This window comes from Labrus mixtus, chromosome 9, assembly GCF_963584025.1.
Source record: "Labrus mixtus chromosome 9, fLabMix1.1, whole genome shotgun sequence".
Taxonomy (NCBI): Eukaryota; Metazoa; Chordata; class Actinopteri; order Labriformes; family Labridae; genus Labrus; species Labrus mixtus.
Window position 1 is genome coordinate 24,227,984 of NC_083620.1, and position 120,021 is coordinate 24,348,004.

General features: G+C 38.6%; 19 protein-coding genes across 22 annotated transcripts; 10 read left to right on the plus strand and 9 right to left on the minus strand.

Annotated features, from left to right (window-relative positions):
- Positions 1-1,349: 1,349 nt before the first annotated feature.
- Positions 1,350-14,292, plus strand: LOC132979958 (protocadherin Fat 4). Its single transcript, XM_061045782.1, has 18 exons — positions 1,350-1,404; positions 1,570-1,911; positions 2,735-3,648; positions 3,746-3,920; positions 4,008-4,188; positions 4,314-4,564; positions 4,667-5,350; positions 5,561-5,760; positions 5,884-5,985; positions 6,172-8,998; positions 9,083-9,184; positions 10,074-10,378; positions 10,494-10,579; positions 10,676-10,852; positions 11,117-11,244; positions 11,327-11,544; positions 11,627-11,885; positions 12,465-14,292. Exons 1-18 carry the CDS (start codon positions 1,350-1,352, stop codon positions 13,811-13,813), a joined length of 8,355 nt encoding a protein of 2,784 aa, XP_060901765.1. The 3' UTR covers positions 13,814-14,292.
- LOC132979959 (olfactory receptor 52B2-like) lies at positions 14,289-15,546 on the minus strand. Its single transcript, XM_061045783.1, has one exon. The coding sequence runs from the start codon at positions 15,246-15,248 to the stop codon at positions 14,289-14,291; it is 960 nt and encodes a 319-aa protein (XP_060901766.1). The 5' UTR covers positions 15,249-15,546.
- Positions 15,547-18,067: 2,521 nt separating this feature from the next.
- LOC132979892 (olfactory receptor 52Z1P-like) lies at positions 18,068-19,358 on the minus strand. The gene has a single exon (XM_061045723.1). It carries the CDS (start codon positions 19,159-19,161, stop codon positions 18,202-18,204), a length of 960 nt encoding a protein of 319 aa, XP_060901706.1. The 5' UTR covers positions 19,162-19,358; the 3' UTR covers positions 18,068-18,201.
- A 1,079-nt stretch (positions 19,359-20,437) lies between these two features.
- Positions 20,438-21,447, minus strand: LOC132979893 (olfactory receptor 2AT4-like). The gene has a single exon (XM_061045724.1). The coding sequence runs from the start codon at positions 21,445-21,447 to the stop codon at positions 20,476-20,478; it is 972 nt and encodes a 323-aa protein (XP_060901707.1). The 3' UTR covers positions 20,438-20,475.
- Positions 21,448-23,789: 2,342 nt separating this feature from the next.
- LOC132979894 (olfactory receptor 2AT4-like) lies at positions 23,790-25,370 on the minus strand. Its single transcript, XM_061045725.1, has one exon. The coding sequence runs from the start codon at positions 25,207-25,209 to the stop codon at positions 24,232-24,234; it is 978 nt and encodes a 325-aa protein (XP_060901708.1). The 5' UTR covers positions 25,210-25,370; the 3' UTR covers positions 23,790-24,231.
- An 8,164-nt stretch (positions 25,371-33,534) lies between these two features.
- Positions 33,535-36,137, minus strand: LOC132979895 (putative gustatory receptor clone PTE03). The gene is made up of 2 exons (XM_061045727.1): positions 35,948-36,137; positions 33,535-35,812 (listed from the first exon to the last, which is right to left on the minus strand). The coding sequence occupies exon 2, from the start codon at positions 35,790-35,792 to the stop codon at positions 34,848-34,850; it is 945 nt and encodes a 314-aa protein (XP_060901710.1). The 5' UTR covers positions 35,793-35,812; positions 35,948-36,137; the 3' UTR covers positions 33,535-34,847.
- Positions 36,138-38,515: 2,378 nt separating this feature from the next.
- Positions 38,516-40,080, minus strand: LOC132979896 (putative gustatory receptor clone PTE03). Its single transcript, XM_061045728.1, has one exon. The coding sequence runs from the start codon at positions 40,033-40,035 to the stop codon at positions 39,094-39,096; it is 942 nt and encodes a 313-aa protein (XP_060901711.1). The 5' UTR covers positions 40,036-40,080; the 3' UTR covers positions 38,516-39,093.
- Positions 40,081-42,511: 2,431 nt separating this feature from the next.
- On the minus strand, positions 42,512-44,572 carry LOC132979897 (olfactory receptor 52B2-like). Its single transcript, XM_061045729.1, has one exon. The coding sequence runs from the start codon at positions 44,496-44,498 to the stop codon at positions 43,560-43,562; it is 939 nt and encodes a 312-aa protein (XP_060901712.1). The 5' UTR covers positions 44,499-44,572; the 3' UTR covers positions 42,512-43,559.
- A 3,741-nt stretch (positions 44,573-48,313) lies between these two features.
- On the plus strand, positions 48,314-49,349 carry LOC132980732 (olfactory receptor 13H1-like). The gene has a single exon (XM_061047030.1). It carries the CDS (start codon positions 48,414-48,416, stop codon positions 49,347-49,349), a length of 936 nt encoding a protein of 311 aa, XP_060903013.1. The 5' UTR covers positions 48,314-48,413.
- Positions 49,350-51,146: 1,797 nt separating this feature from the next.
- Positions 51,147-56,307, minus strand: chrna10a (cholinergic receptor, nicotinic, alpha 10a). 2 transcript variants are annotated; one of them, XM_061047027.1, is made up of 6 exons: positions 56,096-56,307; positions 55,052-55,197; positions 54,434-54,460; positions 54,077-54,231; positions 52,746-53,278; positions 51,147-51,870 (listed from the first exon to the last, which is right to left on the minus strand). In XM_061047027.1, exons 1-6 carry the CDS (start codon positions 56,154-56,156, stop codon positions 51,197-51,199), a joined length of 1,596 nt encoding a protein of 531 aa, XP_060903010.1. In that variant the 5' UTR covers positions 56,157-56,307; the 3' UTR covers positions 51,147-51,196. The 2 variants fall into 2 exon arrangements, with proteins under 2 accessions (XP_060903010.1, XP_060903011.1); XM_061047028.1 differs by lacking the exon at positions 54,434-54,460.
- Positions 56,308-58,203: 1,896 nt separating this feature from the next.
- Positions 58,204-61,352, plus strand: LOC132980733 (post-GPI attachment to proteins factor 2-like). 2 transcript variants are annotated; one of them, XM_061047032.1, is made up of 6 exons: positions 58,204-58,279; positions 59,137-59,318; positions 59,690-59,948; positions 60,200-60,306; positions 60,417-60,525; positions 60,628-61,352. In XM_061047032.1, exons 2-6 carry the CDS (start codon positions 59,151-59,153, stop codon positions 60,756-60,758), a joined length of 774 nt encoding a protein of 257 aa, XP_060903015.1. In that variant the 5' UTR covers positions 58,204-58,279; positions 59,137-59,150; the 3' UTR covers positions 60,759-61,352. The 2 variants fall into 2 exon arrangements, with proteins under 2 accessions (XP_060903015.1, XP_060903014.1); XM_061047031.1 differs by lacking the exon at positions 58,204-58,279 and adding an exon at positions 58,346-58,917.
- Positions 61,353-63,750: 2,398 nt separating this feature from the next.
- On the plus strand, positions 63,751-78,380 carry LOC132980734 (capZ-interacting protein-like). Of its 2 annotated transcripts, none has more exons than XM_061047034.1 (6): positions 63,751-64,096; positions 74,310-74,393; positions 74,509-74,574; positions 75,004-75,072; positions 76,114-76,317; positions 76,884-78,380. In XM_061047034.1, exons 1-6 carry the CDS (start codon positions 64,091-64,093, stop codon positions 77,325-77,327), a joined length of 873 nt encoding a protein of 290 aa, XP_060903017.1. In that variant the 5' UTR covers positions 63,751-64,090; the 3' UTR covers positions 77,328-78,380. The 2 variants fall into 2 exon arrangements, with proteins under 2 accessions (XP_060903017.1, XP_060903016.1); XM_061047033.1 differs by having other exon boundaries at positions 63,753-64,096; positions 74,307-74,393.
- A 1,867-nt stretch (positions 78,381-80,247) lies between these two features.
- On the plus strand, positions 80,248-85,284 carry LOC132980735 (TPA-induced transmembrane protein homolog). Its single transcript, XM_061047035.1, has 8 exons — positions 80,248-80,668; positions 81,442-81,510; positions 81,779-81,859; positions 82,070-82,144; positions 82,520-82,643; positions 82,906-83,066; positions 83,460-83,530; positions 83,640-85,284. The coding sequence occupies exons 1-8, from the start codon at positions 80,594-80,596 to the stop codon at positions 83,833-83,835; spliced, it is 852 nt and encodes a 283-aa protein (XP_060903018.1). The 5' UTR covers positions 80,248-80,593; the 3' UTR covers positions 83,836-85,284.
- A 2,891-nt stretch (positions 85,285-88,175) lies between these two features.
- Positions 88,176-90,594, plus strand: guca1c (guanylate cyclase activator 1C). Its single transcript, XM_061047038.1, has 4 exons — positions 88,176-88,503; positions 89,050-89,199; positions 89,684-89,771; positions 89,863-90,594. Exons 1-4 carry the CDS (start codon positions 88,309-88,311, stop codon positions 89,991-89,993), a joined length of 564 nt encoding a protein of 187 aa, XP_060903021.1. The 5' UTR covers positions 88,176-88,308; the 3' UTR covers positions 89,994-90,594.
- Positions 90,595-92,176: 1,582 nt separating this feature from the next.
- Positions 92,177-92,840, plus strand: thrsp (thyroid hormone responsive). Its single transcript, XM_061045730.1, has one exon. It carries the CDS (start codon positions 92,194-92,196, stop codon positions 92,698-92,700), a length of 507 nt encoding a protein of 168 aa, XP_060901713.1. The 5' UTR covers positions 92,177-92,193; the 3' UTR covers positions 92,701-92,840.
- A 1,041-nt stretch (positions 92,841-93,881) lies between these two features.
- Positions 93,882-95,669, minus strand: ndufc2 (NADH:ubiquinone oxidoreductase subunit C2). Its single transcript, XM_061047036.1, has 3 exons — positions 95,416-95,669; positions 94,533-94,676; positions 93,882-93,966 (listed from the first exon to the last, which is right to left on the minus strand). The coding sequence occupies exons 1-3, from the start codon at positions 95,552-95,554 to the stop codon at positions 93,917-93,919; spliced, it is 333 nt and encodes a 110-aa protein (XP_060903019.1). The 5' UTR covers positions 95,555-95,669; the 3' UTR covers positions 93,882-93,916.
- Positions 95,670-96,264: 595 nt separating this feature from the next.
- rab30 (RAB30, member RAS oncogene family) lies at positions 96,265-99,857 on the plus strand. Its single transcript, XM_061047037.1, has 5 exons — positions 96,265-96,413; positions 97,966-98,064; positions 98,152-98,235; positions 98,343-98,526; positions 98,890-99,857. The coding sequence occupies exons 2-5, from the start codon at positions 97,972-97,974 to the stop codon at positions 99,138-99,140; spliced, it is 612 nt and encodes a 203-aa protein (XP_060903020.1). The 5' UTR covers positions 96,265-96,413; positions 97,966-97,971; the 3' UTR covers positions 99,141-99,857.
- A 2,075-nt stretch (positions 99,858-101,932) lies between these two features.
- prcp (prolylcarboxypeptidase (angiotensinase C)) lies at positions 101,933-112,338 on the plus strand. The gene is made up of 9 exons (XM_061047039.1): positions 101,933-102,411; positions 106,182-106,322; positions 106,407-106,508; positions 106,743-106,924; positions 107,039-107,196; positions 108,386-108,558; positions 110,508-110,675; positions 110,790-110,977; positions 111,356-112,338. Exons 1-9 carry the CDS (start codon positions 102,250-102,252, stop codon positions 111,567-111,569), a joined length of 1,488 nt encoding a protein of 495 aa, XP_060903022.1. The 5' UTR covers positions 101,933-102,249; the 3' UTR covers positions 111,570-112,338.
- Positions 112,339-112,804: 466 nt separating this feature from the next.
- LOC132980741 (protein FAM181B) lies at positions 112,805-117,785 on the plus strand. Its single transcript, XM_061047041.1, is given in 3 exon segments — positions 112,805-115,592; positions 115,594-115,661; positions 115,664-117,785. Coding segments are annotated over 3 exon segments (1,227 nt in total). The 5' UTR covers positions 112,805-115,560; the 3' UTR covers positions 116,791-117,785.
- The last annotated feature ends 2,236 nt before the right edge of the window (positions 117,786-120,021 follow it).

Below are 120,021 nucleotides of genomic sequence, written 5' to 3' on the forward strand. Positions count from 1 at the left end.
ATTCTAATTTATTGTAAAAAAAAAAAGCTGTAAAATTGGCGGTCCTGTTACCCCGTGTACTGTGTTATACAGGTTACAGTAACTGAGGCAGTACAGCAGTAATCTAATTTTGACTGAATTATAATGTTTTGGCAATACTTGTCTTTTTCCAGTTTCAGTTTTGACTGTGTGTCAGTGTCATGTCAGCTCTCTTTTGAAGCCAGTGATTCAGAGCAGCAATTTTGTTTCTTTTCTTTCCTTTCACCCAATGAATGAACGCTGTGCGGACTCTGAATGAGTCAGCCATCTGACACGCAGCAAGAAAGGCTCCCTCTAGGCCACCTTACTGGAGGTTAGAAGAGTCCATTTCATCTCTGCACACAGGAACCTCAAAAGCAAAATCCATGCAGAGAATATAAAACAGATTGATTCAGTAACAAACAGTGATGTATGTTACTGCACATTTCTCTTTTACCAGCTAGAATTTAGATTCAAGAAAGAAAGACGATGACGTGTGGACTTTTTTATTACCAGATTTTGAGGTTGTTTCTTTTTAGATACTTATAACAACAGCTAACTTTTTAATCTGCTGCATTTTGGAGGCCCAAAACAACTTTTTCTCTGTTGCAGGATTTGAATGGAGTGATGTCAAAGGGGTGTGTCAGTCAGGATTACACGCTGAGAAGATTGAGTAATCACTATGGATACAGCTTTTATAGTTTTCCACTTGCTGGTCCAGCATGAAGTTTATGCTGTGCAGTTTCCAGGACTTCACTTTTTACTTTTGTTTTGTCATGTTTAGAATCTTTCCTTTAGATACGTTTCAATCATGACAAAGTAAGAAGAACTTGGAAGTAACCTGTACAATGGAGTCTACTGGACAATGGAGACAATATACCATTTTATTGTTTAATTTCCTGGTAAGTTACCCTTTGAGTTTATTTGTAGCAGGCATGTAAGCTTGTTCCTGATACAACTTATACTAATGTATGTTTAAAGGTTTTTACTGTATACTTTTTCAGTGCATGGTAATGTCAGAAATATTTATAAGCTGTGATAGCATAACTTTGGCGTTGCTTAGACAATCTATTCATAATCGAAATTCTTAAAAAAGCAGATTTTTATGCATTAAACACTTAAATGAGAAACAGTCCATCATTACTTTTAATTCTCTTGTTCCTCAGATGTTTAATCCTACCTCCTGTCATGAGCCTTCATCAGGTTATACAGTGAATGTAAGCAGTGGGAGACAGTTAGCAGATATTGTCTCTGGGCAGCATATGCCCCCCTCATGGTATTTGACATCCATTGGTGCCGTGCCAAAGCAAGGCACCAGCAGCTTACAATCTCAAAACAGATGGCAAACACAGATGGCTTTCTCCAAAACTGTTTATTCATTTGAAGTGAAAGAAGACACAGCACCAGGTCAGTCATCTGTGCAGCAAGGCCTATTTCTGCACTTGAAAATAAATCACAAATGCATAATGTTTTCTGACGGTTCATTTATTAAGTACTGAAGTGAAACATGATAGAGCTTGAAATAAAGTTTAATAATTGTTATATGAAGGGTTTCTTGTTTTGTGTTGACAGGAACAGTGGTGGGAAAGGTGGAAACAGTGTTTCAGGGTCTCACGCATATCACATACTCAGTGCAGGAGGATGACGGAGAGAACCTTTTCCTCCTCAGTCCCCTCTCAGGGGAGTTCCTTTTGTCCCGCAGTCTGGACTATGAGGCAAAGAGTTTTTACATACTCACCGTGGCTGTGCAGCAGGGGGACTCTCAGGTTCCCAGTGTCAGGGTGTACTTCAGTGTGTTGGATGTGAACGACAACCCCCCTCTTTTCAGTCAGGAGACTTTTTCTGCGTCTTTGCTGGAGGACGCCAGAGTCGGCGCTTGCTTTCTGTCCTTAGAGGTGTCAGATAAAGATGATGGTAAGTGCATCAGTAAGTAACAGCTGAAATCTGACATTCCTCCAACATTTTTCATGTACTAAAATCTCTTTGCACTCATGCAAAAATCATGTTCTTTAAACATAAATTATAAAGGAAAGCTTTAAGGTTTACATGATTTGGATTGAAGTTGAATCATTCTTTATTGTTTTGGCTCATATGCTGCAAATACAGGACTTGTTTGCACCACCACATATCTTCTTTTTTCTAAAGCACATGGGGATTTATGGGTCCAAGCAATTAAGGGTGGTCAAATTGACAATTCTCATTGCGGTGCACAGTTCACAGAAAGCTAATGAGTTTCTGTAACCATGTATTGATAGGATTTTTTCCCCCATAGATATACTGTACACGTCTCTGCAATTGGCATACAAATGATCAACAATCTTTGAGTTTATTGTAGAAATATAAATGATTCCAAGGAATAACAGCACCCCATTAATTGTATTGACCTGCACATTTTGCCTGTGCTGTGTAAGGAAAAGGATGATTGACTTTGAGAATGAAGCCTGCCAAGTAATAAGTGTAGAATAGCATAGTTAATATTAACACATTTGTTGGCTACACAGGCTAACATCAGAAAGTCAAATTCAAAATAAATCTTATTTATCTATATTTGAACTGTCATTAGGTAACTATGTCATTCAACTAATACGATTAGCATACACAATTATAGCAGCAAACAGGTCTTGGTATCAGTGTGACTCATGCAAAGTACATCTCTTTTTTTCCCTCTTGATTTATATTGAAAAATTATTGAGATGTATCATTTGTGATCACAGTGTATTCATGTTCCCCCTGTCAGGTGAAAATGGGGAGCTAAAACTGAGAGTGGTTGATGGAGATGAAGAGGATGTGTTCTTCATAAACTCTGCTGGGAGTTTATGCCTGAGAACAGAGTTAGACAGGGAGAGACAGTCCTCCTACAACCTGACTGTTACAGCCAATGACTGTGTCCAGCCAGTGTCTTCACAGCTCACCAGCTCAGCCCGTGTTGTTGTGTTGGTCGATGATATCAACGACAATGCTCCACTGTTTGTGTCAGCCAAAATGTTCAATATACCAGAGGATACTGCTCTTCATTCTCTTGTGATAACTGTACATGCTGAGGATAAAGACATTGAATCCAATGGGGAAGTGTTGTATTATTTAAACAACACTTCAGGAGGCTTGTTTAGAATTGATAATAGAAGTGGTAAAATCTACCTGGAGGGAGAATTAGACAGAGAACAGGTAGATACTCTGACTATCACTGTTATAGCCACAGACAAAGGCTCACCGGGGATGGAAACCACTATGAATCTTACAGTGCACATTGAGGATGTAAATGACAATGACCCTGAGTTCTTACAGAGCACCTACAGTGTTACAGTCAGAGAGGATATCCGCAGAGGAACAAGCCTGTTTCAAGTTGTTGCTCTTGATCGGGATATTGGGAAAAATAGGCAAGTGCGATATAGACTAACCCAGACAAGTCCTTTTGTGGTGGACTCAGTTCGAGGTGTTGTCATGGTCATGGATAAACTAGACAGAGAGATTCAATCGAACTACAACTTAATTATAACAGTTGTAGATCTGGGGAGTAAACCCAGATCTGCTACTGCTGCTATCAGTGTCACAGTGTTGGATGTCAACGACTTTGTGCCCCGCTTTACTCCAGAAACATTGACCATAAATGTTCTGGAAAATGAAGAGGACCCTTCACAACTAATTCACCAGGTACTACTGGCTCTGTTTAGCTAAAGTATGCATTCAAGGTGTTTTTTCTTTATAGTTGATGTTGACCTCTAAACTTTTTCATGTCTTTCTTAACCAGGTCTCAGCTGCAGATGAGGATTTGGGTGTAAACAGCCAGTTAACATACTTCATACCGACAGGGAATAGTGATGGTTTGTTCTCCATCACTCCCAGTGGCGCATTTAAAATTCTACAAAGTCTGGACAGAGAGATGGAGCCATTGTACCAAGTTACCATCATGGCTGTAGATTCAGGTGCTTCCGGTTAAAGCCAAAAAATGTCAAATTGTCAGGGATAATTCAAACAGTTTGATAACTGATTATTAACTTTATCAATTGAAGGATCGCCACCTCTAACAGGAACACTAACCATACATATCATAGTGGATGATATAAATGATAATCGACCAGAGTTTACTGAAGAGATCTACAACACCATAGTCTCTGAGGACAGTCCTACAGGTACTGTGTTTGCTATGATTACAGCATCGGACATTGATGAGGATATCAATGGAGACATAAGGTGAAATGTTTTTTCATTTCTCCCTAATGTGTTTCTAAATTATTTCAACTCTTTTTACTTGTGTTGATTCATCCTTTTATTTTTGGGTCCACTGTCTATTACATCTTTTTTTTACATTTTTTTAGGTATTCCCTGGAGAATCTTGATGTGCCATTTGCCATTGATGAAACATCTGGAGAGCTGTTTACAACCAATGTCCTGGACAGAGAGACAGTTTCCATTTACAGATTGGTGGTTGTTGGCAGTGATAAGCATCCTACTGAACCTCTGTCAAGCTCGGTGCTAGTTACTGTGCTCATTGGAGATGTTAATGACCACTGGCCCCAGTTCATGAACAGCCCCTATGTAGCCTATGTGCCAACTGAGATGGCTCCAGGTAAGCATTTTCACTTCCACTAACAAGTTTCATTAGATACTGGATAATAGGGTAGGATTGAGAGTTTAATTTTGCTAAAACCGTCAACGTTTTGTCCAACAGGTTCAGTTGTTTGTGCCGTAAAAGCAACAGATGGAGATACTGATATGAACGCAGAGCTGCATTATTCATTATATGGACAAAGTTCAGATCTGTTTTCCATCTATCCATATAGTGGGACTGTGTTTACTTCCAATTCACTCCAGAGAACAGAAGATATCATTGTCAATGTGCATGTGGAAGATGCTGGAGAAAATCCAAAATTTGATATCACCACTATCAGCATCAGATTTCAGAACATCTCAGAGTTTCCAGAAATGAAAGTGGATATTCTGAGTTATACTCTCTCAGAGGATGAGCCAGTGGGAACACTAGTGGCAGTAGTGTCTGCAGCAAGCACCAGAGCTAACCCAGTCTCTTTCTATCTTGCTTCGGGAAACTTTGAAGACGTGTTTCATGTGGAACATTTAAGTGGAGCGTTGACAGTAGAGAACCCATTGGATTATGAGAGCCAGAAGGAGTTTACTTTATTGATAGAAGCAAGAGATTCTGGCTCGGCACCTTTTTCATCATTTGAGGAAATTCACATAAACATCAGTGATGTCAATGATAACTTCCCTCAGTTCACCCAGGCTGAGTACAGATGTGAGGTGTTTGAGAACTCCCCGCCAACCGAGGTTTGTGATGTTCTTGCTCTGGATGCTGATTCAGGCATTTATGGCACAGTGCAGTACAACATTACAGAAGGTAACACAGATCATTTTTTCACAATTGACCCTGAAACTGGTTTACTCAGCACTGCTACAAGTTTGGACAGAGAAATAATTGCTGATTTCAATTTAACAGTTGAAGCTGCAGAGATAAATAACCCTCTTCATAAAGACAAAGCAACTGTTATTGTGGTTGTTTTAGATAGAAATGACAATGCACCTCGTTTTTCACACATATTTCTTACAGTGGTATCAGAAGATGCCCCTGTCGGACACACAATTATTCAAGTAACCTCCACTGATGAAGACAATGGTGCCAATGCCTTAATTAGCTACTCCATAATTGGCCAAAGTGATGATGTTCCATTTAATATTGACTTAACCCATGGCTACATCACTGTGAAAAGACCTCTTGACAGGGAAACTCAGGATCACTATATCTTGAGAGTAAATGCAAATGATTCAGCATGGAGCATTAGCACTGACGTCACTGTAGTCATTACAGATGTCAATGATAACAGACCAGAATTAACTGATCAATTTTACACTCATGTTCTTCCTGAAACAAAGGATAAGGAAGTGTTTGTCATGCAGGTCCTTGCTCAAGATGCAGACCTGGGGCAAAACAGTGAGCTTTTGTATGTCATTGAGCCTCCAAGTGAGAAGTTTTGGGTGAACGCTTCTTCTGGTGAAATCTATACAAAGCAGCCACTGATGTTAAACAACTCTGATTTAGAAATATACCAATTTATAGTCTTTGTATTTGATGGTGGGAGTTCTCCTTTGTACAGTAATGCTACTGTCACAGTGAGACTAGAACCATATAACTACCACCCACCAATGTTTCTAACTTTAAAGCATCTGATTGCTGTCCCATATGACTTGGTTGTTGGTACTGAGGTTGTCCAGTTTACAGCAATAGATCAGGATGGCCATAACAACAGCGGTGGCATTGAATATGTCTTGAATGGAGGTAATGCATCTGATTTCTTCTTGATCCATGCTGACAATGGAAAACTGATGTTAAAACAAAGTATAGCTGCAAGTGTGAATTCATTTTTTACTTTAGTAGTTATGGCAAAAGATCAGGGCTTTCCCTCTTTATCATCACAGATTGAAATATCTTTACAAGTTACAGATATAAATAAGTTTTCTCCAAGCTTTAGAGAGCCATATGTCACATTTTCTATCCCTGAGAACTTGTCTGTAGGATCAGTAATTGGAAAAATTCAAGCAGAAGATAGGGATTATGGTTCCAATGGTGCCATAATGTATGGCATTACCCAAGAAAATCTTTATTTACCATTCTCTATAGGAGAAACCTCTGGGCTGCTAACCCTGATCAGAGAGCTTGACTTTGAAAAAGAAGGTGTTTATTATCTCCAGATAAAAGCCATGGATGGTGGCTGGGTCTCTAAAACTGGCATGGTAAATGTTACAGTGGTAGTTATGGATGTGAATGACAATCCCCCAGTATTTTCATCCTCAGAGTACATCATTTCACTGCCTGAAAACTCAGATATTGGCTCCAATATCTTTGATATAAAGGCTGCTGATGCTGATTCAGGTGTAAATGCGCAAATAGTTTACTCTTTAATTGCTGGCCATGTGGATAAGTTCACAATTGATTCAAGAAATGGTACAATAACCACTTTGGTTGTATTTGATTATGAGCAAGAGCAGAACTTTGATTTAACAATCAAGGCTACAAACATTGGTGGCCCTACTTTATTTAGTTTGTCATATTTTGTCATTCAAATCTCAGATGTCAATGAGTTCAAACCTATTTTCAGTAAGAAAGAATTTACCTTTTCTGTTTTTAAAAATGTGCCTGCCGGGACTGTGATTGGGAAAATAACAGCTACTGATGATGACCAAGGCCCAGAAGGGCAAGTGTTCTACCTGATGTTCGGTCAAAATAAATATATGGGCTTTGAAATCAACAAAATCTCTGGAGAAATATTCACTACTCGCAGTTTGAGGAGTCAGGGCAACAGTCATATAGATTTTAAAGTTCTGGCGAAGAACCCTGGTGTTATCACTGGCACAAATGTAGACGAGACTTTGGTCCGAGTCACTGTGATTGACACCAACGAAGCGCCTGTGTTCACTTCTGTTCTTTATGTGGCGAATATGTCAGAAGACAGTCCCATTGGGACTTCTGTGATAACTGTGAGCGCTCTGGATGAGGATTCCATTTTGGACTGGAATCGTTTCTTCTTTAATATTGAAAATGGGAACACAAACTCCTCGTTTGCCGTTAATCCATCAAGTGGTGTCGTTTCAATCATCTCTCTACTTGACAGAGAGCTCTGGTCATATTATAATCTGACTCTAACAGCCACTGATAACGGCTCTCCTCCAGCCACCGGGACTACTAATGTCATTATAAATATTAATGACGTAAATGACAATGCTCCCAAACTCACATTCAATGAGGCTCATGTGAAAGAAAATCAGCCTCAAGGCACTGTTGTTGCCAGATTAAATGCATCTGACTCTGACTTGGTGCCAAACCAAGGACCGTTCACTTACTTGTTGGTTAATCCTTCAACTGATAGTGCTTTTTCACTCACTTCTGATGGAGTTCTAGTCACGACACGGACTTTTGATCGGGAACAAATCTCATTGTATCAAGTCTTAGTGGCAGTTATGGATTCAGGGATCCCTCAGCAGTCATCAACAGAAATGTTCCACATCAAGATCCTTGATGAAAACGATAATCCTTCAATGCCAAGAAATATCTTCATTGAGGTCAAATATTTTGGCAGTTCATTCCAAGGAGGCATGATTGGTAATGTCCATCCTGAGGATCAGGATGAGTCTGATACATTCAACTGTGCCATCAAAAGTGGATCACATAATATGTTTACGATAACTAATGGTACATGTGAGTTGTGGTCATCTTCTTTTCAAGGAGAGGCTACTTTTAACATCACAGTTGAAGCTACCGACCAGCTTCACTTCCCAGTCAACAACAGTATCTACGTAAACTACAAAGGATTTACGAATGCCTCTATAGACAGCTGTATATTATTCTATGTGTCAACATCATCACTGGAAGAGTTTGTGTCCAATAACTATTTGCGATTTGTGAAAGCTCTGGACAGTCTTTTCAACCTGCAGGCCTCTAAGACTCATGTGTTTGGAATAAAACAAATTGGTGGCGAAATCCTTTTATTGGCTGCGGTTAAAAACTACAACGGTCGATATCTTAGTAAAGAAGTAGCCAGTGGTATCTCCACAGGACATAAGAGGTTACTGGAGGTGCAGAGTAATGTGACAATATCTCACATCACCAGTGATCCATGTCTCAACAGACCATGTCAAAATAGAGCAAAATGCAACAAAAACATCTACATCAGCCAGGAAGTTGCTGTTCTGGAAAGCGAGGCTGTCATCTTTGTGTCACCGCAAAAGGAGGTATTTAATTGCACCTGCCCAGTAGGCTTCACTGGGACACTATGTGAGAATGACATCGATGAATGTGAGGTGAATCCCTGTGAGAACAACGGCACATGTGTGAATACTGCAGGAAGTTTCTACTGTCACTGTCAGGGTGGTTTCTCTGGCTCTGTCTGCTCTGCTGATGTAGACGAATGCCTGAGGGTGAAGTGCCAAAACGGAGCCACCTGTAGTCCCACTCAGGATGGATATCAGTGTAAATGTGTGCCAGGGCTTGAAGGTAGATATTGGCTTATTAAGATTTTAAAAATGTCTTCTTTAACATTTTCAGAATCTCTTCAATCTCTGGATTGCTTTTTTCCAGGTGAAATGTGTGAGCACTTCATCGACCATTGCAGATCAACCCCATGTGTTCAGGGCAACTGTACCAATACACAGACTGGATTCTCCTGCCACTGTCCTTTTGGTAAGAACAATTCAAGAGAGTTATGACAAAATTACTCTAACATCTGTCTCTTAAATATAGCTAAAACTAGTAGAGAGTTAGAAAGACTGCACAAGTAGGTACAAACATTTAACATGTTTTTGTCATTTATTTAATTTGTTATTTCTTATCATTTCTGGGAATGGAGTCTTTATTAGGTAACCAGCAGGAGGTAATGACATAAAAAGAAAAAAGGCAGAAACAGTAGATGAAGCAATAGATTCTGTTACATGATGCTATAACACATTTTTACCCTAAAATTAATGTTTTTTGTAGTTCAACACATCACCAATTTCAGCAACATAGCAAATAACATACTGGCAGTTGCATAAAATAAATGTCATCATCCCATCTCACTCGCTCTTGTTGAATTTTTCTTGAATATTTCCAGCTGTGTTCTCCGATCAGCTCATCCTGACTTCACAAGTAAACTTACTTGTGGGCTGGCAGGAACAATTCAGGGATAAGTCGAAATTAACGTAATTTGATTGTTTGCATTGACACGCGCAGCTTGTTTTTTTTGCAAGTGTAAAAGCACTAATGAACACACAGTTCTCTTCTACCGTTCACCCTATGGTTCCGATCTATTAAATAATAATTTTAACACGTTTAATTTTACAGTATCAACAAATTCGATGTAACTTTTTATTGAGCTTTGGAAGTGCTTTAAGATGGTTTATGTTTGGCAAAGTCATCAAGCTGTTTTCCCACAAAGTCTTTGTGCCAGGTTATGCTAATCATCTACTAGCTGTTACCTTATATTTAAACAGCATCCTCACCCCACAACAAGGAAGCAGATGTGCATATTTAGCTTAATTCTGAGCAATTTACTTTCATTCACTAACAGTGCATTTAATTTGATGTTTTTAAGGAGTCAGTGGAGACACCTGTGAGGAGCACAGTTATGGCTTTGAGGAACTGTCCTTCATGGCGTTTCCCCCATTGGATCGTAGGATTAATTTAATCTCTCTAGACTTTGCAACGATGCAGAGGGACTCGCTACTCCTGTACAACCCCGGAGGATCATCATCAAGCAGGGAGTTCTTCGCACTGGAGATCCTGGATGGGTCCATACGCCTCTCGTATGACCTCGGCTCAGGACCTGTGAGGCTGCACACAAATAAGCAAGTGGCAGATGGATATTTTCACAGTGTCACTGTCAGGAGGATTGGCAGTGTGAGTTTAAAATATGTCAGCACACAGAATAAATCAAGTCCAATTAAGTAAACATCATTTTAGAAATTGGAAGTTGAGATAACTGAAAATACATCTTACTATTTTCCTTCAACAGATGGGTTCTGTAAATGTGGACAACTGCACTGACACTGAGAACATGGGATTTTGTTTTTCACAGAGTGATGGCAGCAGCCTGGAGAGGTAGCTATGTAATATTAAATATTGTACTACAATTAACCATATCTGATCGAAACCATTTTTTAAAATCTTTGTTTGTCTGTTTCTACCCACAACTAGGACTCTAGATGTTGGCAGTAATATGACATTTGGAGGATTGAGGACTGCTGAATCTATGTTACTGCATCCTGCCCAGATAAAGACCCATGACTTTGTTGGGTGTATTCGTAACATTCATGTGAACGGCATCCTGCTAAGACCTTCAATGGCCCTTTCAACATATAATATCCTTGATAGGTAATTATTAAAAAAAGAAAATCACAATTCCCTTTCAAATAAAATCATAAACTGTAAGAACTTTGACTTTAAATATAGAATCAGGGCACCTTTGTGGGGTAGGCTGAACTGACTTGATATCCCTATTTTCAATCAAGCCACCTTCCAACTTTTACTGTCATTTTCATACTGTATCCAAATTATGAAGCCATGACATGACCAACAACTCTTCCAAAACTGTATCTGTGTGTCTTTAATTTTTTATATATTTTTCTTTATCTAAAGGTGTCCTCGGGCATCACCATCACCGTGTCATAGCAACCCTTGTAAGAACGGTGGCACCTGCCATGACCTTTGGTCTGACTTTCTTTGTGAGTGCAAAAGCCCTTTTACTGGAAGCAACTGTGCCACAGGTAAAGGTGCTTTACACAGGACAGATTTTTATTTATTTTTGTCATTACCACTCCTTTCTAATTTTATTTCTTTCTTAATAAGAAATGTCAGAGGAGCTTGTTTTGCGATTTAGTGGGATTGACTACATTCAGTATGTGATCAAGGAGAGATTCAAAAGAGACTACCTGCTGAAAAAACTCCAAGATACTGATGATAAAGAAGACACCAGGAACCAAAATGTGTTTAACATCAAGTTCAAGACTCAAGATGATGGAGTGTTAATATTTATTGTTCATCAGACAGGATTCGTTCTGCTAAAGGTAGTAATCAAAAAGCTTGTTTGAAAAACATATTAATTAATGTTTGGAGTAATAAACTGTTTCCTTTTTCTGACAATTTTAGATAAAAGACAGAAAGCCTGTGTACATTTCTAAAGACACATCGTCTGGACACCTGTCAGAGTTCATGGTGGACTCTCCTGTGGCTGACGGGGTTTGGCGTGTCCTCTCTTTGTTCAGAAATGGACAAAAGATCTTCCTGCTCTTGGATGGTATTCAAGTTTTAAACATCACTGATCAAAGAATGGAGCTCACTCCTGTTACTGTGGAGAAGATTGTACTTGGTGCAACCCTGACAGGTGACTCGACTCTCAAACTGTCAGGTAAATACACAGCAACTTTTGATGACTTACAAATCATTATTTGGCATTATAAAAAAAACTGTACTTGTTCTCAGGGGCGCCGTATTTGAGTGAAAGTTAGAACAAATCTACGGGCGATGGACTGATTGGGGCCCTAAAGATATTTCAGCATTATTTTGACAATATTACATTATTTTTATTCATAGGGCCCAAAATCTCTGGCAGCACTCGTCTTGTTTTTTTTGAGTCAAGGTTAATCAAACGTAGAATGCAAAACATTTATTTATGCAGATGTATCATATATTTGAATGAAAAGAGCATCTGAGTAAAATCATTTAAGGGTTGCCTTGTGTGCCTATGTTTTTAGATGAAAATATTGTAAAATTTAAAAATTTAAAAAAAGGTATTAGAGAGGCCAAGGGTTTTCTTGTGTCTAATTTGTAGCAATTTTACTTATATATGAAGCCAACACCTACATTTCCCTCGCCTCTGAAGTAGATATAACAAAATATAAGCTTTACATTTCAATCAAACATAAAGGAGATTTTTTATGAACACTTCAAGACATCAATTTAAGTTATCTTCATTTTTCTATGACAGGGTTGATTGGCTGTGTGCAGTATTTCAACATGAATGGTCACTCCCTGCCTGTCAGTGGACACAGTATGATGGTGGATGTCTGGCCGAGCCCGTCTCTTCTCCAGTCTAACTGCAGCTCATCGGGTGTCTGCCACCCGTCGCCCTGCTCTGACGAGGACACAGCCAGGAGCAGTTGTCTGACGGCGCACTGCAAAAACAGGCGGAGGTGCAGACCAGATGTGCAGAACAGGTCCTGCGTCTGTTTTCATAATGTTTCTAACCCCACCTGTGATGTCTGCATCTCTACAGCAGAGAGTCTTCGTGGATGCTCAGAGGCTCAGGGCAGCGCGCCCCTGTGGCTCATAGCTGTGATTCTTCCTCTTATCTCCATCCTTGTGATTATAGGAATGTTTACTGTTCAGTATAAAGCGAGGCGGCAAAATGCAAAATGTACTCGTGCTAGTACGCAGCAGAAAAGAGAGCAAGGAGCAGACAACGCAGCCTTTTGCTTCAATGACAACAGAAGTGCACACACAGGACAAGAGAATAGCCATGACCCGATGAGTGCAGATCAGCAAAAACTAGGTGCTGCAGAGTTTTACTGTGAAGCCAGTTCGTCAAGTGTTCAGTCGCTGCCACATAGTGAGCCAGAGTATTATGAGATTGGTAGCATCTCTAGTGCAAGTCCTTCAAAAACTGCTTCACTTAAACTCAACTTTCATGAGCATTTAGACCGTAAAGAAGGTTTGACAAATGAACCTAAACATGGGGGAGATTTGAGGATGCTGTTAGCAGGATTTAACAATGAACACTCCCATGAGGTTTGGGCAAAAAAGGCTACAAAGCATCAAAATGTGTCTTCCCTAAACAGGCAGATGTTGGTTAAGATTGATACAGAGAATTCCCAGCATACATCACATTGTAACAAGAGTTTTATACAGCCAGAGTTCCTGGAGCCTGCACAATGCCTCACATTGGAAGAAATCAGTAATCTGAACAATCCACTGGCGCAGAGAATTGTACATCAAGCATCTCCGAGATCCAGCATGATGATGGAGGTTTCATCTGAAAGTGACACGGACAGCACATTCACCGGTGCAGAGTTTGACTGTGGACTGTTTTCTGTCTTCAGCGACAGGAAATTCACACATGATCAGTCATCTCTGACAACGCACAGCTTCAGGAAACAAGGCCCCTCTCAGCCTAACACTGAGAGCATTCCCTACACTAAGTTTGAGCAATGGGGCAATATTTTAAATTTACACTTACCTTTTCACAGCTATGCTCCTGTATTTGAGGATATTGCACGTCTACCCACTGAGCACAGTCATAGCTATGATATACAAAGTGACATAGAGGAAATTATCTGACATTAATCATCTTTTTAAACTTGTAGCTATGGTTGGAAAACATGTTTGCAGTCTGTTACTTGCCCATTGAGATGATTTTGATCTGTCCAAACTTATTAAAATGTTAATCACATTTTCTGGGTTTCATGTTTACTCTTGCTGGTTTTCTTCAAAGACTTAACTGACTATCGTTGTTGTTTTTATCAAAATTTTAGATCTTCCGAGAAAATGCTCAAGTTAAATGGTGAACTTTATCAGTCAGTAAGATCAAGGGGAATGTCAGCTTTCAACATTTGCATTGTTTTTTACAGCTTGCAAATATTTGTGCGGTTCATAACAGTCTCAGAATCCGTAGATCAAAGTTAAACTCAAATAGCCACAAGCAGATATGATTGAATTCAAATTAAAAAATATGAAACTCAGGGAAATTACTTGTTTTGGAATAAAGGCAAACATTGTTTTTAAATTGTCTTACATGGCAACTTTTTTTTCCCTATTATTTTGTTGCAATGCTAACTTTTCTGCTTTTGAATCTGTGAATCAAGGCTTCTTTAATGTCCTTAGTCTTGAAACAGTATACTATGGGATTCACTACAGCAGGTATGAGGCTATACGTCATAGTTATAACAGTACGGGTGTAAACACCGAAGCTGAAGCCCAAATTATGAGCGATATAAACAAAACATCTGGGTACATAATACAAACAGGTGATAAAGATCTGAGGGGCACAGGTGGACAGCACTTTGTGCCGCCTCTCGGTGTGAGACATTTTCAGCACAGCTATGATCACAGAAAAGTACGAAAATATTATGAACGTTAAAGGAACCAGGAGAGTGACCATGGCATTTGCAAGTGCAACATACTTTACATATGTAACTTGATCACCGCATCCCAGCTGAGTCACTGATACATGATCACAGTAGCACTGTAAGATGATGTTTAGGTTGCAGTAAGGCAAAGTTGAAGCATGCAATATAATCCCCAACATGCGAATGAATGTTAGAATCCAGCACAGGCTACAAGCAATAGAAACAGCTTTGTTTGTAAGCAGAGAGGAATATTGCAAAGGAAACCATATGGCAACAAAGCGATCCAAAGCTAACATCAGTAAAATTAAAGAGTGAATAGCTCCTAAAGAATGGACAAAATACATTTGTGTAAAGCAGGTTCTAAATGAAGATATTACATCATTCCACCAATATCTTGCAATAACTTTTGGAAGAGTAACAAAACCAAAAAGGATGTCTGTCATGGCAAGGTTAAAAAAGATTAAGTATGTTGGTTTGTGAAGAGTCCTCTCGTACACAATAACAGCTGAAATAAAACCATTTCCAACCACAATAGATAACAAAATGAAAAGAAGAAGAACAGACACTGGTCCATAATACTCAGGCTGAAGTCCAGGGAATCCAATGATGATAAAATGATCTATAGTTGAAATATTGGTGTTTTTCATACTCACAGGTACACAGAAACCAGCTTTTGAACAAAAATGGAATAAATCACACAATTTGGCAATTTAGAAAACAGTAACAAATAAATTACATTTCAGTGTCAATAATTATAATGTCAAAAACAGGACACAAAGTTTAAGTACCTCAGAGGATCTAACACAAGCTATCCCAGTGTCAGGTCTGCCCTTAAAGTCTGGATGAGTGTGTCCCTTTATATTGTAAAGCAGAGTCTGTCCTAATGATAGGGGTGGCGTCATTTCTGAATGTAAACAGCATGAGAAAAACAAGTATAGTTCCATACTTTGTAAAACTTTTTTTTCTCTTACCTCATCTGAGTTCAACTCACCTGCATATTTCCATAGCAACTTCCACACAAACATGCAGCCCTAAGTGCTTCATCAATACTACTACTACTACTACTACAGTAAGAACAGAAATCCACAACAAAAGACGAAAAGATTACAAACACAACATGTCATTAAATAAATAAAAGGTAAAAAAAAATAGAAATACTTGTGAAAAGTCATGTTTAATGAAATATAACAGTAGCCTGTTCACGCATACATTTCAAGGTTTCTTTAGTGTATGTTTGAAATGTTAGTCTGTCTGACAGAGAAGAGAGAGCTAGATCAGGAATGTTACATTTTATTCACAGTGCCTTAAAACACAGAGGGAGAAAAAATGACTTTTTGCAATATCATGTAAACAAATAAAATATACAATTTATCAGGTCTTTATTTCTTGCCTACATGATTCATTCTGTTAAAATCTCTCTGAGAGGTCTAAATACATTCATTAGCTTACTTTTTAATTATAAAATGTTCCTTTGACGTACAGTATGTTCTTAATATTGTAAATTATTTTAGATGAAAACATAAAGGACTTTGTGTGACCTTTCATGTTTGTATAACTCTGCTCATATTTAGATTTACTAAACAAACTAGAGGAGTCATAACCATCCCTTTAAACACAAGCACTGCCTTAACTTACACTGCAGGACGAGTCCATGACAGAGTGCTGGCGAGAGCAGTGCTGTATCATTTTAAGTGTTAATATACCGCTCTCTGCAAATATTCAGCTTGTGGACAATCCTGCCCATGAACTGATGGGCACAGGTGTTTTCCCAGATAGGATGAGTTCATTAAGACAACTGTAGTTAACTTGTGCTTTCAATGTTCAGTAGTGGATCATTAAAACTTGAGTTGTAGTTATTGTTATTAAAATAAAAATAAATGAAATGTCAAAGGACTAAAATATTTTGTGCTTGGCTTTAAGTTTATTTAAATATAATATGTTAGATAAGATACATTTATTTTATATTATATTTAGACTTGATTAGACTACATGAAATTAGATACATTTATATTAGATTATATATATTTACATTAGATTAGATACATTTAGATAAGATGTACTTTATTATTTATTTACGTCGCCTAGTGGAAATGCGATCAGATTGTCAGAAGGGGTTAAGGTAAAGTGGACAGTGGGACAATCTGAATGCACGCTTCCTGTCAGGGCCAATCAGTCACACACACACCTGACACTGCACTGAGATGATTTCCTCCCCACACTCAGTGAGTGAGCAGTGTGAGCTCCCTCACAGTCACTCTTGCACTTAAAGTCTCTTTAATGTCTGCCTAAAGGCAACACGTTTAAAAAATACATCTTTTCTAATATTAATAAACTGAACTTATCTTATTCTTATCTTACTTAACTTTTTATTAGGCAGTTAAAGGCAATCCAATCATGTCAGTGTGTCTGAGTTAAACGATTGAACTGACTCACTATAATAGCCACAGACACCTGGTTTCTATCCATCTCTTTTTTCTCTCACATAATTCCATCGATTTATTTTGTGATGTTGGAAAAAAAGAAATCAATGCATGCCTTGAAATTAAACGTCAAATTTTATTTGTAGATTTTCTATTCCTCTTTTTTTCTGTCACAATATTTGATTCGTCGATTTCTGTTGCGATGTGGAAAAACATTTAATCAATGCATGTCTTAAAAATAAACTCCAAACTTTATATGTACAAATAACAGAGTCAATTTGTTAGGCTCATAGAGGCTGGTGGTTCAACAGGATTTTAACTTTGAATCCTCAAAAGGAAAGACAACTTTTTGTTATTGCCAATTTAATTATGTGTACGACTTGACCAAGCTACCTGCATAGGGAGTCTGTGTCTTCTGGGGTTTGAAGCCTCTAGTAAACATCAGGGATGACAAACTAGGCACAGGTACCAAGGGTTTAGTGCAGCTCCTATGTTTCAATGAGTTATTGCCACTGCCAAGCATGAGGGGATACAGCCGTTTACATTTATCTAAAGTTAGTGAAAAATGTATCATTCCTTACCCCAACACTCGTACCCACTTAATTCTTAACATTATACTATCATACCTGTGTTTAAAATCTGGATTCAGCAGGTAGAAAGTCCCACTAATCACAATCCCACAGTGGAACCATGCCAGTGTAATAATGCTGCTCCAAAAACAACAAAGTTAAGCCAGTGGTTGTGTTGAATTTAAGTAGTAATGAGAGATGAAAAAAAAAAAGAACTATAATCAGAAACTTCATTTTATTCATACACTTTTAAAGAAAAGCTTCAAGGTTCAGTTATAAATATTTAACACAATGACTTGGAAAGAACCTAGTAAAAGGGAGACCTTCCAGTACCAGGGATTTCTGTTTCTGTTTTCCTTACTTGGAAAGGAGATGCAGAGCTGAAAAGCCAAGTCAATCAGGAGATGCTGCTTGTGGGCCTCTTGTGGTTATTAGAGGATTTGAATTATTTTATATAGGTAGGTAAAAGCAAAACTGACTCTAAAATCACTGGACTGTGAAACCTTTGAAACAGCAAACAAAGCACATTGTAACATATCACTTGGCTTCATCGCACATTGCTCCTCGGAACCGTATTAAATAAATCGTTACTCTTTCAAACATTTTGCTAATCATGTTTTTGTTCTGATGTTAACCTTCCTAACTAAGAATTTCCTTTTCAAGCTGTCTTTGATAGCCTTTGTTTTGAAACAGTATATTATGGGGTTGACAGCGGCAGGTAACAAACTGTAAAGCATTACAACAACAATGCGAACAGGAACACTGAAAGTGAATCCCACATTATTAGCCAGGTATACGAAGCACCTTGGCATATAATACAGGAACGTGATGAGAAGCTGCGGCGTGCAGGTCGACAAAGTCTTGATGCGGCTCTGAGCGCTCGAGATTCTCATCACAGCAACAATGATGATAAAATATGATATGATGATAAAACCAAGAGGCACCAACAGACTGAACATGGCAAGACCAAATGCAACTATGTGAACGTCTCGTACGTTCTCACATCCCAGTGATGTTATTGCTATATGATCACAATAGCACTGTACAATGATGTTTGAGTTACAGTAAGGGAGTGAAAGAGCATCTAATACTACTCCCACCATCCATGATGTTGGCAGTAACCAGGATATAACACAAAGCACAGACGCAGATGTGTTTGTGAAAAGGACAGTGTAACGCAGAGGAGCATAAATTGCGATAGAGCGATCGAGAGCCATCACCATCAGGATAAAAGAATGAGCTGCACCTATAAGATGAATAAAGTACATCTGTGCAAAGCAGCCATAAAATGAAATAATGCTGTCATCAAACCAATATTTAGAGATAATCTTTGGCAAAGTAACAGTTCCAAATGTTAAGTCAGTTAATGCCAAGTGGCAAAAGATAAGATATGTGGGTCTGTGAAGAGAGCTTTCACATTTAACAAACACTAAAAGAAACATATTTCCAAACACTATCGCCAAGAAGAGCACAAGAAGCAGGCACGACACAATCCCATAGTGCTCCAGAGAAAGTCCAGGAAATCCAGTGATAAAGAAATGATTTATACTTGTTATATTAGTGTACAACATAATCCTTTTAAATCACAATAACAGCCTATACCAGCAATTATCAGATGGAACAAGTTAAAATAAACAGCAAATGATATGCAAGCATTAGAATAAAGACCAAACTAATTCAAGTTTTACAAGTCAACAAACAAACAGTATTTCAGTAACAGGCTTTCTTTAGACAATGTCAAGTTAGAATCGACCCTGTTACGCTTACACGAGATCTGCTTTCATGAACTCACTGCAACATCTCCCTTTAGAGACACCTTTTAAGCAGCTCAAAGTGTCAACAGCTAAATCCCAAATGAACACATTTCAAATTGAGTGTAAGCAGTTCTAGGATCAGTGTGACTTGAAACATGGAATGTTTATTCAAATAGTATGTGCATACAATCATGATCAATATGCAGCTCAGACACAGATTGCATGACAATATTTTCAGAAAACTTTGTGTTTTTATGCAACATAGTTTGAAGGATTGCAACTTTTTGCAAAGTATGAGAAAATCAAAATGGACAGCTATATAACAAAAAATGAAACCCTGTGCAGAGGCGCTGCTTATCAACAGGCAGGGTAGGCAACTGCTTAGGGCCCCATAGATTCATTGTCAATGAGGCTATTGCATGTTGAGTGTACCAAGTCTTGAAGAAATGTGAGTCTCTGTGTTTATTTTTTAAGTCTACATAAGAACTCTTTAATTTTCTCTAAACCATAAGACACAAACTCTTTCTGTAAATGTATGTTTTCAGGGGGACAGCACATATTTTTGTCTGATAAAAATTGCTCAAAATTATTTTTTTTAAAGTCAAAGCTTGCCTGTAAGACAGCAAAGCTATCTCTGTTAGGCAAGCCATTCAGCACTCAGGCATGTTTTTTTTTTTGTTGCTTATGAATAATTGCAGTTAATTCTGTAAAGAGCTTGCTTTTCTCTTTTTGACCCAACAGACTGTGTAACGTAACGAGTGTTAGGTCCATTAATGTTACCGTACAAACATGGTGCTGTTGTTGGTGTAGAATATAACTGTAGTGATTATATTGCCCTTTTGATTCAGTCTCCTATAAGCACTGAAAAATAAACCTGTTTGTGAGAAGAAGAAAAAAAACAACGTAGCTTTATTTTGAGTTTTTTATGATACAGATATTGTCGTATTATTTCATCATGTTGCATCTTGTTTTCTATTTTATTACTAAAGCAATGACACTTGATATTTCCACAGAAAAAGATCCCATTTCATTATCACATTCATAAACTTCTGTTGAATGCATGCTTTACGGTAATAAAATGCATGACCAAAAAAACATTTTGAGCAGATTGACTGTATCATCAGCTCATTATTAGACTGAACGCTTTATCTCTACTCCGATCCTCGTTGATTTAAGCTTCTTCATCAAAGTCTGCTTAATGTCTTGAGTCTTGAAACAATATATAATTGGATTGACAGCAGGAGGAAGCAGACTGTAGAACAGTATCAATAAAATACGAACATCTAAACTGAAAGTAAAGCCAATAGTATTAGCTACATAAACGAAACACCTTGGAAGATAAAAGACACATGTTAGGAATATCTGGGGGGTACACGTTGAGAAGGTTTTTTTGCGCCCTGCAACATTGGACATCTTCATAATTACCACGATTATTGAAACATAGGAAAACAAGATGAATGCCAGAGGAAGCAAAAGACAAAACATGGCCATACAGAGAGCAGTGACCACTACAATTTTCACATCATCACCACATGCCTGACTTGTTATAGAAATGTGGTCACAGAAGCATTGAGCAATGACATTTGATTTACAGTAATGCAAAGAAAGGGTCTGGTAAACAATGGTGACCATCAAAGACACAGGTATGAACCAAGCAAAGCCACAGAGCACAGATATGATGTTGTTTGTGATCAGGACTGGATAACGCAGAGGAATACATATAGCAACAAATCGATCAAGAGCCATTACTAACAAGATGAAAGAGGTCACTGCTCCCAAATAATGAACAAGGAACATCTGTACAAAGCATCCATGAAAGGAAATAATGCTGTCACCAAACCAATATTTCGATATGATCTTTGGGAGAGTCACAGTGCCAAATGTTAAGTCATTCAGTGCCAGGTGACAAAAGACCAGATATATCGGTTTCTGCAGGGTCTTCTCATACACAACGAATGCTAAAATGAACACGTTTCCCAGTGCGATAACAAGGTAGATGAAAAACAAGAGCGCCGACACAGGACCATAATACTGTGGTGACAGTCCAGGGAATCCAAGGATTGAGAAGTTTCTCATTCTTGTGACATTGGAGTAGGTCATCATCACCTTTTCAATCAACACCAAGACAGAGAAATTCATGAAAATCCAAAGCCATATCATTAGTAATGCCAACAATAATACAAATGCATACAGCTTAATTATCTGAATAATGAAATAATTCAGCTTATATTGTCTTTACTTTTAAGTCTTGACAAACACTTAAAAACATTTATGAAAGTTTCCCCAATGTTATGTATTTGCTGGCTTTCCTCTTTTGTTTTTTAGAACATTTCAAACAACAAACATTCAATATAAAACAGCGACAAAGACAACTACATCATTTGTGTTTCCCATCCAGAGTCAAGAAAACATGTCTACCTCTCAGATGCAGGCCAACAACTGAAAGTTGAGTGCTGTGGCGGGGTTAATATTTGCTCCATGTGATGCCTGACCGTGTTTATTCTCACAGGGTCATATTCTCAAATGAATCGCTCGCGTGTTAGGATAGCGTAATGGTATCTCCTTCCTTGTGGTCATCAACAACCCATTGAAAAACCGGCTTAAAGACAAAACATTTTATTATCAGATTTTGTTAAAGGCACTCTTTAGTTACTTTTAGTCTTGTTACTGAATTTTCCAAACACAATCTCTGAAACAACATAACAAGTGGTATTGTTATTTTTACCTTCAGATTGACCCCTTACTGACATAACCCCAAATATATTATTGGTTTATTTGAACAATAGGATATTTCTAATGTTAGAAAAAAAAAATTGTCAGCTGAGTGTAAAAAGGCAGACCGCAGGTGGTATAAAACCAAAAGCGGCCTTCATCTTTAAAACTATAAATAAATGTGGTATTTCTGACAAAAAGACTGTCACCCTAGTCTCAAAATAACTCCACCTTTGTAATATTTGAACATCTAAACCCCCTAGAAAATGCAACCTTGACAGAAACATGTAGTTCAAACTCAAGCAAAAGACAAAACATGGCCACACACAATGATGTTACTGCAACAATTTTAATAAGGTCACCACATGCCTGACTTGTTATAGAAATGTAGTCACAGTAGCATTGAGCAATGACGTTTGATTTACAGAAAGGCAAAGTGAGGACATTGAAAACAACAGCAGCCATCAAAGAGAATTCATGTCTCCCCACTCCGTCTTTAAAATGTATCCTTATGGGGCGCTGGTGGCACAGTGGTTAGTGGGCGCGCCCCATGTATGGAGGCTATAGTCCTCAAAAGCGGGCAAGCCTGGGTTTGAATCCGGCCTCCTTTTCCCGCATGTCGTTCCCCACTCTCTCTCTCCCTCATTTCCAGCTCTATCCACTGTCCTATCTCTCTATTAAAGGCACAAAAAGCCCCCAAAAATAAATCTTTAAAATGTATCCTTGTGAAAAAGTGTTTTATTTTAAATATGAAAGCCATTCAAAAGTAATTTAGAGGATGTCCAATGAGGAGTGATACATTATATGAAGAAATCAGATCAGATTTGACAATTGTCAAACAAATACATGACATCATCCAAAGACCTTTTTTCAAGACGTATAAGGCCCATAATGCATAAAACTCACCAAACTTGCACAGTCTTACAACCACTTGTTTAATATGGTATTGGAAGACCGTAATTAATAATGTTAAAGTGTTATAAACAACTGCACTCTGACAAAACACCAGGAAACATGTTTTAATTTTAATAGAGATCTCACAGGACTCAGACTATAAATACACATTAGAGAGACATGTTGTAGCATCACAGTTCTAGAGGTACAAAATGTAAATCCCACTGTGTACTTTGTATATGGTTGACATGACAATCTAGAGAACTTGACTTGACGTACATGCACAAACAGGGCCTATGGACATGCATCAATGGAGAGATGTCTGAGTGAGGCGGCTTTACAGGGAGCGCGACAGAGCTGATGGAGGTTCGGTGCCTTGCTTAAGTTCATCTGGACAGTACTTGGAAAGGGACCTGGTATCTCTCCTCTCCAGGGACTTGAACCAGCAACCCTTCGGTTCCCAACCCGGTCTACTGCTGCCCCAAATGAATGTGTGGTGCAGACTTTTCAGAGGGGGCAGTGAAAGAAGCATTGAACTTTCAGGCAGTCCGACAAACCCCTCAAGGTTAATCATTTGAGAAGGGTTTGTCTGCAGCAGAGACAGCTTTGCATCTTTTGCTTTTCTGTGTAAGTTTTAAAAGTCATATACATTGTTCTTCTATACATTTTGTGTGACATACAAGTTCTAAGATCAAATATCAGTCTTGATTTACCATGCTCATTAGATTCTTCATTAACAGTTTTGGTCTGAGCTGATACAAAAGAACGATGCAGATTTTTGACAAAAAAATATTTTATTTAATTAATTTGGTTACAGAATACAACACAAAGGTCTGAAACAAAGACAAAGACACCCCACTTTAAGTTCCCTTTACTCTGACACCTGACACGCTCCATTCTGTACCATAACTTGACATGTCCATACAGTAACTGCTGGGGTCTAAAAGTGCTCACAATTAGGTCACAAACCAGTTTTCAAACACGTTCAAACTGTTTTATTTTGTTTCCCCCAACGAAACATCACCGGGCATCTTGTGATTTTAATATACAGTACATACGTATTCTCTTTTTATAACCGTGTTGTGTTGCTTTAAGCAATACTTTTATACCAGATAGACAAAGCAGTTAGCCTCCCTCTTAAAATATACATATTTTCAAAATGACACGTTTAAAAGTTTAAAGTCTTTAACTTTCAATTCTTAAATTATCAATACATTTTTAATAAAACAAATCCATAAAAAGACAGAAGGCAGTTACAAAGATAAACACTGAACTATTGGTTTAGGAGTGACTCACTGCTGAGATTTGTGCTTTTTGTGGAACAGTCTTTTTGTAGAGTCGCTTACTAAAGCTTTCTCTCATGTCTTTAGCCCTTAAGCAGTATATTAGTGGATTAATCATGGGAGGGCAAAGGCTATACAGCATGATAATAACTATTCGCACATCAGCACTGAATTTAATGCCGACATTGCTGGCTAAATATACAAAACATCTGGGTAGGTAATAGAGTGATATCACAATCAGTTGAGTGCTACAAGTGGACATAGATTTTAGACGGCCTTGTACGTTTGCTATCTTAAGAACATTTATAATTATAGAGCAATATGAGAAAATGATAAACGCCAGAGGTCCAAGAAGTGCAACCATCGCTAGCCCAAAAGCAGGAAGACCATAGGGGCCTCGGTCAGTGCACGCAAGTGTTGTTATACCGATGTGATCACAGAAGCAGTGATTGATTATGTTTGAGGCACAGTAAGGCAGGGGGTAAGCTCGAATAACTAACATTAAAGCGCCTGCCTTGGCAATAACCCATGCACTCATACTGAGAATGAAGATGGTGGAGTGTTTAAGAAGAGTTGGATATCTGAGAGGATGACAGATAGCCAAGTATCTATCAAAGGCCATCAGGAAGAAAATATATGAATTCACTGTGCCAAGATAGTGAACAAAGTACATTTGAACAAAGCAAGCAGTGAACGAAATAGTCCCTGAATTAAACCAGTATTTACTCGTGATCTTAGGTAAAACAGTTGTGCTCATGAGAATATCACTCACAGTCAGATTAAGAATGATGTAATACACCGGCTTATGGAGGCTGCGATCTGTTGCAAATAAACAAATAATTGTAGCATTGCCCGTCAAAGTTAGCAAATAAACAAAGAACAATACAGCTGAGACAATGCCTTCGTACTCTGGGTGAAGTCCAGGGAATCCAGTGAGGATGAATTCGGTCACAGTGCTCTGATTTCCCTCTGACATGATGGAGTAGAAAAGCCTGAAACAACACAGCAGATGAATCACTTTGGCAACATCTCAAACATTAAAACAATTGTGATCCTTACAGAGCAAGATTTACTGTATGTCATAAGTTATTTGGTGTCTCTGGTCTGTCAACTATTTTTACAACACCTACTACGATCATCGATTAAAAAATAAATGTGGTTAACTCCTGATAAAGTTCTGACTAGATTAATCTCTTTCTAGGAGTTTTACTCTGACCATCCTTAAACAGTATGGCAGCCTCATCTGCTGACACGCCTTTTAAAAAGATGTCCTACAGCCTTCCCAGTGGTTGTTATGGTTACAATTTTTTGTATTCTCTGGTTACTTATTATCAGTCACTAATCTCCCCAAGACACACAAATGACAATTGCACATATGCATGCATGTCTGCACGTTTTGTACCTTTAATTGACATTTTTTTGTTGTTGTTTGTGTAGGTAGGAGTTTATAGCCTTCTTTTTTAACAAGAATTTAGTAATTGTTAATAAGTCAGTGAGGTTGTGCTGTTATGCTACGCATTGCAAATAACTCTCATCTCATGATGATTAATGGAAGAGCCATTAATTGAATAATGCTAATAGTAAATCCCAAAGGAGTTAACGGCACTAACACAAAACCCCAGAGTGTGTCTCAATTAAAACTGGGGAAGGAGTGTCAATATCCCCAGTGTTTAATGGAGGTCTCTGAGCACATATTAACTTTAGCTTAGAGAATAGCTTTGGAGCATAACATCATAGGCTGTTTAAAGCATGGACATCCCTTTGGTGTGAGAAGCCCATAGATGGCCTCGGTCACTATATCAACTAACTTTCAGCCAACCTAGTAACAGGCAAAGAGCTGGAGCTGAGGTAGGCCTTAAGCCTCCAGACAAAAAGTTATCCACACCCTTCTTTATTATGAATAACTTATCCTTCATAAAATCAGAATGAATGAGTTGTAACAGTACAGTGTGTGCTGATAAATAAGCTTTCAGACCACATTTGTTATTTGAACCAGGCTGTAAACGTGTTAATTTCGGTTGTCAAAATGGGCATTTTAGATTGGTGTGTCTGGGCCTTCCAGCCAGCCTCAAGTGGACACTTGAGGAACTGCAGGTTTTTGCACTATAACATTATTAATTTTTCAATACCGGAGGCTGCAGCTTACATCACCCTCAATGTAAAAGGTACATAAAAATATAAAACGTGATTCTTCTTATTTACGAGTTTTGTTCTCTGTTGGAAAATGCCAACATGGTGTCTTTAATTTGACATTGCATTAATTATTTGTATTAGTGTTTTAATATGTGTAGTGTAATGCTAAAAATGACTACATCAATTATTAAGAACTAGAATTTTTATTTTTTTGAGGCGGGATATATGCATTAATTTTTGTTTCACAATTGTATAATATAATGAATTAATTACATTATATTTTCTTTGAAGATCATTCATATTATTTTTTCCCAAAGATTGACCATTTACCACGCTTACTGCAAAATATAAACTCTGTCCCTTGTCTTTTCATGTATTGAAGTGTAAAGTTGCGTTCAATGGTCTTTTCTGTAGTGTTTTAACAAAAATGTACTCTGGACATCAAATATCCAGTCCTTAAAAAAGTTGCATCAAAGGTATTGAACTTCACTTCTTACAAACATCTTATAACAGAGATGATGTTATCACAAAGAGTTAGAGGAAACTTTTTGCCCAGAAAAGAATGAAAAACATTGCATAAGACTGTTTTGAAGAGAGAATTCATTAAGGGACATAGACACGCAGAGAGGTCTCCATACGTGTGCAATTTAATCACACACTAGAGACAGTTACAGACATGAGACATAATGAGCTTCCTCTTGTATCTAATTTGTGTTTATGCTTGTGAGTGTCATGGACTTCAAACAAACACGTCACCAAGAACAAACTTTATGATGGTAAACTCTCTTGCTGTGATAGATTGTACATTACCTGTACATGCAACAGTTAATATGATGTATTGTTGGGGTTCACAATATATGATAATTTTATAGCAATTTAACTGCATGTGTGATCAGGATTCAAGTTCAAATATTGAATGACACGACACAAAAATACATTTTCCATTAATGTTGTCAGCACTAGAGGACGAGTCTGTGGATTTCTACCGTCATCACAATTCATCCTTTGAGAGAGTTAAAACTGTTTCAAATGAGTTGTTAAGACCCTTCACTCAAAACCACAAATATAAACCTAATGGTGTCATGTCAAGTCATATGTCCTCTACAAGTCTACAATTCATTTAGCAGACACTTAAATCTAAAGCGATGTACATCAGAGAGTAAGTAACACAAGCAAGGATCTAGAGAGGAGGAAACAACGTCAGTAAGTGCAAACAAAGAGCTTTAAGTCCGATCTAACACAGGTACTGACAGGCAGCTGTTATTAAGAGTTCTAATCAGCATCAAAATCATCAAAACCATCCTAACCATTATCATTATCATTATCAAACAAAACCATCATCATCAGAGTAATCATCAATATAAATAAGTGCTTAGGTGTTTATTAAAGAGCAGGGTCTTTAGCTTTTTCTTAAAGGGATACTGCAGATCGAATGGACTTTGGAAGTTCTTTCCACCACCAGGGGGCGACAGAGGAGAAGAGTCTAGTGAGAGACTCAGGGCGCGGTCTCACTGGCCATCTGTACCGTGCTGTACTCAAGCACCAATGGCCCCCCCCCGCTGTGCCATTCCCACGCTGGCCGGCACGGCCCGCGGTCATACTGGCAGGACTAACCGCACGCTTTATGTTATTATGAAGTGTGCTCAGTTTACAGACAGGCGGACGAGAGAGAGAGAGAGAGAGAGAGAAAGAGACGCGTAGTCGAGTCCACGTCTGCACATCAGAGAAAAACACAGAGAGCATGACAGCTACTTTACTGACTTTGCAGCTTATTTTAAGCCATTTTCATCAGACACAGCCATAAATAAATAAAAAATAAAATAGACGCGCGGCCGAGTCCACAAGCGAGTCCGCGGCCGCACATTGGAGAACAACACAGAGAGCATGACAGCTACTTTGTGGCTTATATTGTGTCATGTTAGTCAGATACAGCCATGAAACTCTGGATTTCTCCATAATGAAGGCTGTCAGCGTTGTTTACCCGCGTGCTCGTGCTCGTGCTCGTGCATGAAGTGAACCGTGCTGAAGCACACCTCTCCGAAGTGTGCCAAAGCCAAGGAAGTGCACCGTGCCTGAGCACGATGCGGAGCGGTCACACTGGTCAGACGAACTGGACTTTAGTGTTGAAGCGTGCTTGGGCACGGTACGGATGGCCAGTGAGACCGCGCCCTTAGTGCCTTGATGTGAAGGTATGGATCAGATGCCTTTCATTGGCAGAGCATAGTGAGTCTATGGTGTAGACCTGGACTGGACCTGGCCTGCAGACGGTCTTCTGGGTAACATGGATGTTTTTACCTAGGTCTCTGCCAAGTCATCAGGATAAAGTTACATATATGACAAATTAATAATATAAACATTTATTAACAATACATATATCAATGCTTGTTGTTTTTTGCACAGGCCTGCCCACTGCAGTGGTGGACAGTGACAAAGTAAATTTACTTGAGTACTGTCCTTAACTTTACTTGATTATTATTTTTAGTAAAAACACATTACTTTTACTCCACTACATATATTATACTTTTGAATCCATTACATTTCTATGGATGTTCTCGCTAATCCCTACTTTTGCTGTTAGGCCAGCTGATTAATTTAAAATCTGAAATGCAATAAACTGTGTTTGTGAAGTTCTGTGTGTGGTTTGCTTACGTTGTTTTGCTGTACCTGTATGTCCAGCGTCTCCATGGTTGAATGTAGAGCTAACCTACATGCAGAGTGGTATCTTAAATCTCAGTCCTGAGCTTTGTGATGAGCCAGGAAGGAACTATGATGTTTAACTGTTAGTTGCAGTCAATGAACAGCAACATGCAGCCCTGTCTTTCTTGTGCGAGCGAGGTGTAGGAGTTGTTTCCTGAGACATTTTCTATTGATGGGTTAGATGGGATTTCTTAACAGATTAGACCGGCCCAACACACAGCTCATAGAACACTTTGGCTAAGCTGTGAGAGAGATCTCATATTTTAGACATGATGTCATACTGGACATGGTTTCTTGTTTGCCAATGACCTGCTGTCTCTTGGCTGTTGGCAGGTCAAAGACACTCAGGCGTCTTGTGTTGCTAGGCATCTATGTTTCTAGAGTGCAGTGTGGCAGAAACTTTGAGTTGCAGATGTGGAAGTCTGCAGATCAGCATGGAGTCTGGAGCTTAGCCACTAGCTGGCTGGAGTACAGGCTATAGGTGTTAGCAGGCCAGGACTCAGTCTGGTGGATTGCAAGCGAAAAGCTAGCTGGCTTGGATGGTAGCTGGAGGCTAGTGAACCTCACACTAGCAGACCAGAATGCAGTTTGGGAACCAGATGTATTACTGTTACAATGGCAGATATACAGGCTTGAAGGCAGCAGACTAGGAGCTAGCTGGCTTAGTATGAACTCTATTTGTTGATTCTGTACCTCCTTTTGCTCAAGTTAACCTAATGAATAAAGAAAGACCAGTTGAGGAAATATCAGGTCCAAAACAATACTTCAAAGTGAATACAACATGCTGCTCTTACAACTGTCATTGTTTTGTGTGTGTGTGTGTGTGTGTGTGTGTGTGGGGGGGGGGGGGGGGGGGGGGGGTTATAATTTGCTTCTTTGTTTTTGCTTCTCATCATCTTTTGTCTTTTCAGCTTTCGTTGTTGATCTTCAACTCTATGTATTACCCTGTCATATCATATTTATCATTACTGTACATGTTCGTCACTGTCATTTAAAAAAAAATCTAAAATACATTTGGACTGTGTCAACTTTATGAAACTGAAGATACTTGACTGTTTTTTTTTTTAATGTTTTTTAACAAGAAGAAACAATGAACAGTTAAAGTCTGTGTCTCATGGATACTGACCAGGATGAAATCAGATCCCCAGTTTGACTCTTTATCATGATATTTAAGAAATATCTATTTTGAAAGTATGTGATCAGGTGATAATAATAAATATTAAGTAACATCTTTTAGATTCATTTTGATATCACCATGACATATGAAATGTAGAGTGGCCTAAAACAGTCAGAAATGGATTACTACACCAATACAATCAATTAACACTATGCTCAAAACTCTGTTATCCTTTGTACCATTTACTGTTCAAATGTTATGAAAACATATATTTCATTTTATTAAAGGACATCTGTGACGCCAAATGTTAAAAAACAACTTTCTAATTGCTCTGCATTTATTTGTTTTGGCCCAATTTTGATATTGTAAAGTTCTCTCTTATGTTTTTATGTCAAACTTTTCAAGACTTAAAAATAAAAGATAATCACTGTTTAGCATTCCTAAAATCAGGGGAATTGATTGATTGTGTTTGTCTCCCTCGCCTGTCTGTCACGGTTTGAAATGTTACAAAACAAAACAGTGGCTGTTTATCACATTGTGTCACCAAACCCTCTGAGGTTCATTACCGGAGCTAAGAGCGGAGGAGAAGTGACTCGTGAGGGCTGAGTGTGACACGTCTTTCCTATCAACACTGCGTAAACAAAGGAGTCATTAATCTAATGAGCAAAGTTAAAGAGAGAAACAGTAACCAGGTGGAGGTAACCACGACACAGGGATTGTTGTTGCCTTACTAAATGACAAAGTTCAGAGGGAGAATGGATCTTTTGATCGGTGACAGCATGCTTACCAGAAACTTATCAGCTGCTGGTACATTTTTTAAGAAGAGAATTTTCAGTGGTGCCGAGCCTTCCAGCTAAAAATAAACCACTTTTGGAATCAAGTACAGTCTGTTGGGGCTCTAGGCAAACATTTATTCTGGGGTCCTCCAACCAGCAGAAAGACAGATAATTCCTCTTCATTTTCTTTGATGACTTTCAATTAAAAACTTTGGTTTTGACAGCAACGAGAGTAAGTGCTGTCAGATGGGGCCCATCAGGGAGATTGCCTACTGTCATTGCAAAATTTGCACATTTTGAGCCACTGCTGTGGGTTAAAGCCCTCTGGGCCCCCCCCCCCCCCCTTACTGTTCTGGGGCCACAAGCAGTTGCCTGCATTTCCTGTTGACAAGCAGCACCTCGGATTGCATCAAACATCAATTCAAGGACATTTAAACAAATTCATAAATGTCACTTGCCGGATTAGAGTTTAGCCAATCCACTAAGTAGAAAAAACGTATATAAAGTTCTACCCATTGGTGCCTGCCCCTTGTTTTTCACCTCTGTGCATTATGCAGATTAAAGTCTGCTCCCTCTAGCTCCTGTGTCGATGTTTATTTTCACCTTTACAGCCAGTAAAAATCTTCTTTTTAAAATATTTTCTTCAGTAGTAAAAAAAATAATTCACATAAGGTTTTTTTTTATAATGTATTATAAATACTGTTTAATGCACAAGTGTCATTTGTATAAATGTCAGCATATATTTCCTTTATTATAAGAAATATTAATCTGAAATGTGTTTAGTAGGAACAACATTAAATATGAAAATGAAAACTAACACTGTTGCTATAATACCTCTGACATTATGAATTGGTGGTTGCTCTGCAATCCTTTGACTTTAATTACTTTCACATTTAGTCCAAAAATAAATATTTAAAAAAAAAAGCGTTTCATGTTGCGTTATTCAGATAATACATATGATTTTTTTTAGCAGTAAACTTTTAAGGTAATAACAGCTAATGGAGGACCATATGATTTAATAAATAGCTAATTAAAAATCAAAAAGATAAAGGTGAGCTTACATTTGAGGTGTTCCTAATATAATATCAGTGGAGGATTATTATTCATAACTAATGTACTGCAACATAAGTTTAGTCTTATTATGACACGGTTGTGATACAAAATGTAAGAAAATGTTTTGATTCAATGATACATTCATGAATTATTAATAATTAATGATTCTGTCAAAACAATCACTGTGCATACCTGCAACACAAACGCCCCCTGTGGCTGTATCTAATCTATATATACGATTATTTATCGTATATGATTTTGTTTGTACACCTATTGAATCGTGTCCTATCATCCATGTCATCTGATATTATCCTATGAACACTATTTATTATTATTACTGTACATTAAGATCTATGCCTAATGTTAATTCTTCCTTCTGTTTATTTTATTATCATGTTAATTCCAGCATCATTAACACTCCATACAATTGCACTTTTGTCTTCTGTAGTTGAGTTGAATTTATTTATTTAATAGGGACAATGCAATTTAACATAATTTCAATACAAAGCATGAAACTGATGTGCTGCATAAAGAGTATATAGCTATTGCTAATTTCCAACTCGTGTCCCCAGTTGGGCCTTTATGTAAACAAACAGATTAAAATGTACAACATTCAGTTACATAAAACCCCATAACACGATATGAGGATACATTAAAATACATGTACAACAATACAAATGTTATAAACCAGTTTAAAATAAAGTTTGAAGATATTAATTAAAAGTGGGTACAGCTCTGGCTTGCTTTGAGCCAGCATTTCACCTGTTTTGTAAAAGATTTTAAGTCGGACATTAATTTTATTTCAGGTGGTAATGTGTTCCAGAGTTTACAGCCTTTGATGGAGAAGGCTGATTGACCAAACGTAGATCTACGATGTTGTACGCTACAGTCTCCATTCACAGTGCTTCTCGTTACCCTGTTTCCGTCCTGTTTTTGAACATATCTGGAGAGAGGTTCAGGGGCCAGATTGTTGATACATTTAAAAACAAGTTTGAGGAAACATAAGTGCATAAAGCTCTCAAAACTGAGTAGATTGTGTTTTTTCAGTATGTGACAGTGATGCCACCGGACAGTTTTTTTGTCCATTATTTGGAGGCTTATTAGTTCATGCTTGTACAAAGAGAGCAATGTTAACAGGCGTCAAACCTCATATGGGTACACAGACTGTAGTAATTGTAGTTAATTAAATACAGTATTTAAATGAACAAACTCTTAGCCTGTTCCAAATCAGGCCGATTCATTCATAGTGCCAGATTACTTTATCTGCTTCTATTGCACACATTTCTATGTTGTAGCTTATTATAAGCCAAATGGAGACGCATAAATGTTATTGCAATTTGAAAATGAAAAAGCAGTAAGTACATTTTAAAATAGTGAGGTGTAATATCACAATGCAAAGTGACGTTTCAATGATGTGATGTTTGAGTTTGTATTTTTCTTCTATGCTAGAGCTGAAAAACAAAGACAAAAATCAAAGAAAGAAAGAACAAAAGGTTTAACAAAGATAAGATAACCGTCTCAGCCTTGAAGACATGTGTTACGATAAAGCAGCATATTTAAGTGCCTTAAGATTTATTAGGAGGAAACGGGTTCAATCTGTGTATTTTGGACAAGTAGAGGGTTGAATGACAAGAGTATATTCACACAATACAAAAACACATCGACTATCTTCCATGGCTAAAAAGATTCATAACACACTTGAAGAGTTCCTCGACTGCCAAGAAATATAATAAAAGCACGGGTCAATGTACTAAATTATATTTTCATGCTGTTTTTTTCAGTTTGACTGATGGTGATGATACTGGCACCTTGTAAGCGTTACTTATCTTCCACCTCCCCTTAAAACAACCTGAAAGGACACAAGAGGGCAGAATATCTCACAAGAAGCCAAAGATTTCCTTTTTGCATGTTGGTGTTCTGATGGCGCCCTCTGCTGCTTTGAATTTGTGAACACACACAGTATGAAGGTGTGATTCCCTTTTTTTTGTGATATAGACTTTTGTGTGTTATTGAACTATCACCATTTCGTCACCATGACTGCACACCACATCAAACCACCTAGGTTAGGGACTAAAGGTATCTTAAAAGTCTCAATACAATGATTTGAATGTCTTCTGTTTCAAATGAAAATGTAAAACTCCAGTTTTAGGAAGTCTTGTCATTTCTTATTCCATCATAAATACACCAGAGCCTTTTTTTTTCATACATTGAAAAGAAAACATTTTGAGCGTTTCCCATTTAAACAAGAAAAAGTTATAAAACATGATATCAAGACAAGTCTGTTTAATTTATATGGTGCCAAATCACAACAGAGGTTATCTCTGGACACTTTTCATTCAGGCAGGTCGAGACCTCCCTTTAAACTATTTGTTTAATAAAAAATATTAATATGTACAATATTTGATGATCTTTAGATTTAGATATTACCATATGTATTTACAGGGTGGCAAACGTTAATGAGACAATGGATTCACATGTGAATAATTACATTTTGCATAATAAACAAAAATCTGCCAAAGGAAGCTGTGGTTTTGAGAAATTTCAGTTATTTTTGACAACAATTTGTACTGAATGAACCGATCAACTCGTTTTTGAAGGTTCAGATATTAACAGAGCTCTAAATTAAAATGCTGAAAAACAAAACTGTAAAACACTTTGACTTTGCTTTGCTGGGAGGAAAAAGGGGCAAATATAGGAGTGGCTGTAAGGTTAAAAGAAGTACTCTTTAAAGCATACTGCACTGTAGTTTCACACATGCATACTTTGAAAGTGAGAATAAAAGATAAAGAATAGAGATTTACATGCAGATACTTGCATGTTGCAAGTTTGAGCTTGCTGTTATAACGCACCAGATGGGAGGATTTTGTTTTTGATGAAGTGTACGAGTTTTTCTCTAATTTCTTGAGTTCTCAGTCCATAGATGATTGGATTCAATGTTGGTGGGAAAATTAGAGTGCACATCCCTAAAAACCTCCTGAGATGAGGTGAAATGCTTTTTATTCTGTACGATATGATTGTAAAAAGACCCAGACATTCCAGCAGGAGAAACACAGCCAGATGTGTTGCACACGTCTGCAGAGCTTTCGCTTTTGTGTCTGTACCTTTGGATCTGAAACATGCAACAAGAATCTGCAGATATGTGTACAAAATCATCCCGTTAGCGATCACCTGTGAGATAGCCACTAAGAACAGCCCATAGATGTTGTTGATGGTGGTGTCAGCACAGACCAGAGACAGCAGACTGGGATTGTCACAGTAAGAAAGTGTGAGTTCATACCGACAGCGCGGTAAACGCAACAGCAGAATGAAAAGCAAACCTATAGTGACTAAACTACACACCCACACACCTGTGATCAGTCTCATGACGTGAGCATTAGTCATTACTGAGTTGTATTTCAGAGGACAGCATATGGCAATGTATCGATCGTAGGCCATTGCAGTCAGCGTGAACACTGTCCCTCCTGCATAGATGTGGATAAAAAAAGCCTGGGCCACACAGGTGGAGTATTGCATCGTCCTGCTGTCTGTCAGGATTTGCTTAATGAACTGTGGGAAGAAAGCCGAGGCCCCTATGAGGTCATGGATAGGAAGGTTCAGCAGGATCAGATACATGGGGTGATGCAGAGATTTGTTCAGTACGATGGTGAGGATCAGGATGAGGTTACAGAAAAAGATGATCATGTAGCTCAGAGACGCAAAAAGAAATGCAGGAAAGACGACCTCGGTGGAGAGATTTAAGCCACGTAGCACCAAAACAGATGATGTGTTGTACAGCTGGATCATTTTCTTTTTGCTCCTTCCACCTAGAAAGAAAAAAAAATGTATTTTTTTTATAAAGTAGTGTAACTTTCTCATATACAACATCAGGACATATTACAACAATAATGCACGAAGACACAATCAAATCAGACTTTCAGATTTAAATAGTAAATTCTTACTGCTTCAGACAGAACTTCTGATAGATCACATATATTTCAGTTAAATTTCGCAGGCTGTATATTACCGACTGTATAAACATTAATATCACATTGTAGTCTTTTGGATTGACAGTGATTAACTCCTGGACTAAAATAAAAGAGGAAATATAGACATTACTAAATTCATTCACACATTCTCAATAATGCAAAAACCCAGCAGTACTTTCTATGGCTAACTGGGAGAATGTTCAGACGAATCTGCAGCTTTATAGGAGAGATCGTTGTGAAGCAGATCCTCGGAGATTAATCGCTCAACCTCAAAGTTGATCGTCAGTTTGTTTTGACGATGACTTATCGACAGGCTCCTGGGGGTTTGAAAGAAGATGAATGTATTAATGAAGACAACAGCACTCACACTCACAAGCCACCAAGTAACCCGCAAGATGACTTTCAAAAAAATACAATTATTTTAAATGGTTTTTTTTTCAGTTATTTAAAAAAAAAAAAAAAAAAGTATTTTACTTTGAAATGAAACGATATCATTAAGTGAAATAAAAATGTAATCACTGAGTAAAAATACTTAAAATGTAAGTTTGTAAATAGCAGTGAAGTGCTTAAGTCTAAACATGGAAATGACTTGTGCTCTGCTTCTAGCCTTTCTTAAAATAAATTCCTCTATATAAAAAGTTTATGGTTTCAAGGCAGGTGTATGCTTTTGTGTTGTTGTTGTTGTTGTTGTCTTTATTTTGTTTGGAAAGGCCTACTAGTGCACGTGTGTAATATGTTAAATGCCCTAACCACCTCCAGGGACAGTAGGGGTCTGCAGTCTCTGCCACCTTTATTTTGGGAGCCGTGAGCTAAAAAGTTTAGTAAACCCTGTCTTATAGGACACTTTGTTGGCAACAGTGAGATGTGTTGTCAGTGATTTATACAGACATTACTCATTTATGTCTTTCAAGGACCTTAAAGAAGAATACAACCCAACTGAAAAAGGGGGACTTCTGGAAGTATACAGCCAAGGGAAGGATCGGTCTTCTGACAGAAAAGGAGAGAGGAGGAGGAGATTAAGGTCCAAAAGCTTCTGCACTTAACACTCTGCTTCTGTTTTTTTATTTTATTTTTTTTTTAGGAAAATGTCAAAAATACGAACCAGAATTAATGACTGTTTATGACTCATTTAGAAAAACGTCCTTGATACTAAGATTATGGGGGACTTATGGTAGAAAATATTACAAATGTAGGCTGGGAACCAAGAGACAAAATAATTAAATGTATTCATTATAAGAGTGTAGTAATATTTACCCCACGCCCCCTCCCCCCCATTTAAACTATTTTAAACTGGCTTAACAAAGGATAATAAATGTTGGAAATATAGTAAAGAAGTGGGCATGTCTCTTTTTGCTCTGTGGGGCTGCTCCATGGTGCTACTTTATTTGTAGGCTTAAAGACTGGCTTTAACATCCTTTACCTGAGTCCCCAAAACTTTGTTTGTTAGGAGACACATCTTAAATGCCATCAGGTATCACTCAAGCAGAGTCAGTGCTTATAAAAGCAGGTTGAAGTGTAGTGGCCAAGCTTATTCTACGTAAGAGCCCTCATGAATTAGAGCGTACAGAGTGGCTTAAACCTTTGATTTTAAGATTGTCAGACTGAATTATATCCCAAACAAAACAAGTTAGAGATGGGAAGCATGTATGGCTCTTATTAGGATTGTAACAGTCTAAAGAGGGTATGATGTACTTTTGAACAGGATTTATGTTTTTAAAATTACAAAAGGTGAATATGTTTTCAAATGCAAGTTTTTCTGAAATATTGGAGTGCTGGGAGGGGAGGCATGAAGGTATTTTTATCTGAATGTACTTGTATGCACACACAGATTTAATGTTCATATATAGTATATCAGTGATCATCAACTGGCGGCCCGTGGGCCAAGTCCGACCCCCCCATAGCTTCCCATCTGGCCCCCAGAATATAAATAATCTCAGGTGATTAAACAATAAACATAAAAATAAAATCACAAGGCTGAAATACTCACATTAGATTTATGGAAGAAATTAGATTTCCCCTCTGACACCAACGTCTTCACATTGAGCTTGACTGCTGTCAGGTATATGTGCACAAATATTTTAAAGTTCGGCAACTTCAGTGTCTGTCAAGAAAAAAGCTGGCCCTTGAACAAATGTAGTTGATGACCCCAGATATATAAAAATTGTTCATACATACTGCATGTATATATATATATATATATATATATATAGAATGATATACAGTGTGTGTGTATGAGTGCGTGTATAAATGAGTGTTCTCAATTTGCTAAAATAAAATAAAAATTCTCAGAAACATTTTACTTTCTTCTGAATAAGATGTATTAATTTTCAGTTCAGTTCAATTTTTTTCTGTTTTAATTGTACCTATAGTAATCAAAAAATATTTAAAAAATCACATCTCATATCACATTGTACAAATTTGCCGTTGAAATCGTAAGGCGTTTATTTCATTACATACATTTATTAGAATAAAGTTACTTTTCAAAACTTTGACTGAGCAGAAAAAAAGATCTTTGCTGTTCTTTTGTACACAAATTCAAGTTTATATTTAAGAACACATTGAATAGTTGTAGACACAATGATACTACCCAATAAATAATCATGAATATATATATTTTTTTATTGAAGTATGGCATACTTGTGTGTCACTTTCATTTATTTACAGCTATCACTGTTATCATAAACCTGATCAAATGTCCTGTCTGAAAGGATCTGTCGTTATTGTAAGTCGTTCTTTGATATTAGTGCAAACGGATATTTTGCTCAATATTTATTTAAATGACTTATCACAGACATCTTTAGAAAAGAAACCTCAGCTGCTTCCAGTGATGATTTTTTAAAAGGTTAGAACAAATGAGATGAACATGACTGTGAATAGGATGATTTGCAATAGTCACAGCACATGTTTTCATTAAAAAAATTAAATGTGCAACATGCTGTATTCATCATCTTTACTGTAGGACAAACATATTAACATATATATAACACTCTAGTGATTAAATCATACTGGATTTGTCAGATATCATAGGTAGCACATTTACATTCACTAACAAAATAGATCATTTTATTCCCCACAAAAATGAAGAACACTTCATATGAAGGCCAAAACAGAGAAGTCGGTCACAACTTTGACACCCCTACATTTCTCTTTAGTAACATTTTAATGCTCTGCCTGAGCTCTGAGGTTTTCAGTCCATAAATAATCGGGTCCAAAAACGGGGGGAAAATTAAAACGGACACACCGAGGGCCCTCCTAAAAAAGGGCGACATGCTCTCAATGCGGTGAGAAATGAGTGTGACAAAAGTATTGATTTCTAGGATTAAACAAACGACCAAATGTGAGCCACACGTCTGAATGGCTTTTCTCCTGGCGTCAGACTGATTGTTCATTACGCATGTACGCAGAATCTGTGCATAAGTGTACAATATGATTAACAGCGGTCCGCCCTGGAGCACCACTATAGTAAATAATCCATAGTAGTTGTTCGTGCTGGTGTCCTCACAGACCAATTTCAATAAAGATGGATTATTACAATACAGATCTACAATATGAGTCCTACAGATTTTAAACCGTACAGCCATCAAAATCAAAGTGATTATTAGAGAAAAGTTAATGACCCATATTAAGACAATAATTTTTACCAAGTTCTGTGTACTCATGATGGAATTATACCTCAAAGGACAACATATAGCGATATATCTGTCATACGCCATGGCACTCAAGATCAATAGGTTTCCTGTTCCATAAACATGAACAAGAAAAGTCTGAGCTACACATGCAGGGTATGAAATCAGTCTGTTCTGCGTCAACATGCTTATAATGAGGTGAGGGAAAAAAGCCGTAGCCCCCACCATGTCACTGATGGGCAGGTTGAACAGCAGGATAAACATGGGCTTCTGAAGCTTTTTACACCAAACGATAGTCACTAATACCAACGTGTTACAGAACATAATACACAGATATGTTAAAGTGCTGAGCAGGAAAGCTGGGTACATCGACGCATTGGTTAAACCCAGTGTTTCCAGTTTGAGTAAAACTACTGAAGATGCATTTGTGGACATGATTGTACACAACACTTTGCACTGTACTGGGGTTTGTTAACTGGAGGTTCTTCTGCCAACCTATAGAGGAGCAATTTCCCACTGTAAAACAGAAAAAGCATCATAAATACCATCCTTCATAAGAAACAATCTGGAAAAAAATGAACTCTGCTTTGTAGTTTCTTACCTGCGACACTCTCCTGTACTCACCTCCACTCAAGTGGAACGTGTCAGAAGATGTGATGAAGACGACTCTGCCTTTTATTGACAATAAAGCACGAGAGTAGCCGTGATGAAACCCAGGAGGACAGTACAGGACACGACACATAGATGGTGAAAAACAAGTATGATGTATGCAGTTTTTTTTAAATATCATCTTTGAGTTGATTGTATTAATAGACTGAATAAAATAGTCAGTTGATTTACTCATTGAATGAATCCTTTCTCTTTTACCAACCAGCCACACACAAACATACATAAACATCATATTTTAGCGTCAGACAGTTTATGGTCTTAAAAATAATCTGACTTTTGAGTGTAGCAAACATTTATAATCAGCAAGACAACCACAATCAAGCATCAAATATAGATAAGATGCCTTTTTTTAAATTGCACTTTCGCACCCTGCTTACACATATTTAAAGAATAATAATGAATAACATGGCACAAGAATCATATCCTTTTTTCTAAATGTGTTATATAAGAACTGTTTGCAAATTTACATGAAGAAAGCTACATGTTGGGTTGGTAGGATGCATCTTAACTTGATGTTAAACAAAAACAGCAAATCATTTGTGATCAATAATCAATACCTTCTATTACGATAAAAGAGGACACATTATCACACGCTGATACTGGGCAAACTGATTCACATCTATGTGCCTGTCGTGTGCCAGCAGCATGTTTTTGGGGCCCTTTTACTTGTCGACTGAAAAAGGGAGATGTCCCGCACCTCGGATTGAGGGAGCCATCAGCTGTTTGGATATATTTAATGCTCGCTGCAGCAACAAGTTGAACAACTTGCAGTACTGTATGGAAAGCCTCTCTCTGCATGTGTGGGTTCCTTCTGGGTACTCCGGCTTCCCACAGTCCGAAGACAGTAGGTTAATTTGTGTCTCTAAATTGCCCGTAGCTGTGAATGTGAGTGTGACCGGCAGTCTCTATATGTCAGCCTTGTTATTGGCTGGCGACCAGTTCATGGTGTACCAGGTATGGATAAATATCAGGATCAAAAACCAAAGAAAGCTATCAATGTGTCCGTGTCCATTCCATAGACTGTATAAAGAATGAGCAGCGCAACACCTCGCCTGAAGTGAAGCCAAAGATTTAGAAATATATAACTCATGTATATACACCTAGTGGTGCAACCTGGACACATCGTCAGTGATGTGCCCCAGGGTCATCGGGTGTTTCGGGTCTTAACATCAGACACCCTCTCCAACCCAGCCGGGGGTGATCAGTCCCCGGATTGTGTCTAGGTAGCATACAGTGCCACGTGTCCTGCAGTATGCGAGCTTCCAGCCCGACCATACGCAACCGCACCCCCTCCATATTAACAGATAAGACATAAGCTGAATCAAAATGCTTTTTTCTGAGGTGTTTATTTTTAATACATTAATTATGCTCTAAAATGGTGAATGAATGTGGCTCCTGTAGCGCTGTGTGCTCCGGACAAGCAGAGGAGACTTGCATTAGAAAACGTACGCTAATATGAGTGTCAAAGAACTTCCATAACTGTGTGTGTCTTCTTCAAGCTGACACAAGAATGTGTTCTGCTGTGGACTGGATAACACCTTAGGGGTCTTTGCTGTTGTACCGCTAAGTTAAATGTGTGTTTTATCACAGCAGAAGCAGTACGCCATCAATATTGTGTCTCTTCCAGCTAATCCCTACTCTGACTCAAAATTCTTGATGTGTCTGCTCCCATCACAGGGGTACATTAGCTTCATCTTTATACAATGGAAGGAGGGTGAGGTGCACTGTCCATATCTATATACAGTCTTTGGTCCATTCAGATGTTCAAAGTATCTCCCATATCGTCCATTACCGTCATATTACCTGACAATTCATCCTAACAAAAAGAGTTGTACAGGAGCTACATAATGAGTAAAACGAATTACATCCAATAAAATATGACTTACTGTATTTTATCCCTTGAGCTCTTTGTATTTTTTATTTTTCTCATTGTCAACTGCACAGCTCCTACATTGCATCTTTTGTACATTTTGCTTTTTTTATTTTTTATTTTTTATATTTTACATTTTTAAATTCTATTTTATATATTGTAATTGCTTCTTATACTTTATTATTTAAGTTGTTGCTAGTTCTGCTTTATTTCCTTGTGAATTGTTTAGCACCAATACACCAAGATAGATTCCTTATATGTGTGAATATACTTGGCAATAAAACCCGATTCTGAATCTGATTTGTATGTGAAATGAGATGGAATGAGCAGGTAAAAAGCACACTCTGCATAACCTTTTCTTCAGCCTTTTCTTTCTTTCCCTCGCTTAAACTTTGCCTGACTATATGGAAACAGTTTTCATTCCACTGAGTTGGGTATGTGATACAATAAAAAAAGTATATTGTGTTGTTGTCCACCTTTAACACATTTTATTTCATCACTTGAAACATAAAGTACTTGGATATTTAGAATATTCCTCAAAACTCAATGTGTGCTGATCCTCATTTCCAAACATGCTGAGCAGCAGCTTATAATAAGCTTTAGACAAGACATCAAATATCAGACATGAGGATGTAACTCAAAAGCATTTAATCACAGTTCATCTGTCATCTATAATACAAACAACTTTTCAATTAAAACAACGACAGACACAGTGTGATGCTTCAAGACGTAAATATTTCAGCTTGATTTTGATGCTCTAATTCCTGCAGTGTGACTCATGGATGTAAACTTCAACCACATAAATATTAGAAACATGGAGTACTCTTAAATGAAAAAAAAAGTGAATAACTCAAATGATAAGCTAAAAAAAATCAAATGAGAAGAGAATATATCAAGTACACCACAGGTTTCATTTCTCAAACAGTTTCTCAAACGTTTTAAAATGAAAATCAAATAATTCTGCATGTCAGACTGGGCAGTATGAGGCTATGTATCTTTGTAAATTGTACATCAATCTACCTGAACTTTACAAAGAACTCTGCACACCAAAATACACACAAAACAAGAGCTGACATTTAAAATATATTTTTCCAAAGTTGTAAATTATATTAACAGTCAGTTAGCTCATTTTTATGTATGCAGTATTCTTCATTAGTTATAGGACTCTGGTTTTTCATTCCTCTTTATTTGAGGTTTGGGTTGAGCCTGTTTAACACAATTATCAGTCAGTGATCCTAAAAGACAGTTTGTTTCTGTAAAAAACTGAATGTCATAGACACGTTCAAGCTCATGGACAGTGGATTCTTCAATATTCTTTCAACAATATTGCTTACAACTGGTGTTCTCCTGGCATGGCACTCTGAAATCATGACAAAAAAAAAGACTTGAGTCAAACCTGTTATTCACCTTGTGTTGAGATTCACATGGATACTCTACCATTTTTTAAGATAGTCAGGAAAGTGTTTCGTATTTCTCTTGTGTACAACCCGTATACAAGCGGATTCAGAAGAGGAGGAACAAGAAAAATCAGCATGCCCATTATCTTTTGCAGGTCAGCTGAGACATTTTTGAACCTGTGAGATAAAATAGTAAAAGTTCCCACAATCTGAAATATGGTGATTATGACCAGCTGAGCCACACACGTGTTGATAGCTTTGGTCTTTGCTTCAGACCTCTGTGAAACCACGCATGTGATCAGAATCTTCACGTAGGAAAACGCCTGCACAGACACACTAACAGCCTGCATGACAGCGGTGTTAAACAATCCTATGATGTTATTGACCGTCGTATTTCCACATGTGAGCTTCAGCAGAGAGGGGTTATCACAGAACACATTCATAATGACAGATTTGCACCTGGGAAGTCTTGTCTGCAGAGAAAACAATGAAACGATCAGGACAAAATCAAGACCCCAAACTAGAGACACGATACAGATGACAACTCTGGGGGTCATGATGGAGCTGTAGCGTAACGGCATGCAGATGGCTGCATAGCGGTCAAATGACATGGCTGCAAGAATGAACAGAATTCCTCCACCGTACATGTGCAGCAGAAACGCCTGTAAGACACAGAGAGGATAGTACACCTTGTTTGTCTCTGTTACAATGTCTGACAGGACCTTTGGTAGCATTGCTGTTATTCCTATCAGATCATTGAGGGGGAGACTGAACAGGATGAAATACATGGGCTTGTGAAGGTTCCTCTTCACAATGATCAGAGTCAACAAGGTCAGGTTGCAAAAAACCACAAAAAGATAAATTGCAATGCCGAAAAAAAAGATGGGATACTTCCCTCCAAGTGGGATAACAAAAGGATCCAGAGTTAATTCAGCACTGAAATCAAGGGATTCATTTTCCATCTTTACATTTATAAATAAGAACAACAACAGTGTAATATATACATTATATGAAATCAGTGTCTCGAGAAGTAATGGATACAAAAGCTGATTAGCTGCACTGATGAAATGTTGAGAAGTAACCTGTCTCTGCTTTATTTATTGGCACCAAAGCCAGAACCCTTACTTGGTTACGTCACCTTTTGCTTCAGGGACTGTCAGCAGAACTGGAAATTTAAATATTGCAGGAATAATATGTTAGCATGAGTATCTGAGGCCTCCTTGTAGTGAAAACCTCAAATTTAACATTGTTAGAACTCACAAATTCATTGTGGTGTAAAAGACTTATCGTGATTACTGAATTTATTCCAAGCAAATTAAAAAGCTGACATGGGATGATGCATATCAGTGACAGCAATTTTGAATGACATATTCTCAACATACATAAATAAATCAATAAATAAAAGGTGGCTTCGTTTGTGACGCTGCAGAGCTGTTGGTGTTGTTAAATAAAGAGAGAAATACTAAATCAAGAGGCCTAAAAGAAGAAATATGGATGCCATCTGGATGAAGAAGATGCCAAAGTTTTAAGCTGCAATATAAAGTTTAATTATAGATATAATGTAAGTGTGGCTTTCTGATGACCTGTACATTCAAACACAACATTTACATGCATCTTTCGTCCAAATAGTGAAAGAAGGTTAGGCAAGGTTTCATCTTAAATTATAAAGAATGATGTTACAAATGTGGCAGTGTTTACAGACTCTTTTAAAAACCTTTTTTGACATTTAATCAACATTAACGTTTTCTGAAAAAACAAATTGACCAAATCTGGTTTCTGTTTATACATCAGATTGAGCCTTTAATGTTTGGAAAGTTGTACAGTCTCCTTTAAACCCGGAGTGTGTTTGATCGAGACTTCACTTTTATTTAATTATATAATATTATATTTGGCTGATTTAGGAGCCACACTTAGTCCTTTGTCCTTAGTACAGTACAGAGTTACATAGGTACAGTATGTGAAGTTTCCTCTTTATGTTTTCCTTATAATTTGAAAGGATGAATTTATATATGAATGATATATTAAAGGTGATTCGTCCCAATTCTTGTTTTATCCAACGTTTCAGCCAAATGGCAACTTACTATGTAACTACGTAGACTTCAAACTGTCAGAGTTACATCAGCTAGAAGTCTCATTACTTTGTCAAAACACTTTTATTAATGAGCCCCTCTGAGATATAGGTAAACATTGTGTTATTAACTGTTTCACTTTGTAATTAGTCCCCAGGCGTCGAGCAAACCTCCGGTCCATAATGACATTGTTTGTTTAATAAAACCCTAGAGAGGCAGTAACGTGAAGGTGTTGATGACAACTTGTAAACATTTGATTCCTTAACTCAAAATCTAAAATGTTTTATTTTGTAATACTTTTTAACAGATTAAATTCCTGATGATATAACAATATCAAAACCTTATCATTAAACCATCGGATTGCTTAGTGTGTGTTTGTCTTGCCCTTTACCTGCAAACTATTTAAAGGAGTCCAGTAGTAAGTCTTATATCCAATGGCTCGATCAATAAAAAGTGAATTACACATTATCTTTATGCTGTTCAGCCTTTTGTCTCTTATTGTTCGTATGTCCTGGAAGAAGAAAAAACTGTAATTAAAACAAAGCACTTAAGTGGTCACATCAGGCCTTTGGGATCAAGGACACACAAAGGACACACAAAGGACACACAAAGGACACCCAAGTGATCTGTTAGGACACTCGGACAACAGAAAAGACTAATCATCTCACCCAGGAGATTTGGAAACAATGGACTCGTAAATTCTCTGATAATTGATTTGACCCTCTCCAAACTTCAGGGGCTTTTTTTTATGAGTTTAGATGTTCTTTGTTTTTTTGGGGGGTTTTTTCAAACCAAACAAATCTACCATAGGTGGTTCATGGGCTGCTTCTACAATCAAGTCCAGTTACTGGCTGGTGACCTTTTAAACTCAGCAAAAAACCTCTGCATGCCATAAAAGAATCATCTGCTCCCTGAAGTTGTTGGGCCATAGTTCATCTCTTTTTTGGCCTTTTCCAGTGAAGCAAATTCTCAATAATGGCTGCAGGGGGAAATGTATTTGTCAAAAGTCACAGTGATCTCTTATGAAACATTTCAAGGCCATAAATCAAGATTTCCCTACGCAGGCAATCTCGAGGTGCAAAAAGCTGCAATTCCTGCTTTTTAATAGAATAGAATAGAATTACTTTATTGATCCCAAACTGGGAAATTGTGGCGTTACAGCAGCAGGTTATCCAATACACAATATGAGTAAAAAAACACAATATTAGCAAATCTAAACACAATATAATATTAAATACAAAGTAAATAAGTACTAAAAAATATCAGAACTAAGAATGTGAATATATACAACCAGGATTTAACTTAGCATTACTAGTCTTAAATAGGAAGATTAAATATGGAAGATTGAATGTAAATGTGCAAGAACAGAGTCATAAATGGTTGTAAATTAAATATGAAAGATTAAATGTAAATGTGCAAAAAACAGAGTCGTAAATGGACAGTATTGACATAAGTTAGAGTGCATGAGTGTAGACATATTATAAGCAGAAACTATACAATATAACAACTTAAAAATGTAACCGTTATTTAAACATGGTAATTTACCCATTGAGATTGGGGGGCTTGTTTAGCTCATGTTGTAGAGCAGGTACCAAATGAAATTAAGTTCTAGCAAAAGTTCAGTCAGGAAGACTACTAGTATATTCTTCATGCTGGTTTTCCTGTTCATTCTCATACTGTGTTGCATTCACCGTCCCACACACGCTCACTAATTTTCCTTCGTTCATCAGCTGTTCTCCTGACTGAATAACAGCTTTTTAATTACAGCAATACATCTTTTTATAATCACGTGATATGTGTCTAGATGTGAAGTTGCCACATTTAAATAAAAACAAAATAAAAAGAATCAATCAAACACAAAACAAAAGTGTTTCTCCTGTCCTAACAAGTTACTCCATAACAAATTGAGTAAGGCATTAAATGCTCCAAACAATAATTACTGTTCTACATGCTCAGAAACAGCATTGTCAGCAAATATCCTTAATTCACTTCAACAACTTAATTTGGTTAATCTATATAATTTCTTGAATTTGGAAAAGGCCTATTTTCTCAAATCTCTGTTGTTCAATAAATGCTTGGTTATTTTTTGTCTATAATTATGTTCCTCAGGATATACAGTATAAGCCCTGGACTCTTGTTCATAAATTTATTTCTTTATATATTTCCCACAAAAAAAAATCCCAATTATTGTTTAGCACACTGATTTGAAATAAGACTGACAAACATGACTTTCCATTTCAGATCTAGACAGTTTTGTTGACACATTCATGAAGTCATCAAAAAGTTGATTTCTGTGCACAGATGTGTTAGATTTGACCTCAGGGCCCTTTGGAATTAGACTTGGCCATTACTCTTCAACGCAATGTCAAATGTTCGCCACACTATAAAAGAGATGAAGATCTACTGTACCTGATGAGTCAGAATTTCTGCCTCCACAGGTGAGTTGGTGATATTGGAGAGGGAGTTGTGTGGCAGTCAAATTGAAACACTGTGAAAAGAGCTGAAAGTGTCTTTTTATCTGAGCATTATAAATGTAAATGTAAATATAAATGTACATGATAATAATCAGAATCATTGTGGTTTAACATTTTGTTACTTCAATGTACATAAAGTATCTCTATGCCTGATTTTATGTTTAAGGTAGAGTCAGTATTTGTTCATGAGGAGACTGAGAACGTAATAAGAAGGTACTGGTTTTAGACTTTGATTTAGATTTAGTTCATCAACGCTTTTATCCTGGAAGTTGTTTAGTATTTTGTGAATTGTTCATCTTGTTATCTCTTTTAGGATTTCATATAATTAAACAGAATGAAAAGCAACATGACAGCTGAAGGTGAAATCCTTGAGATCCAAGGCTTTGACATATCACCAGAGTTCACGTATCCTCTCTTTTTCTTACTGCTGTTCGTTTACTTCTCCCTGCTTTTTTCCAACATTGGAGTCCTTACGCTTATCATCACTGAGAAGAGTTTGCACCAGCCGATGTACATGCTTTTCTGTAACCTGTCTGTCAATGATCTGATCGGTAACACAGTCCTGCTGCCTCAGCTGATGGCTCACATCATTTCAACAGAACGCTTTGTCACCTTCAGACAGTGTGCAGTTCAGGCATTTTGCAGCCATACGTTCGGCTCTGCTTCACATATGATCCTCGTCATTATGGCAATAGACAGATATGTTGCAATATGTCACCCTTTAAGGTACAGCTCAATTATGACCACCAAAACCGTGATCGGGCTGTCTGCTACAGCATGGGGGGTGTCTCTACTGCTCGTTTCTGTTTTGATTGGTCTCACAGTGAGGCTGTCTCGCTGTAGATCACTTATTCAAAATGCTTACTGTGACAATGCTTCTCTGTTCAAACTTTCCTGTGATGACGTATCAATCAACAACATCTATGGACTCTTTTTCACCGTGCTGCTGTTCAGCTGCTCACTGGGAGGCATAGCTATCACCTACTTTCGGATAGCTCTCATCTGCTGGATTAAGAAAAACAAAGAGTTGAACAACAGAGCGCTGCAGACGTGTGCCAGCCACTTGGTTCTTTATCTCATAATGCTGTGGTCGGGCTTTTTAACCATCATATTACATCGTTTCCCAGATTACCCAGATCTAAGGAAGATTGCATATATTTTATTTCATGTGGTCCCGGCAAATTTAAACCCAATCATTTATGGGATGCATACAAGGTCATTAAGAGATAAAATCATTCAAATAATGCAGAGAAAAGTGACTACAACGTAACTCCTTATGTCCTCTGATTATGCTTAACACATGTAATTTGTCTCTCTTGTTATATGTGCTCTAAAGCCTATTTTTGACTTGACCATAATGTATATTTTAAACAGGGATGCCTGATTAAGTTGAAATCTATATTTAAGTTTCAGTTCACCATGCTGACTTTTTATAAATATCTAAAACCCCTGATTTTCAAGATCTGAAAATCAGAAAGAGACGAGAACAACACAAAATCAAGAAACATCCTTGTCATATTTATGCTAATGCTGTGTTGTTAATGGCAGTAGTTCGTGAACCATAATGTGTGCAGACTTTATTTTTACCAGCTCCTCTGTGCTTTATCCCAGTAACAAGCAATCACCAAAACTTTGTGTCTTCATGCTAAAATGTTGTGTTTTGATTCGTGTTCATTCATGTTTATTGTTGAAAGTGTATATGATAAATCACAAAGAAAACAAGTTGACTTCCTCTTTCCTTATCTATTTAAATGATGTGGAATAATAAAGTTGCATACGTCAATTCTTTTGTCTTCAAACTCTAAAGGATGAATAATATATCTTAAACCTAACCCAAATTAATCGAATGCAATTTATTTTTTTAAATCAACATGTAACTTTTCCTTTAATATACATATGACTGATGCATATTTTTCTTTGTCTTCTTCAATGGCAATAAGAGGATGTGTTACCTGTTTTTATTTAAAGCCTGCAAACGTATAACAACTGACTGCCTGCACAATATTTGAAGTAGTGAATCCTGCAAGATTAGATACATTTTATTTCTTCATAAGCAGAAATGCAATTAATATTCCCAGAAATTCGGTTCATGTCTTCCCTTCATGTTTGCTGTACTGAGAATGTATTTCAGTGGTGTACCCCTCCGTTACTTGGATGATCTCTTCATTAATCAAAAAAAGTAATTCAATAATCACGACAGCGCTTAGATTCATATTTGTTAAAAAGCACTTCTCCTCGTCTCTGAACTGATGGGCAATTCACTTTTCTGTAAACACTTTTTGAATCAATGTACAATCCCGCTGAGTAATCATTTCATTTTCCCAGTTATTCAGATTAAAAGTTCATTTGCAACATAAAGTCCCAGGGATAATACTGTGTACATCACAAGCAATGTTATAGTGATGACGCAGGGGATTTAAGAGATAATCCATGTGAGTTATATTCAGATGTTTTTCTCTTGTTTGATGTACAGATTTTGTTCTGGTTGTATTTACTATTAAACTGACTCTCCTGTGAAGTCAAGAGACCCTCCTTATTGATGTCATGGTACTAGTCTGTTTATTGATGTATTTTTTTCTAAGTTAAGACCTTATCAAAATAGAGCTGTCTCTGGATCTACAGTATCTAAAACCCTGATAACATTCCCGGGAGACTGAGGCCTCAAACACTCTTTTTTTGTGTTTGTTGTTTTACTGTTGTTTTCTGCTGTAGAAATAAAATACTGGGTATATTTCAATGCTTTGAAAGGCTTTCCTCTCTGAAGCAACAAATATCCATAACAGATAAATAAATAAATTGTGTACAACTACAAAGAATTTTATATTTTTTTATCACTTATGTATGCTGCTGAATCCTTTTACTTTTGATTTCAGGGTAAAAGTGATAAATATTGCTGTACAGGGTAATAATAATAATAATAATCAATATGTCATTTATATAGAACAAAAGCATTTATTTACAAAAACAATTTATTGGTAGAACTTTGTAATGTTCACAAATTGTATTCAAATTCAGGGATTCAATCAACCATAGGGTCTAATTCTACTTACAGTGAAGACTAAAGGAGGTTTGGGATGAATGCAATCTGAATACTCATTAAATATAACAATCTCTGTGTCAGATGACTTTTCCCATAATTAGGAGGCTCATTAAAAACACCATAATGAAAAATAACCACATGAAGAAGCGGTCTAACACTTTGGCCACTTTCTTCCACTCCCCCGTCCGTTTCTGCGTCGCCCTCTGATCTCTGTAACAGTTTGCTATGTACTCAATGTTTCGCAGCAGCTGCCTCTCGTCGCAGGAAACCTCTCTGTCTTTTTTTTCTCCATCACTCACTCCTCCTTTCCTGCATCTACTCTTAGCCCCCGACTCTCCACAGTCCATGCTCATGTAGACGCCATTCTTCCAAGAGCTGTAGTTGTTGGTCGGGTTCCTTCCCATTGAGCCCAGTGGACTCATCATCTGATCCATGTCTTCTCTCTCCTCTGCTGTCTCTTGTCCTCCCTCCATTCTGAAGACACAGTCGTCTCTGCAGGGTCCCACCTGCCCGTTCATGGTGCAGTTGTTGTTCTTCACAGGTGGAGGCTCTTGTCTCTCCACTTGTGGAGACATGCAGTTCTCCCCGACTTCATACACGAAACACATTCTGGCCATGTGCTGCAGGATGAACGTCTTGGCCCACTTGGGAACAGGTTTGGCGTCCGGCCCACAGTGGTGAACGTTCATGATGAAGATGGTCAGAGCAGTGGAGGCTGTGATCATGGTCATGGTTGCAATGTAATACTTTCCTGTGAAAGTAAACAAGACAAGGAAACATAAAAAGACTTGTAACACAAAGTTTTCACGAATGTGGGGATCTGACCCCAGTTTTGTGCCTTTAACCAAAAATGACAGGTAACTAAGTACAAATCATTTTTCACTGTACTTAAGAAGAGTTTTAAGGTATCCGTACTTTACTTTAATTCTTTAATTTCTGTTTTTTGTCAATAATGGCTTTTGCTGATCCTGCCCTGAGAGAAAATATCTCATCTTACCTTGAAGTAAAAACTTTTCCGCACAATATATTTTTTTAAAAGGCTTATATTTTAACCTAAATACATGGAAACACATTGAAAAGATGAAAAGGAATCTCAATAACCTAGGAAAATACAGACAGTGTTGGAATGGTTAAGCTGAGTAAGACATTCCCCATACAACTTATTTGCAAGTGGAGTTAATGTTCATGTTTCTTGTTCAGCAGGTGGCTGTGGCTCAGTTGGTAGAGTCATCGAAAGGTCGAGGGTTCAATGTCCAATGTGTCTTTGGGCAAGACGCTGAACCCTGCATTGCCCCCGCTGCTTCGGTGGTGGTGTGCGACTGGATTAGTGTTGTACTTACTCTCTGATGTACGTCACTTTGGATAAAAGCGTCTGCTAAGTGAATTGTAACATGTTTTTAGGAAATTATTTGTTTTCTTTTTTGAATATGGTTCGAATGATTTTAGTATTTTTGTCTCCCAAATACGGCAAATATATCTTAAAGTGCAGAACACACTGGTTGAAATGCTGTTTCAAAGGCTTTTTTTTTGTCTTTATAGTGTCTTACCATACTTTTCATTTTAACTTTAAAGAGTTTACATATATTTCTGCTTTAATGTGTGTACTTTTGCCACCTCTACTCTTACCAATAAGCGGCACATTCTCAGATGGAGGCATGATCTCTGCAACCAGGAGCTGAAAGACAGTGAGCGCCAGCATCACGGTGACACCCAGAGACACCTTCTCTCCAGAATCAGCAGGCAGGTAGAAGCCCAGCGGAGCCAGGAAAGAGATCATCACACACGGTATGAGCAAATTGAAGACGTAAAATGAGGCCCTCCTCTTCAGCTTCAGCGTGTATGTCACGTCAGGGTAAGGGTCAGCGCAGCAGCCGTACTGAATAATGTTCTTCTTAGCTGGCATACCCATCACCACCCACTCCACGTTGTCCACCAGGTCAGCCAGGTCGGCGCTCTCCATGGCGTTCAGGATGTCAAGCTGGTTTCCGTTGTAGGTCCAGGATCCGTACGTGAACCTGCACTGCTGCGCATCGAAAGGGAAGAACGACACGTCCACTTTGCAGGAGCTCTTTGTGATCGCCGGTGAATCCCACGTTATCTGGCCATCATGACGGATCACCACATTCGTGTCCATGGGGCCAGTGAAATGGTCATCAGCACTGAAATACAAAAGGAACTTGTCTAGAGAGGAAAATCAGCCCCACAGTGTTCACGTTCAGATAAAGAGAAGCTGTGATTTACTGGAGTGAGTGGAGAATGATTACAAAATTAAAGTTGATCAGGACATAAAGGCACAAGTACGCCAACTGGAGAAGGAGTCAACACATTTAGAGGAGCTGAACTCATTCCTCAGAGTTGTGTCTGCATTTTATAACTCTTCAGTAATGCTTAGTGTTTGTGTGTTTTGATGTTCCAGTACAGATTCTGACACCAATACTTCAGTAAAATACACACATTTTTGTTGAAAAAAAAAAAAGTTTGACTGAAATTACACTCTACACTTACATGATAATATACCTGAAACATCTGGGCCCTTTCGTTATCTCATAAATGATGGTATCAGATCTGTGCTAATGGCATTCTTTCCAGTGCCACTTTAAGTAATTTAGGTTATTTTGGAGGCCGGCACTGAATAACATTTATCCTATGAGTAGTAGCAAATGATAGTAATCAAAACGAGAGGCCTCTTTCATGCTGCACTTCTTTTCTCCTTTCTATTTGTCTTTCTCAGGAAATACCTCTGATTTTAATAATGTAGTAACTTTAGTATTATCATGTTTTTTTTTATTGTCAGCTGTATTATTAGAAGTAATTTCACTGGTGTATAAAAGCAAACACAGGCCTGTACATTCCTATAAATAATGCTTTTAAGGAAAGTGCAGCTTGTGCCTTCCATTGATCAACATAAGCCAAACAAGTAACAAGTGAATGATAAACCCAATACCAGTCCGACCTACTTGTTATATAGGACTATATCAGGTCTCCATACATAACTACTAGGTATGCGGATGGTATCGAGTCCATCGTAATCATCTTTATTCCATTTGAGGTGTGCATCAACCCATACTTGCCGTATCCATAAATATGCAGTCAAAATTTGGTTTCGCTCATCCTGTAACATATTGAACAATTTAAGAAAATATCAGACAACAACAATGGGCCGTATAATAAATAAACAGACTATCATCTCAAATTAAACAGGTGTAATGCCCTGGTCCATATTCATGCGGCGGTTAATTTCCCTTATGATCATGATCGGGAAAGGAAACACAAAGCTGTTAAGGTTATGGATCCATCTGTTCACTGTGATTCACCTTGAAAGACACAAAAACATGGGGAATCTGTAAAAAAAAAAAAAAAATTCACAACCTGATTGATAAGCAATTGAAACGATAATGTTTCATGAAAAACTTGAGGGACATATTTTAAGATAATACAAAATTTTGCAGCTCATTAGCTACTGTAAGACACGAGCTAAAGTTAAAGTTTAGTCACTTATTGTCAAATATTTGATTGTTAAGAGTAATGATGTGAAAGGTCTGAATTCTTAACTCACAGTAATGTTAGACTATGGTGTGTTTTAGCTATAGGAACCAATTGCTCACTGTAATGTTGGCTATAACTACTAGCAAGCTAAAAGGTAAGGGTTAGAGTGTTTACATTAGCTGTTGTCAAAGTGTCTTATGTGTTATTTTATATATTCTGATGGTTAAAATGATAATCATATATGATGTGAACTGTAAATGTGGCTCTATAACTGATACAATTATACAATCTTAAAACACTAATGATTCCCATGTTACTTATGAGCTTCTCACCTTTGGTGTTACAGAGATAAATTGCTGCTGTGTGATTATTAAGTGAGCTTTGTTGATGTCTGCACAGATTATTTTTCTCACACATAATCCTGTTGTGACGTGTGCGCACTTTACCATGTCAATAATTTGTGACAGTGTAACCTGCAGGGTCACATTCAGTATGAAGTTTGTGTCCTCCACTGGCCTCAGAGCACTGGTGTAGTTGGTGAACAGGTCATTCAGGAGCTTATGAGCATATGTCCCATGAGCACACCGACAAGCTAACAGGGAGAGAAGAAATGTAAAAATCTATTTATATCTGAGAGGATTCTGGCCAGTAAAAAAATACAGCAATGGATGTTGACGTAGGAAGAGAGGTTGAACAGAAAGAAAATGTAAGAGAAAATGTGACGCATGACAGATGGTGTGAGGGGACAAAGAGGATATCAGGCTAGATTTCCCTTTCTGTAAAGCCTTAGAAAGAGATCAGGCGAATCTGAACCAGCAGTGACTCTCTCTCTGTTCAGACTGTGTACATAATGTTAAGCATGTGTCGATTGAACATTTAATCCATGAAGACATGACACATGAATCGAAATGAGCATGAACGAGGAGGTTAAACATCCATGTGATGGGAACGCTTGTGCAATAACAGACCGCCCTTAAACGGCATCTTTAGATATGCTCATTGTTTTTCAGTCAGTCACTTCTCTGTTCCACTTTTCCTACAGGTTTTGAATGTGGAAACCCTATCATTTATAATATAACTTCTTTTTTCCAGTGTCAACTATGGATATGGTCCAGCCAGATGTTGACTCTGAAATGCTGTAAAGCCTCTGAGCTCAATACAAAGAGAGTCTGGGGGATTATAATAATAGTAAATCCCTGCACAACTGGCTACAAGATACAGGTTCGGGGCAAAAGCTTTTGTGGAAGAATAGAATTACTAACGATGAAAAACTATTAAAACAAATAAATGTGTCATAAACTTTGATTAAAACAATAAATTAGTACAATTGACAGGTGATACTACATCCTTTACACCTTTCTTGCCACAGTGTTTTTCTAGTTTTCCTTGAATGAACTTATACTACATCTAACTGCAGGCAGAAAAATAAATTTCCTCTCAAGTCAACGTTAATACCACATTAAATAAACATAAAAATATTTTAGACTTACTTGGCAAAAGACATACACTTAGAAGCATGCATAATAAAGTTTGGATTCTCCATCTTTTCATCTTGCTGAAAACAAATTACTTCGATCAAAATGCCATAGGATCTATCCTGTTAACAAATGTAATTTACAACAAATTTTAAAAAGAAAGAAAAAAAAACAGCCTGATAGAAAACGGATGCAGCTACTCCGCATTTCAAGCTGCACATGAAGTGCCAAACCACAGCAGATAAGAGGGGAGGGGCAACAGTCACGTTATCCACGTAGATCTAGCACCACGGACAGCTCCTTGCATCATTAAACAGAAGTCAAATCAACTTTATTTGCGCCTCTTTTTCTTCTTTTTTTATACTGTGTGGCTTTAATTTCGTTAGACTTACATTTTTGCCTCATTGAGCGTGCTGTCTGTGATGTGTGCAGAGCCTATCTTCATGCGGACACAGGTAGGCCTACTATGAATATGTACGACGGAGGATTAGGGTCATGTTAAACTTTTTTAATTTCCAGATTAAACTCTTAAATTTACGAGATTAAAGTCAAAGTCAAGACCAGCCTGCGCGAAAATGAAAGTAGAACTCTTAAAGTCCTTTCCTCTGCAGACACAACTTCCTCCAAGTCAGTGTGGTTCTTTCCTCGGGAAAGCCACCGTTTCTTGCAGTAGGCTATCTGGTCTGGGTCCTGATATTTAATGACAATGTGAAGATGATGATGTGACAAAAGCATGCGTAGTTTCATATTTGCACAAGTAAAGCCCCAACACAACTATTGTTGTCTGTTATCTGCACTTGTCTGCCTTGTTAAAGTGTCTCATGTGCAGAGTAAGTTTGTGTCCTGTCCATCCATCATTTTACAGATAAAAAAAGTTATTGTGCGACTGAATGAAAGAATGAGGAAATGAAACGGCGTTTCTGGCTCTGAAAGAAGGCGGAGACGGGGAGAAACTCAGGGTTCACTGAAGATAACCTGCTCCCCACCAGGTTCACAGATTTAGTTACCATAGTAACTGACTAAAAATCAGAGTTTCCCTTATTTCAGGGTTAACTGACTCAGTTTGCACAACACAGTTTACACTTGTTAACTGAACTATTCAAACTGCACACTATACACAGACAGCACCATTGTAGCAGTTAACCAAACACAGATTGTGCACTTTTTGCATTACAGTTAATTAATTTTCAGACTTGACACATTGTTGTTTATGCATGTTTACCTGTTCTCCAGTGTTGCTGATATTTCTTAATAAAATAATCTTCAGATTCTTTTGGATCCCTTGTGACAGGGTTCATGTTCAAAATAATACATGGCTTAATAAATAAATACATAAATAATATGCTGGTGATGAAAGTGTAAGTAATAAAATACCTATTACACTTTTACATTTTAAAATGGGAAAGTACTGTAAAAAAAATCATTGATAATTATCAAGAACAGCACATATAGCCTATGAAATGAGTTTATGTATAGGCTACTTTATTATAGCAAGTTAAAAGAGCAAATGTTTGGTGTTGTGAGTTCCTTCCTGAGTGTTTTCCACTTTCCACGTCTGAGTCAAGTTCTCAGTCTGTAGTTTGTCCCTGTCTTCCAGCTTCATGTGCTTCCTCCTCCTTGTGAGGCTGATCGTTTCCTCCTTTGCTGCTGGCGTTTACCCTGCAAAGCACGCAATGTTTGTCTGCGTAATGTGTGTGTGGCCCAGATGTAGAGATGGTGCCCAGTCTGGATCAGTCTCCATCATTCTTTCTTAACCAGGTTGGCCTGTAATGACATGTAGTTTTTTTAAAATGCAGCAAATGAATATTCCCTGTCATGTTAAGTTCTTAATTAGACCGTTTCTGAAATCTTCTGTGTACTATAGTTTGCTAAACAAGGCATGACAATTTTTAGGACCATAGATAAAAACCGTGCCTGCTTGTCAAGTGTTTTACCTTTCATTATATCTATAACTGCAACTTCTCAAACAACATGAGCCATGAACCATTTCACACAAAAAAAGGGAAGCAAAGCAAAATATGTGTGCAGACCAGACGTGCGACTCCGTCTATAAACAATCAGCTGTTACCATGGTTACCCCCCTAAATGGCGCATATAACCACAATGCATTGGAGTCAGCGTAAGCAATACGTCACCTGACAAGCAGGCGTCATGGATCAGAATATCTACCTATGATATCTACAGAACAAAGACTGATAAGTAAGTGCAAATCATTTTCATTTTTTTGCTATTACCATGCCTTAGTTTGACGATATCAAAAGAAACTGCAATCCGACTGAATGCAAAATTATTATAAGCTTGGCATGCTGTTGAATAAGTATATTTGCTTACAATATAAATTAAATAAATTGTCACTGAGTGAGAATCATTGAGTGCATGCATTTGCAAATTGGTGAGAGTTGGGCTGTCGGGCATCCTGCGGGGGTGTTTCGGAGGTCTGATCAAGCTTTTGAGCTGTGACTCGACACAGATCAGATTAAACTGTGAACCTAGGGGAGACGTCCCGGGGTGGATTATTATAAGAATTCGCTGCACCGCCTTAATGTAGCAACCATCACTCTCCCGGTCCGCTCGTTTTCTCTTCCGGGTGCTGATGATTTCTCTTGCAGTCGCAGAAGGAGGCTGTTTCATTCCCGACCGTATTGTTATTTTTAAAGGGGTATTAAAATGAAAATATCACAGGAATTTAGGCTGGGCTCATTGATCTGCCTCCCTGTTATTAAACAGTGCTCCGTTTTTTTCTTTCCCTGGAAAATTCCCTGCAGCCTGGTATAATGACTGTTGTTATGATAGCTAGATTGCCACGCCTTGTATAGCCTACTGTAAACCTGCTAAAGGTAGGTTAAATTCATCTTTCAGCCTTCATATGCTGTGAATGCATAAATACGAAAATATCCCCCAATAATGAAATAGTGTAGATGGCATTCTTATTTTTGTCTCTATTTATATTCAGCCTGCTATACGTCGACTATAAGAGATGTTATTTTCTTGCAGCAGGTAGGTTATTACTTCTCCATGTGTGTCGTCAATATTGTTAAAATCTTTTTTTTTCTTAGTGATTTAGACCAAGATGCTACAAGGCTCAGCTGTCTTTGGGTATGAGAGGCCCCTTCTCATCAGGGTGTCATTCAGCACCTGTGTCCTGGCTACTGTATGCCTGCCATTGCTGGGACTGATAACTTGTGTCCTCATATCCTCCACCTTTCACTTCGAGGACTCTACTGGTACACATTGCCAGGTAATGTCTGCATTTTGTCAGACTGGACCATCACTGTTCCATCTTTGATGCTGTTATAATGTGACTATGTGCATATAATCAGGTATAAATTAATGTTAAAATACTTGTAATCCAAAAGCTTTTGCTCCTCTACATTTGACTTTTCATATAAAATAATGTTCCTTCCTTTCCTGTCCTCTAATCGCAAGATTTGGACATTTAAATCTCAATGTTTTTTTTTCCGATAAATTGAATCCATGTGTCTTTGTGAGTCTATTTCTAGGGCTTTAACAATCCATAAGATTAAGTGGAACATGCATTGGTGTTTTTCTACCACTGGATGCCCCATACACTTGTCAAATTATTCTTAATCCTTGCTGTGTTTGTTTCAGGTTCCAAATTACCTGCCATCTATCAGCGCCTCGATAAGCCTGAGTCCTGAGTGCCACATATGGCGGTTCTGCATCGGACTGCACTCAGCACCGAGGTTCCTTTTGGCGTTTACATACTTCAAATTTTACAGGACACGTTTTGCCTCGAAGTTTCCTGAGAGTTCACTCTGTTCACTCCCATGCCTGAACCTGACCTTTTCTATTTTGGAGAACCTCAGCCTCCTGCTGCTCACATATGTATCATCCAGCGAAACATTCTGTGAGTAATGGTTTCTTTTAATTGAAGAGGTTTTTTCAAACTTTTATTTTACTTTGCACAAGCACGATGTGGAGCTGCCTAACTAACTGAGATTTTGATTAGAAGTGTTAAAGCTTTGAAATGTTTGAGCTTTTAACCGGCGTATTGATTTACATATCCATAGTTTAACTTTAATTTGGTGATAAATTATTATCATTACTGTCCATTATTAACCATATTTCCTCCTCTCTTTGAACATTTTTCCTTTGTAGTTGTACATAAAGAAGGTTTTCTCCTCTTCATAGTCAGCTCTATTATCCACATGATGATAACCTGCCGTTTATGGAAAGCTATTAAGAAGTATTCATTAAATCCTGAGGTAAGAAACAGTATAAAATACGACAGAGGGCACTAAAAACTCCTCATGGTGTTTGCAATATGTAAGTTTACATCTGTCCGTTCAGTACATTTTCTCTTCCTCCCTTATAGGATGCCAAGTCTCACCACTGGAAAGTGCGCTTCTTATTTCTCAATGTATCTTGCTGCGCTTTTGCTGGATTCTTTTATTGGAAACATAACATGTACTGTGAATCAGGGAGTAAGTATCTATACAATACTATAATACTATTGTGTAAAATAAAAGCTACAACATGCTGGCTAAACCATGCCTGTAACACGCTCCTGATTCATCTTCCAACAGGTTATACGTTTTTCGCTCTGTTTGAGTATCTGGTTGTCTTCTCCAACATGGCCTTCCATCTCACAGCAGTGTGGGACTTTAAGACTCGGGAGGTGATGGTCATTTCATCCTCTGAAGATAAAGACTTCTGACTAGAAACGTCAGGACTAGGTGCGAAAAGCACAACCACTGAACCCACTGATGATAACAGCCTTGACTCTGCGCAGGAGGAAGATTGGGACGGCCTTTTCCATATATTTTCATGATGAAGACTCTCTTACAGGGTGTAGACGTCAGACTAGTTATATGCACATGTGCTACTGTGAGGTCTATTCAGTAACTGTTGGTGCACTTATTGCCTTAGTGTAGTGATACTCAACCCGAGGCTCTCGAGCCACATGTGGCTCATTTGGGACTAGTTAGGTCCTACTTGGACAAAAAAAATCCAAAGTAATCATTTAAAAAAGGGAAACATTGTCAGCAGAAATTATTATTTGCAAGTCATGTCACTGTGTTTCCCACACATATTTTAGGACAGAAAGAGGTTTTTTGATTGTGGCTCTTGCAGAAATATCTTTTGGTCAATGTGGCTCTTAAGTCTAACAAGGCTGAGTACCACTGCCTTAGTGTCTCATTCATGGATGCCTTTGCTATGTTATGTGCAATTTTAACTTTTGTACAGTACACATAAAATGTGTGGTAATATTGTATGTGTGCCAAAGTAAAGTAAATGTATTTGAAGTATACTTGGTTTACTTTATGTTTTTCAAATGTGAATTGTTTGCACAACATGCGTCGGGAAAGGTGGGACCATACATCCCGGGCCTCACTGGGAGGAGGGGCCCTGGGTAGTTTGGTTTAATGACATACTTATAAATACAATGTTTTTAATGAGAGATGAGATTACACACTATCATTTTCAGTTGTAAAAGTAGAAAAGTAGTTATTCCAATTTTGAATTCACACATTGGACCTCTGCAGACTTCACAATGCACAGGTGAACCGAGATTGAGCAGCCGGTAATGATGCCCTTCTTCAGCCAATGCCATGCTGATGTCAATGATCCTGAGGACACATTCAGGCTAATGCTGTTGTGATAGTTGAGGCTTTGGATTTTCTCTGGGATATGGTAACTGGACAGAGCTCTCTCCACCAGCGTGTGTTGGATTGAGCCCTAGGTGTTAGCAAGGTCCAGCCTAACCACCATGCCACTGGGATGCCTTGCAGTGTTTTCCTGTTTAGGTTTATTTAGTTGCAGTTACATTATAGTTTTATAGTTCAAAAGCTTGGTCCACACTCCAGTGGGAGGAAGTCTATTTAAAATCTGTTTATCAATGTATCTGCAACAATTTATCATAGTAGTGTACAGAAGTCAGGGACCTGAAAAGATTTGCTTTAACAAAAATCCAGGTCTCTGGTCCTCTTTCTTGAAGAGGATTAAATTTCATCACCCAATCAGAAGAGCCTGGCAAGATCTTCACTTGTGATCTAAAGGACACAGGCCTAGGAATCCTGCCTTCTCCTCTGGTCATCATTTTACAGGCAAAAAAAAAACAAGCTGCAGCTTCCCTTCCGACATCTGGTTGAGGAGTTGAAGGTCAACCAAGACACTGCTGACTTGAAGGTCTCCTCAGCAGGCATTGAGGTCAGAATAGGAAGGAAGTGGAGAGAGAAAGCCTGGTGGGCATGGTGGTGATGGGTCGGGCCGCTCTTGGAAGCAGTCTAACGCCCCACTTCAGTAGAGTTTGCGAGAAGAGAGTCAAAAGCTCATACAGCAAGAAGTTTGTATCAATTCAAATTCAAACATTAATTATCTGTTAGGAGCTACAGTAAAAAGCTTCTGTGTGCACATAGCTAAAAACAAACCACACATATATCACTTATCAACATCCACAGTGCAATCAAATAGTCCTGAGTGAAGCCAAAGATAAATAATTCTAAAGATTCTAGTGTTAAAAATGAATAAACACTCAATTTAAGGAGAAAGAAGCTTGCTACTGCAGTATTGTGGGCAAGCAAGGGGCCTGGAACAATGGGAACTTGCTGGCCGCAAGATCTCCTCCACAGAGCTCTGGAGGGAAAATATTTCCAATTCAAATTCTTGGTCATGTGAATGATGTCCCTGAGCGTCCTGGACACAAGTCAGAGCCTCATGCTGGAGCAGGAAACATGAAATAATTAAATACACAGTGGAATAAATAGATGTGTTTTTACATAGAATGAATGAACATTTTAAATAATTATTTAAACATTTATTTAATTATTTATGTATTTCATAAATTATTTATTTATTTATTTATATATTACCAATTTTAAATAATTAATGACACATTTAAATAATTATTTAATAATTTAATAACACATGCATTTAATTAATTAAATAATTATATATTTATTTATATATTTGTTGATCTATTTCCAATATTAAATAATTGATGACACATTTAATGATTTAATTAATAATATATTTATATATTTCATTTTGGCACTTTTAGTCCTCCACAGTCCCCTTACAACATGCCTGCTGTCTGTCAAAGATGACATTTTAAGGACTGCCTCCAGGAAGCGGGAGCTACCATCAGTGGTGATGAAAGAAGGGGAGTCTTGGACTCATGATCTCTTTTTGTTTACTTTGGTGCCTTATTGTCTTCCTGCAATAGGAAGGAGACATCTGATTGGCTACAGAAATTTCCCTGCTGAAAAAAATGCATTTGTGAATCTAACCACGGCAGGGGAGTCTCAAAAGTCCCACACACAAATGCAGTGAGGTTCACAAATGACAAACAGTTTGTAAATGCAGACTGAACAGTTTGTATATAAATGTAACAAGATACAAATGTGTTTTTAAAATATATATGTATATTATATATTTGTGAATTTCTATTACATATATACAAAACTACAAATATTTGTGTATGAATCAGAAATACATTTGTGAATCTTATTTTTTATTTGTGAATTTGTTTTACATTTATATAGAATGATATATATTTGTGTGTGCATTGAAATACATTTGTGAATATTGAGAGTGATCTAACTCCATAGGTTTAATGGTCAACTTTGTTTCCCCCGTGAGTTTATGTTGGACTTGTCCATTGAATATATATAACCCCACTTCTTTCAATTGATGGTAGGTCTGTTTAGTTATGTTTATGGTTTATTTCGGTTTACCTTTTTTTTTAATTTGTTTTCTCTTACCTCCCTAAAGGCTCCTTCAGACGGTGGACTTTATTTTGAAAAACTTGGCAGAAGTAGTATTTTTTTTTTTTTTTTTACTTACATACTTGACAGCGCTTTGGGAGCGCGTAAAAGTTTCTCACTCCTCCCTCTCGTCCATGAGGCTAACTTGGCTCCAGATATAAACACTGCGCTCCTCTCAGTGCCCGCTGCGATCCTCAGTCTACTCCAAACCAGCAGACAGTCTGCTCCAAGAGGCCGTTAGAGAAAAAAGCACGAGGGGACGATCTCTGGCACATTCCCCAGGATGGAGGTAAAAGATATGTGACTCTGAGCGTGGGTTTCTGTCGGAGCCTGTACTTTTAGTCTGCTTTAGCAGATGTTTTGAAAATGAAATGCGGTTGTCTGTAGTCATGTGTGGTTGAAATTACAACATTACATCATAGAAACTCATTAAATGACTATTAAAGTAGGCTTATTGACGTCTTAGTCCTTACTCTTATGTTTGTGGAAGGGGTTATGGCTTGACTGCGCAACCAAATTCACATTAAGTATTGCATTCATATCACTGCAAATACTTGAATGCATTTGAAGTTGTTTGCTACTCATCATAATACAAAGTTATTTAAACTATTTACCAATTAACTTTTAAATCTTACAAAATATATTAATAATTGTGACCAATTATGGTATTTGACAAGTTTTATGTGAACTATAGTAGACTAGATGCTTTTGATATTCTTATCGTGTAACTTTTTAACTTTATGACAGGGTGAATAGTCTTTCCCGAGGTGTTGATATTTTATTAACTTGCATATGCACACACCCAAAATAACAACATAAATACTCCAAAAGCAAAAGGGATCCGTATTTGGCTCAGTATTTGTGAGCTTCAGCCAGGCTGTTTTATGTTACAGTAGATTTGTTGGAAGGACTTCATAATAAGTAAGCACAGTGTAAGAGGAAGGAAACAGAGCTGACGGAACCGCTGTCACACAAATGTGTTTGATAAATGCATGGGGTATGCTACTACTTCTTTCTCTCTTCACTATATATATTTTGTTTTAATCAGATTTTTTAAACTTGCAACATGCCAGCCAACGTGATCTCAGCTGAAGAGCCGTGGCTTCTCTTCTCAAAGACCAAACTGTCCTTAACTCACTTGCTCTAAAGCTTAAAATAAAAAGTGCACATCTCAACAATATATGTGGCCATTCTAAGTCCTTTCACACATGTTTTTTTTAGCAGGTTTGTGGTCTCCTCCCTGCAAAACAAGCTGTTCCCTCAGACTTCTAACATCAGTTTAAAGGATTTCATGTCATGTGGGGAATAGGAAGAGAAACGCCCATTTGTTTCCCCACAGCACGTGAGGGACAGCATTAGGTATCCACTGAGCTTCTCTCCCATACATAAACCACTGAACTTAAGGACTCACTTTCATCACAAGATTTTCCAATTTTAAACCTGAAGTGAAAACCTGTGGACTTCTGACTGAGTCCACTCCAGTTCATGTGTTTGATGTGTCAGACCTTTCAGACTGTCATATGTCAGAAGTTTCCTTCAAAGTAACATTGATGACCCCCAAGAAATGCGTACTGCCACATCGCTAAGAGAAGATTATGTCAGCTGCTTTTTGAAGGGTCTGTTCTTGCTGCTGATGGTAAACTTTGAGTTTTGTTTTCAAAGGTTGATATAGTATCATCCCAGATGTCAGCTGTGAAAGATGGGACACTTTCATCAGATGAGATTGAGTTAGAAAGAAGATTTTTTTTGCCTAAAGTTCCAGTGAACCATGTGCTATTATGGATAGCGGACAACCTTAGAAAAAGCCTCTTGAGCCTATTGAATAACAAGCCAAAATGCCCGTCTCTGCCACAGGCACTTTTATTTTAAAATGCTGCTTGAGCTAAAGTACCAATGAAGGAACGTAACCTTCATAGGTACTAGTAGGTACATAAATACAGTGGTGATATATCAAAACAGTTATTATGGATCTTCAAGTCTTCATGGCCTCTTAAGAACGTATCTATTGACATTACAAGTTGATGATTTTTTTTTTTTATATATATATAATATAGATTAAGGTTTACGTCAACTATTAACAGACTGATTAATTTCTATTGAAGTTAAGTCTTTGTTGACAGATTGATAGTGAAGAAGGTCACATTTTGGATTAACTGTGCTCACTGTTATTTAAATTGCTTTAGTTTGGTACTTCAGTTTGTTTGTGTGTTTCCAGCCTTAGGAAAAAAAGCGTATTATGTGTTTAAACATTGACTTACATCAGCAGCCTCAAGCAAGCCTTGAGAGCATATTAGCACATGGAAATTCTTTGAATGTTGTGTTTCCTTGTTGGAAACAGCTCGCTAATGTAGAAACAAACTGGAAATGTTGTGCACTTGAGTGTTTTATGTGTGTTTGTGTGCATAAACCTTAGGGCTTTTAATGTGTGTGTATTTGTGTGTGTGTGTGTGTGTGTGTGTGTGTGTGTGTGTGTGCAGGGTTGTGGGGTTTTGGGGGTGGGGGTGGGCTTTCCTTTGATGGAAAAACAACACCACAGCTAGAGGAGTGAGTATTTGGGATTGCCTTGCCAACCATATGGTGCGCACATTTATTATGTAATCATTGTAAAGTTAAGAGACCAATAACACAAGAACTCAGTCTGAACCAGCCAGACGTTTGCCAAGGAGTAAGTGTTTTTCCACTTTTTCTTTACCACATTATGTCATTTAAATAGTGTCACAATGTTATTAGAATGATCCAATACTTACACTCCACTTCTTGTGCTACAACTTATACTTGCACTACAATCCCAACCACATGAACCACTATCTAGTTCAGGCAAAAAAATAGAGTGCATTGGCAAGGATCCTTTGACACCTGATGATGATAAAGAGTAAAGGTATCCACTGGCTTTATGATCAGAGCTAGACATTAACAGTGACAGATGCAGACGGAGGTGTTTTCTGAGGCTGAATGAGAGTTACTGCACAGCCCGGGATGAATGTTTCACTCTATCCCGAACATAAAACAGACACCAAAGTGACCATGAAGCTCAGCGGAATGTAAAAGATCAGCATCAAGGAAAGCCTCAGAAACTTTAGCCCCCTAAAGTCACGGTGTTGTTATGGTTGGATCCATGTTCAGATCACACTGCAAGGTGTGTGAGCTGATTTTACAGTTTCTGAACTTCTCCTGTAAGTCATATGACTCTGAGTCACGATAAGATGAGCTGCAGGATGAAGAACACACAGTTATGATTTAAAACCACAAGCATCTCATGTGACTTTAAAAACTCAGATTTCACTGATAGTTATTGTTGTGTTTACAAAAACAGACTTCTGGTGATCTTAATATGCTTTTACTGATATAGCTTTTAGCATGTTGTCTACCTACATAGATCCACAAATGTTCATTCTACAATCTTTGAAAGCACAATTATACTATGACAAACACGTAATGGCAAAATAAGCTGGAACACTTCTGCAAATGTATAGACATTTTCATAATCTTCATATTTTGTTGTTATTTCTGTTTATCTCCACTGTATCAGATTTCAAATGCAGACTTTGAAAGAGTGAGGCAGTAGTAATCTCTGCATTCGGGCAATTAATGTGTATTGACAGAAAGTGTTGGAAATGTGTCTGAAAAGTGCACTGCACCAATAAAAGATGAGTAGAAAAAGAGACCTGCAGTCCACTTAAACCGGTTTCAAGACTTTCAAAGAATTTGCAAATGTTTGCGTAAACAAAAGATGTATTGGTTTTTTCATGAGGACGCAATGTGTTTTAAGTTAACAATCAGTGTAACCTGCGGCCAGCAAGTTCAAAATAGGAACTTAAATGCGGTTTACATAGCAGTGTACCCTGAAGGCGATGACAAGTAGAACCGGCTCTGACAGGATCTGACATAATATTAGCTTGCTGTCTTTAGTGAGTCCAGACTTTCTGACTGAAACATTTTCAAAGTTTGCGATGGATGTAGATTCCTTTTGCATCATTTTGAAAATCATATAGGTTGGTTGTTTATATGAGAAGGCTTTAATCTATTGCCTGTCTTTGCATGCTGACTTCCCTTTGTTCTTTTTGGGAGATATTTGCACCTCTATGACCAATCAACTGGTTCATAAAACTTCACAATCACTTTATTGCTTTAGTTGTTTTATTTTGTAGCTGCAGAGGCGTCATTGTTTTTTCTTCAACATTTTTTTTTTCCTGTTGTGAGTTCCTATCAGGGGTTAGGTTTTAACAGGACCCGCCCCTTTCAGTCAAAAGCAGCGCATGGCGCAGAGAGATAGCTGGGGGTGGGGACCATAGAGAAGATAGTGAGAAGGACACTGTGATCTGAAAAAGAAAAAAATGACTTTGACTTCAAAGGAAGTTGCATCATTAATGAATTCATGCAGACTGGGTGAATTTCAGCTTTCAGACTGCACTACCTGTGCTCCAGTTTATTTATTCCAGACTCGTTTTTGAGATTTAAGACAAAATTGTCATGACAGTGCTAACTTCATGCAATACAAGTTGTTGATGGCTGGGTTTATAGATAAAGACAGAAAGAGAGAGAGAGAGATTGTAAAAAGACTAAAATATGAGATCATCATGGCTTACAAACTTTCTTCTAAACCTCCCTCCAGCATTGTTAACCCATACTGCCTGCACCCCCTTAACCCCCTCTCTCAAGTTGGCATACAGCCATGCTCTTTAACTTCCTTTTTTGGCAGAAAGGAGTGCAAACAAAATAAGTGCTCCAAGCTGCTTGTACTAGTCAAGTCTAGAATTTAAAGCAAGGCAGCTGATTTCATGATTTTTAACCTTGTGTCGTCAATGAACATTTTAAGTGTCTTCATCCGTGTCTCATCAGGACGTCAGAAATGCAAATAAAAATGTGGAAAGTAGTTTTCCATTTATCTATAGAATGACCAGGTGTAGGATAGGTAAAACAATTTATTTAACATGGAGTGGCTCAGTGGTAGAGTCATTAGTCTCTCAACCCGAAGGTCAGGGGCTCAATTCCCAGCTCCTGCAGTCACATGTTAACGTATCCTTGGGCAAGACACTGAACCCCGAACTGCTCCCGCTGCTGCGTCAGGTGTAAATGTGTTTGAATGGATCAGTAAGTGATGGACACTTTACAAAGCAGCCTCGGCCATCAGTTTGTGAATGTGGTGTGTGAGTGTGTAGGTTTGACCTGCGGTGTAAAAAGCACTTTGAGTAGAGAGACTATAACAGCTCAAGTCCATTTACCAGTAATAACGTATTGTCTCAATGTGTACTGGGGTTCTGGATCTACACACAGTTTTAGTGGAGAATGTGCAATGCGTCACTAAATGAAGTCATCCCATGTCTATGCTGCTCAACCTCAGTGTTAACTATCTAGTCCAACGTGCAGATGGTTTTTGTCGACCAGATTGCTGGATCACAGTGGATGAGAATACCAGAACAGCACGTAAAATCCCCAGCAGATGCTCGCATCAAAGCGGTCTTACTTTCCCTCAAATGTTTGGGAGAAGTGCTGTCTGCTTTGAGATGTTTACATTTTTTTTTGATATCCTCTTTACTCACCATTCACCCTCTGTTGCTCTAGTTCATGTTGCACAAGATTTAAGATCTAGCCTAAGCAGTCCAACGTGGTCATCAAATTGAAATATCTGGGTGCATTCTGTTAACATGCCTGGCCTTGTCATCTGTTCACATATCTCTATAATGGTTCCATCAAAATGTGATTATATAGCTTGTATCTAGAGCCTCATGGGGGCTTCTGATTTGTATATCTTCCACCACATGAACAAGACAAATTTCCGGCTTGTTGTATTTCTTGGAAATGTATCTGAATGAGCAGTTTTCTGTTCTCAGGTCCCCTCCCTCCCCTCCCCCAGTTTCTCGTTCCTATTGCCTGTGTCTGCAGCACCTCCTTTTTTTTTTTACCCCTGATGCAGGGCAGCAATGACTTCTATATGAGTGAGTCCATTTACCTCATCGCTCTGATTTAGGGCCCTTCTTGTGACATGTACACGTCACATACCAAAACACACAAACACAGTGCTAGTGAAGGCATCGGAAAAGTGAGATATTCAGATGAGGTTCGGTCCAAATTTACATCATATTTTCCTGGAACGACATCTAGGAACAAGGTGCCTGTCTGCTCTCGTACCATTTAACAAGAATAGGCAGAAGTGAGCTTTTGCCGAGGTGGTTTTCCCGTCACAGAACATGCTGACTTAAGAAAACAAAGTCTGCGGACTTAAACTGAAACCGTTGCACTTGGCGAGCTTTTTAAACACGATCTGCCTGAACAGCTGTGCTTTCAGTGTATTTTATTCATCAAAGATCTCTCCATGTGAGGGGGCTCACCAGTGAGAGCTTATGAAGATTGAGAGTTTAAAGCACAGCTATTCCCAGAGAGGGGTTAAAGATCCTGAACCAGACTTCATCTTCATCAGTTCTGTGATAGATTACATGGCCTGTTTCTCCCTGACCACCACTGTTATGTCAGGCAGATATGTTGAATTTACTAAGACTGATATCATGTGCTTCTTCTCCCCTGCCTCTGGAAATTGGAATCACAGGAACATACAATAGCAGGCTTTGTGTGATCTCTTTATCTCTGTGTTCTCTCTCTACATCTGCTGGTCATACAGTAAACCTCGTGTTTCCATCCATAGCCTGGAAATTGGAAATCAAGACGCTGGTTAGGATTAACCTTTGCTCATCCATTCACAGCTTACTATAGATAAATACACTTTTCCTACAACTCTGCTTCACATTTACACCAGAAAACGCAGTCTTCTGTCGAGGTATTCCACGCATGTTGTCTTTATCTTTATTGTTTTCAAAAACACTGGCTCAAAACAGCTGATTACAACTGAAACTGTCATATACAGTAGAGACAGGAAGTACGTATTTCCAAGTTAAGATCATTAAAAAAATGTATATATTGAAAAGTTACTATTTTTTAGTATTTGGTTGCAGAATTGGCAAACAGTATAAAGTACCATGTCCTGCCAGGTATTTAAAGACACGTCTAATGTAAGTAAATAATTATAGTAGTATTGTTAGAGTAGCATAGGTACGGACAAAGCACTGCTCTCTGCTACTGTTTAATTTATGATACCAGAACTGTATGAATGTCAGGGTTTACAATTTTTATTTGCTTGTGTTGAGTGAGAGCAGAACATTGGTCAAGCAAACGGACAATTTTGCAGACCAAATAGTGATAGCTGGAGACCTGGAACGCAAGGTTCTTGGGGGTAATTTCCAGGATGGAGTGGTTACCCACCAAAAGAGGTCCAAGAAAAACAACTTGTGCATCTGGGACAGATATGTGGGTGTTAAATTGATTTGTGCTCACTGTTTGGGAGGCTTGTTTGTGTTGTAAGATTATTAAGAGCCTCTGTGGTGCAAAATGCTGAAAAGGTTCATTTTGATTATTAAGTAAGACGTCGAAACACACACCACACGGCTGTTATCAGCAGAATAATGCAGTTGCAGTTCTGCAAAAAAAAATTGTTGAGTTATTGTTTTGAGGAGCATGATGAGTTCAAGGTGTTGACTTGGACTCCAAATCACACAGATCTGATTCTGACCGAGCACTTGTGGGATTTGCTGGAACAACAAGGCCCCACCTTGCAACTTAAAGGATCTACTGCTCACGTCTTGGTGCCAGATACCACAAAACACCTCCAGAGGTCTTGTGAGGTCTCTTGAGTCCTTGGCACAATGAGTCAGGCCAATTTTGGCTGCGCAGAAGGCACATAAGACAAATAGTTTGTCAGATTGGCGTATTTTACCACAATACGTCTAAAGGGGGGAAATTATTTATTTATGAAATGCATTTCTCCTATTGACTACCACTCATACAAAAAACAACATCTAGAGGATCTTATTTCCAGGGAAGTCTGAGTTCAGAAATAGCTAACTTCTTTTTATAATCAACCCAGGCCTGTTTTGGGAGAAAAAAATAGTTAGTCACATGGGTAAGGCACTGCTTTAAGATGCTTTTTGTTTTTAATAGTTTCCTTGTTTAGACATGCTAGATTACACTGTATGTGAGATTACAGTATGTTTCAGATGTGGTCCAGTATTTCCAGGGACACTCTCTCTGAGGAGCTGAGGGGTTACAGAGCAAAGCTGTGATCCCGGCTGCTCACGCAGCCCTGGGGATTTTTTCCCAGGCCTGGAGCCCCAGAAATAGAGTTTTCCCTCCTCTCTCCTGCAGTAAACCAAAGTTTCCCACTCTTCCACAGAGCGTGGGGTCCCAGCTGAGTTAACTATGCACAGCACTGATAACTGAGTGAAGGCCTTTTATGGCTCAATGAATGCCTCTCATGTTTTTTTCAGTGGAACAGTAAGGGAAATCATTTGAGTTTAACTTGGAGGGAAATACATTTTTGCATTTACTTAAACAAAGAAGAACAGGCAAAACTATTAAATAAAGGTCTGTGTAAGATAACCACCCTTAATATAATACATGTCATGCATAAGGAAGCTTACATTAGCTCTGTAAAGAGTTCCCATGGCAGATAAATCATAACAAATAAATCATCTATTGCCTCAAATACTTCATGAATATTGAAATCAGGGATTTGTTTGCACTGATTCTGACATTTTTTTTTAATTCAACCGAAAGAAGCTCATACAACAAGACGAGGGCTCGCGGTGATAAGGTGCATGGAGTAATATTAATGCATCTGGAAGAACATTTTCTAAATGATAGTTGATGAAAGTGTTGCAAACAGATGTTTTTACTCCAACAATGCACTTTCAAACTGTTGAACCACAAGCTTAAAAAAAGTAACTCTTTGTATATTTTAGGGAATCCGGTAGACAGTCCACTTGTGTGTCGTAAAAGCATAAAGCTGGACAATAGAAAACATGAAGCCTTGATTTTGTTTTATTTTTTAACCCAAAACATCTGAGCAGCCATTAAAAAATGAACAAAGCCCAAACTTCCTTTGCCTGTGCTGTTGTGAGTTTGTGCTCAGAAGGAGGCAATTGTTATTGAAGGACAGGAAAGTGTTAAACAAATGGCGGTTTCAAAATAATGGTATGGAGAGTGGGTGGTCCCCGATGATTACTATCTATCATGGATGAGAAAAGAGAACTCAGGAAAAGGGTTTGAACACAAAGCTGTGAGATACTGTGGGGCAAGCTGATGCTGTAATACTTTTGGGTGGAGGGAGCAAGGTGGTGAGGTCATGTGAGAACAAAGGGAAAAAAGAAAATAAAGTGTGATGTGGAATGTGTATATCTGTGAAGCTTGTAGGATCCGAGTTTCCATGGGTTACAGCTCAAACAGTGCAGACAGCGAGGGGAACTGAGAGTGCACACCCAGAAAATGTGACAGAACTGGCAGCTGTGAGGAGAGGCAGTAGCTTTTTAGAGGTCATAAACGTAGGATGGAAATTAGATTTAACATGAGAACTAGAAAGAGACGGGGCGGAGCACCAACAGCTGTGAATGTACCATGCAACACATTAGAATCTGTACACTCCTTGCACAACAAACAACTTACCCCAGTGAAAGTCCAAATTATTTGGAGTAAAATAACAAGAACCCGAAAACCGGGTAACACCAGAGTGTTGTCTTGAAGACGTTCGTTCATGCACATTCCAGCCAGCAGCCATTAGCCAACTTATCTCTTAGGCCACAGATATGTGAAGAGAGTTAATGGTCATGAAAGAGTACCGCTGAGGAGGGAAGTGTAGCAATCAGCCTGGGAATAGTGGGAGAGACTGAAAGAAGAGGGGCCAAGAAGTGATAACAGTGTGGGGCTGCAAGGACAGGTCCCTCATGTCACAGGCTGCAGCGTGATGTTAAACAGCTGTGGAGAGAGCAGGGCTCATTTCCTGTTCCACAAAACACTCAATAAGCAGAGATGAGTTCCTCCAAGGACTGCGTTGAACCAGCACACTGGTTAATTCATTTTTTATGTTGCTTGTATGTATGCTTCTTATCCTTTCCTGACGTGTTTCTTAACCCGTCTGCAATTTCCTGCGGAGAAGAGGGAAGTGAAACATGTTCTTTATTGTAGAACAACTCCTTGTTGTTCAAGCGATGCCCAATGATTACGTATTGTTATTTTAGCTGTCTTTGTTCAGCAAGTCCCCATCTGAAGTATCAATGTACAGTTTTTGTGCCTCCCATTTGACGTCTAGTTCTCTAAAGTTCAACGTCCTATATAATTGTATGAGATGTAAACCTTTGAATAAAAACAATGGGCCTCATTGCTTTAACTTTTCCTGATTCTACGTGAGCTGAGGCCTCAGACCTCAGGCTGTTTTTTCCTTTAGTACCACTGTACATGGATTGATTGAGCAGTTTGTATGAAGGAAGCGAGAATTGCAAGGTCACACAAGGAATCCTTCAAATTAAAAGTTTATACCTGTTGGACTTCTATATTTTAAATACTGTATTAATCAGTTCAGCCCATCATAAAATGTACATGTGACAAACAGCATACCGCGACTGTCGTTAATTTAAAGTGTTTTCCAGTTGTTTGACTGAAGGTCTCTCTTTTTCCAGAAGGATTCTCCATCCAAGCCATCTGTGGCTGAGCTGGCTGGAAGATTCAAAGGCCATATTTTACCAATGCCCACCTCAAATGATGAGGTACTTTGTCTAAGTATTATTAGTTTCCTAGAAGAACAGTACTCCACAGTCCGTGCAGACTGCTTGTGATTCCATGTTTTATGCACATTTTTTACTCAATGTTGTTTTGTTTTAGTTTCGAAGAAGACCTCCTTGTTCCCTAAAGTTGCACAATCCAAGAGAAGACTGTGAAGAATCAGACGTAAGTGTGTTTTTTCTTTCTGTACTTAACCATGTGCTACAAATTGATCTTGTTGGATTTCCACACGAAAGACGGTGTACTGTGTAAAAAAGAAAATAAAAAGCCTTAAACTCAAACTGAGAAAGATGTTATATTAATTATGTTTTCCTTCCAGTGAATTAGAAAAAAAACAAGCATCACAAATATGTTTGCATGTGGCTAATACAATGAATGTAAGACATTGTTAATAAAAATTAACCCCTTATTCAACCCCTCTCAAATAGACTTTGTGATTATAAACACGCCATGCACATGTATCTCCTGGTAATGTACAATGACACTTCATGTTGTAAAGTGTCGATATAAAGCAATAGTTTTCTGTGTTTCAAAGGGGTATTGTGATAACTTTGGGAATTTTCTACTCATTAACTTTGCTCTGTTCTCCTGCAGAAAACTGTTGTTACCCCAAATCCCTTTAAAATAAAGATGAAGAACTCTGCCATCATTGAGAAACTTCAGGTAAATGCATGTACCTTATTTGAATATTTTTTTAAGTAAAAGGGAAACTCGACAAATGCTAGTCCCACCACAGATAATGTAGGTTGTTGTGTACATTCAGAAGTCATCAGGAGTGTATAGTCTGACTGTGTTTAAAGCTTTACTGCCCCCTACTGTTCATGTGATACTGGTGCTTGAGCTGCTTGCATGCTGAGAGAAAGAGGCAGGGCTTGTCCTGATGCCACAATTGGCTCAGATTAATGGTCTAATAGGATCAAGGGCCACTCAGCCTCTGGTGAGTCTCTAACTCGCCACCATCGTACCTTTAGTTAGCATTTCACACGGTGGGCAGCAATGGGACAAAAGGGCTGCCGCTTCTCTCTCTTTCTCTTCTCACCTGTGCAGGTAGGGTTCTTTCCTCTGAACTTCACCAGGAGTTGAGGGACTATAATCTACTTTAATGTGCTGTAGATATCAGACTAAATATTTTAGGTGTCTTTCATACGGAGGAAAACCAGGGCAGAGTTTTGAGGTTCCTCAAAAGTAAAAAGTCTTATTCCATCGACTCTTTCTTAAAAAAAACACAGTCAGTTCAAGTTTAAAAGAAAAGTAGAGCAGTGACCAATGTGTAGGAATAACCCCAAACCTTGTTAAGGATGTAAAGGTTTTGTTTTGGGGAATGTGAGGACGTTCCTCTAGCAGTGTGTTTCCAAAACAGGGAGATGCAAAGTATGTTTACCTGCGCAGTGCCTATCGTGGTATTTACAGGAACACAGTTCAAACATTTACATGGTACTTACCTTGACATAGTATGAGTTTGTAGTTTTAACATAATCTATATTTTGTTTAAAATGACTTACACATGATTATTGTAGCATTGAAATGTTAAATCTTTCCTTCTCTGGCTGATGTTTCCTAAAAAAGTCAGACATTAAACTGTGTCGTATTTTCTCTTAGTAAATGTGGGGCATTGGTTTACAGATCTTATATGAACACAATGTCTTTAAGAGATTACAATGTCCAGGCTTCAGGATCTTCCTTCCCCCCCCCCCCCCCCAACAGGCAAATCTCGCTCTGTCACCCACTTCTCTGCTGCCTTCACCCAAAAGTCCTGACGTGAAGCCTCAACCTGCAACGTCATCCCCTACCATATCCTGTTGCCCGCTGAGCCCCACCCTGAGGCCCTCACATCAGTCCAGCGAAGAGGAGGATCCTGTCGGCTTCAGCAACCCTCCTGAGGGCAACCCGCTGCCCAGCTTCAACAAGGTAAACATATGGACTCGAGAGTCTTTATGAACCATTAGACCTATTTGTCACCACATCTCCTTTGGTGTCAGCTTTCAGTTTGAAAACAATGTGCTCTATATTTAATTATTTCAGTCATTTGTGTTTTAGTACATCACTTCATGATTGCATTATTGCACAAACTCTGAAGCACAAAACGACAAGTATGGGCTGTCTTCACTTCCAGTGTTTCCCACGCTATTTGTGAAGTGAGCAGTGACGTAACAGCCGGACACATGGCACTATCCTCAGTGACGCGTTTCTCAGTCGGGGTCCTGAGTCTTCTCTTTAAGCAGGCCTCAAATAAGCTGTAGCAAGATGCCCCTGTAGTGCATGGATGCTGCTGCAATAGGGATTGAAAGCGTAATCCCCTTAACCTAGTTAAGAGTCCCAACATTTGTGCACTGCTCTCATCCATATGCTGATTAGACTAGGACAGGTACTAGAAACCTTTTCTCGAGACGTACATTTAGATGTTGAAAATACATTCTCTGTGATAAAATATCCTCAAAATGTCCTGTTGAATCTCACCCTTTGTTTCCTCACAGACTCGTGCACGACTATCATTCAAGAGACGTCCACCCACGAGGCAGCACAGGAGGTCAGCTGGCGAGGAGGCGGGAGTCCTCGGAAGTGCTCTCTCCCCATGTGAACTGAACAGCCCTAAAGAAAATGGGGAGGACCAAGGCCAGGTTTTCAACAGCCCAGCAGAGGAAGACAAAAACAGACAGCCAGCCAGTCTAATAGAAGCTGAAGAAGACAGAGACTGTGAAAAAGTGGAGGAGGAGGAGGTGGTAGAGAGTGACCCCATCGACAGTGAAGAGCTGGGGGAGGGGCACAAAACTGAACAGATCTCTGGGACTTCTGAGGAGGGAGAGCAGCCGTCGGAGCCTTACACCGCCGAGCAGATAGAGGGCGCTGTGATGGAAGAATTTGGCCAGGAGGAAATGGAGGAGGAACCCAAGAAGCAAGTGATGGGATGTGAGCTGTGAGCCTTTATCTACAAAAAGAAATACATGTAAAAAGTCATTCAGTTCGTTGACAACGATCACTCTATGAAAAATGTTATTCAGAAAACTTTTGAAAAGGTCTTGGTACTGGCTTTGTTTTAAGTTCTACTGTTGCCCTCTTTCTGCCGTCAGTGGAACAGGTCGATAAACACTGGAGGGCCGCGAGAAGCAGCTGTTCTCTGCACCTGAAAATAAGCATTACAGTTCATACTGTATGGATATCTGTCAGGCTGTCTGAATGACAGCACTCCTTTTTCTTGTTAAGAAAAATATTTTCTTTCTTTCTGCTGTGATTCGCAAACGTCAAAGACTTTTTGAGAGTGCACTTCCATGTCAGAAAAAGTATTATCTGACCTTACAAATTAACACGTACAAAAGGGTCTGACACAAGAGATCACGATAACTTAATGTCGACGTTTTTTAAAATCTTTTTTTGGGAGGGGGGGTATTTGATGACCATGTTTATGTTGTCATGTTCTACGCTGCTTGGCTTTTTTGTATACCACAAAATGTTTAAAGTATAGAGCTACTGTTTTGTGGCCAGAAAATAAACAGCCTCATTAAGACACAAGTTTACTTACTTTTATATGGTTTAAATTCTGGCTGAAACATTGACATGAGTCAAAATGATACAATCAGGGAATATATTTAATCTGAAAGGCCTGTTTGATTACTGTGAGCTGTGTTTCTCTCCTACGATAATTGTTTGCTAAGGTCAATGCTTCATGATCTACAGTCTTCAATCAATGAAGCCAAAACGGTAGGTTTTACTGTTTCTGGCTATTTGCAGTTGATACCGCTGACATCGACAGCTTCTTGAAACAGATCTGTTTTCACAGGGCCCTAGCAGTGGCTGTTTGCTATTAGATCATAACGATTATTATTCTTCATCCTTTGTCTGAATGAAGTGCATTTTTGAGTGGCCCAATGAGCTCAAAAAGGAGCACGAAACTTTCAAAAGGCATCTGAAGAGCTGAAAAATGTAGATATTATATTGTTTTTATGACTGTAAATAAAATGGTGTTGAAACCTTGATATTTGGTTGAAGTCTGTGAACTAAATGTTAAATTGTTTATTTGTAAATGTTTTACAAATAAACAAGTTGTTGACTTTACCTGCTATTAAGGTCATCAAAATAAGATTACAACTCCTCAAAGAAGCTTAAATCAAAGTCATTGCACCAACAACTGTGTCGTCAACACTTGATGACGACATAATGCGTGCGTAGTGTGGTTTGTGTGTGTCCTCTTGCACCACATAGTGGAGATAACAAGTACTGTTCAACTCTGTTTTGTTGTGGTGTTTTTTTCTATTTAACTGTGTAGTGCAAAAACTACCTCTGAGCCCTGTCACTCATAGTCCAGTAAATATACACACCAATGATCATGAAAATGGAAGATCAGCCTTAATGCTATACCTGCAGCTTTCAATCAAATGACCAAAAAATCAAATAAAAACAGTTTTACCTTCTTTTTGAATTTTAACATTGTATGTTTATCTTGAATTAATAAAATATATTATAATGAATATGTCAATTTCATCTTTAAGTTTACATGCAAGACTTACATTGACATATTCACTAAATCCTAAAGACCTAAAGAAGTTTATATTTTTTTTTTCATAAATCGTATTAACGTAGGGGATATCATTTTTGAATTGCCCCCCGGGGACAAATAACGTTTTTTGAATTGATCATACACCTCACCAGACAGTTTGACTTGTTACATCTATATTTAACTAGGCAAAGGTTGTTTGATGATTAACTGTGTTTGAGATAATAATTGTATAAAAATATTCTAATACAAAACTACATTCATTGAAATATGGATAGGGAAAGAGCCAAACTCCCCTTTCAAGTGAACTTCATGACCAGCTTGATAATTCCTTAATTGAGTCATCATTTTTTCCCATGACTGCCTTTATTTCAGCAGAGATCAAATGTCAACGCCTGAAAACCCTGCGTGCATGTACGGCCTTTATAATCAGCCTCTAAAAATAAACCCAGAGGAAACTGTATTAAACATATTAAAAGATGTGAAAGGGAAACTGTCATTACTACTATGAAAAATACAATTAATATAAGAAATTAACAATAGGCCTATTTCACGTGTTCTCTACAAAGGTTTTCGCTTGTTGTGGCCTTTGTCGACCCCTGCTGGTAACCATGTATAACTGCATTTATTGCAATGATCGAACAAAAAAGCCGATATCTTTTCCCTGAAATTGTTAATTTACACTTAAACTGTAACATAATTTAGACGTACTCGCATGATAGGCAACTACTTTAATTACTTAATTCAGAAGTCCTATTAAAATAGGCCTATCTACTCCACAGTTAATTATATATTTTTTTAAACAAAGTGAAGTAAAATAAGCGGGTGTCTCATTGTCAGAGATAAGCACCGTAAATATGCTTTCAGTAAAAATCTAACTGCGTTTTTAAAAAGCTCATGTTTAATGTAATTAACAGCAATCCTATGGCAGATTTTTTTTAAGCTTCATCCAATTAATGTAAAAAAAAAAAATAAAGCGTGAGTTTACAAGGCATCTTTTCTGAAGCAGACCTTAAATTTGACGAACACAATGAAGCTCAAACTCAAAAAAAAAGTGCCACTTGATTTATTACGGATGTCCTTATTTGGAATACCTTAAATTTGACAAACACAATAAAGATCAACCTCAAAAAGGGCCACTTGATCTATTACGGATGTCCTTATTTGGTTAAGCAAATATATAAAATCCTCGAGGCAAACACCTGCGCAAACTTAACGTGGTCACTTGAGCGTAGAAAACCTAGATACCTGCATTAAGACATTTTGAGTGTCGACACGCAGTTTACCATGCATATGACTTTATAAATGTTCACAGTCAGATTGATCTGTTAGTAACGTCATGCTCAGTCGCCTTCCCTTTAGTCTGTACTTGACAACGCCTTACGACGTCAGAGCACCGAAACTTCAAGGAATTTACCTGGCTGCCGCGGGGGTCAGGATCAAGCGAGTCAGGGAAGCAACATGTCCTCGTCTTAAAAAAAACAAAAAAACAACACAATTCAAGCAGCTGTCAGGTGCAACAATGTGAAGTCGCCGAGTGACCTGTTTGTTTTTTGAGGATTCGTTGCCTTTTTGACCCGCGTCCCATGCAGACAGTGCGGTTTAGATACTAAAACGTAAAAGGTAGCCTACTTCCGGGTTTGGAGCCCGGCTGAAAAAAATATAGGCTCGGCTTGGATTTGGAGGTATCCCAGCATGGACATTGAAATGCAGAATATTCGGACGAATGGGGAAAATGGAGCTGCATATGTGAACGGGTCAACTGACCGGGTGAGTCCATGTTTTAAATGTAATTTGATCCTTATTTACCTTTACCTATAAGATAATAATCATAATAAAATCAATAATTGGCCTATTTGATAACTATATCCTATGTAGGTAAATTAGAATATTAATAATTGTGGTTTTAACCAGAAGCTACTTTTCTAAATCAGTGTTTATAATGTAGCCTATTTACTTGATGTAGGCTATATATTTGCTGATTTTACAGATTATATGAAGGTGTAAACATCAGTCAAATAATCTAGGCTGTCCAATTGCAAATGTTATTGTGATTATCGTCAATAAGATTTATTGTTTGAATAATTCTTAGACGCCATTTGTTGATACTCACTATTTTGGGCCATCAAATGTAAGGATGACCTCTGCCTGGTTTGATACTGAACCATGAAGTGTGTCTCTGGCATTGTCAAGTCAAGTCAAGTCAAATTTATTTATAAAGCACGTTTAAAAACAGCTACAGCTGACCAAAGTGCTGTACAATACATTAAAAAAGAAAAAAACAACTTCAGATCACAAAGAAAAAAGAACTTCAGATCACAATTGTAGTTGTTGGTGAGATGAAACAAACAGGGTGTATACATTTTATAATCGATTCTGTTTTCTTGACACATCTTATCGATCAGTCAAGACAACTAACAAGAGCTTGACGTGTAAATAGAGAAAATAATCTCAAGTGTTAGATCCATGTAACACAGTTTATCATTTTACACATGCTTTATTGAAATTTGTAGTAATCCTCTCCAACATTTACCTGTTCCTAGGTGACACCCGGTAATGGAGAGAGTGTGGCTCTGGATGCCAAAGAAACAGATGTGTTGCTTTCTGTACAGGTGAGCTTCCACCAATGTCATGCTGTTGTGTATCTTGTATTTAGTTTTGGTTAACTGTCTTGTCGAGAGATCGTGAATAATAATTACTTTTTAGTTATTTTAAGGCAAAACAAAGAGATATGGTCTTGGTGTCAACATCTGGCTTTCTTTCAGCACTCTTGAAAGTACAAACAAATAAAGGACAAACTGTCTAAAGACAATTATCCATTAATTGTAGGGTCCCTGAGGAAAGTCACAGAAATACTTTCTTCTTGTGTGTTTTGATCAGGTCGACGGCTGTAATGGTGGGAGGAAACCCTCTGATCATGCAGCAGAGCCTCAAGGGAACCAGGGACATGCTTTAGGAGAGGTATGAAGGCTTTTTATTTAAAAAAACCAAAACGTTTATTAGTCATTTTGCAAGAAAAGAAAAGTGAAAGTATCCCCTATGCGGCAACATCTAGGGAGTGTCTTTCAGCTCTCTTAGAAGTGAACAAATAAGCACATTGTCCCAAGATATTTATCCAGTTATTGTAGTGCATGAGGAAAGCGACCTACTGTTTGTGTTTTGTTTTTCCAGGGTTGTAATGGGGAGGTTATAACCTGCAGCGATGATTCAGAATCTCAGAGGAATCCGGGAAATGCTTCTAGAGAGGTATGATGACTTTATTTTATTTTTAAAGAAGCAGTTTCTTTGGTGTCTCATCCTGCTCTTGGAATAAAGGAAGTGTAACTTTCCTGCTAATACAAGATATCTCAATGAGTTCATTTCCTGTTCTTCCATTTGTGCAGCTATAAAAATCGTCATTGCCTAACCTTTTAACCCGCAATATATTTCTTGTTCTGCAAGCTTTAGCTTTTTTCAACTTGAGTGTTTTTTCATTCTCTGTTGATATTATTTTCTTTAGTTACACTGACGTAATAAAACTAATATTCTGCACAAAATGTAAACATCTATCTAGAGTATATGACAAGAACCCTGATAAACTCTATCCACGTCTTGAAAAAGCAAAATGTATTTTGTTTTTAGATTAGAAGTATAAAGAAAGAGCTGAATGAGTTCATCTTCTGGAAAGTCAAACTATGGATGGCCATCATCTTCATCATTCTCCTCATCTTGGCTGTAATTATATCTTCTCTGCTGCTATGCTCAGGTAAGGTTATGTGTTTGAGATTTCACAGTTTTAAATGATGCTTTATATATTGAATAGAACCTGCACACACAGAACATAAGTCAGGTAAAGATGTTAACTGTCCCTGAACGTTTGTTATCAGAAAGGTGATTGTTCATACCTTGAAGCACGATGCCAAAGAGGAAATTACTAAGAGAAGCTGCAGATGCGACGTCAACACTTTGTGGAATGAGCCTGAAGACTCTTTCAGAGAATAAAACAATACAATTTCCTTTTTGAACAGTTATCCATGAGGACGTGGATGAGAAATTCGACCCATCATTGTTTAAGTTTCCTTTGTATTTTAATGGGAGTTTCCAGCTGCCCAACCAGGTCTTCAAAGAAGAACTTTTCACTCTGTCTTTCAACGAGAGCCAAACACTCGCTGCTGACCTTCAACAAAAGGTTTGCCCATTCACAACCTCATTTTTTTTTTTCCAATGATTTACTTGATCAATTAATCTTTTTTTAGTTGAATTTGCAACTCAGTACATATATATATAAGCACATATAAGAATATTATAGATTAACGTGTATTCAGTAATTCTTCCTTTCTGGTCCACAACTGATAGTAAATTCTTCACTTCCAGAGTAAAACTTTTCTGCTCACTGAGACAGTAATACCTGTTGTCAGGAGCTTTAAACCCTCTGTGGCTGGATTATTCTCTTACAGAGGATTCAAATTCAGAAGCTTTTAGCAGTAGAATGGAGAAAAGCTAATGTGAAGTAGGTCAGTATCAACCAGAAACATTTCACACCCATTGCTTGTTTCTGCATGCCTCATCCTGCCCCACCCAGCTTGCTGACCTCTACCGATCCTCCCCTGCTCTGGGACGGTACTTCTCAGGAGCGGAGATATACGCTTTTAGGTAAATACACCTCACCCTCGCATGAAACAAAAGCATGTATACGTCCTGTCATTTGTTTGTTTAACAGTAATGTGCTGAGCTTGCGTGTTTCTGTATAACTCTCTCACAGGAACGGATCAGTCATAGCTGACTACCAGCTGAAATTTCTCATGCCTGAAGAACAACAGGATCCGCTGAGGAACTTTATTCTGAGCAGGGAAATGGTTTACAATGTGTTCAGACAGTTTCTGTATGACCAGGAGTCTGATGAGTCAGGGCCGATGTATATAGACCCAGTGTCCCTCATCATGTTTTTGAGACAGTAGTGTTAAAAGTTCACAGACTGACCTCGTCATTCAAGTGGGACACTTTGCAAACACTAAACCACATTCAGTAAGGGGGTTGTTTTATACAGATGATTTGTCAGACTTCTGTGGTATACTCCCACGAGATGTAGAAACGTTGCATGTGATGCAGCTTGACCACAGGGAACTACATGACTGCCGTCACATAAGTCCATTATGGCTGTAGGTCATACGGATCATCTGAAGGTCTGATCTGCGTAATAGGCTTTTAAAGACCGGTCTTAATTAAATTCAATCCAAAGTAAAGGAACTGTCAGGGAATATAGACAACTGTCTCGGCTGATTGATTAAATTAGCAAGAGAATGTCTCAAAAAAATCTGATCTTTCTTAATTCATGAAAGATAATAATTCAAGTTGTATTTGAGATTGTACTGAGTATGATTGTGCCTTTTAAACTGCAAGTTTATTGAATGTAACAGTGTTGTTTTTATGTCACTGCTGTTAATAATTTATATGATTCCCTATCACTGTGATCCAAGTATAACCAGCAGTTACTGAGAAATATATATAAGAAACTGTGGCTGGATACGTGTATCTTTAATGAAAATATAAGTGTTTGTATTTGCATAACTGTGCCAAATGACTCCTGTCACCAGACATGATTTGCATCTAAACCAAAACTGTGTTACACTCTTAAGAGATTTGCCTTGAGAGCAACAAACACCGATATGAAAATCAGCCTTGGAGAACTGTAAAGGGAAATACGCTATAAGTGAAAGCTACATGCCCATAAAAAATATTCTTTTAAAAAAAGATCAACACTCTGTTCAGTATGCCACTGAATACATCACGTATTATGCAAGTGTCTTAATGTTTGGAAAATAAAGCAGGGCTTTGTTTTAACATTATAAACCTGTAGTGAAATATTCCTCATGGTTGAACACTAGAGGGAGTACATGTCCCACTGGCAAGTCAGTTTCTGTCTGCTATGGTTTTGTTTCTCCTGCCTTCTGTGTATCTCTGCTGTCAACCATCAAGCCTGACATTGATACTTCAATCTTACAATGTGTGGATGGAAGCTTGTTGTATTTAGTAGCACTGACATGTTAATCAACAGGAAGTGTGTCAGTACATCATGAAGCCTGTTTCCTGTCAGCGATAATGCCCACAGGTTTGTCCTCTAATACGATTACAGCTGTGATTAAAGTTGATACCAATTGTCTGGTAACAAAGACTAATTGTTCCAGCAGATGGTTGTTAATTGGTCCACTTTGGAGCTGGTGTCACGAGACCCCACGGAAATGTTTTATATCTGAGCCGACAAAGACAATAACTGCCTTTTTCAGCAGTTCGTTTTGTTGTTAACAAAACAACAACACATCTTTTGGTAATGGTTTGCTCGGTATAACCATGTAAGATGCATTTATACACAAAAAAATAAAGAATGTTTTTTTTTTATGAAAACTGAACCATTGTGTCTGCTGATACTGTTTGCTTTATTTGAAGCCTATTATGTAAGAGTTACTCACACTGCATGATACACTTTAACCTCAGACTGTGCTTATCATCATCTTTTTTTGGACTCAATAACCATGATTGGGTGCCCAAATTTAGAATCTTTTAAGTTTTCTGCTGGGGACAAAGGTTAACCCCCTGCCCCACCCCCAAACCAGCTGCTTTTTACAGAGAACCTCCTGGGCCCCCTTTTTGTTTTCCTGAAGTGGAAATAAATTTTTTGCATGCACACTCCCTGGTGCGTGACAGTCACATGCCGGCCAAAGGGTCAAGTTTAAACAGGAATACACCAGCGCTAAAGAATAGTTGACATTCGATTACTGTACATAAAGCTAAATCAAACCACCTTCTTTCTGACTGTAAATGTTTGGATAAACAAGAATTAACCTGAATCCTCTTTTCTGTTAAGAGCGGATTTATTGACTAACACTAGACTTACTATGTTAAGTGTTAGTGTATTTTTTGTGCAGGTGATCTGTGAAAGTAAACACTAATCTGTTGACAGCAGTGAGAGATAAGGTGCCATGGCACAGGGCAGCAGCATAAATCCTGGTTATGTGTACCTTATAGACGGATATACACTGAATACTAGGTATCTGCATCCTGTCACTGGTGGTCCATCTCCTGTGTCCTATTTTCAGAATTGTTAATCTTTTGAAGCCAGATTTACTGTACCCGGCTCTCGGAGCTTTGATTGCTAGGTTGGTTTGAACAAACTTCACTACTGTCAGGCCATGATCGTAAACATAATCCTCTAAGGTCACTCATGGATGAGCAGTGCTGATTAAGCATGTATTCATCCATTCAGGTGTGCTTGTGCAATTTTTTACACAGTTTGATAAACTGAAACTGTCACAGGTAACTTACTCTTAAAATAAAATAATTAATAAATATCAGGTTTTGAGAATATCTTGTTAGATTATTGTGTTGGAACAAGTATTTTCCCATTATTTTTACGTTATTATGTTAGGGTCAAAATAACTACATCCTTTCTTCTTTTACAACTTTTTAATAATAATAATAATTTAGATTTATATAACGCTTTTCTAAATACTCAAAGACGCTTTTAAGGCACAATACAAGGGGGGGTTAGAGAAAAAAAAAGAAAAACATGAATCAAACATGCATCCCTGCCTGTTGATACCTAAATGAAGATGTTTGAGCGTTTCTTTACCTGGTTGTGGAAAGCATGGGCTGGAAGGTTGTTTTACACTGTGCAAAATTTGGGAAAACTTACAGCAATAAATTATACTAAGACAAAAAAAACAAAACTTTCAAACATGCAAAAAAATTAAAAAAGGTAAAAATCCAGCCAACATCTTTCATCCACAAACCAAATCTGCTTCTTATTCTTCTTTACAGTTAAGGACACATCAGGTGATGTGACCTTAACAGTCTGACAGCACTGACAGTTACAGGTGATCCCAAGGTTCCCAACCTTTTTTTCCTTGGAGGGCCCCCCTGCTTGTATTTAAGAAAAGCTGGACCCCAACCAGGACTCGGACACAAACAAAGATACACTAAAAAGTAAATATAACTTTCAAAAGCTGTATTTACTTTCAGTGATAAAATCTAAACAGAAGCGGCCAACAAACAGTAGTTCTTGCCAAAAGACCTTTGAATGAACTATTCAGACAGAGACTGATTATAAAGTAGGAAGAGATGCTTGCCATACATCTAAGGCTACAATTTATTTTAGTGGTCTTTACATTGTCTGAACAAAATGTACATTTTTGTCTTATGTATTATACATAAGTCTAGTCTTTGTATTATTGGAAAAACTTTTACTTGTCTCTTGTTTGGGAAACAAAGTTTTTCCAATACAAAGTGTAATCCAAAAGGCAACTAGTATTAATAGAAGTTTTTGAAGATGTTTTGCCTCTCGTTTGAAAGGTTTCTTCAGTTTAAAATAAAGAAGCATTCAACGCTAAGCCTATCGTCTTCAAGAAGTTCTATCAAGTTGAGTTGCTTTTTGAAACTAAACTTTGCATTAACAAGACTGAGAACCTACATGGGCAGGTTGTATAACTGTTGGAGGGGAAATCCATGCATTGTGGTTGTGATTCTTTATGCACCAGCATACAGTGAAGTAAGCTTCTTAAGTGTTATTAGAGAGTTTGCACTAATTTCTATATTGAGCCATTAACATGACTTTTGCTCCTTAAGATTTTGGTTTAGCTTTTTTCATTATATCTTTCAATGGTCCTTCAAGTTAACAAAAGACTTTCAGTACTCATTCATACGAAAACAAATCGCTTGTGAAATAAATGCACACGCTCCTCCTACTTTAATGTACACATACGTTGCATATCTATAAGTGTCACAGAAAATAACAACTTCTGTGTTATACTATTTCACAAGAGGATTAATGTGTGTTTTGTAAAGACCTGGAGGAATTCCCTGAGTGGTTCCAAGGAATCTTGAGTGTTTGTGATATCCTCTGGGAAATGTAAGATTTATGACATGGTTAGTTTAATAATTATTTCACTTCAGGCATTAAGTAAAGTGACTGCAGTGAATACCTCGCCTATAGGCCCTGTTAAAACTGAAAAAAAACTTAAAGGGATACAACAGAGGAAATCAAATAAATGCAGGAATAGGTCATTTAGGAAATTAGAAAGAATCATATGCAACTTTGTCCATCTGCTTTATGGCAGATCTGGATCATTAACACCTTAAATTAACCTTATATTCCTGGAAACTCAGTTCTAACATTGCATGCTTTATGACTGCAGTGGGCTTCAGTCTTTGAGCATGCAATGCCCTGAGGTTTCAGGAAGACTTCTGCACTTATCCCATTAAAGGGTTATCTCTCCTTTTGGCTGCCGCACGACTTAAAGATTAAGACAGTCGTTGCCTGAGGTTTCAGTCAGAACTCAGTGCTGCTAGTGATCCGTACGGACACAGTCTTCTTTGATCGAGTCCATATCACTGGCTCGCTGTAGGATTCTGGACAAAATCATACCTGTGGAGGAACAATGGGCTCCAACTGCTCCAGCCTGGATGATATCCTGGAGGAGGATATGCACCACTGGTACACCAAATTCATGCGGGAGTCTCCATCAGGGCTCATCACGCTCTTTGAGCTCAAGACCATGCTGGAAATGAACGGTATGACAGAGGAGGCCCACAGCTATGTTGATCAAGTCTTCTTCACCTTTGACATGGATGGGGTAAGAAAACACAGATCTTGCATTTGCTGCCCAACATTTCGTTGCCTTGAAAGTGTGGCTCTGAAAACTTTCCAGACTGATGAGACAGTTGCATGAACAACCGCATGCTTCAATCAACCAGATCAGTTCTCCAGTGTCGCATACCAAACTTTGCAGTGGTACGATTGTAATTGCATTGTTTCAAAAGCTTTATCATGGAGAGTAACATTTAAAAGGACTGCTGAGAGATTAGACAGATCTGTGGCATTTTAACAGGGATCGGCTGAAGTTAAACTCTTCTCTGCTATGTGAGTCTTTAACTCTTTCACAAATCTCAGAATGAAAAGCCATTTATTGCATATCAGAAGTACATGTTTAAAATATCTGCCATAGTTACCCAAGACCTGCATTACCTCTGAGCCTTCACATTAAATGATCAAATGCTAAATGATACAATTGCCTTTTTTAATTTTCAGAATAAATTGGTAGTAAGTGAAGGTGTTGGCAGAAAAGCAAATGTATCTGTGTCACTTCTACTAACTACATTTTTCATGTGCTCTTTTGCAGGATGGCTACATAGACTTTGTGGAATACATTGCAGGCATAAGTTTATTACTGAAAGGAGAAATTAACCAGAAGCTAAAGTGGTACTTCAAGCTCTTTGATCAAGATGGAAACGGAAAAATCGACAAGGAGGAAATGGAGACCATATTTAAGGTGCGGTGAAAATCCTTTGGATGTTTCAAAACTACAGTTTCACAGAGAAGAGAAGCTGAGCAGCTCACCTGAATCACAAAGCTTAGCTGCTCTGCTCTGACTGTGTAGAAGTGGGTTTAGCTGGACATGAACTACACAACACCTAATCCAGGGGGCTTCTTATCTAAGAACAACTCTAAAATTGGCCTTGCTGCTAACCTTTCTCACGGAGAAAAACAGACACGCAATAATCACCCTACAGATTACATGACATTTCACCTTGTCCCCTTTATAGCATGACCTTCAGGTTAAAAAAATGTTCAACAATCCAGTCAGCAGGAGGTGTAGAAGAACCTGCATATATCTGTATTTTCAAAAGGTCATGCTTTAAATTTACATTAACATTAACTTACTTCCTCTAGCAGCAGAATGGGTAAAGGAAAAATAATTGGCCTTGGCAAGTTTCAATTAAACTCTGAATTAACTGTGTAAACTCTTCTTTCAGGCTATTCAAGACATCACCAGAAGTTATGAAATCCCCCCAGAAGAGATTGTGACTATTGTATACGAGAAGATTGATGTCAACGGAGAAGGTAAGGGACATTTTCTAGTCAATGATATTAAGAATGTGTCGTTTTTAAAATAATTACAGATGCCATTTTCATCTTTGTTTTTGTTACTCAGGCGAGTTGACATTGGAGGAGTTCATCAGCGGAGCAAGGGATCATCCAGACATCATGGATATGCTTGCTAAGATGATGGATCTTACCACTGTCCTGGAAATCATAATCAGAGGTCAACAGAAAAAAAAGTGATAAACTGTAATCAACGAAGAAGGACTATGCAGAACATTTTTGGTGGATTTCAGAAGGCAGCATGGTTGGAAAAAAAAAAAAGAACTGTATGTGCTTGACTGACAAAGAGCCGAGTCCCATCTCAAACGGCACAGACTGAGCTGAATGAACTGACTGAACAGTCCCATGCAGATATAGATCTCTTTGTATGTCACCTGAGGGAAGCAAAGAATCCTCCCTTCTCCCTCTGCTTGTGCTGTCACTTTCTGGAACAATGACCCTTCAATGTTCCAATTAACAGGTGACGTGTGTGTAAAGTATCCATGAAAGGAGGTCGGTCTGCACTCAAATACCCATCATGCTTTGAGTAGATTGCGCAGCAGAGTGGATAAATCACTTTGATTTACTTAATTAAGAGCTTATTGAGCCGGAAATTGATTTGGACTCTTGTTTGGCAGAGCTGTCACGGACAATGGGAAAAGCAAAGTGGGTAACCTCTGCCCAAAGCGTCTAACAGCTTCAAGTTTGTCTTTTATTGGTAAATGAATATATTTCAATTGATTAAATTCACAATTTCATTCTTGTAATTCCTACTGAAGACCAGTGTAAAACTCCTTGTGAGTTTCTAACAAAACTCAAGCATCTTGTCAACTTCCTCTGCCATTAACCACATGATTACAGTAGCACTGAGATTGTTTGTTCTTTGTTCTGTGTTGTTGCTCTTGTAACATCTCCATGAAAAAAAATCACTGTTGCTTGCATATAAACGGGTTCTTAAAGGAATAGCCATCTAGTGACTGATAGAACACATTTTGGACTTGAAATGTTTCATTTTATGTTGCAATAATTGAGGTTACAAAGTTGCCTTTAAATTTAATACAAAGTTGTTGTTTTCCATTTCCTTTCTTTTTTTAATAACCTCGATGATATATTACTCGGTAATTCTTCCGTTTTTCTTTTTTTAATTCAGATTGAACGAGTAAAAGTAATATAACAAGTTCTTAATGTTGGACTAGTCTTTGGCTTTAGGTTTTCTCTGTTACCATGTTTACCAATGATCATGCCCAGCACACTTCAAAGAATAGTCGAGCCTGTGTTAGATCACAAATAGAAAAGTTATGTTACTGTGTTCATAGACCAATATGTCACATACAGCTTTTACGGGTTTTGTTATCTGTGGGTCTCTCAACAGCTGATGAATGCACAGTTGAAACCATTGACAGCTATAAGAGCTCAAGGCTGCCATCTTGTGAGCACATATGATCTCACCATGTGTTCAACGACACGTGAGATATTTTGGTGGTTATCAGCTTATTGTCCAATCAGAGAAACTCTGTTCTATTCTACTGTAAAGGATAAAGGGATCATAACTACTAGAGTTTATAAATGTAGTCAGATTCATTACTTGGTCAGTAGTTTGACAAACTTTGTTCCATTTAAATCCGGGGAATGATTTAAAACTTAAATTCAAAGCCAATACACGGTCTTAAAAACAACCACGATGTTTCAATCTGCAAATTAACTGCATTATAATATATTTTAATTCCTACCTGAACTCAAGAGCAGCTATCTTAATTGACACAAGAATCTTTTTTTCTTTAAATGGCATGACTGGATTGTGGTACTTGGCTCCTCTTCTGAGCTGATCTGCCAAAGGACAGAGTTTCTACAGAGTTTCTTCATTTTCATTTGTGCAGAAAATACCAGCTTGTCAAACACACGAGACAACCCTGTGATCAGCTGAGTCAAACCAGACCAGACAACAACCCCCCCCCCAAATCCACTGTGGCTGCCTTTATTTTATGATTATCTAAGGAGCATGTTAACACTTAAATTCCCTGTCAGAATTATAATACAGGTTCCTCTCATCGATGCAACGATGTGTGCAAAAAGCTGATAACCTGCAAATTTGAAGTTTGAATCTCCCATTTCTTGGCTAATTTTTGAATTAAATCAAAACTGAATAGCTTCTTTACACCAAGGTCTGTCTAACATCACAGTCTGCTTGGGAAATGATTCAACTGAGGTTCATTATGGTGCAAACTGGTTAGACATTATTATGACATTGTAGAAGCTGGAGGTTGTGTAACTCAAATAAAGATAAGGCTTTGACTTCAAATAACACTCAAAGCTTTCCTAAATGTATCGGGTGACACAATGACGCAACAGCACCGATCAACCCACCCATGCTCGTCTTATAAATTCACCAGTATCTGCTCTCATGTCTCTGCACTGCACACTGCATACTGCTGCCCACTGTCAACCACCACAGCAACAGCAACAGCATCCTCCACATCCAACTGGAACCATGCAGTCTGCCGAGGCCAGATTTAACAAAAACAGCCTGTTCCTGGCTCTGAGAAAATACAGCTCGGCCGTCAGGGACATGGAGCAGACCATTCTCCTGCCAAGCCTGCTGCGAGACGTGCCCTCTGATGAGGTGTGGGATTGCGATGCAGCAGATGAGTCCTGCAGAGACTTATACGACCACTACCTGATGTTCAAGGCAGTCAGAACCACCGTGGAGAGCGGCTTGATTTCCACGGATGACCACAAGGCTAAGAAAAACATGACGCTCAACAAGACGCTGGAGCCTCTCTTGGACACAGACCCTGAAGCTCTCTTCTGCTTCCACCTGAGAGGACTGTTCTCTGTGATGAGTGACCTCAGCAAGAAGTCTCAGAGCCTTACTGAGAAATACATGGACATTATAGGAGTCACAAGATAAAAAACTAAATGAATATTTGAATATTCCGGTGTTGTTATTCATGTAACAAAGTCATCTGCAACATCTCAAATGTCTTAAACTTGGTAACCCAATGCTCTTAACTTAAGGACTGAAGAATAAACATGCATTGCCAAAACTGATTCTCAAATTGTCTCTTCACTTGAATGTAGTAATGTATCCATGGAAACTATTGTTTAAAATACTGTAAAAGTTATGTAACACATATATCAACTCAAACAGTATTATAGAGTCATTTTGTAGAGTACCAGGTTTTAATAATAATAATAATAATAATAATGACAATAATAATAATAAATTAGATTTACATAGTGCTTTTCTAAATTCTCAAAGGCGCTTTGACAGGAAACGGCAGAAAAACAAAGCAAAAACTAAGAGAACAATACAACAGTGAATGTAAAGGGAGTGGGGGAGTCTCCACTGTTTTTAGGGAGAGAGATCCAGAGGGTGGGAGCGGCATTGTAGAAGGCCCCTGTCCCCTCAGGTTGGTCCTGCAGGTGGTGGGTAGGAGGTTTGTATCGAGTATGGGTGGCAGTGTGCCGGTGGAGGAGCTCAGACAGGTAGGGGGTTGGATCAAGGTTATGTACTGTAGGGCTTTGTAGGTGAGGATGAGGAGTTTGAACTGGATACGCTGGGGGTTGAGGAGCCAGTGGAGGTCATGAAGGACGGGGGTGATGTGGTCTCTGGTGCGGGAGTGTGCGAGAAGTCGAGCAGCGGAGTTCTGGATGTATTGAAGGTTCTTGAGTGTTTTGGACGGTGAACCGTAGAGGAGACTGTTGCTGTCTAATCTGGAGGTGAGGGTCTCGGCAGCTGACAATGAGAGGGATGGGCGGAGGCAGACAAAGTTTCTGAGGTGGAAAAAGGCTGTTTTGGTGATTTGTTTGATATGTTTGTCGAAGATCACACCAAGGTTACGGATGTGGGGGGGAAGGGAGCACTGTGGAGCCATCGATGGTGAGGGAGAAATTGTTGGTGGATTTGGGGCCGATGATAATGACTTCTGATTTGTCCCAGTTGAGTTTGAGAAAGTTGATTTTAGTCATTAGGGAAAATACTAAAAGAAAATGTTGAATTTTGGTATTTATTTTTATTTACATAGTTATATTCCACACAATCAATGACAGAAGATTTGACAAAAAGACTACATAGGACGAGGACCGATGGTAGTCTTCAGATGATGTCCCTCTCCCACTGACATTTAGCGTATTGGATGGAAAGGTTCAACAATCTCTGCAAAGGTCTTTTTTTCTGGTGAAATCAAAGAGAGACAGAGCGATATTTTATTACATGTACATAAGTCACCATGTTTGTGATTTCTCTGTGAGACTTTTGTAGACTAAACACAAAGAGACAAGATCACCAACTACTCAGCATAGAGTTTCACGCCCTCATATTGAATATGATTTCAGATTCTGGTTTGTTATCAGTCAGTAATTCTTATTTAATATATATGTTCATATGTGATTCATGAGAATATATATTTAAGTATTTGAATGAAGAATATTGCACGTTTTTGTAAAAATAAGTAGACAAATAACCGCACTGTTCAGGTCCTCCTTGAAACATTTGTTTCTCTAAAGAAATGAACAAATCAATACTAAACATCTGAGCAAAATCAGTCAGTGAAGGAATTTCCTAAACTGCACAAAAAGGTGGATGAAGCGATCACTGTCCATCCTCAGATTTCAAGAATTTGTGAACTGCTAATGCAGAGGAGGGAATAAGAACGAAGGAACGTATATCAAACATTATACATCAGGTCAGTTGTATTTGTAGGTCCTTGTGTCATTCTCATACAGCAACAATTCACTTACCCTTTCCTGCAAACTCCTCCGGATGCAGTCTGATATACTCGCTCATGTCTAGATCAAGTTTGGCGTAGGTATAATTTTCTTTTTTTGTGATGTGGTAGCCGATGAACCAACCAATTGTTGCCAGCAGGAACTGCCGATGGAGGCCTAAAAGAGAGCAACAGGTCATGTGATATCAAACATTTTAAGAACATGACAACATGACAATTCTATACAGTAAACTTCCCTTTTTATGCAAGTACAAATAAAATATTTCTTCTTTTTTTTGTACTGGAACAACAGACTTTAGGATGTTTATGCATTAATGTATTCAGAATCAGAATCAAATCATAGATCAAATAAAATAAAGTAAAATAAAACAAAGTAAAATAAGATAAAATAAAATAAGGTAAAATAAAATAAGGTAATATAAGATACAATAAAATAAGGTAAAATAAAATAAGGTAATATAAGATAAAATAAAATAAGGTAAAATAAGATAAAATAAAATAAGGTAAAATAAAATAAGGTAATATAAGATAAAATAAAATAAGATAAAATAAGATAAAATAAGGTAAAATAAGATAAATAATATTTACAGTAATAAATTCTAAATAGTGCAAAAGGTACAAAACAAAATGGTAAATAAAATAAAATAAAATGTAAAGAAAAAGTAAACTTGAAATGTGCAATATAACGCTTGAATATAAAATACAGAAATGTTTTGGGTATGTTAGTTTACAATGTTATGTTAGGGGACGCTGCTACTAACTGAATCACACAGTTAACTCTAATCTATCGACAATAAATTAATCTAGTTTGCAATAAGGTTTCTAATATGAGAGATTAGATAGCAAACAGGCTTCAGTAGAAAGTGTAACAATAACACTGTAGACAGTATACTGACCTGACTTTAAGGGCGGCCTGTGGTTAATGGCATTCTGAAGCAGCGCGGTGCACCAGCCGACACCGGACAGCCACACCGAGTTCCTGTTGACGATACCCGGAGGAGGGAGAGCCTTCCCCTCGTCTGGTATGAACCACATCGCGAGAAATTCACACTTAAAATGTAGAAATTTAAGTGACCTCCTTAACTGCCTGTGATTACTCCTCCACCACTATCACCTCTCGAAGGAAGTCAAGGGCATGTGCGCAACCGAAATGAAACGTCCGGGCACTACACACGACAACAGCAATCAGTTCCGCTTTTCATGTTTCCTAGCAACCAACGCCCGCAATATAAAACTTAACGCGATAAATACAGTTAATTTTTAATAATAATAATAATAATAATAATAATAATAATAATAATAATAACAATACATTTAATTTGTAACGCACTTTACCTTTTTGCAAAAAATCTCAAAGTGCTACAGGAAAAAAAATAATAGAAATAACTGTAACTGTAATAATAATAATAATAATAATAATAATAATAATACATTTAATTTGTAACGCACTTTACCTTTTTGCAAAAAAAATCTCAAAGTGCTACAGGAAAAAAATAAAAATAAAAAATAAAATAAAATAGAAATAACTGTGATTTAACCGTATAAATATACAACATAAACGCAACACTCTCATCTACACACGTTTAATGAATATCAACCGCTCCAGTACTGGTTAGTCCGTGGATTATTCATTTCAGTGTCTATGTAACACTGAAGTTGCAGCTACTTGATTGTTTATACTGAGTTACTTTGCATGTGAACTGATGACATCATTGAAAGCAGTCCTCCTCCTCCTCCTCCTCCTCCTCCTCCTCTATCAGACAGGCTGCTGCTGCTGCTGAGGAAACACAGTCAGAGGAATTATGCCCTGCCCATCGGTGGCTTTGCCTGTTTGATGAGGTGACCTATGCATACCAAGTGGTTGTAAGTCCGGGGATATCCCCCGTGTTTTTTGGTAAGTGCAAACTATTTTCATGCTCGATGCGCAGGGCTGCTTTGGTTTTCTCTCTTGCATCTGCAGATAGTTGCAAAATGGCCAGAGTCACACGGTAGCTGCTGGTTGCTACTGTTGCTAGCTTCGCCCTAAATGGCTTTCACCTCAGACAGACTGGAAGCATTGTTAAAAAAAAAAAAAAAAAAAAGGAGAAGACAAGAAATGTAGGCTACCACAAACTGTGATTAAAATCTGTTGCAGAATGTGAAAATGTTGGTTTTTGCGGTGCAGGATTTAAGATGAAGGCGAAGGAAATGCGACACAGGGAGGATTTCATTGATATTCTATCGATTTCTGCAGAATAAATCCCTGCAACATGATCGGATCAAGAATAGAATCCAAAGATTATAATGTCGTCTTTTACGCAACAGATGGATTTTCTATCAAATCTGAGATATTTGGGGTTTTTTTTCCCTGCACGCAGAGGCCTCAGTCACAGAGCAGATGTAACGGGACTGCAGAGAAAACTAAAATTACATCTTAACATCTCTTGTTCACACGCATTAAACACAACACTGCTGTGTGCACGCATCAACATAACACACATAACAAACAACAACTTTGTGCTTCATTTTGTATCGTAATAAATGTAACAGTATGTCTCCAGCATGATTTAATTATCCCTCAAAAGGGATGCACGGCCCCTTCCATCTGCACTGAGCCAAAAATAATTCAAGTCTCTCCCTGTGCTCCCATCAAATGCTTTAAAATATGGTAAAAAAAAAAAAAAAATCCGGTGGAGAAATGAAACAGAATCATTCACTGTGTAACTATTTTTGTGTTCAGAGTTCATCATCATCAACCTTTATTTAAGTTCTCGGAGAGATCATTTGAGGGCGACCCTCATTTACAATGATGCCGAGAAAACATAAATGATAAACAACGAGAAATGAGATAAAGCTACTGCAGAAAATCAAATCAATAAGAACAATAAAAATATAAACACTAAAATAATTTAAGAGCTTGAAATGACTACAGTGATAAGTCAGTAATTAAAATCAAATAAAAACAGTCACAGTCAGGTATTGGGCGGTTAAAAATAATATTTCAAAAGTGTCCATAAGGGATAAAAGTGCTCAAGTTCAGGTCCTGTTGTGAAATGTTCCAGGAGTTTGCAGCACTAACACTAAAAGCAGTTTTCCCCAGGTCAGTCCTGGCATGAACCTGGAGAAACTGTGCCCAGTGTAAGAGACGTTCATGAGGTATGGGGGACTAAATCAATTTAATAAAATCAGTATCAGCAGCACACCAAATATGGAGACTGTGTTACACAATTTTTTCTTTGAGTAAGCGGTTACTAAAAATGTCATTTCATTTTCATGTTTCAACGCTGTCGGTGTTTTTTTTATACAAATGAGCCACGTCTAAACTCCAGTAAACACCCCTAACATCTAAACCAGATCATACTGAAAGTGATGATTATTCAGGTTCATGTCGGCTGTGATTGCTCCTGCGTTTTGCCCGTGTGACATGCATGTACTTAACACTCTTTTCTTTTTGTTCTTTTTCACAGTTTAGCATGAGCATGGAAGATTATGACTACCTGTTCAAAATAGTACTGATAGGAAATGCCGGAGTTGGGAAGACATGTCTGGTCCGGCGCTTTACTCAGGTTTGACTGCATTTGATCATTTGAGTCCTTGAGTCAGAGTGTTAGACTATTATAAGAGAGTTATATTTCTGTGGTTGTTGTTTTTAGGGCCTTTTCCCTCCAGGACAAGGGGCTACTATTGGAGTCGATTTCATGATTAAAACGGTGGAAATCAAAGGGGAGAAGGTCAAGGTAAGTAAAGTCTCAAAATACTTTCCAAACTACAAACAATGCCTTCTTGTTTTGCAATAATTCTGAATCCAAGCTGCTCGTTTTTTAAATATATTTTTGTTTTCCAGCTGCAGATATGGGACACAGCTGGACAGGAGAGATTTCGCTCCATTACTCAGAGTTATTACCGCAGTGCCAATGCCCTCATTCTTACGTACGACATTACCTGTGAGGACTCCTTCAGGTGCCTTCCAGAGTGGCTGAGGGAGATCGAGCAGTATGCCAACAACCAGGTGGTGACTATATTAGTCGGTAAGACGCTTTACTTTGTACTTTAATAACTGGAAGAGCTCTTGTATCATGAGGCTTATTGTTCATTGTGACAAAAACTGTGAATAATAGTGTGCACAACATTTTACTGGAACTGGCCTCGTTTTCCAAGCCCAATTGAATGTGAGCGTGAAGAAACAAGATGATGTCAGATAACAGTTTGAAGTGAAGAGATTTACAGAAGACAAACCTTCTTTTGTCTTATGGAAACCTTCTTTTGTCTGATTTTTAAAGAAAGTTATTTTTTTGGGGTGAATACAAATCTAAAAGACTGTTTTTGTGTACGTCTGGGTCACACGTGCAACTACACATACTTTTGCTGAATCAATGTTATATTTGTTGCAGGTAATAAAATAGATCTGGCAGAAAAGAGGGAGGTTCTCAGACAGAGGGCTGAAGACTTTGCCGAGTCTCAGAGCATGCTGTACCTGGAGACCTCAGCCAAAGAATCCGACAACGTCGAGAAACTTTTCCTTGACCTGGCCTGCGAACTCATCCGAGAAGCCAAGCAGAACAAGCTGGATAACAATGACACTGCCCCGATGCTCGGCGAGGGTAAAACCATCAGTTATTTGACTTGCTGCAGCATCAATTAAAAAAAGAGTTGAGCCTTGTGGCCGTGGTAACTCAGTAGCCATTGACTGAAGAGGGCAGATGGCTGAATCACAATGCCTCCGTCCCTCTAAGATGGCAGAAAGCCACTTTTACTCCGTCATTTCTAGATCCATGCCTTTTTAAGCTGTACAAGGGAGATAGTCGACTTTAGTTTGGCCTTCCAGGACAAACATTTTAAGATTCTGTCATCATGGAGAAAATTTTCCTCAATGCTACTACATAAAAAAGTATTTCTGAATAATACATCCAGGAATCTGAGTAGGGCTCCATTTCATCATCTTCATGGTGGAATGGCAGTTTTTTTTGTTCGGGTTTTCCATTTCCATTAAACACCAATGTTCACCAGCAGTGTTACGTGAGTAAAAGGTCAACCAGGTATTTTGTTACAGATTCCACATAACTAACATCAGGTGTCATGATCATAGGAGGTTATCTGTAAATGATAACTATGTTTACATACAGTAGGTTTTGGAGAAAAAAAATCTGACCAATTTGCAAAAATAGTTTTGCAAATTTAGCCTGAAATCTGTTGCACAATCACTTTTTCCCCACTAGTTTCTTTTGCTCTGATTATTGCGTTTTAAATAGTTTTGGTAATTTCATTCTGGGTCGTTTTTTTTATGCACCTGTTCATTGCAAACTGTGAAACACGTGTTCCCATTGGAATTATTTGAATTGCTGCTAAAATATGTTTTATTTTCAATAACATAAACTGAAACACAAGTGTAAACGCTACGTTGAAACAGTATTCTGTGGCTCCATAACATTCCTGCAGTGTGACTAGTCAGTCGATATAGTGTGAAGAAGCTGGAAAGGCTATCGTCAGTCATCAGTAGAAACGGTAAACAGTTTCATCAGTTTACTTTTTTTGTTTTTTGACTGTCAGCTTTTTATTTTATATCCATAGACGTGAGTATTTCTGCCTTTGTTGTTACTGCCTAGCCATGAAATTTTATCACTTTTAATTTGTTCAAAGGAGTATGTTCATGTAGTTCTGTACTTGTTGTTCTTCATATGCTTTTATTGTGAAAGTTTTGATTGTCCAGCATGTTTTATTTTAATTTGTAGTGTCTAACTTTTTGTTTCTTATATTTGCCATAACTGTAATGTACTTTATTGCACAATGCCATTTACTGCACACTTATTTTATTGTAACATTTTTTTTCCCTTTGTTGTACAGACATGTAGTACATCCTGGCACTTTGCTTTTATACATTTAATTTGCAGTAATATCTTTGTACGGCTGGGGAGAATTTTTGTTTTGCCTTTAACCTTAGATTTAACAGCATTTACTTTAAATTATTTTCATGTTTTTGTCAGCGCAATATGAAAAATACAAAAGAAACAAGTTTGTGCTTCTTTTCCTTTATGTGTACAAAATAATCCCTGATAATGACTCTGTATAACATTAAATAACAACACTAAAAGTCTTGTTTTTGTCTTTTCATTTCAGAAATTTAAAAATCTGCAAATTGCTGTTTACTGTCTGTATTTTTTCCCCCAATACGAATGTTTAAATCTAGTCCTCTTGCCAGCAGCGTTATAACAAATGTTCAAAATGTAATAAGTCACCATCTTGGTCCGTTTGTAGTTTTATTATGAAATGTGTACCGGAAGTATATCCATACCTATATTGACAGGACTTGACTAATCTGAAACTGTAGGTACTTCTTGCGACCACTAGACGGCAGGACACTGTGGCGTGGATAAAATAGATTTTCTCTCTCCTTATAGCAAAATAATCAAGACAAAGAAAACGGTGATACACTGCTTTAGTAAATAACCCGTATTGAGATTATTATCTGTTTGAAAAGACTCCAAATATTAAAGATAACAAGTGAAAAGCGAAGGTTTGGCAGCAGATATAGTTGCCCTAATAAAAAATACAGTTTTTGCCGCCATCTACCGGCCACTTTTGGGTACAGCAGTGTAGATAAAACAAGCGTCAATCGATCATAACATACACAACTTCCGGAAAATATTTCAGAATAAAACTAAATATGGAGCTATCTATGTACTCCGACCCCTAGATGGCACACGGTGACTAGAGGACTACAACTCCACAGCCTTCAAAAGAGATACAAACTCCCTTTACTGTTTACATTAAGAGTTAGAAATATTCATTATTCTCTTTTATTTAAAACTTTGATTGAGTCCATTAATTCTTTACAACTGTTATACATTTATTTGTAAAATCCAAAGTAACGTCAATGCACATGTCAAAATACTTCCCGTAAACATTTCACAATAAATCTATGTCGAACTCATAAAGGAAGCATATTATCCCAATATAGTTTTATATAGTGTTATTAATTCCCATACTGTCTTAAAAACATGGAAAAAAATGTAAAATAAGTAACTGCTGTCAAATCTTAGGTAAAGTGGAAAACAATGCTAGTTGTACAAAAAAATTAATTTATATTAAATGTATAAAACGAACCAGGGTGCACTACAAGAAATGTAACAATAAATTAAGTGTGCATTTAAAGGCATTGTGCAGTTGCAGTTGTGCAGCGATCATAAAAGTAAACATTAGTATTTCCGTTTAGGACTTTCGTAATAAAACCAACACATTAGGAACTAAGTATAACTTCACTTACATGGGATTTTACACCCAAAGTGACAAACAAGGTCTTGTTATCTAATGGTGCACAAGTAGTGTCTAATGCTTGTTAAAGGTGTCTTTGATCTATAAATACGGTACGTCTCCTTTAAGAGACTGATTCTTTGTAGCTTACAATTCATTTGATTCACACGTGAAACTCAGACTCCCATCGACCATTGCGAGCTTATTTACAGATTGAACCATCTGTTCTCTGCTGCTGGTTGTCAGCCGGTTATGGTGAAAAACTAAAGTTGTAAAAGTGTTGAAAAACTGGTTGAAGCGCGTGTGTTTTATTTGCAGCAGCGGGCTGCTCAGGCTCTGACTCAACACCTCTGTGGATCTGCTGACAGGCGAGTCTCACTTCCTCTCTCTGACGGGACAGGTCTCCTCTTCCCGGTGCTACCAGGAAAGATCATGCGACCTCATTATTTGGAGACCAGTCTGCCGTGAGCTGTGTGTGTGTGACAGCAGCAGCTGGAGTCAGGATGGAGGTTTTGAACAGAGCTGCAGCTACCTGCATCCTGACGCTGTGTTTCGCCTGTTTGCACGTGATTGCCCTCAGATCACAACTTTTCACCAGGCATGGTGGGTTACCTTTCTCCACTGAGCCCCCCATCACTTATGAGACATTTTATTTTGATCAGAGGGTGAGTGTGCCTTCATTTTTTAAGATGATAAAACTGCTGTTGATGCATGTGGCTTCTTTCTCTTTCACCTCAATTTTAAATGTTTGAATTCTGTTGTAGTGATGAAGTTGATCTATGATTCAAACATTTTTCCCAAAGCATCTTCTTAGCTACAATGTGAAAGTACAGTTAGTGTTATCTGGATTGGTATAACACTAGGATCTTTTAGAAAAACAAAAAAACTTAAAGTAATGTCTTCTGAACATTTCCTGTCTTCTTACATTGCTTCATTAATTCACTTTTCACTTCTCTCTTCATGCACTTTCTAAAATATTCAATGCACTTAACCCTGAAGTTGTTGGTCTGTTGTGTCTGGTGTTTCCGCCCGGGCTTCCTGTAGTGAAGGGGAAACTATCACAGTTGGCTCCGTTCCTACCAGCAGTAGCTGTCCCTCCTGGCTCTCAGCCTAAAAGGGTCTCCAGGGCCCAGTGAATGTGAAACACTCAGGGGGGCTTTGAGAGATCTTCATTCAGCCTTTTACATTTCCCCTTTTCTGTTACTTCATGGAGCATCATGTTGCACTTTGAGAGTGTGCGGTGGTTTGCAACGCAGCGTCACGCTTGGTGACTTGTGAAGCTGACTCATACAGTCACAGGACCGAGCTTGTGTCTTTATTATTACTCTCCTGTTAGTGGTGTCACAGATGGTGAGGTAAACGATGCACAGTGTAATCATTTAGGCTACTACTAACAGAGAATAAGTGGAGGTTACTGTACGCCCTTAATCCTTGACTGAACATTTACTGAGCAGTTTCAGTTCATTTCTGCTCTCCTCCCACATTGACTGAAAGCAGAAATGAAAGTCTTAAAACTAAGTTGAAAACATATATGCTGAAACATATTGAATGATCTGTATATCCAGACATCACAACATCATTCTGTATAAATTAGACAGTCTGTATGCACAACAGGATCCTTGTGTGAAAACTTTGGAAAAGAAAAAGCACAGGACATGAAAAACAAAAAAAGTTGTTGAACTGAATGTAAAAGCATTAATGAGGTATAAAGATTGGAATGAGGTGTGTATTAGCCAATCAGAACTGAGAAGTCAATTATAAGATGATTCATCATATTCGCTCCTTGCTAAGCAATTCGTTATTCAAGTTATTGTTTTTAAACATGCATGAAAAATATTTGTGGTTTCAAATCCTCAAATCACAAAATGTTCTACTCCACCTCATCTTACTTTTAGTACATTCTGAATTTATTTGTTCTGTACTGAACAACGGTGATGTCAACTTGGCCTCGGAAGAAACTGTTTAATTTATTTCACTTTATTTTAACCAGGAAAGAAAACTCGTTGAGATTTAAAAATCTCCTTTTCAAGAGTGTCCTGACCGGGACAGGCAGCAGCACAATTTACAGAGTTTCACGCGAACAACAAAGCACAGTTTCAGCTGTCATCTTTTACCAGCTGCTGAATGTGAGGTGTAAATACAGAGACTCATCGATTGAAACACTAAGAGATCTGTAGCTCCAAACTAAGACTCAACCTGTGTACCATGACAGGTGGAGATTGCAGAGAGATCGGGTTTAGATTCAGCATCAGAAAACATCAGGACTTTGGTTTTGTCTGCGTTTAAAACAACATTTTTAAATCTTAAAAGTTTTGTTGAAGAGTGTTAAAAGCAAGTTGTAACTGATGTTTTATGGACTAAAGTTTAGTCGATCTGTTAATGAAATAAAAATCCACCATCTTTAAAGTCTTATAGAACTAACTGTTAATAGTGTGTGTGTGTGTGTGTGTGTGTGTGTGTGTGTGTGTGTGTGTGTGTGTGTGTGTGTGTGTGTGTGTGTGTGTGTGTGTGTGTGTGTGTGTGTGTGTGTGTGTGTGTGTGTGTGTGTGTGTGTGTGTGTGTGTGTGTGTGTGTGTGTGTGTGTGTGTGTGTGTGTGTGTGTGTGTGTGTGTGTGTGTGTGCTCTTAACTGTGTTTGGATTAGGGGACAATGCTCCACACCTGGTCCAACCCACGGCTTCCTGACTAATCAGCCACACTGACATCAAGATAAAGACCATTTCCTCTTTTCTGACGCCCATTGTCTTGTCTTGTTTTTTTTTTTGGTTTTTTTTAAATATGTTCAATAAGAAGCTACGATATTCTTCTTAAAAAATATAACAAATAAAATCCCGCTCATCCACTTCTCTTTACCAACAAGTCAGCAGATTTTTACTAAAAAAAAAAGATCACTCATGCGTGCAGCAGTTTTTTGTGTCTCTCTTTTGGGACGAGCTGCTGTGAGGAGAGCACCAAGTGATCGTCCAGTCGACCTGAGGAAATCCTCTCCACTGCTTTTTGCCTCCAGACAATGAATGGAAGTGTCTGTTGTTAGCATCCTCTAAATTTACTGCCGGCACTTACTGAAGTTTTTTTTTGTTACCCCCTCATGTGTCTGTTTGCTGGACTGTAACACATGAGATAATCTCTCTCTCTCTCTTCAGTAGGCGTTTATGATGTGGGCAATGACTTTTAATTAAAGCAAACAAATCCAGCGCTGCCTGCAACAACCACAAGGTGGCATCACTGCTCAGGGTGTGGATTTGTTATGAAACCAATCTTGTAGGCTGTGTGATGTGCATACTGAGTGGTATGATACAGTACTCACCGGTGGTCCTTCTGGTGAAGTACTTTATATATTCAGCAACTTTATTTTGTCCATTTGGATTATAGAGTGTGGGAAGTTGTTGATATTGCAAAAATATTGTGACTTTTGAAATCCAGATTCTTTTATTTTACAACCCCAGTCTAAATAACTAAAAGCACACAAATCAAACAACTGCACTTCACGTTTACTTTGAAATAAAGCTTACTCAACACTTTGTTCATAAAGTATAACTTTGTCCTTTGCATGACCATCACATCACGCCTGTCACTTATTCTGCAGCCAAACTGCAGAACTCTCCCATAAAGGCTCTCATGGTTCACTCACACTTAAAAACTTTGCCAAATGCTTACGAGTGGAGGCTTGAATAAACACATTGAGGGCCCCAGAATCTTTTTGCTGTCATTGGCTCATAAAATTGCTGCCTCCTTTGTCTCCACCGAGGAGGGAAGTGGGCGATGAGGGAGGGGGGGGAACGAAACAAAATCATTTTGTATTAAGTGTTGGGACTGTTTCAAGGATCAGACAACCAAGCCCCCTCATGGGGTCGCCCTCTCTGTGAGGTTGTTGGTTTTCCCTCTGCTTTTGTTTATTAAAGAATACGGGGGGGGGGGAATAGTTGAAAGGGGGAGATGCACAGAGAGTCCCTGAGGTTTGATGAAAGGATATCTCAGAGCTCATCGAAAGTGGAACTAATGTGGCATCCCTTGAACAGGCTCCAACATATTTTAATACAAATTGGGGCTAATTACTCTAAAAATCAAACCTTGGGACTGTCACCTCACACCGCCATAGATGACACAGTGCCAGGCATACACCGATCACATCCAGGCCCTAACACTTAATGTGAACCAGACTGCATCCTCCTACATTTAATGTGCAGGTTTCTGATGCACAAGAGGTTGTCAGATCTGACGAATCTGTTATTTATATTTTAAATGATTGGGCTTTTTCTGAATTGCATTTGAAATTGATGTTCAACAAAAGGACACAGTAGTGAACTTTGAGATAAAGGGTTCTGGTCCTGGTTTGCAGCTCAGATATCTGAAACTTAAGTGATGATGACGTTTGTATTTTCTAATCATTTTTTGAGATTACACATTCAGTTTTTTTTTTTTTGTTTTTTTTCCAGATCGATCACTTTGGATTCCTTGAGGATGGCACCTTCAAACAGAGATACCTCGTGGCTGCCGAGCACTGGCAGCAGCCTGGAGGACCCATTCTGTTCTACACCGGCAACGAAGGCGACATCACCTGGTTCTGCAACAATACCGTAAAGCATCCCGATCAGTTACCTTGTATTTCCACTGCACGTCATCCTCAGTCTGATTCAACACCTGCCATTGATTCTCCGCAGGGCTTCATGTGGGAAATTGCAGAGGAGCTGGGCGCCATGCTGGTTTTTGCAGAACATCGTTACTATGGAGAGTCCCTGCCGTTTGGACAGGACTCTTACAGTGTAAGTAAAGGTGCAGTGATACACTTAGAGCACATCTAGATCTGATTTAAATGTGCTGACGTTTGTCTGACAGCTCAGGAGGAAAACAACATCAGAAACAAAACAATGCCTCATTGAGTATGAAGTAATTTAAACAAGTTATCTCAGGGGCAGCAAATCATTTGAAATGTTTGTATTATTTAAATTTGGACAGCTCGTTTTTGCTTTACCACAGTATTTCTCTTCTGCTTGCAGGACAGCAAACACCTGAACTACCTGAGCTCGGAGCAGGCCCTGGCAGATTTTGCAGTGCTGATTCGGAGCCTGAAGCAGACTTTACCTGGAGCCCAGCACAGCCCCGCCATCGCTGTGGGAGGGTCCTACGGAGGGATGCTCTCCGCCTGGTTCAGGATGAAATATCCCAATATAGTTGTTGGGTAAGACATGAGTCCAGCATGAGTCAGTGATACCGTTGACTTCCACAAAGCTGTGTGCTGCAAACCTGCTAAACAAATCTAAGATCACTCAGGACGGTGAATGGTGTGTTTCAGAGCTCTGGCAGCCTCCGCACCAATATGGCAGTTCCCCGGTATGGTACCATGCGGAGACTTCTACAAAGTAGTGACACAGGACTTTGCCAGAAGTGGGTACAACTGTGACGCAAACATCAGAAAGTCATGGAAAGCCATCAATAATGTCTCCTCCTCTGGTGAGTGGTACAGTCAGTATTTATCTTATCTGTGAGGGTTATTTGAGTTTCTCAGAATTAAAGACTATTTTTCCTCTTTCTCTGAGGAAGTCTCGTAGATTTTCAGAATGTCCTCGCGTTCGTCCATGTGGTTTCCGTTCATTAACAGTCTATTAAAGCCTGAAAGCAGACTGATGCTCAAACTGTAGTGATGCGGGGTACAACGTCTGAAGCTTCTCCACTGATGACAGACTGTCAGATAAGACCGGCATGACTCAGATCATCTTACTTCTTTAGCATTCTGCTGAGATCAGAGTAAGAAAATGTGTCCCCCCCCCACTTCCCATACTTTTTTTTAGCATTTTGTGCCTTTTATTCTAGAGACAGGACAGTGGATAGAGTCAGGAATCAGGGAGAGAGAGAGTAGGGAATGACATGAGGGAAAGGAGCCACAGGTCGGGCTGACCGCTTGGAGGACTACAGCCACCACACATGCACCACACGCTCACTAACCAATGCGCCACCAGCGCCCCGATTATCACAATCTTTAACTATAAGAGTAAGCTTTAGTGAACCGAGCAGCACTTCATATCTATCAACACTGGTTTAAAAACTCCAGTAAAAAAAAGCACACTTTATTTGCCCTTTCGTTGATTCTTGATATTTTAAAGCAGATCTCAGTGACCCTCAATCCTCAAATAGACAGATGAAAGTTTTTATTTGTTCCTTCTGCCCAATAAATTGTGTTCACCTCAGTGACGGCATGTGTGGAGCTGATGTATTCAGACTACAGAGATTAAAAAAGAAAATTAGGAATAGGCTAAACTTCTTCATGTCTTCAGTCAACATGACAACATGAAGCATGGTGCTGAAGGTTTTCTGTTTAAAGTCTAAACCGTAAATGAACATTTGTTCCTGAACTACACATTTAAGTTTGAGCACCTTTTCGATCCGACCATAAAAAAAACAGATGTTTCTTTATTAGTCTTTGGTTTCTAAACCTGTCGTTAGGTTGTAACATCACTCCTGTTAAGTCTCATGGGAGCTGTAGTCATTAAATACACTTTGGTGTATCGTGTTTAAAACAACAATGTCATATTTTAGTACCCAGTAGAGGCAGTAGTAGCTGTAGAAGATACTGGAAGTGAAGTGAAAATGATATTTTGTTAATTTGTAAGTTTGTAATTACTCTTTGTTGTTCTTTTGTTAGCTTCTGGTCTTCAGTGGCTGTCAGAAGAATTCAGTTTGTGTGCTCCTCTCAAAAACAAGTACCAAGCTGTCGTCTTCAAGAACTGGCTTCAGGACACCTGGGTCAATCTGGCCATGGTGGATTATCCCTACGAAGCGAATTTCCTTCAGCCACTCCCTCGCTGGCCGATCCAGGTACATCCCGCCCCTGAACAATACTGTTAAAAACAAAACAAAAAACGGTGTCTAAGATGCAAATCAAGCCTTTAGAAAACTAGGTGTGACACAGGTTGTTTTACAGCAAAAGCTGAAAAGAAAGTATCCAGAAAAAATTATGTTCAAGTTAAACTTCAAATTGATTAACACTCAAAGGATTGTAGTTAAATGTAACTTTAATTTTTTTGTTTGCCTTTAGTTAAGCAGCTGGTTTGTCCTGACAGCTTGTCCTTAATTAAAATGAATGTGCGATTTAGCCGATTGTGTTACAAGTGTTTGTTGTGGTCTGCTTAGCTTTTGTTTACAACAGCTGCCAATTAGCTTCATTAATATTCATAAGGATCTAGTTTCCTTTTAACTTTTAAGTATTCTTTAGATGACGAGCTACAAGTAAGCCACCATTCTTTTCTTCTGCGGTACCAACGGGCCCTTTCATTTGCACACTCCGTCAGATCTCTGAGGTGTTCCTCTTAGGGCGCTCACATGGCACCGCAGAAAGAGGACATTTGCCCAGAGCAGCTCATGAGGCCGTTAAAACAAAGCGTCACCACTCTCCTTTGAACGACACTGTAACAAATACTTCACTGCACACTTCATGTGGGAGGGGGGGGGGGGGAGTACTGGCATTATTTGCCAACATTGAAAAGAATCTTTCATCATTTATGGTGAAAGCTTTACGTTTTAAAATGTGAAAAAAAAAAAACCGGTATGTGACATCCTGAAAAAGAGCACAAGGCTGTTTTCCCAGGGGGGCTGATGGACTCGGCTGTAGTATATTCCACCAGTCACCTTGGCATGTCACGTGCATAAACCGAGACCTGCTTTTGACCCCCAACTCTCAGTTTGCCGCTTCCCTTCCGAGCCCCCCCAAACCACACCTCATGACAAAACTTTAACTCGTGTGATACATTTTTGATTTGCCTATTTGTTCGTCTTTTCACCACTGAGTAGATGCAGCTGCACCGTGTAAGGTGAAGTAAACACTAAATGGTCATTTAGAGTTGTTGTTTTTTTGGCTCCTTGCCTCTAATGTATGCGACCCCTATGGGTGGTTTAAGCGGTTTAGGCAGTGGGTGCAAAGAGGAGCTTTTTTAATGACAAAGCTAATGTGATTATCTGAGTGAGTGTGAGAACGGGGTATTGAGGGCTTAGAGGAGGGAAATCTGTTGGCAGAGATGAATGTATAAGCCTAATCCTATCTGAAAAGTAAGGAGAAGATGCTTTGGAGCAATTGCAGTGTTTTTTTTCACAGTATAAATCTTTGGTTGGACATGTCTGTGGCCCTCCTCATCCATCGACCACCAACTCCTCCCCAGCCAGCAGACAAAAGCCTTAGTAACAGACTCCACACTAGCGCAGCTCCCCTCCAACCTCTAAACAAGAAAAGCCCAGTTTCTCGGCCTCACAAAGAGTGCAGAACAACAGCCGCGGCCAACTCTGCCGCTGCAACCATAACAACACACGCAGCGGAGTTAAACAAAAGCTCCAACTCAAATATTTATCATCCGTGCTATTAATTCTGAGAAATCAACCGCGCTCAAACAAAACAGAAGTAAGCACTTCTGCACAAATTTAATTCATTTAGATCACTGACTTTACGTAATAGAAGTCCCCCCCCCCCCCCCCCCCTCCCGTGCCAAGATTAGAGCTATAAATTCAAGTTCATTCCAGGGAATTTCATATGCAAATCAGGCGCCACCACTTTTTATGTGGAAAGACTTTATGGGCCACAAAAAAACATCTTTAGTCTTGGAGATAGTTGGATAAACAACACGGGTATCAGAGAAATAGAGTTTAGATCGTTCTATTTCAGGTTGTTTCAAAGAAAATGTCTTCATAGATTTTAAATCTTGCCTACAGTGAAAAGTAATAATTGACACACTAGTTTAATTTTTGTGTTTTTTTTTTTAATGTTTTATATTTTTAAGGTGGTGTGCAAAAATCTGGCGTTTGATTCCACTGTGTCCGACCGCCAGCTGCTGCACGGTGTCTCCCAAGCAGCAAAGGTGTACTACAACTTCACCGGCAGCTCGTCTTGTCTCAACACATCTCAGACAGCCACCAGCAGCCTGGGCTTACTCGGCTGGTTTTACCAGGTGTGTTAACACAGAGTGCAGGGAGAGAAGTGTGTGTGCCGTGCTGAATGCAAACGGCACACCAGATGTGATTTACCTGTCACGGTGAATGCCTGCTCCATCTTTCATCCACAGTCCTGCACGGAGATGGTGATGCCCATGTGCACAGATGGCGTCCAGGACATGTTTGAACCCGAGGAGTGGAACTTCCAGGCCTTCTCCGACGAGTGTAACGTCATATTTGGTGTCAGGCCGCGAGCAGATTGGGCAGATATCGTCTACGGTGGGAAGAACATCGCCTCTCACAGCAACATCATCTTCAGGTAAGCAGAAGGTTCCTGTTTTTTTTTCTGGGATTGTCTAATGCAGTTAAGGAAACAACACAAATTCAGAGCAGCCAGGTGGATGTCCAGCCTCAGGAGTTACACAGAAGGATTTGTGTGCATGTGATACACTAATACAGTTACCTTTTGCAAAGTTTGTGAAAACACTTAGAATAGCTGAGTACTTGTTTTTAGTGTATTTGTGTACCTCGCTTGTTTGGCTTCCATTTTTTGAAGCTATAAAACATAACAACACGCAGTTTAAGAGCAGGTGCTTTGAGCTTTAACACAACAATATTAAAACGGTAACTCCACATGTCTGATTAGGTGTCTGACCGTATATATTCACTGCACACTCTCTCTGCTGTTGTTTTTCAGTAATGGAGGACTTGACCCTTGGTCAGCTGGTGGAGTGACTCACAACATAACAGACTCTCTGGTTTCTATTATGATTCCTGATGGCGCGCATCACCTGGACCTCCGCTACAGCAATGACCATGACCCGCCTTCAGTCCGCCAAGCTCGGGCATTAGAGGTGAAGTATTTCCGAGAGTGGATCAAGCAGGCTAAAAAGAAACATCATCCTGCATGAAGCCACTAGTCGCTAACAGCAGAACAATGTTACACAATCAGGAAAAAAAAACACCAAACACAGCGCTGTCCAACTTCAATCAGTGAGACAGAATAATTCACAGGGTGACCGAGTCTTCATGCCAAAGTTAATACGTTCTTAAAAATCAATGTTGAAGATGATTTTGAATGTCACCTCACTCTTGATTTTCTTGGTAAAAATCAAAATTGTACACACGCCTTTTCTTTTTGCCAAAGTACATTTTTCCAAAGGCTCAGAGACAGAAGGCTACACAAGCATTGGCAAAAAAGGAGATGTGTTTGTTGATTACAGTGTTGAAGAGTGGGAAACATGTGTTTTCATGTAATCACATTTTCAGTATCAAAAGGGGGGAGTGCCTCTTTATTTATTTTTTTAAAGTTCAAACACAATCAGGATCTGTCTTCCTCCGAGTCACTGTTCAAATCAGGGAAACATTCAGAGTCATTCTCTTCTGTCAATTTAATTTTTCCCCTTTGCTTTCATCAAAAAGACGTTTCTGTTGTCGGTCTCATCGGTTTGTCTTTTGTCATCAGGTGTATTTGTTTTTCTGCATTTCTCACATCATTCTCAGGAAAAGGGTTTGACACCAAATAGAAAAAACATTGAAAATGCTCACAGTGTAATAATAAACTTGATTTGTGCCTTCATCACATTTTTATATTTTTAATTCGGGTTGTCTTATGCCGCCTTCTCTTTATTTGATGTTATTCCCAAGAAAACCTTTCTTTTGATTAAAAACTTTTAAAAATATAAAGTCATTGCATCTTTTAAATTGCGTTTTAATCACTTTTTGAAGCTGCGGTTCTGTTACGGCGCACGTTTCTGTCACGTTTCAGGGAGACAGAAGCTTTTCAGTTACTTTCATCTAGCAGGAGCAATCGCATGTGCTTGAGATTTAATAAAAACCCAATCGGAGGAGGCCAATAAAGCGAGTGGTGGGAGGTTATTGCTGCTACGCCTGCTGACCTCGCCCCTGCGGCCCAACCTGTGGGAGTCCCCCTGACACGCATTCATTCACTGGCTGCCATTAAAGCTTTAAATTGTGGTACCGAGGCAGACCATAGACCCTGGTTTGTTCCCCCCCTGCTAGTAATATTATTAATACAACTCCTGGGGTGCCAGAGAGGTTGAGAGGAGTTGATGGAAGGTTAAGAGAGAAGTGGTGAGGGAACGCAGGACTCAACAGGGGCCAAGAGGCTTTGTAGTTCATCATGAAGTCACTTTTTATCTTTTTTTTTTTTTTTTGTAAAACGCCCAAACGTCATGAAAATACTGACTCTAAAACTCTTCGACTGGCAATGACAGCACCTCTTCTTACTTTATAATTTTCTTTGAACTGTTTGGACAGTCATTTTTCTCCCCCTTCCTTTTTGAAGAGAAATTCCTGACATGACTTGACTTTGTGAAGCAGATGGGGAACATGTCCTACACTGGTATGTGGGTTGATTTTCTACCAAGCGACACAAAGCCTGACTTCTCCACATTTTGTCCCAGGCCTGACTGGCTTCAGGCTCCCCCCGTAGAAAGAAACACAGCTAAACATGGGGGAGGACGGGGTCCCAACCACTAAATGCCATCCCTAAACTTTTCTCAGGACTTTGAGAGGTCATTAATTTAGCCAGCCTTTTCTAAGTCTCTGACACTGGCCATCAATCAAAGGTGTTATTAGTATTCGCTCGACCCCAAACTCTGAGTATGTCCCTGCTCAGACAGGGACCACACACTAAAAGGAAGAGATTAAGCTTGTGTGTGTCACATCACGCTGCACTTAGCACCCCGATCCCTCGGGGTTGGTTACTGCTGAATAATTAAATTCTCAGGGACAGAGGGCGTGGAGGTAATGTTTAACAGAACAACAAGCACTGTGCACTGAACAACAGGCAATTAAAAGGCACAGTGTACTACTAATTATTTTTCTACAATTAAAATTTCCCAAAGGTCCAAAGATAATACGTTTTTAAAATTCAATCAATAGTTTGACCTCTGTGATTAACACTGCTCCATTATAAGAATTAAAAAAAATAACTCCATAGTAATTAACATCAGTATCTTGAGAGTAAAAACAAGACGAAAACATCGCGGTCGTGCTCTCAGTTTATATATTTCTTCCGAGCTGGTCTGGCACAGCCCGTCCCCTCTCACCCTCTCAGCCTTTATGCAACAATAGAAACTTGTTTCCGGGGTCCGTGCGTCAGGCTCTGTGATGTGAATGACCCACCAGCACAAAAGCCAAAGCTCCTTTACTGAAAAAAAAAGGGGGGGGGGGGATATGGCTGCCATGACTGTGATGATGTCACACTGCCAAAAACTGTGCCACTAGCAAAGAGAGGGAGGCAGAATCCCTTCAGGCAGGCGTTAAAACTCAAAACCACTTCACTGCGTTCTCAGGATGTTGTGATACGTCTGCAGAGAAACCTTCATGTTCCTTCACTAGAAACAGTGAAATGTGTTCAGCCCAGTGAACTGAAGAACAGAATACTATCATGGTCAGATGTATTAACAGAAATATAAACATATATATTTTTTTATAATCATTAAAGATCATATATTTGAGTTTTCTGGATGTTTTTGCATCACAGACCTATTTGGGGCCTCAGATAGATCAGCACTATCGGTTTCACTGTCCCTTTCCTACCGCAGGAATTAACATAACAAAGAATTATTTAATGGCCTCACTTCCTCGCTGCTCTAAACCTTTTTTTTTTTTTTTGTTAATTCCCCTGAAACTCTTAAATGTGCCAGTGCCTGGCCTCAGCTTGCACTTCTGTAAGAGGAGTGTCCTCCTTTAAGTTATTCAGCAACAGCATCAAATGTAAAATGAGAAAGTGGAAGATGAGACTTCTTCATTCCCTGGTTAACAAACAGAAAATATGCAGAGTGTAACATCAAGTGTCACTGTTTCATATTTAAACTACGTCTACTAGTCCATTCAGTAAAAAAAAAAAATCACTTGAAATTCGATTGAAATTCCACTTTAAAAGGGATAAGTGCTGGCGACAACAATCTGGCTCTGGGACACATCCTTCATTGTGTTCACTGCTGTCCGAGAAACTTCCTGTAACTACGTTATTGTTTACCTCAGAAGTTTCATACCCTGATTTTCTTAAGGTCAACATTTCTTCTAGCACACTGAGCCTGAACTGCACTTTATTCCCCTTTAATTTAACAGCTCCGGCAGCTTTTCTAGTTAAATCGACTGTTCATTATTGAGACCCATTTTACGAAGGGGCTGTGAGGTGCAATTTAATGAATCTCTGGCACAAAGCTCCCTTTCACTGCCGGGCGAAGAATAGAGGCTATTTAGACCCTGTAGGGCTTTATGTCAAAGGCAGCCCATAATAGTTGTCAGGCCAGGGCAGAAATTCCCACTGGCCTGGGAATGCGCTAGAAATCAACTTTTGCCATGAGCAGATTAAGACACAAGCAAGCAGTTGGGAAGATCCTCCTAAATAGTGGCATCTGTTTGGGCACAGAGATTTTCCCACAGAAAAGCCTTTCTCTCTACTGTACAGCCAGGATTTGATCGCTGGGTTTGTTTCAGTGGCTTAAAGAACAGTAATTAGATCAACAGTTGACTTCTATTTGGTGAAACATTAAACGAAACACATAAACAGGCAAAGTGGTTGAACAAGTGGGTCCCCTGTTTGAACAATAAAACAATAAGTAAGGCTTTTGTGGGATTGTTAACTTAAGGATTTAAATATTCAGTTTTTAAGAAACATTTGTGATGAAACTGTTTCTCCTGTTTGAACTTTAATAGAAAGATTTTTAAATCAAATCCTGCCCGGCATAAGTGCTCTCCCCATGAGGATTTTAAAGGCTTTCAGCTCACTGTTACAGTATCACCCTCCAGTTTCATGAAAGCTTTTTTTGGTTCAGGGCACACACAAACAGTTAAACTGAGGGGGAGAGTTCTGACGGAGGTTATTGTCTTCAACTCAGCGGGGAATTTCAGACAAATCCCTCTTAGATGCAGGTGGTCGGGCACAAGCAAAGAGTTAAGTCCTGCGGTCCCCTTGCCCCTCCTCTTTGATGTTCTGACATCATTAGTCCGGCCCCCTGAAAGATCTCCTTGCCTTCCTCAGAGCCCGTCACTTCAACTCGGGAATGTTTACAGGAACTTCATGAGCAGCATCAGGACCGAGTGTTTATCAGAGATAAAAAGAAATGCTTTGAGGAAACTTTTGGTGCAGGGATCACAGCGGATGCCACAGGTGTAGCCGCTGGGCTCAACAGAGTAATGGCTGTTCAGACTGCAATCATGAACCCTCAGTTCATGAATTTCTGCTTCCCTGGTTCTGTGATGGAGTACGACGTGGAGAAAAGTCTGGACGGGAGTCTCCTCGGAGAGGCAGAAAATGACGAGTACTACAAAGAAACCACCCGGGACCTGCTCAGCTTCATAGACTCAGCCTCGAGCAACATCAAGCTGGCTCTGGACAAGCCAGTGAAATCCAAGAGGAAAGTCAACCACCGGAAGTATCTCCAGAAGCAGATCAAAAGGTGCACTGGCATTATAACACCAGGAAACGTAGCAGAGGCCCCAGTTAAAAGACAGGGTTCCCCCTTGGCTCAGCCCAGCCCTTTGCAGAGCAAAACTCTGCCTAAACGGGACGGAGTGCAGGCCAACTTACAGAGCAAGAGCTTGGCAGCTCTCTTCAGCCCTGTGAAGGATGTAAGGGGGGAGAAAGCCAAGAAACCACCCTTGAGGCATCGCAATCTGCCCCCCTCTTTCTTCACAGAGCCTGCCAACTGCTCCAAAGTCAGCTCCACATCTGGGATGACACTGAAGGATTTGGAACGAGGAAATCCTGAGGCTGCAGAGTTCTTCGAGCTCCTGGGGCCTGATTACAGCAACATGGTCAGTGACCAGGACCTTTATCAAAGCATGCCCCTGCGGCTGCAGCCAGAGATGGGAGGCCCGGATCCCGCTTCGTACGATGCTCACCATTTGGTTGGTGGTCTCCTGTACTCTGAGCCCTGGACTAGCTGCTCAGGACCTTCTAAGAAAGCAGGGGGCAGCCTGCGCACAGGCCCGGCCCAGCCTCCTGTGTACTGTCCCTCTGAGGCTGCAGGAGCCTTAGAGGATAACACACTGTGCACTTTGGCTTTCCCCAACTTCTTCACAGACTGCTCTATACCTCAGGTCTCTTATGATTTAAGTGGTGGATATAACAGGGCTAATTATTCATCTCTATGAGAAGCTATTAAAGGTGCTGGAGGAGAAAGTCACTGTGACAAGTTTAACACTAGAGTCTAAGAGTTTGGTATTCCTGTAGCATATCTATTTTCTGTTAAAGAAATATTGCAACTGGACTGAAACATTTTCTAACACCCCAACAACAGTACGTCACTTTCCCTGTAGAGGAACTGGGAACATCAAATGTTTTTATTCAAAAGAAATGTCCAAAGCTTTTTAAGTAGCTGCATGCTGTGTACTTTTAACATCCCAGTTTCATTTACAACACTGATCTGTTTAATGTTCGATTGTTTAACACGTGGATAAGATTGTCTTTATCTCAGGCAGCTTCATGAGTCATCTTAAATGAAAATGCAACTGATGTTTGTCGAGCTTCAGCCTCGTAACTAGAGTGTGTGAGTCTGCTCATTAGGATGTGTTCATTCATTTGTCAATGAACATTTGTTAACATTTCATTCCATCGTTTTTACTTCTATACAACATGGAAGCACTCGAGTTGCAGAAATAGTTGTTTGGAATACGACCACTACACATCACCTATTGCTAGACATGATTTTAGCGAGTGATTTGTCACATCTATTCGACAAAATATGCTGCAACAATCTCTCAGCGAGGCACTTTTTGTTCCTGTTAGAACCAGCTCAGTGTAGAGACGTAGAGGGGAAAACTCATTCTGCTGAAATGATGATTGTAATAATGTGTGACGCCATGTTTTTTTCTTTTCCACAACATTTTACAGCTCAGAAAAGGACTTTTAGCCGTCACATTTACCACTTGTATCCATTTAATTGAAGAGCATATCTATTGTAAGAAGACAAAATAAAGCTGGCCTTTATTACGGTGAAAACGGTGTGTGTTTTGTTTTTCATTGATGAGTTATTGTTCCTGAGGTGTGATGTATCCTTCTTTTGACATGTTTGTCAAAACCATATCTTCACAGCACAGGAGTCAGACATCTGAGTGACAGAAGAAGTCTAAAAGTATTTCATCAGTGTGACATGTAAGAAAAACAGTTCAATGCTGATTGATCCATTTCACGTTTCATCAGTGACAGTGAAAGAACGAGTAAACACTCCTAAATGAATCCCATGAAGTGATTTGAGATTAAACAATGATAATAATAGTTCATGTTAAACCTCTCAACATCATTACCCTTGATTAACTCCTCAAGTTTTCAACAACGTGTTCTTATTTCCGCTAATGAGCAAGAGGAAGGAAGTGTGACATTAATTAAAATCAAGTTCATACTTTTGGCTCTTACATCACTTCCCTGGTCCATGTGACTGCTAAATGTCTAATAATGGGGCTGTGCTAATTATTTTTAAAGATGATTCATGTCCTGCAGTTGTGAACAGAAGTTAGCCTGAGATTTAAACTTGAAACATTCAACAATATAACCTTCTGTGACTGAAGATGCACGTTGTTATCTCCCTCTGCTGGCTGTCGGAGGTTTCTTCATCTTCTAACACGGAGGCAAACCTCATGTTGCAAAAGTTCTTCCTCAGGTACAAATAAGAAATCAGTACGTTGAGGACAGCAGGATATTATAACATAAAGGGACTTTCTCCTTCAGCTGTTTCAGCGTTGGTCGAAGACTACAGAGATGGGTGTTCAATTGATGAGGAGGCCTCACTCCTTTTTCATTTCACAAGTTCTTTAATATTAGAAAAACAACTTTTTCAGCCATTTAGTTGAATGAATGAATGAATGAAAGACTTTATTTGGAACCTAATGTTAAAATATAATAATACTGTAATTAAAATATCAAACAAAAGTTACAGTGCCCGAAAAAGGAGTAGGTAGAAGTAAAACTTTATATCCCTAACCCTCTCTCACTTTTCCACTAGTTTATATATTATTCCAACAAATGCTTTACAGCTAATATGCAAACGTGTCCCCAGTTTGTTTGCCACCTTAAAATAAATAAATAACCATCCCAGTGAATTTACAAGAGTGACAAAATGTATATGAATATCCCTAAAACAACTTTTCCTCTCCCATATACCTGTCAGAAAATTGTTTTTTGTATAGTTGGCTGAGCAAGCATGATAACTGTACTATAGTGCAATCATTTTTTAGTATGTATTTACAATCGATTGACCCATCGGTTTCACCTTTTCGTAATTCTTGATCAAGAAAAAATGCCAATATTCTGTCAAATATGTTGTTCAGTTCTGTAGTCTCAGGCCTGAAAGCAGTTGCTTTACAAACCCACTAGATGGCAGTAATGTTCCACATAAAGCCCAGTATCCACCACTCCCATTCACACAGAGAGGCACTTATATCTGATGTATAAGATTATGCATGAAATCGTAGCCTTGTGTGGTGGCGAGTGAGCTGTTTTCAGATGTCTTTACATAAAACGAATCCGTCCTGAAGTTAGGGGAAGGAATTTTTGTGAATTGCGATTTTCAATCTCGCTGTCTTTTTCAGAGCTGCTTTTAAGGATATTTCTGCTCACTGCTGTTAAGATGCTTACTCCTTTAAGCGTATTATGTGACAGTGTACATAAATGCTCTACTTTTATCTTTTATTGTCTGCCAGGATTTTTTTTTCTTTAACCTTCTCTCAGCTGGCTTTGTGTGCAGAATGGTCAACACTACATGTCATCCACAGGACAAAACAGAAGCTGTCAATTTGCTGTACAGCAAACTATACACACAGAAGGCGTATGGATTTCCTGTCTCTGAGTTGATACCAGCTGATACATTCAGATTAGGCCCTACTGATGGAGCCACAACTCTATGTTGCTTTGATTTATGGCACACTGGAGATGCAATGTTTGTCAAAGCGATTAACAAGATCTGTGTTGGAGCAGACCTGAATAACAATAGACAGACATCTAGGTAAACTAGATAATATACAGCAGATTTGCTCTGGCATGGTATGTGATGTCCTATAATGCAACAACAGAACGTGTACCCATAGGCAACAAAATGTGTTGTATATGCACCTACATACTGAATGCAACACAAGAGCATAAAATACAGCCAGGATATGGAATCGAACTCCACCACAGAATATTTAAACTTTCTAGAGTAGTTTACATAATGATGTAAACTAGTGTAGCGCTGGAAATGTGATATCCATCCACATTTGCCCTCTCTCTGACCTTTTTCACAGCCAGTCCCTGTGTCTTGTTAACACCACCGCGGCAGAAGCACATTTTAAAGATGATATTCACAAGACTTTTGTGACCTCTCTCAGTGACATGCAACTTTTGTCTTCAAA

Excerpts from the sequence above, each read along its gene's own strand:
- LOC132979958 (XM_061045782.1), top strand. The coding sequence starts at position 1,350 with ATGGCTTTCTCCAAAACTGTTTATTCATTTGAAGTGAAAGAAGACACA. Across the intron at positions 9,185-10,073 it reads CTCCTGCCACTGTCCTTTTG|GAGTCAGTGGAGACACCTGT; the intron begins GTAAGAACAATT and ends GATGTTTTTAAG. Across the intron at positions 10,379-10,493 it reads CTGTCAGGAGGATTGGCAGT|ATGGGTTCTGTAAATGTGGA; the intron begins GTGAGTTTAAAA and ends TTCCTTCAACAG.
- LOC132979959 (XM_061045783.1), bottom strand. The coding sequence starts at position 15,248 with ATGAAAAACACCAATATTTCAACTATAGATCATTTTATCATCATTGGA.
- LOC132979892 (XM_061045723.1), bottom strand. The coding sequence starts at position 19,161 with ATGTTGTACACTAATATAACAAGTATAAATCATTTCTTTATCACTGGA.
- LOC132979893 (XM_061045724.1), bottom strand. The coding sequence starts at position 21,447 with ATGATGACCTACTCCAATGTCACAAGAATGAGAAACTTCTCAATCCTT.
- LOC132979894 (XM_061045725.1), bottom strand. The coding sequence starts at position 25,209 with ATGTCAGAGGGAAATCAGAGCACTGTGACCGAATTCATCCTCACTGGA.
- LOC132979895 (XM_061045727.1), bottom strand. The coding sequence starts at position 35,792 with ATGATCCAGCTGTACAACACATCATCTGTTTTGGTGCTACGTGGCTTA.
- LOC132979896 (XM_061045728.1), bottom strand. The coding sequence starts at position 40,035 with ATGTCCACAAATGCATCTTCAGTAGTTTTACTCAAACTGGAAACACTG.
- LOC132979897 (XM_061045729.1), bottom strand. The coding sequence starts at position 44,498 with ATGGAAAATGAATCCCTTGATTTCAGTGCTGAATTAACTCTGGATCCT.
- LOC132980732 (XM_061047030.1), top strand. The coding sequence starts at position 48,414 with ATGAAAAGCAACATGACAGCTGAAGGTGAAATCCTTGAGATCCAAGGC.
- chrna10a (XM_061047027.1), bottom strand. The coding sequence starts at position 56,156 with ATGAAAAGATGGAGAATCCAAACTTTATTATGCATGCTTCTAAGTGTA. Across the intron at positions 55,198-56,095 it reads AAGTGTATGTCTTTTGCCAA|CTTGTCGGTGTGCTCATGGG; the intron begins GTAAGTCTAAAA and ends TCTCCCTGTTAG. Across the intron at positions 51,871-52,745 it reads TGAGAATGTGCCGCTTATTG|GAAAGTATTACATTGCAACC; the intron begins GTAAGAGTAGAG and ends TTACTTTCACAG.
- LOC132980733 (XM_061047032.1), top strand. The coding sequence starts at position 59,151 with ATGCTACAAGGCTCAGCTGTCTTTGGGTATGAGAGGCCCCTTCTCATC. Across the intron at positions 60,307-60,416 it reads AGTATTCATTAAATCCTGAG|GATGCCAAGTCTCACCACTG; the intron begins GTAAGAAACAGT and ends CCTCCCTTATAG. Across the intron at positions 60,526-60,627 it reads CATGTACTGTGAATCAGGGA|GTTATACGTTTTTCGCTCTG; the intron begins GTAAGTATCTAT and ends ATCTTCCAACAG.
- LOC132980734 (XM_061047033.1), top strand. Across the intron at positions 75,073-76,113 it reads CCATCATTGAGAAACTTCAG|GCAAATCTCGCTCTGTCACC; the intron begins GTAAATGCATGT and ends CCCCCCCAACAG. Across the intron at positions 76,318-76,883 it reads CGCTGCCCAGCTTCAACAAG|ACTCGTGCACGACTATCATT; the intron begins GTAAACATATGG and ends GTTTCCTCACAG.
- LOC132980735 (XM_061047035.1), top strand. The coding sequence starts at position 80,594 with ATGGACATTGAAATGCAGAATATTCGGACGAATGGGGAAAATGGAGCT. Across the intron at positions 80,669-81,441 it reads TGAACGGGTCAACTGACCGG|GTGACACCCGGTAATGGAGA; the intron begins GTGAGTCCATGT and ends ACCTGTTCCTAG. Across the intron at positions 82,145-82,519 it reads CGGGAAATGCTTCTAGAGAG|ATTAGAAGTATAAAGAAAGA; the intron begins GTATGATGACTT and ends TTTTGTTTTTAG.
- guca1c (XM_061047038.1), top strand. The coding sequence starts at position 88,309 with ATGGGCTCCAACTGCTCCAGCCTGGATGATATCCTGGAGGAGGATATG. Across the intron at positions 88,504-89,049 it reads TCACCTTTGACATGGATGGG|GATGGCTACATAGACTTTGT; the intron begins GTAAGAAAACAC and ends GCTCTTTTGCAG. Across the intron at positions 89,200-89,683 it reads AAATGGAGACCATATTTAAG|GCTATTCAAGACATCACCAG; the intron begins GTGCGGTGAAAA and ends CTCTTCTTTCAG.
- thrsp (XM_061045730.1), top strand. The coding sequence starts at position 92,194 with ATGTCTCTGCACTGCACACTGCATACTGCTGCCCACTGTCAACCACCA.
- ndufc2 (XM_061047036.1), bottom strand. The coding sequence starts at position 95,554 with ATGTGGTTCATACCAGACGAGGGGAAGGCTCTCCCTCCTCCGGGTATC. Across the intron at positions 94,677-95,415 it reads CAGGCCGCCCTTAAAGTCAG|GCCTCCATCGGCAGTTCCTG; the intron begins GTCAGTATACTG and ends GCTCTCTTTTAG. Across the intron at positions 93,967-94,532 it reads GGAGGAGTTTGCAGGAAAGG|AAAAAAAGACCTTTGCAGAG; the intron begins GTAAGTGAATTG and ends TGATTTCACCAG.
- rab30 (XM_061047037.1), top strand. The coding sequence starts at position 97,972 with ATGAGCATGGAAGATTATGACTACCTGTTCAAAATAGTACTGATAGGA. Across the intron at positions 98,236-98,342 it reads TCAAAGGGGAGAAGGTCAAG|CTGCAGATATGGGACACAGC; the intron begins GTAAGTAAAGTC and ends TTTGTTTTCCAG. Across the intron at positions 98,527-98,889 it reads GGTGGTGACTATATTAGTCG|GTAATAAAATAGATCTGGCA; the intron begins GTAAGACGCTTT and ends TATTTGTTGCAG.
- prcp (XM_061047039.1), top strand. The coding sequence starts at position 102,250 with ATGGAGGTTTTGAACAGAGCTGCAGCTACCTGCATCCTGACGCTGTGT. Across the intron at positions 107,197-108,385 it reads CAATAATGTCTCCTCCTCTG|CTTCTGGTCTTCAGTGGCTG; the intron begins GTGAGTGGTACA and ends TTCTTTTGTTAG. Across the intron at positions 108,559-110,507 it reads TCCCTCGCTGGCCGATCCAG|GTGGTGTGCAAAAATCTGGC; the intron begins GTACATCCCGCC and ends TATATTTTTAAG.